The sequence below is a fragment of the Colias eurytheme genome, chromosome 29 (assembly GCF_061535395.1).
Source record: "Colias eurytheme isolate Ceu_HAF_F1 chromosome 29, ilColEury1 Martin Lab GWU primary, whole genome shotgun sequence".
NCBI classification, from domain to species: domain Eukaryota; kingdom Metazoa; phylum Arthropoda; class Insecta; order Lepidoptera; family Pieridae; genus Colias; species Colias eurytheme.
The window spans coordinates 3,529,234-3,654,425 of record NC_143008.1 but is presented as its reverse complement, the minus strand read 5'-3'; the positions used below and the strand labels follow the sequence as shown (position 1 = coordinate 3,654,425).

General features: G+C 35.5%; 12 protein-coding genes across 19 annotated transcripts; 3 read left to right on the top strand and 9 right to left on the bottom strand.

Moving 5' to 3' along the window:
- Window positions 1-24,621: 24,621 nt before the first annotated feature.
- On the bottom strand, window positions 24,622-33,365 carry LOC149896168 (uncharacterized). The gene is made up of 4 exons (XM_090118271.1): window positions 33,027-33,365; window positions 32,210-32,354; window positions 31,298-31,441; window positions 24,622-25,802 (listed from the first exon to the last, which is right to left on the bottom strand). Exons 1-4 carry the CDS (start codon window positions 33,162-33,164, stop codon window positions 24,631-24,633), a joined length of 1,599 nt encoding a protein of 532 aa, XP_089974397.1. The 5' UTR covers window positions 33,165-33,365; the 3' UTR covers window positions 24,622-24,630.
- A 6,649-nt stretch (window positions 33,366-40,014) lies between these two features.
- LOC149896167 (uncharacterized) lies at window positions 40,015-44,086 on the bottom strand. Its single transcript, XM_090117777.1, has 4 exons — window positions 43,816-44,086; window positions 42,821-42,965; window positions 41,908-42,042; window positions 40,015-41,380 (listed from the first exon to the last, which is right to left on the bottom strand). Exons 1-4 carry the CDS (start codon window positions 43,951-43,953, stop codon window positions 40,218-40,220), a joined length of 1,581 nt encoding a protein of 526 aa, XP_089973903.1. The 5' UTR covers window positions 43,954-44,086; the 3' UTR covers window positions 40,015-40,217.
- Window positions 44,087-49,411: 5,325 nt separating this feature from the next.
- Window positions 49,412-60,425, bottom strand: LOC149896166 (uncharacterized). The gene is made up of 6 exons (XM_090117781.1): window positions 60,189-60,425; window positions 59,372-59,516; window positions 58,455-58,598; window positions 56,796-56,948; window positions 55,269-56,300; window positions 49,412-50,036 (listed from the first exon to the last, which is right to left on the bottom strand). The coding sequence occupies exons 1-6, from the start codon at window positions 60,327-60,329 to the stop codon at window positions 49,927-49,929; spliced, it is 1,725 nt and encodes a 574-aa protein (XP_089973907.1). The 5' UTR covers window positions 60,330-60,425; the 3' UTR covers window positions 49,412-49,926.
- Window positions 60,426-61,800: 1,375 nt separating this feature from the next.
- LOC149896165 (uncharacterized) lies at window positions 61,801-69,012 on the bottom strand. Of its 2 annotated transcripts, none has more exons than XM_090117776.1 (5): window positions 68,794-69,012; window positions 66,650-66,794; window positions 65,200-65,304; window positions 64,142-64,294; window positions 61,801-63,475 (listed from the first exon to the last, which is right to left on the bottom strand). In XM_090117776.1, exons 1-5 carry the CDS (start codon window positions 68,929-68,931, stop codon window positions 62,325-62,327), a joined length of 1,692 nt encoding a protein of 563 aa, XP_089973902.1. In that variant the 5' UTR covers window positions 68,932-69,012; the 3' UTR covers window positions 61,801-62,324. The 2 variants fall into 2 exon arrangements, with proteins under 2 accessions (XP_089973902.1, XP_089973901.1); XM_090117775.1 differs by having other exon boundaries at window positions 61,802-63,475; window positions 65,161-65,304.
- Window positions 69,013-70,670: 1,658 nt separating this feature from the next.
- On the bottom strand, window positions 70,671-72,136 carry LOC149896164 (uncharacterized). The gene is made up of 2 exons (XM_090117780.1): window positions 71,691-72,136; window positions 70,671-71,274 (listed from the first exon to the last, which is right to left on the bottom strand). The coding sequence occupies exons 1-2, from the start codon at window positions 72,008-72,010 to the stop codon at window positions 71,058-71,060; spliced, it is 537 nt and encodes a 178-aa protein (XP_089973906.1). The 5' UTR covers window positions 72,011-72,136; the 3' UTR covers window positions 70,671-71,057.
- Window positions 72,137-75,488: 3,352 nt separating this feature from the next.
- LOC149896163 (uncharacterized) lies at window positions 75,489-79,009 on the top strand. Of its 4 annotated transcripts, none has more exons than XM_090118001.1 (5): window positions 75,489-75,674; window positions 76,218-76,350; window positions 77,220-77,276; window positions 77,560-77,697; window positions 78,021-79,009. In XM_090118001.1, exons 1-5 carry the CDS (start codon window positions 75,525-75,527, stop codon window positions 78,989-78,991), a joined length of 1,449 nt encoding a protein of 482 aa, XP_089974127.1. In that variant the 5' UTR covers window positions 75,489-75,524; the 3' UTR covers window positions 78,992-79,009. The 4 variants fall into 4 exon arrangements, with proteins under 4 accessions (XP_089974127.1, XP_089974128.1, XP_089974129.1 ...); XM_090118003.1 differs by having other exon boundaries at window positions 75,537-75,674; window positions 76,204-76,350; XM_090118002.1 differs by lacking the exon at window positions 77,220-77,276.
- Window positions 79,010-79,515: 506 nt separating this feature from the next.
- Window positions 79,516-83,384, top strand: LOC149896162 (protein TEX261). Its single transcript, XM_090118248.1, has 5 exons — window positions 79,516-79,673; window positions 80,503-80,582; window positions 81,322-81,543; window positions 81,776-81,887; window positions 82,203-83,384. Exons 1-5 carry the CDS (start codon window positions 79,604-79,606, stop codon window positions 82,319-82,321), a joined length of 603 nt encoding a protein of 200 aa, XP_089974374.1. The 5' UTR covers window positions 79,516-79,603; the 3' UTR covers window positions 82,322-83,384.
- A 1,833-nt stretch (window positions 83,385-85,217) lies between these two features.
- On the bottom strand, window positions 85,218-113,690 carry LOC149896159 (zinc finger Y-chromosomal protein-like). 4 transcript variants are annotated; one of them, XM_090117774.1, is made up of 5 exons: window positions 113,444-113,690; window positions 112,873-113,026; window positions 111,991-112,098; window positions 110,349-110,486; window positions 85,218-86,196 (listed from the first exon to the last, which is right to left on the bottom strand). In XM_090117774.1, the coding sequence occupies exons 1-5, from the start codon at window positions 113,594-113,596 to the stop codon at window positions 85,223-85,225; spliced, it is 1,527 nt and encodes a 508-aa protein (XP_089973900.1). In that variant the 5' UTR covers window positions 113,597-113,690; the 3' UTR covers window positions 85,218-85,222. The 4 variants fall into 4 exon arrangements, with proteins under 4 accessions (XP_089973900.1, XP_089973898.1, XP_089973897.1 ...); XM_090117772.1 differs by lacking the exon at window positions 85,218-86,196 and adding an exon at window positions 86,699-88,712; XM_090117771.1 differs by lacking the exon at window positions 85,218-86,196 and adding an exon at window positions 89,410-90,898.
- Window positions 100,471-102,277, bottom strand: LOC149896161 (uncharacterized). The gene has a single exon (XM_090117779.1). The coding sequence runs from the start codon at window positions 101,853-101,855 to the stop codon at window positions 100,860-100,862; it is 996 nt and encodes a 331-aa protein (XP_089973905.1). The 5' UTR covers window positions 101,856-102,277; the 3' UTR covers window positions 100,471-100,859.
- On the bottom strand, window positions 105,836-106,922 carry LOC149896160 (uncharacterized). The gene has a single exon (XM_090117778.1). The coding sequence runs from the start codon at window positions 106,907-106,909 to the stop codon at window positions 105,836-105,838; it is 1,074 nt and encodes a 357-aa protein (XP_089973904.1). The 5' UTR covers window positions 106,910-106,922.
- Window positions 113,691-113,953: 263 nt separating the features above from the next.
- On the top strand, window positions 113,954-118,305 carry LOC149896158 (uncharacterized). Its single transcript, XM_090118256.1, has 5 exons — window positions 113,954-114,235; window positions 114,859-114,997; window positions 115,638-115,712; window positions 116,244-116,339; window positions 117,132-118,305. The coding sequence occupies exons 1-5, from the start codon at window positions 114,107-114,109 to the stop codon at window positions 118,286-118,288; spliced, it is 1,596 nt and encodes a 531-aa protein (XP_089974382.1). The 5' UTR covers window positions 113,954-114,106; the 3' UTR covers window positions 118,289-118,305.
- A 475-nt stretch (window positions 118,306-118,780) lies between these two features.
- Window positions 118,781-122,632, bottom strand: LOC149896157 (hemolin-like). The gene is made up of 5 exons (XM_090117911.1): window positions 122,568-122,632; window positions 122,142-122,265; window positions 121,116-121,712; window positions 119,627-119,829; window positions 118,781-119,152 (listed from the first exon to the last, which is right to left on the bottom strand). The coding sequence occupies exons 1-5, from the start codon at window positions 122,611-122,613 to the stop codon at window positions 118,857-118,859; spliced, it is 1,266 nt and encodes a 421-aa protein (XP_089974037.1). The 5' UTR covers window positions 122,614-122,632; the 3' UTR covers window positions 118,781-118,856.
- Between the last annotated feature and the right edge of the window lie 2,560 nt (window positions 122,633-125,192).

Below are 125,192 nucleotides of genomic sequence, written 5' to 3'. Positions count from 1 at the left end.
TCCAACACCGAAATTTTTCAAATCGGAGATAGTTCCTGAGATTAGCGCGTTCAAATGAACAAACAAACTCTTCAGCGTTATAATATTAGTATAGATGTGTTACAAACATTCTTTATTTTGTAATAAAGCTTAAATATACACCCACGTACTACAACGTCGAATATCTTTTGAATCTTTTATTTTATTATATTATACAGGGTGTAATCGTTAAGTGTGCACAGGCGATTATTCCGTAACTATTGCAGATATCAAAAAAAATTGGTTGTCTGTAAAGTCGGTTTACTGACGATAGTTGAACGTGACAACGTCTTAAGGCCGATTGTGCTTCTTTGTCGCTCGTTCCGCGCTCTCGCTTGCACTATGGAACGCCTCAGAGCGAGGTAACGCCGCATGAGTCATGTTTTTTCGTGCGTGCAACCGGCTCTATCCAATTATAAGACGTTGTCACGTCAAAAACTTTAAACTGATATTGAAAGCCCTTTACTTAATGAGTAAAATGACAATAATAACTTTTTAAAAATAAAACGGGAAATATCCAAAAAAGTTACATCAAACAACAACAGATGCCTGTGTACACTTAACGATTACACCCTGTATATACATTCGTTTATTTTCTAAGTGTATTTAATAAAACACTAACTATAGATATAGGCTTGTAAATAACTATTTTGACCAATATATTTACTATTTGAATAAAAAATATAATGTTATGTCTTATTCAATATATATGAACAAAAACTATATAGTTGACTAACATTTTAAATATTTTTAATCGTACATGTCCCTTTTTGTATATAATAATCAGTTTTTCTTATGAAAAATTGTTTTTTGACGTCTATAAAAAATTTTAACAATCAAAAGTCAAAAATTAACTTTTCATAAGTCGAAAAAATTTAATAAAAAGCGGACATTTTGAAATCAAGTCTCACGACTGACGCTAAGTGTAATATAAATTAGATTTTGCAAATATAATGAAATTATGAATAAAGATATATTTTAGTATAGAAATTAAATGGAAAATTATTAGCTTATTTATATAAAAAAAATATATTGTCTGATAGATATAAGTTTGTTGTAAGTTATATAATAAATTTGTACATTAAATCTGTCGAAATAAAAAATACCGTCGATAGGTAAGTAGATTGATTTTAGTTATAAGGAGATACTTTACACTGTTCCTTATTTTTTTTAATTACGTCTGAAAATATTAAAGCTATACTATATAATAATTGTTGTGTATGACGCGTCAGTTTTTTCGTAAGTATATGTAAAAAAAAAATTTCCCTTTTTTTTTCAAAATTGAAAAAAAGGACGTGTAATGAAGTTTTTTTTTTATTTTTTGTTAAAACTACTAATAAATATGCTTATTGTCTATTTATAAATCATATTTGAAAATATATAACATTATATTCAAGACTTGGGTACGAAAAAATAATGAAAATTGCGTTTTTTTTAGATATTTTTAAAATTACCCTACTTTTTATAGGGCGACGTACCAATGTACTGTTTATACGAAATTTATATGTATCTGACATGGGTTATTATTTGGCAATACCAAAAAAATATAAAATTTGACATACATACGTTACGTTATTAACAATTTCATTAATGTTTCTTTTTTTAAGTTTATTATGTAATTTGATGTTAAACATTTTATTATTATGCTGTTTATTAGAAAGCTGTTTGCATTTTAAGATGAATATATTGTTTTTGAAATTGAAAATAGTGAAAATTCTTCATGATTTATCATTAGTGCAATTTTCATTAAAGTAATAATTATCATTATTCTGTAATAAAATGATTTGATTGTTTTAACAGCTATATAATATTATATAAATTAATCATGCTTGTTTGTTAGATTTCGTATTTATATACTATAAAAAAAAAATGTTGTGTGGTTTTATGAAAGTGAAACCACGGTAAAAGTGAAACTGTTCGAACGGTTCCGAACACTGCTTTGTGTAGCGCATGTCGCGTGACGGTCGGCTGCCGAGTAGGTATACCTACTCGGCAGTCGCGATACACGCGACATGCGCTACACAGACCAAACAGTTTGAGACGATGTAATAAAAGTTTCACTTTAACACGTAATTCGCGCAGTGCCCAAATATTAAAAAAAAACACATATTTAAGACAGCAAATTTCAAGAAAATCCACTTTGTATACACATAAGAAAATATAATTAACATAATGGTACGTCCACACCGGTCTTAGTTCAAACATTGTTTTGAGTCGTATTCAACCAAAGATTGAAAATATTGAAGAATTGTAATCGAATATGCGACTTTCGCTAAATTCTGCTAAATTCAATATTTACGAAATTTTCGCAATTAAAAGGGAATTAAATCGCGTTTAATTTATAAATTACGTATTGAGAAACTAAGCTCTGTGTGGATGCACCGTTACTTTATTAATAAGAGTACTCAAGACAGATTATTTTATAGAAATCAATAGAAGTATTATTAATATTTTTAAGTTTTTAAGCACAGGCTATATAACATACTCATAATATAAATATTGTACTTTGTTAAGTGTAATTTTTAAGTTAGTTAAAGTTTTTGAGGCCATTCTACCCTCTTTATGTGAAAATTTATAGAGAAAATTCTATGGAGGTAAAAAATAAATGCAATTTTGACCGATTTTCTAAATCTCGTTTAGAATTTATAAAACCATTGTCTAAATGTTTAAAAAAAAACAATTTTTTATCTGTTGCATTCATTTTTGACAGTTCCCACAGCAAAATTTGACAGGTAAAGAATCAAAAATCCCACCCCTGTTACACTTTATTTATAATGTGTCCAATCGATTGGATGTCTCGTACCAAATTATGATTTTAATTTATTTAGATTTAGTTTTTATTGTTATAACTCATAGGTTAATATAATTGTTGGAGATGGGTTTGATTTTTACTCTGTGAACACGTTTTTTGACGTTTTAATTTATTAAATAATGCATAAAATGTAAAAAAAAATACGTATTCACAAAGTGTCAAACCGAAAAATCGCAATTTATTGTTATATTTTGTAACTCATTAATTTTATTATCATTGTATTATTTATAAAGCGACAGCGCGGGAAATCTGACAGTTGTTTTTTTAAACAGATTAAAAATTACTCTATGTAAAGAGTTTGTATACGTTCGTCCCGCCCCTTGTCGCTTTTTACAAATATCTACATACCTACCTGTTAGGCTTATTAAAGATTAAAAAAATATCATATTTAACACACGTTTTATTTTATTTCCCTCTCTCTTTATTCCTGTGAAAATGGCACATAAGCTAAAACACCACTTCATCAAACTCAAACATTTATTTATTCAATTATACTTCTTTTAGAAGCACTTTTCAATCGTCATTTCTAATTTTTAACATTTACCACCGATTCGGAAAGCAGTATATTTATGGAGAAGAACCGGCAAGTAATTCCATAGTTACTCTTTTATAATCATGTCAATATACAATATTTACCTAGAACATACTGTATTCCGAAACCCCACACGTATTCTATAAAAAGGTAAATATCATATTCTTTCACTGGTCTGTATGACGTATGTGTCTGTATTCTGTTGAAACTGAAGGTGCCTGAAGTTTCTATGTATTTCATACAATCGAAAAGTTTATGAAAAAATGCAGACAAGGTTCAAAAATATGTACTTACCTGCAAAAAATGACTGTTCCAGGAAATATTATGCCACTTGCTTGCCAGTACCTACTTACATACTTACCTAGCGGTTTACGACTTATTCTCGGATCTTTATCTACCGAATAAACTCCAAAAAGTCGTAAAAAAAGAAAGTCGTCAAGTCGCTTCAGAAGAGTTTGGTTACAACATTTTGACATGAGAATTATAGAAATTACTAGCTTATCGCCCGCGGCTTCGCCCGCTTTGTCTAAAACCTAATAAATTATACCTTCCTCTTGAATCCCTCTATCTATTAAAAAAACCGCATCAAAATCCGTTGCGTAGTTTTAAAGATTTAAGCATACAAAGGGACATAGGGACAGAGAAAGTGACTTTGTTTTATACTATGTAGTGATAAAACAGAAATTGGCACACACAGTATTCACACAGCACATCTTGCACTGTCGTAGCCTCGTATCGAGATCCCGTGTGTAAACAGTAAACTCCATCTGGTTCTTTTTTAGTGTCCCTTCGTCCAGCATACTCACCATGGTGAGTATTACAATCCTGATATTTCATGAATGTCAAAAAACTGTTCTGAAATAGTGCTAAATAGTGCCCAAAGGAAAAAAATAGTGCTCTTGTACTTGCGAAGTTATAGCCATAGTTCGATGAGTATGCTGGACGAAGGTTTCGCCCAGCATACTCACCTCCGTCCGGAGAATCTGTATACGCTTCAAACATAATTCATACTTCAAAAAATAGTTCCCAAATAGTGCCAAACGGTGCCCAAAAAGAAAAAACAGTGCTCGAATAACTTCGGAGTTATAGGCTTCGTTCAGTGAGTATGCTGGGCGTAGGTTCTACGCCCAGCATACTCACCTCAGTGCGCGAATATCGAACGAGCTATAGGTATAATTTACGTCTCAAAAAATTGTGCTTGAAATAGTGCCCAATATCAGTCCAATTTTTGCTTGACTTTTGACTTAGAAAACCATTAAATTTTAATGTAAACTTCTACATACTAACGTAAAATGGGGTACAGTCGTCGACACATGTTTTTGGACAAAAATATTAAACTTTCTAATTGTAGACTTCATGTTATTGGAAATAATTATGGTATTTTCTCACATGTCAAAAACTTTCGATTAAATGCATTATTATATATTTTATAAATAATAATAAATGAATGAAACTTTAAGCGTAAATGAAGTCTATTACCACAGACTACTATTACTTCATTGCATTGTGTGTTTGTCTGAATAAAAACCAGTAGAATTGGAGGATAAAACCAGGCCTCCGCAGAAGTAGGTATATAAATAGGTATTTGAGATCCAATTAGATAAACAAACAAGTTACATTACGTTATTATGTGTGTACCTACCTACATCAAACCTTTAAAAAATTAACTAAGTAGGTACTCATTTTTAAAACTTCTTAAGCATGTCCTTAATTTTAAGTGTACAGTGTCATATTCAACGAAAAAATGAACGTGTTTTTGTAAAAAACAACTCGCTTGCTACCTAGTTTTACAGTGCAATTAACGAATGAGTGTAAAATCAATTTAGTTAAATGCCACTATTATAAATTGAAATATACTTACTGATTTGGGTGCAGCTCCTATATTGATTACGTACTAGATACACAATTTTATATAGGTAAATAATGACATCACCAACACATTGTTTGGTTTTGCAACCCACTATGTAGTCAAACTCAAAAGCCGGCGTTATTATAATGATGTGCGACGAAGTAAACAAACAAAGAAACTGAGAAGCGCTTGTTCGTTTCGATTGCTTTGTGACACAAAATGGACCCTTATCACCTTCAAAATACAGATCAGTCTTGTCTAATAATCGTAAGATGTTAGGGCAGCGCCATCTAGTATTTAAACATAAACATATTCATTTGCGTCGCGGGCGCCGCGCGTCGTAAGCCCCATACCTATTGACCGTACGTGCATCCATTACTGCCACACTATATTGAACTTTATCACATGAGGAATACAGGTGAATTCCGTAAACGTTGTGGTACCGTCCTTGATCCGGAAAATGATTATTTTGAATAATTTTGTCAGTTGTAATGTAAGCATTAATAACAGCAACTTTATTTTTCATGCATGATTTACTTCATTTGATATCTTAATCCTTCAAGCGCCGTGATCTAGACAAAATATATAAAATCATTGTTCCTAGCTACCGGGGTCCCATGCGACGCGCGAAGGCTTAATCATATTATTATAAAGTATTATTAAAATAATGTGTAATTAATAATATTGCGATTCTAAAGTAAATACTCCCTTACATAGACAATTAATAATTTACACAAGACAAAAATTGTTAGAAAGAAAGTTAATAATATTGTATTCGACTGTACTCAATGTAATGTATGTAGAAGTTTACAATCAAATTTAATGGTTTTCTAGGTCAAAAGTCAAGCAAAAATTGGACTGATATTGGGCACTATTTCAAGCACAATTTTTTGAGACGTAAATTGTACCTATAGCTCGTTCGATATTCGCGCACTGAGGTGAGTATGCTGGGCGTAGAACCTACGCCCAGCATACTCACTGAACGAAGCCTGTAACTCCGAAGTTATTCGAGCACTGTTTTTTCTTTTTGGGCACCGTTTGGCACTATTTGGGAACTATTTTTTGAAGTATGAATTATGTTTGAAGCGTATACAGATTCTCCGGACGGAGGTGAGTATGCTGGGCGAAACCTTCGTCCAGCATACTCATCGAACTATGGCTATAACTTCGCAAGTACAAGAGCACTATTTTTTTCCTTTGGGCACTATTTAGCACTATTTCAGAACAGTTTTTTGACATTCATGAAATATCAGGATTGTAATACTCACCATGGTGAGTATGCTGGACGAAGGGACACCTTTTTTAGCAAGAGCGCGCATGTATTAAATGCACTATAATGCGAATAGGCTCTTTGATCAGGCATGCTAACCAAGTCGACGGCAGCGGCGCTTAACATCAGGCGAGATTGCGGTCTCATGCCTGAACAGTTTTAGAATAAAAAAAACTATATCATTGCTCCGGAAATTATAAATTTTGCAGTACGGCCGGATTTTTTTGCCGTATCTTGAAACCGAATTTCAACGGATTTAGTTTTTTCAGTTTCTGGGTATCGTTTATTTTATTTGCATTAGGTTAATATGAATTTTTAAAAATCTGGATATTGATTTTCTGGATAAATAACTGTATTTCAAAAATCTTAGTTTTAAAAAAACTGACATTCTATTAAAAACTAGCTGCGCTCCGCGGTTTCACCCTCGTGGCTCCGCTCCTGTTGGTCTTAGCGTTATGATAATTATAAAGTCTATAGCCTAGAATTATATAGAATTTTTCTATATTTGTCTGTATATAGAATTTTTCAAATCAGACCAGTTGTTCCTGAGATTAGCGTGTTCAAACAAACAAACAAACCTTTCAGCTTTATAATATTAGTGTAGAATGTAGATTAAGGCGTCCTTCCATCCTCCCATCCCCAATGATTCGTTACAAATTACTTAAATAAAACAATTCATTTCATTAAAATTTTTATTAAAAATATTAAGTTTTCATTTTATTTACACTTTTCCTTAAATTAATTATTGGAAGTTATAGAATTTATTGTATTGCTAAAGACAAAGTTTGATCATACATAATATTTTATAAATAATATTTAGGTACCAAGCACCTAATTTTCGCAAAATATCATGCCCATGTTAAGTTAACAAAATAAAAAAAGATCGTGTGCGCCGAGCACACGTGTCAGAACTGAAACTTGTAGCGCGTTAAGAGTAAAATTTCTAGGTCGCGTCATGGAAATACCGTCACGTCATGTAGTAAGACGACTTTTTTTATATCTTTAAGAGCCAGCGCGCACGAGCAACTTTGTCTCCGCAACTATTTTGTCTCTCCCATCAATTTGTATGGGGAGTTGCGTCGCTACGTGCGCGCACTTTCATACTAGCCCATGGGTGGGAGAGACAAAATAGTTGCGGAGACAAAAAAGTTGCGGAGACAAAGTTGCTCGTGCGCGCACTCTCTAAATCTTGCTAAAGAAGTTTCACTTCTGACACGTGTGCTCGGTCTTTTTTGTTACATTTTTTAATTCTGATTTCTTATATAGATAATGCTCTAATACGTGATGGGTATAAACAACATAACAAGTAAATCACTTCAAATATCCGTATTGTCTTAATTTTTTCATATTTAACAGTCTCATAACCACGAATTTTGAGCCAAAACTTCAAATCGGCAAATTATACTCCACATGGTGAGTCTTAATATGTCCTTTCAAGCTACACTTGTGCACAAACGCTTGCCCGCACACCGCACAAGCGAACCGCCTATCATTATAAAACCGCCTATCATTAAAAGTAAGTTGTGTGACCTTTCTGACATGGGTAATTATAGACCGGTATCAGTGGTCACTGTGTTATCAAAGGTTTTTGAATTTATTTTATTGGGCTACCTAGAAAAGACTGTAAAAATTAATGATCGTCAATTTGGCTTTAGACAAAATTTATCTACGGATCTTGCGATATTTGCATTGAAAAGCTGCGTTAACTATTATAAATCTAGAAAAACTTCTGTGTATGCGTGTTTTCTAGATTTAAGCAAGGCATATGATAGAGTTGTGTACAATAAGTTATGGGACAAAATGTTTAACGCGGGTGTACCTAATAGTATTATTCGTATCTTGAAATATTGGTATCAGCACCAAAAGAATGTTGTAAAGTGGCAGCGGTCATATTCAGATACTTACATACATATTGAACTGTGGTGTAAGACAGGGCGGACTGACTTCTCCGATCCTATTCAATCTGTATGTCAACGCACTGATCGAGGAGCTGAGTTCAGCCCATGCCGGCTGTCATATCGGCGGGTTTAATGTCAATAACATAAGTTACGCGGACGACATGGTGCTCCTTAGCCCCTCGATCAAGGGTCTTAGAGTACTGGTAGATATATGTCAAAATTTTGCTAGCGAACACGGGTTAATGTACAATGAGAAGAAAAGTAATGTCTTGGTATTTCGCTCGGGAAAGGGTCCCGATAACATCCCACCTATTTATTTGAACGGAACGAAACTAGCAATTGTAGAAAATTTTAAATATTTAGGTCACTTTGTCACCAGTACTCTAAGCGACGAAGTTGACATAGAGAGAGAAAGCCGAGGTTTAGCTGTACGATCTAATATGATTATAAGAAGATTTAAGCAGTGCAGTAGAAATGTTAAAAAGCTTCTTTTTACCTCGTATTGTCAGTCTTTTTATACGAGCAACCTCTGGGTTAATTATACGCGTAGGACCATGAACATTCTGAGTTCAATATAACAATGCTTTTAGGATGTTTATGGGCCTGCCGCGTTACTGTAGTGCTTCCTTGATGTTTGCATTATACAGGGTGTCCCACTATTGGTATACTAAGCGCGAAGGGGCTTGTAGTTTTACATACACTGATCACGAAAATAATACTTTAAACAACAAAATTACATCAAACATTTTTTGATAAATTTTTCCTAAAAATCCGTGTTCTCTTCTCTAGCTTCGCGCATCCGGCATATACCGCTTCGCTAATGTGAGCATTTTGTCTATGAAAACATAATCTTAAACGATAGGTCACGTGCTCCTAGCAAGGCTGGGCGGGTTGCTTGTTATGGGTGTACACAGTTTTAAGAATTCATCTATTTGAAAAAAAGCTGTGTCTGTTCAATTTTCATTATGATCGTTAAATTATCAAGAAAAAACTCGAATTTATAATAAAACCCACATAAAACCTCACCTCTATTGCATATTTTCGACGAAATTTGACGGTGTCAGTTCGACTCGGACGGGGGAAATCTGTTTGTAAATTAGTTTTGTTTTTGAAAGGCGTCATTGAATAATATCCAGTGTTGATAATTTTTGACAGTAAAATATTATTATATTAGGCCGGGAGTCGGGAGATACTGACACAAAATTCCGGGTCATTTGTAACAGGATGGCGGTTCTACAGGGGTCTTAGTACGCAATGACAAAAAGAAAAGTGATGGTCAGAACGCTGGTACCGGCGGACTAGACGCGTGGGCGTTAGTCGAACTCGTCGGATAAATAGCGAAAGTCAAACGATTTATAACACAAAAATTTTAGAATTTACCAATATCCCATAAAAAAGGTGTAGGCGTTAGTGACATGCCATACTTTTCCGGTGGGTCTTAAAGCCCACCATACCGACGTGAATGCGGTGATTTAAAAAAAACAATTCAACCATTTGTACCAGGCTAACTTTTGCACAGGTAACCATCGTCATGCAGCCATTTACGCAAATCGTCATGCCATACTTTTCGGACGATTCCAAATGGTCACCATACCGCCGAAAATCTGCAAATTTTTTTTTCTCGCCGAACGATTTGTACCACCCTAATTTTTTTTTCAACAACTCCTGAATGATTATAAATATAAGTGTGATAATACCATACCTGTGGGAGGTGGCGATTGTGTATAAGATTTTTTTTAGTGCACGTCCACACTGCGAGCCTAGCGCGGTTGCGACGGCGGGCGCGAAATATCAAACGTATGAAACGCGCCTTTGCGTCCACATTGAAATGACTATGGCGGAAGCCTAGTGCGACGGTAATGAGCGAGCCAGCGCGCGTAGTTTTCAAACTCTCCTATCCGCGCGTTCTGGCCACACTACGGGCCTAGCCATCAAGCGACCCAATGCGCGGACGGCGGGGGTATCAAACCAGTTCGGTCTTGTCACTCGACTTCTTATATTATATCCTTTATTGTTTTTCGTAAAATAGCGGTAAATACTTAATTGTTGAAGTGAAACTTCTTTATTTATAAGTGCGATTCAATCTAAAACACTTATATACACCACAGTAATTTTGTAGGGTATAATCTCAATTCTTCATATAAGATTCACCCGTTATTCCTCTGATTTATTTATTTCGTGTACAACTTCTATAATGATCTCATCTCAAAATCGGACTGTCCAGTAAAAATAGCAAATCGTACAAAGTTTGCAACACCCGAAAAACGTCGAACCGCTACTTGAGCTCGCGCGTCGGTGTGGCCACCGAGAGCGCCCGCTCGTCGCGCCCGCCTAGGCCGCCGCCACCGCGCATTCAGTGTGGACGCACACTTATTGTAAGATTTTATTCGTATTTTGAACGATTTGTATGATTTGTATGGCACTAATTTTTCCTGTAAGTTTGAGGTTTAACGAATATAAATACAAGATCTAGGTGGTGGAAATCTTCACTTATATAGATTAATAATAAATTAATTTTTCAAGTATGGCAGCACTTTTTCCCCTACTAGAAGTATGGCAAATATAATAATGGTCACATTTTATCAAATACTCTCTAAAAATCCAAATGCAATACTGGTACAAAAATTTCAGCGAAAAAAAATTTTTTGCAGATTTTCGGCGGTATGGCTACCATTTGGAATCGTCCGAAAAGTATGGCATTGCGATTTTCGTAAATGGCTGCACGACGATGGTTACCTGGTACAAATGGTTGAATTGTTTTTTTAAATCAACGCATTCGCGTCGGTATGGCGGGCTTTCAGTCACAACGGAAAAGTATGGCATGTCACTACCGCCTACATCTTTTTATGGGCTATCGGTAAATTCTAAAATTTTTGTGTTACAAATCGTTTGACTTTCGTTATTTATCCGACGAGTTCGACTAACGCCCACGCGACTAGTCCGCCGGTACCAGTGTTCTGACCATCATTTTTCTTTTTGTCATTGCGTACTAAGACCCCTGTAGAACCGCCATCTTGTTACAAATGACCTGAAATTTTGTGTCAGTATCTCCCGGCCTAATACATACTTACCTATAAAAAAAGTAACCAGGCTTTTCATGTGCATAGAATATTTAAAAAAAAAGATTGATTGCTGTTCTATCATATATTTTAAGAGTCCAAAACAATCCAGATACTATATATAATAAAATCGTAGGAAAGTCAAAACTGACCTAAACCGATAACAACATTTTTAACCGACGCCTTTAACCTTTTGAACGCCAATGACATCTATAGATGCCATGCGCAATCGTGCCCTGTGCGCCAACGACACCTATACATGCCAAGAAACAGATCATAGATAAATACAAAATAAACATATTAAACCTTTACTTTTACGTGTTTTATTTATACAGTTTATGAACTGAATCCCCAGTTATTACATAATTGTACACAGTAAACAAAATTGCCAAGTAGTTATTCAAATATTTGATGACAAAAAATAACTTAATTAATGGCTAAAAAAGCATGTTCTCTCGCGCCAATGACATGTATACGTGCCTACTAGTGATGTAGTGTAATATTCAAGTAACTTCATTAAAATTTCAGCGAAATTACTCTAATTCGCTTAATTTTTGTAATAACTACAAAAAAAAATATATAAGCTTAGTCACTGAGAAAAAAGGTAAATACTACATTCTTTGGTATAATACCATATTGTCTATATTGTGGATATTGTTGATTTGAATATTTTCCTTTTCGCCAATCATGCGCATCCCTAGCACAGTATCGATATGCAATCCCTTCTGCGCCATTGACATGAATAGATGTCGGACTGGTGACGTCGTAAGCGCGTGCCGTGTTGTTAAGTGCGGAAAGTTGTAAAAATATTTTATCGAGTATTGCCGAGAGTGTGAGTGCCTTTATTAGAATATTCTTATGATACAAATTGTCGCTATGTCATATCAAAATATGGTAACCTACATATAATTAGTATTTGTAATAACTCAAGTATTAAACTAAATGATTGGAAAATAAATATGTAGTTTTAGAGCTATTACGCACTGTCGACAAGTCGCCGGCGACTGTGACTTACTATAGTTTAAATAGGGGCTTGCGCACTGTCGTCCAGGAGTAAGTCCAGTCGCCGGCGACTGAGTCGCCGGCGACTGGTCGACAGTGCGTAATAGCTCATAATGCAATTCCCTTTATTTAAAGGTAATAGTTGTTTTGATATTTACAAATAAACACTCCACAATAATACCTATAGTTCATATAAACTTAATAAATAAACTCGATAAGTTATAATAATATACAGCTACACATCCCTAATCAGAAGCGAGAGATTATAAAAAAAGGATGGTTGCCCGCGCCATTGGCATGTATACATGCCAATGGGGCGTAACTGATAGAGAATAGTGCTGTAACTTGCTGCAATTTTATATGTATTTTTGTATCTCAAAAGGTTGATTTTTTTGTTGATAGTTGCTATTTAATGTGGTCTTAAGTTTTTACAGTAGGAGATGAGGTTAAATAAATATTATTTTTGTGTTATAAGCTGTTTATTCAAATATTCAGACGTGAATTATTATGTTTATCGATAACATTTTGGAATCCCTACTATTTTCAAGGTTATCTCATTGAATTTGTGGCTTGGCGTGGAGGGCACGGCGATGCGTTTTTGCTCTGGCGGTCAAAAGGTTAAAGGACGAAATTCTCAATTCAACTGAACTCTTTGTTGGTTCCGTTACCTCCGCACTTTTAACTGGGTGAACCGATGATTTCATGATTCATAAAAATACTAGTTTTCCACCCGCGACATCGTCCGCGCAGTCAAAGAAAAACCCGTATAGTTCCCGCTCCCGTGGGATTTGCGGGATAAAACCTATTCTATGTCCCGGGGTAAAAAGTAGTTCCTTTCTCGGGTATCAAAATATCTCTATACAAAATTTCATGCAAATTGGTTCAGTAATTAAGGCGTGATTGAGTAACAGACAGACAGACAGAGTTACTTTCGCATTTATAATATTAAATAATAGTATGGATAAATTATATAAAAATAATTCCTTTGCAGTGACTCTCCGAGGAAAAAAGAAATAGATTCGTGTTACAAATTTTAAAATCATACATAGAACATTTCCATCGACAAGGTTTTCTGGTATTTATAATCTACCGCCTGACAACTTAACCTCCCCTCCAGTCGGTTAGTTGTCAGTCGATCGCTTACATTTTTTGAAGAGACGATCAGCGAGCCAATTGATCTTAAACAGCCGACCAGTGCGGTCTATTAGTGCCATAGCCGTGCCTTGTGATTTATTTAAGATTTAAGAATACTATCAAGTGAATGTACCAAGTGAAGGAATAATAAAATATTAATTGTGACGAAGGCGTTTTTATTCTACAAACCAACATTCGGGATAATATATTAATCAAATAAGGCGTCATTATAAATATCTTTTTAAGAAAAACGAAGGTTTTTTCAATATTATTTTTTTGTTAAATTTTTACTTCACGAAATATACTCTTCTGAAGACGTCAACTCTCTGGAAAATCTGTTGAACGGAGGATTTTAATAAGATACTAGATATGTCGCAGTCATCTGGAGGAATCTGCTATTTGATTGAAGACTAGAGCGATTATTGAATGACCACATTTAATTGAATGACTAAAGAACAACTCGTCATCCAACAATATGCCGAACGTTCTATCCGCTCTGTTCAAAGGGCTATTACAATTTATTTTTTTTATATTATATTTACTACAATAATACAATTCATTATATAAATTAAATTAAACTGGCACAAACATAATCTCTTTAGAGATTTACCGCGCGCCAGCGCCGTCGACATAGAAAATAAAGATTCGATAATATAATATTGACAAACAAAAATACATATTAGTTATTACAGACATTCATTCACAAAACTAACAAAAATATCCCGCAACATCTAAGTACAATACATCTTTTATTTAATTATCATAAGAAATAACAAACGTGGGTAGAAACAAAAAAAAAAAAATAATCTACATCTTATCGCAACTGCGGTCTGCACTCTGCACCCACAGGGTGTTGATTTTCGCTTACAGAATTAATTAATTGATAAATTGATTTACATTTTTTACATTTTATAATTCGCTAACTAGTTGGACGTCCGCGTCGAGAACCTATAAAGAAAACGACCAATTATAGTAACATCTTCTAACGGTTTCACTGCTCGCTCTTTCGCATCAGTATCTTGATTTTATAATACATTACAGACTTATTTAAATATAGAATCACTTTCATTCAAGTTACCTCCGTAAAAATTAGTAAGATATCTATAATTTATGATCAGTAAAATGTTAGGGCTTAACGCTTGCTCTCAACGAACGGTCGTGTTTGCACTAAGTTGTCTTAAATTTAAAGTATTAAATATAATTTAAGTGTTTAAAGTCTATTTTCCTAGGCTAAAATGCCTAACGATTGTAGTTGCCGTGTGGTAATAAGTGAACTCTTATGCTATATTCAGTGTAAGATTGATGTAATTGACGAAGTCAGTTTGCTTCAAATTTGTGAGGGCCAGTTTACCGAAGAAGAAATTGACAGTGCAAGGGCGATTTTAACAGATAATTCGCTCACTCGTCGTGGAGTACGAAAAGGTGACAACAAAAATAAAAAAAACCTGCAAGATATTGTAAAAACCCTCAAAGAAACTGATCCAGCGACTCTGCCCGTTTTCGTTGCCCGCAACATTAATAGACTTCCACCCGTAACATTTGATCACGTGGATGTAACCAGCCTCCTAAAGGACATAGTCCTCCTAAAAAAGGAGATCATTCACATCAAAAGTGATTGTGCGAAACAATCGGAAGTCGATTTACTACGTAAAGAAATAAATCAACACATTGAACGCTCGAAACTTCCAACTACCAACGTGAGCGGGGAGCGGCCTGAGGGGGACGAGGTGCATCACTTGCTGCCGTGCCCGCTCCACTCAGTCAGATAAGGAGTGCTACGAGTAACGAGTCGTTACTCGTAGCACTCCTTATCTTACTAACGACGTGTGTATGACTAGGAAGCGTTTAGCGGGACAAACAACTGATTCGTTACGCGCGCCTAACTGTGTAACTAATAAGCAAGAGGGTTTAATTAAGGAAAGCTCTGATAGGGATTTTGTGCCGATCACATATAAAAAGAAAAAAAACAGGAACAGGGAGGGTCGTGCCGTAGTTCAGAAACAAGATTCTATTATCCAAGCCGCACCGAGAACCTTCTGTTTGTACGTTTCTCGCTTAGATATATCGTCAACTAACGATAAGCTCGCAGACTATATCAAATCAAAAGGTGAAAGCGCGGTGTCTATTGAACGTATTGAACCGTATAAAGAAACCTCTTTTGCTTCCTTTAAGGTAACAATATTGATTATTGTCTCATAAAAAGAATACGTTTTTAAATTCCGACTTTTGGCCGATTGGCATTGTTTTTAGACCTTATTGGCTTAAGAATAATAGTACATAATTAGAATATCATTATAAAGCTATATAAAACGTTATTAAAATCAAAATGAAATTTGTTAGTTTCAATTGCCAATCACTTAAAAGGAGCATTGATCAAGTAAGATCATTATGCGATGAATATGATGTAATAGCGTTACAAGAAACCTGGCTACTGCCCCACGAGCTTCCTTTGTTATCTAACATACATCCTGATTTTTCAGCGCACGGTACCTCCGCAGTAGATACGTCTGCGGGGATTTTAATCGGTAGACCTTATGGGGGCGTAGCCTTGCATTGGAGAGCCTCTCTGTTTTATAATGTTGATGTTTTTACATGTAATGACTCACGAGTATGCGCCATTAAGTTTCAACATAATGGTTACTGTCCTATGTATTTTTCGGTTTATATGCCTCAAAATAATATTGTAAATTTGCCTTATTTTACTGATATTTTAGGCTCAATACATAGTTTAATTGAAAGTAAGAGCGTAAACGCACTATGCGGGTAGCCGCATTGCGGGTAGCCGTCCGGCTGACCGCAAGCACAATTATGTACGTAATATTCATTTCTATGCGCACTGTGCGGTCTGCGGTAGCCGCATCGCAGTGCGCATAGAAATGAATATTACGTACATAATTGTGTTTGCGGTCAGCCGGACGGCTACCCGCAATGCGGCTACCCGCATAGTGCGTATAGGCTCTAACTCTGTTAATGTGGCTGTTGTATTGGGAGATTGATTGATGAATTAATTGTTTTTTGTGCTGATCACAATCTTATATATTGAGCAGATATGTGTTTTCTAAAGAATTTGGATAATGTTTTTACTTATGTTAGTTACTCACACGGTTCATATAGTTGGCTTGATCATTGCATCATCACCCCGCTCGCGTGGACGGCTTTAACTAATGTTTACATAATTAAAGATGTATTTTGGTCGGATCACAGGCCCTTAGTACTAGAATTAGACTTCGATATAATTGCTGTAAAGAGGTGCTCTGTAATCGCGAACGGGTCTTTGAACCGAGTTGTTTGGGGTAGGAGAAGCAGTTACGAGGTTGAGACCTATAGATCATTATGTAATAAGTATTTGTCTGCTCTTGACTGGGATCGTTTGCGTTCGCTCGCTAGGTGTAATCCATGTTCGTGTCCTGTGCATAAGGATAGTTTGGAACTTATTTACAATGAATTCGTAACGTCGTTGCAATCGGCCGCTGTGGAGGCGCGTTCTCGACACAGGTATAAGGGGAATAATGGGTGTCCTAAGAAAACACCTGGATGGAATCAATTTGTAAAATCGGCTCACGAGGATGCAAGACGCTGTTTGATGAATTGGTTTGAGGCTGGATCTCCTCATTCTGGTGCGCTTTATGATAGCATGAAAAAGAGTAGGTCGGTTTTTAAGAGATAAACAAAAAATTACGGATATTTTTAAAAGTAAATTTATGCTTGGTTCTAGACTAGTCACACGCTTCTCAATGCGAATAGAAATAGCAATAGTATTGACGATTCCTTTTCTTATTTATCTGACCTATCTTCTATTCCTATCTTCAATTCTTGACTGAAACTCCAATAGTCACTTGGGGTCACTAAAAATCAGTGGTGGTAAGGTATTAATCACCTTGCCATGATATACTGAGTTGGCTCCATTTGTCAGGTCACTCACTGCCACATTACAGTTCTTAGGAATAAGATTCTTTTTATTTAATTATTTTTCTTTTTTTTTCTCCTTTGTTTGTAAATGTATCTCGTGTTGTGATCTTGACAATGAATGTGTTTTATTTATTTATTTATTCATATAGATGAAAAAACAGTTTACGACACGCTTAGAAAAATGCATTTAGGTAAATCTTGTGGTCATGATCACATTGCCGTAGAACATTTACGTTTCGGTGGTCCATGGGTGGTAGTCTTTTTATCAGTTTTCATAAATGCTTGTATAAAACACGCATATTTGCCTTCTGCTTTAACAAAATGTGTTGTAACGCCCGTTATTAAAAGTAAAACTATGAGCGCAATGTCGAGTTCGAATTATAGGCCGATTTCTATCGCGACGACTTGCGCTAAACTAGTAGATTCGATTGTTCTAAATATTATTTCTAAATACATTTCGATAAACGATGCTCAATTTGGATTTAAAAAACAAAGTTCAACTGATTTAGCTATTTACTCCTTGAAACAGACTGTAAATTATTACGTTACGCGACGGACTAAGGTTTATGCTTGTTTTTTGGACCTTAGTCGTGCTTTCGACCGTGTAAATTATGATATCCTATGGAGGAAGCTGGAAGAAGCGCGAGTGCCACCTGCTATCATTGGCTTGCTTAAAACGTGGTACACTACACAAAAAAATGTCGTTCGCTGGGGAAACACTTGCTCAGATGAGTTTGTACTGTCATGTGGGCTTAGACAGGGAGGTCTGACCTCTCCTCTCTTATTTAATATGTATGTTAATCAGTTGATCGAGGAGCTCAGCGAGACCGGTGTCGGCTGCTACATCGATGGTATTTGTATGAATAACCTCAGCTAAGCTGACGACATGGTCTTGCTGAGCCCCTCGGTCGGCGCGCTCCGTAAGCTCCTCACCATCTGTGAAAATTATGCAGAAAGGCATCACCTTGTCTATAACGTAGATAAATCGGTTGCTATGCTTTTTGGCGCAACCTCTAGGGATATCCACCTGCCTGTTTACCTGTATAATCAGCCGCTCAAATTTGTTAATTCTTTCCGCTACCTGGGACATATAGTTTCGTTTGATCTGACAGATGACCTCGATATAGACAGAGAGAGGCGTTCTCTGGCTGCGCGGGCGAACATGATCGGAAGAAAGTTTAATAAGTGCGAAAGAGATACAAAAATATTACTGTTCAAAGCTTATTGCACCGCTCTATATACTCCACAACTGTGGACAAGATATAAAAAAAAAATATCGAGTTTTTAGGGTACAATACAATGATTCGTTCCGAATTTTATTCAAACTACCGCGTTGGTGTAGCGCGTCTAGCATGTTCGCGGAAGCCCGCGTGCCGGTTCTCGATGCATTGATCAGGCATCGCGTTGCTAGATTTAGGAATATTCTTTTTACTTCTAGTAACTCGATTATAAATGCTTTAACGAATTTTGGTAGCAGCATCTTGGCATTTTATGCCCGGCTTCTGCGTTAATATTATGATTTCTAAATTGATACATACTTTTTTGTATTATTTCAATAACTGTGTACTGTAATGTAACTCTTGTATTTTTATTTTTGCCTAACGGATCTTAGTCGTCCATTAATGTTCATAATAATTCAATAAAGGATATTTTATTTTATTTATTTATTTATAAATTGTGTGTGGGTAAATATAATACATCCATTTACGCTTTATCACTTACGAAATTTAATCAAAATATATAACTCGTATAAGTATATCTTTTCCATGGTTAACAATTTATTCACATAAATAATATAGAAACAAAAAGTGGAACCCGTTTTAGGATATTTCGGTGATAATCAACGCTAACGCTTAAATTAACAATTGTAACGCGCTGTACCTAATGTTCAAGCGTAGCCCGGGGTGGGCCCCTTCTCCTTCCCCCCCCGCCTCAGCACCGCGCACCCCGCTCGCCGCAGTGGCCGGCGCGGGCCGCATAGTTATCTAGAAGGTTCCCTTGCGTAGTCGCCGCAGCGTGCACGCTGTTTGTTAATCGTATATTTCAGTATTTGTAAGACAATGTTATAATCTGTCTTTGTTAATTTATATTCTTAATAACATATTGTGTTAAAGTTAATAAAGTGCTTTCAACCAAATAATGTTATAAGTGGCGTCCCAACTTGCGGCCGCGAACCAGTTTAAACAAGTTCGTGCCGGTCGACCGCTAACGGTTTTTTTTGTTCCTTTGTTCCTGTTCTCTGGTACCTACGTATAGAGCGAAGATGCCTCCACGTAAAGTACGAACGGACACAAAGGCAAGTGACGCTGACGCGCAGTCCAGCTCGGATGAAGAAACCACTAGACCTTCGCCAGTGCTCATGTCTGGTGACCAGCTGACTTCATTTCTTACCGCCTTCGCGAAGACTCAGGCGGAAGCAAATCGGCAGCTCGTCGAATCCCTCATGGCATCGCACGCGGCAGGTGGGTTTTCCGCGCCGACGCCCTCACCGACACCGTCGTCGATTAACAAAACAGGGAACATGTCCAAGTGTACGGCACGCTTCGATGGTTCGAACCGTGATCCGGAAATCGTAGAAGCCTTCATCGACTCCGTCGAGATGTACAAAGAGTGTGCAGTGGTTACCGATGACCTTGCGCTTCGTGGTCTCCCGATGCTGCTCCATGGCGAGGCTGCAGTATGGTGGAGAGGGATCCGGACGGAAGTGTCCTCGTGGTCCGAAGCCGTCAGACGACTACGAAGTATGTATGGTACTCCGTGTCCTGCTCATAAGCTATATCGGAAGATATTCGCTAACGAACAAAGTGAAGAACTCGCAGACTCCTTCATCATACGTATACGAGGCATGATTGCTAAGTTTCCTTACGTATTACCCGAAGAAGCTAAGATAGATATGATATACGGATTATTACATAAACGCATTCGTAAGCGATTACCTCGAGGTACGGTTAGCAGTATTGAGTCGTTAATCGACAAAGCCCGGGATATAGAAGAATCCATTACGGAAAGTTCCAGTGCAAGTACTTCATCGCAGCCGGCGCCGGCGGGATCGACGCGCGAGCGGCACGTGCGGGAGGCCGGTACGCGGCCGCCGCGCGCCGCCGTTGCGGTCGCCGCCTCGGGCGTCAATTTGGCGGGAAACGGTGTGACGTCCCCGTCGCTCAGTGGTGCTCAGCAATCGGTCGCGCGTTCGCAAGTTCAATCCGTACGTAATAATATGTGTAACGAAGTGCAAAGTGTCGCTAAAAATAATAATATCGCGAGTGAAAAGTTATTCTGTGTATATTGCAGGGGTCGAGGGCATACGCGGGATTTGTGCCCAAAGAAAGACTCTAAATATAAATATAATCTATCGTCTAGTGATAATAAGTCCAGCCTTGCTTGTTATGGTTGTGGTGAAAGGGGGTATGTGCGAGCAAGTTGTCCGACATGTAAAAATAATATTGTATCAAGTTTGACTTGTAACGTTAATAGTAATTCAAATGAACCACAACGTAATATGTTCTATTCAATAACTGAGACGCGGGATTGTTTTAATGTTAGTACATCGAATAATACCATCATGCGGGACCGCCCTATCTTGAATATTGAGATTTTTGGTTTTTGCGGATCAGCGCTTATAGATACTGCCGCCCGACGTAGTATCGCGGGTTCATCACTGTATGCACTACTTTTACGTTTAAATGTTAAATTTAAATCGCAGACTATGTCGATTAGATTGGCTGATGGTAGTATTCGTACGAATAATGTATTGTTAACATGTGTTAATGTGAATTGTATGTCTTTGTGTATTCCTGTTGAATTCGTTGTGTTTCCCGATGCGTCAAATAACGAAACGCTATTAGGGATAGATTTTATTACTAAATCTAAGTTGGTCTTGAATTTTTCTTCCATGACATGGTATACAGCTGATCGGCCTCAGTTCATTCACCCCCTACTGACGGAGAGTTCTCGCGAGGTGGTGGATTGTGCCTCTCTCAACCCACTGAGGGAAGATGAGGGCGCTTTGTTGACGGAGGAGGAGCGTGGTGGTTTGCAGAATCTTTTATGTGAGTACTCAGATATTTTCGATATAGTCGGAGAGCCGACTCCATTTGCGGAACATCACATCGATACCGGCGACCACCCGCCTATTGCTTTGCCCCCGTATCGCGTTACGCCTGCCAAGAAGGAGATCATGCGCGCCGAGTTGGACAAGATGTTGGCGGAGGACGTGATCGAAGAATGTGAATCCGCCTGGGCAGCACCATGTGTCTTGGTACCAAAACGTAATGGTACGTATAGGTTTTGTGTCGACTACCGAAAGTTGAACGCGGTCACCAAGACGGACGCCTACCCTATGCCGCGTATTGACGAGCTCTTACAGTCAACCAAGAAGGGTTGTGTAATGAGTTCCCTGGATCTTCGCAGTGGGTACTGGCAGGTGAGCACCGCCGATCGTGACAAAACGGCGTTCGTCACGCCTTTCGGTACGTACCGCTTCAAACGTATGCCGTTTGGTCTTAAGAATTCGCCAGCGACGTTTCAGAGGCTTATAGATCGTTTCCGATCAGGGTCTACTCTTGGCGGTAAGACTATTTTAGGTTATTTGGATGACCTTTTGGTGATTTCGGAAGACCTGGAGTCCCACCTAGCAGATCTGCGTGCTGTATTCGAGCGTCTCCGTGTGTTCAAGCTTCGAGCAAACCGAGAGAAGTGTGTGTTTGCCAGAGACCGACTCAAATACCTTGGGCACGTGATATCTCGTGATGGTATATCACCAGACCAAGAGAAGGTAAGTGCTGTTATAGGAATGAAGGAACCGACAAACCTGCAGCAACTTCGCACCTTTCTCCAAACCTGCTCATGGTTCCGTAAGTTTATCCCAGAGTTCGCCAAGGTGGCTGAACCACTTACTCGCTTAACAAAAAAGTCTCAGGCGTGGGTATGGAATTTGGAGCAAGTTAAGTCTTTTGAAACTCTTAAGAAACTCCTGACCACGGCCCCGATTCTTGTTCAAGCAGAGTATACGAAACCATTCGTATTGCGGACTGACGCCAGTAATTATGCACTCGGCGCAGCCTTACTCCAGGGGGAGTCACCGAATCAGGAACATCCAATTGAATATGCCAGCCGTCTGCTCACTCCGGCCGAGCAGAATTATTCCACCACGGAGAGGGAGGCTCTCGCAGTGGTGTGGGCAGTAGAACGATTCCGAGGTTACATCGATGGTCATCAGGTCAACGTGATAACAGATCACCAACCTTTGAAATGGCTCTTCACCCTCAAGTCCCCAAGTGGCAGATTAGTACGTTGGGCCTTGAAGTTGCAATCTTTCGACCTGCATATCGACTATGCCCCAGGTAAGGTTAATGTACTTGCCGATACGCTCAGCCGTCCCGTGACATCAGATGGTTCTGCATCTGAATCGGCTATCTGTCCTGTTGTTGTCGATGTACCGCGCTGGAATGCAACCTCCACCCGTGATGCGCAATTAGCCGATCCGGAAGTTGCAAAGATCATCCAAGACCTCGAAGGTAAGGATGAACTTAATATAAATCGCTGGTCTGAGAGAGGCTATCTCCTGAATCAAGGTGTTCTGTATCGGTATGTACCTGATACTGATTCCGAGGAGCCTCAACTCGTCGTACCGGAGAGCCTGCGGAAAGAAGTCATGATAGAATGTCATGACTCGCCTACCGCCGCTCATGGTGGTATTGATAGAACAATACACCGTATCTCGCAACGTTTCTATTTTCCTGGGATGAGACGGTTTGTGAGCGAGTATCTGAAGACCTGCATCGAGTGTCAACGCTACAAGCCATCAACACTCAAACCAGCCGGCTTGCTTCAAACTCCTGTCCCGTCTCAAAGGTTTGAAACTATCGCAACTGATCTTTTTGGTCCGTTGCCTAAAGGACCCCAAGGTGAGAGATGGATCCTCATAGTGGAGGACACCGCTAGTAAGTGGGTGGAAGTCTTCGCTCTCACCGAAGCCACAGCAGAGATGTGTGCTAAAACTCTGGTCAATGAGGTATTTATGAGATTTGGTCTTCCTAGACGGATGATTTCTGATAACGGAGTGCAATTTGTGGCAGACGTTATGCAGAAGGCGATGTTTGTTCTAGGTGTCAAACAGAGTCTGGTGCCGCTGTATCATCCCGAGGCGAATCCCGTTGAGCGGAAAAATAGGGATCTAAAGGCTCAGCTCGCCATCTTAGTGGAAGGTCGCCATCAAACTTGGCCAGAGGTACTACCGTTTGTACGGTTTGCTTTCAATAGCTCAGTAACTAAGTCTACGGATCATACTCCAGCTTACCTGACTTTCGGTCGTGAGCTACGGTCTCCCATTACTGCTCAGGCAGACCTCAGAGCAGTCGTGGAATCCGAGAACTTTGTTCCCCAAATTACGCCTTACCTGCTCAAGCTCGCAGATAGCGTCTCAGCAGCCAAAGAGACTCTAGAGCGGCAACAAGATGTCCGTAAGACATATGCCGATAAGGGTCGGACGTCTACCCATGAATACCTGGAAGGAGACTTAGTCCTAATGCGGACCCACACGCTTAGTAATGCCGCAAAGGGAGTCACCTCGAAGTTTAATCCAAAACGAGATGGACCGTACGTCGTTTCTAAAAAGGTGAGTCCTACTACCTACCTCCTAGCTCATGATAAGACGGGAGAAATCTTCGGTAAGTATCATGTGTCAGATTTGCGTCCTTACCATGCTAGGGAGGGTGAATGTCCTGAGCCGATTATGCCTAAACGTAATAGAGGTCGCCCACGGAAGGTGACCTAACTGCAGCGCGCTTGTCATTTTGTTTGACCTCTCGGGAGACCCTTCCCTGGTCAAAAGGGGGAGAGTGTAACGCGCTGTACCTAATGTTCAAGCATAGCCCGGGGTGGGCCCCTTCTCCTTCCCCCCCCGCCTCAGCACCGCGCACCCCGCTCGCCGCAGTGGCCGGCGCGGGCCGCATAGTTATCTAGAAGGTTCCCTTGCGTAGTCGCCGCAGCGTGCACGCTGTTTGTTAATCGTATATTTCAGTATTTGTAAGACAATGTTATAATCTGTCTTTGTTAATTTATATTCTTAATAACATATTGTGTTAAAGTTAATAAAGTGCTTTCAACCAAATAATGTTATACAATTTTATTTCGACTCCAATCTTCTTCATACTAGCTCCGAATGTTTAGCTCGCATATGGCCAGCCAAACTCCGCTTCTGTAAAAAGCCTTTTCCACACTGCCCACAAACATACAGTTTCCTATCATCCACATGGATACGTAAATGTTGACGCAGTCCTTTTTTCCTGCCAAATGACTTCATACAAATATCACATTGATACTTCTTCACACCAGAATGACTGATCATGTGATCCTTCAAGTCGCAGGACGTGAAAAATTTCATGTCGCACACATTACAACCGTGTGTCCGTTCCATTAGATGATCCCTCTTTATATGAATCGTGTATGTGGACCGATTTGGGAACGTGCGATCGCAAGTCTTGCACTGCAAGCCGGGCATTTTCACCCCGTGGACTTCCGCTAAATGCTTTTGCTTCTCATAATATCTGTTGAACGTTTGATGGCAATAATGGCACTTAAAGACATACTTGGGCGCTATGCCATCGAACTTCTTCAATCGTCCATGTGACACCCTCTCGTGGTTCAATTTTTTGGCTCTAGTATCCATAACCCTTTCACAGTAGTCGCATTTGAAATTGCCAATTTCATGGATCCTGCGGTGAGATTGATAAGTATTCTTACTTATAAACCCTTGGTCACACACTTCGCATACAAAATTTCTATAGTGTACATTTTTTATGTGTGCCATTAGTAGTCTGAATTGGACAAATTCCTGTCGACAAAATGTGCAACGTAAAACGTCGTCTTCGAACTTAAGAGGAACCATGTAATAATAAATATCGGTGTGAATTTGTCTGTTGTGTATATCTTTAAGGTGGTTCAATAAATCATCTAACATGTCCATCTCAGTATCACAGAGGGTACATCGTAGACCAGTTATATCCAGTTTCAGACTTGTGTTCATGTGATATTTCCTTATTGCATTCCTTAAGGTGGACTTATCGTGACACTCCAAGTTGTGATTTTTCAAATCCTCCGGACGTTCGTAACAGTCGGAGCAAAAACAACATGTGTATCTGTAGTCAACAAAACTTCTGATAGCCGATGCATTAGAATTATACAATACTTCAAATACATTTTCACGAAAATTAGTTTTTAATGCAGACCGCCCCATTTTCTTACCGGCAACATCACTAGATTTAACTTTCTTAATTTTTTTCTTTTTGCTATCGACTTTTTTGTCAGTTTCCGGGGTACCTAAAAATAAAAATAAAAGTTAATATTTCTTTCAATGTCACAGTATTATTCATATCACCTTGTAAATATCTTACTAGGGATGTAACGATACCGATACCGTTACCGATATATCGGCCGATATATCGGCAGGCCGATATATCGGTATCGCCGATACAACATGGCCGATATCAATCAGTTCTAAAAGCGCGCGAAACGAACGACGCGTGCGACGTTGCCGCTCTTAAGCGCGTCACACACGGTGAAGATACTATAATATTTTATCTTAAGATACTGTTATATTTTATATCACAGTATCTTAACGCATCCGGTATCAGCGTTCGGACCATCATTTTTCTTTTTGTCATTGCGTACTAAGTCCCCTGTAGAACCGCCATCCTGTTACAAATGACGCGAAATTTTGTGGGTCATTTGTAACAGGATGGCGGTTCTAAAGGAGTCTTAGTACGCAATGACAAAAAGAAAAATGATGGTCCGAACGCTGATACCGGATGCGTTAAGATACTGTAATATAAAATATAACAGTATCTTAAGATAAAATATTATAGTATCTTCACCGTGTGTGACGCGCTTTAGCGTCGCGCTGTCCTGTCTCCCGCCCTGCGGCCCCAGTGCATGCTTAGCTTTGGTTGAGAAATGTCATGTTTCGCGCTTGATTTACGTGACGTCGACGCTTTTATTTCGTGATTCATTCTGTTTAATTACACTGGTCTGCAAAAAAATTGTTGTTCGCGCTCCTTCTTATTTTTGCACAAGATTATTATAGAAGTGATACTTCTGACCAGAAATTCAGTTTTAAAAAATTTGTATCACGTCTAGGGGCCATCGATAAAGTACGTCACACGTAAAGGGGGGGGAGGGGGTCGACAAAGTGTGACATGGTGTGACAAGGGGTGGGAGGGTCCTAAGTTTCGTGACATCACATTTCAAAATCTAGAGGTACTAATCGCGTAATTTGAAATATTAATGAAACTAAAAAATATGTCCAAATCTATCTTTAGGGCAATACGTTTTAAATTGTTTTGTTGACAAGTTCATAGCCGCTTCTGACACGTGCCGATCGCCGACGAGTCCTTTGACTAATGCCGACAAACGCACCGCACCTCGCGTAGGTAATGTTTTTGTTTCTATATTTTCATTCGATATAAAGCCACTAGGCACTAACCAACACAAACAACTTCATAAGATTAAGCAAGATGTAGTTCCCATTGCAATGATACATCAAAGAATAGCAGCTAGACGTGCCAGAGAAATTCTTTGTTTGGATATTAATGATGATGCCTTATGGTTGGATGAAAAAGATGTTGACTCCACAAATGTTCCTGACGTGAAAAACGAAGTGAACTGTGAAGTGACTGCCATGCCAGTTATAAATAACTAGCTGCTCCGCGCGGTTTCACCCCCGTGGCTCCACCCCTGTTGGTCGTAGCGTGATGATATTATATAGCCTATAACCTTCCTCGATAAATGGGCTATCTAACACCGAAAAAATTTTTCAAATCGGACAAGTAGTTCCCGAGATTAGCGCGTTCAAACAAACAAACAAACAAACAAACAAACTCTTCAGCTTTTTTATAATATTAGTATAGATTTAAAGGACTGGGTCCAAAGTCCATGGACTGAAGATGATTGAGTTTCTTTTTCTTTACATTCATTAGTTGATTTTTTTGTTATTGTTTCAAATATTTGATATTATGTTGTTGATTTCATAAAAAAGTACTTAATTTAAATGGAAATAAAACTAATTTCGGAATTCTGCTGTTTTAATTTAATAAATTTTCGAATTTTTCGTTAAATTGCAAAACATGTGACGTCACACTAGGTAGGGGGGGGTCTCAGAAATGTGACCACCTGTGACAAGGACGGGGGGGGCTCAAAAACTCATGAAATTAGTGTGACGTACTTTATGGATGGCCCCCTAGATTTTTTGTGGTTTAATTTGAAAGAAACACATTTTTTTGTTCTAAGAATACATCGTTATTTTAATAATTAGGTTTAAATATTACAAATAATGTCAAGAAAACCATTAAAAGCTATAAGAAAATATAATTACACATTATTTACATTGTTTCAATTAGTAGTTTTCTTTTCTTTTAATGTTTTATGTGGAGTTTCGCGACGAATCGATCAAATAAAATCAGAAAGCTTTGCTGCCAACTTATTATTTGTATTTTACTATATTTTCATTTAGCTTTTCCGTATATCCTCTCAAACTTCTGGTGAAATTTTTCATAGTGGTCAAATTTTTGTGATGAAAAATATCATATAGACCGAATAAAATAGCTTTATTGCAAGAGAGACTACCAAACAATACAGAATTTTGAGGTATTTAAAAACGACAATAAAATAAATTAGACGTGATACAAAAAAAAATGAAAGCAGATCTAGATTCAGCATGTTAAAATCTCCATGTTTATCATATTTTGCAGACCAGTGTTATTGGCACTGGCTAGTGAGGACCGTTATAATAGTATTTTATTTTATATAAAAGAAAATGGCAACGCCATTCAAACGTAAAAGTTCCATCTGGAATCATTTTCTAATAAAACGGGATGATGATACAAAAGCAACTTGTTTACACTGCAATGTCAGCGTTTCTCGTGGTAGTAAGGCAGTTTCATCGAAGGGCTTCACGACTTCTAACATGTGGACACACGTGAAGCGTTATCATGAACCGGAGTTGAAAAACGACACCCCATCTACCTCGAATACTGAGGCCGGTCCGCCGAACAAAAAACAAGCTACTATGGAACAAATTCTGGACAAAAATGTTATGTATGATACTGATGACCCCAGAGCAAAAGCGATCACGCAAACGATAGCTGAACAAATATGTGTAGACATGGAGCCGTTCGATATAGTAAATAAACAGGGGTTTCAACGCACCATTAAGCAGTTGTGCCCGAAATACAAAATGGTTTCCCGTCCGTATATCTCTGAAAATGTGATACCAGACATTTACTGTCGCGTGAAAATAAAAATAAAAGAACTTTTGAAAGAACTTCCGCATATAATTGTTACGACTGACTTATGGACTAGCGACGCTTCTTCAATCGTGAACGACTTTATAAGTCTGACTGCTCATGGAGTGAATAACAATTTTGAGCTAAAGAACTACTGCCTAGCAGTATTTCCTTTTGAAGGCGAAAGACATAGCGGTGAAAACATAGCTGAAAACTTACGTGAGTTATTTAAAAATTGGGGTATCGACGAACAGGTACGAGCTGTAGTAACGGATAATGCACCGAATATGGGACTTGCTGTAACACAAGTGGGTGTGAAACGTATCAGATGTATGGCACACTCTTTACAATTAGTGCTGAAGGATGCGTTTTCAGGAGAAGAGAAAATAAATGAAATGATTACAAAAGCGAGGTCCATAATTGGTCACTTCAGTCATTCTACGTTAGGTCGTAAAATCCTTACTGAAATGCAGAAATCTCATAATATTCCTTGTCATGTGCTCATCCAGGATGTCAGCACTCGCTGGGATTCTACCCTTCACGCGCTTAGGAGACTTCTTGAGCAGCGAGTGGCAGTTCAAGCATCTTTACCCCATGTGAAATGTAGAACTGAATTGGTTACAGAAGAGTGGATACTAATGGAACAGGTTGTCTCGGTCTTGTCTTATTTTGAAGAAGCTACAAAGTCCATTAGTCAAGAGTCTTCTTGCTTGTCTGACGCCATACCGCTGATCAACAGTTTGCGAAAAGTATTAGAACGTATCAAGAACACCTCGGCCATGGATGATAATGCTCATAGCCCTGAATATAATGCTTTTGTACTGAATTTGATAGCTGGGATCAATGATAGATTTGATTGTTTAGAGAGTGATGAAACATTTATTTTAGCAACAGCACTAGATCCGCGCTATAAATTGCGTACCTTCACTCTGCAATCTACAATCATGAATGCGAGAAGAAAGCTAATTTCATTAATTACAAATGATACATACAGAGAGAGTCCTAATTCTGCAGAGGCGCCGCGACAAAATCAAAATGAGATGTTCTCGGGTATCTGGTCTGCTTGTCACAGTTTGATAAAAGAAGCAGAAGACGACGAGCCTTTATCAAACATGTCTATTCAGCCTGAGCAAGAAGAGGTAGAATCTTATTTAAGATTTCAAAATATTTCAATCAAACAAGATCCAAAGATCTACTGGCGCCAAGAAGATAAATATCCAAAATTAAAAAAGCTTGCACAAAATTACTTGTCATATCCAATGAGCTCAGTTGCTTCAGAACGTCTCTTCTCAACTGCAGGCCTGATACAAAATGACTTGCGGAACAGATTATCTGCTGATAATTTGAATAAACTTTGTTTTCTTAACAAAAATCTACCAAAAGTAGGCTTTAATTACTGACTTTATGTATCTTTTTTTTAATAACTATGTGATTGATTTTGTTTAAAACTAATAAGTAAGTGTTTTGTTTTTTTATTCTCATTTATTACTGAATTTTTATTAAATAAGTATTTTTCCTTCACAGTCTTTAGGACCTAAATACATACATATGGTGTTCATATATTTGAAATAACTTTTAAGTGAGATAGTTTTATGTCTATGTATAATAATAATTATATTATGCTGTATTGCTTACCATCAGGCAAGACGTGGTCAAGTGCTGGCCTATTTTGTATAAAAAATAATGTGGTTTTAATAACTTTCTTCAAATAAATGTTTTTCTTGTTTTTGATTTGGCATTTTTATTTAAAAGAATACGATTTACAGTTGAATTTCTGTTAAATGTTGGTAACTTTTTATGCATAATTCACTATTTATTTTTCTACCAAGCCATCGATATCGGTATCGGTATCGGTATCGCCGATACATTACTACAAATATCGGTATCGGTATCGTATCGGCAAAATCATGTATCGTTACATCCCTATATCTTACCATGCTTCTTTTGTACATATGTTCTTGCATCTCTTTTTCATGTACAAATGACAAATCACAATCTGTGCATTTAAAACCAATGCCCTTGGCATCGATCATCAAATGATCATGTAAAGTTTTATCATCTTTAAACGAACTGAGACATTCTCTATGACTTACAAAATGTATGGGATTTGTCATGTTATTTTTTTAGATATTTCTCGTTTTATTTTTAAAAAATTATTATGGCCATTTTATACTTAAAAAAAATCTACTTAATTCTTTCTCCTAATCTCCTTATATATAAAAATGAATCGCAAAATGTGTTGGTAAGCGCATAACTCGAGAACGGCTGAACCGATTTCGATAATTCTTTTTTTATTATATTCCTTGAAGTAGGAGGATGGTTCTTATGTAGAGAAAACGTAAACATGTACCACGGGCGAAGCCGGGGCGGACCGCTAGTTATAAATATAAATAAATTTTTGATTTTAGCAAAATAACGATGAACGCACTAATCCTGCTGCCGGATCTTAGACTATTACCTACACCGCATTACATTTTTTTTCCCGTGACTTTTTAGTCATTTTAATGCTCTCGAATTATTAATTATTATACTCACCTCTATCATCATAGTCGTTCATTTCAAAATCGGGATCATCTGAATTATTGACATTATCCAAATCACTGCTCGGCTCAGCCTTTATGTTCAACGTTCCCTCCATTTTTACATCTAGCTCGATGTCTGAATGCATGTTGTTTGGTACTGAAATAATAATTAAGATGTTTTGGTATTTTATTTTACTAGCTTTCCAACCCTCATTTTCAAAGAAAAACCCGCATAGTTCCCGTTCCGTGGAATATCCGGGATAAAACCTATCTTATGTGTTAATCCAAGTTACCCTCTATATGTGTGCTAAATTTCATTGTAATTGGTTCAGTAGTATTTGTGAGAAAGAGTAACAAACATACCTACACAACAAGGCAATGATTTTGGTGACTTTGAATCTTGCCAAAGAAGTTTCACTTCTGACACGTGTGTTCAAAACCTACTTGCTTTTTAAAATTGTTTCTCTCCACGCATACTTATTGTATAAAAAAGTAAAATTATGTCCGTCTGTCTGTTACCCTTTCACTTTAGCACCAATTTAGATGAAAAGTTTGATTGAAAAGAATATGGTATATAATATTTGCCAACATAATCTTATATAAAAACTAGCTGTCCCGGCAAACATTGTTCTGCCTTACTCTTATCATTTAGGCCTTAGGGGTATGAAAAAATAGATGTTGGCCGTTTCTCAGAGCTACCCAATATGCACAGAAAATTTCATGAGAATCGGTCCAGCCGTTTTGGAGGAGTACGGTAACTAACATTGTGACACGGGAATTTTATATATTAAATGAATCGCAAATGAATCCTAAAGTGCATAACTCAAGTACGGCTGAACCGATTTGTTAATTCTTTTTTTATAATCTTCTTTGAGGTAAGAGGAAAGTTTTACGGAGAGAAAATGTAAAAATAATAAATATTTACCATTTATAAATATAGTATCTTTATCGGTCATGGACAAAAGTCTCTGTTCGATATTCACGACCATTGTTTTAAATTTGTTCGCTTCTCGTAATTGTTCAATACAGGAATTACATATTAAGGAACTTATTTCATTACTTGTAGATAGCTGGAATAAAAAGAAGTGAACAATTAATTTGCTAAGAAATTTAAAAAACGAAGAATTTTAAATGCAATTTATTCATTATACTAGCTTTCCGCCGGCGCGGCGGCTTCGCCCGCATTTTCAAAGAGAAACCTGCATTGTTCCCGTTTCCGTGGGATTTCCGGAAAACATATATAAACATAGTATGATACTAATGATACTGTGTTTACTGATGTAATTTAAAAACTATTTACTATTTGTTATGCTATGATTATGAGGTGTTTTATTTTTGTTGTATTGTGTACTGTGATCATTTTATTTAAAGTTTTATATCGAAATTATTTAATTATAAGAGTAAGGAAGCAAATAAATATGACATTCGTAAATCGTAACAACTGAATTCATTATGAATTTATACTACACAACTTATTGTAACAAATCTAATATCTCAATCACTAGCTTTCCGCCCGCGGCTTCGCCCGCTGTATTTAAACCCTAATAAATTATATACTTAAACCTTCCTCTTGAATCACTCTATCTATTACAAAAACCGCAACAAAATCCGTTGCGTAGTTTTAAAGATTTAAGCATACATATGGACAGAGAAAAGGGACTCTGTGTAGTGAATATAATGTGACCACTTTCATTTAAAGGAACTCTTTCATAATAAAACAACTCCTTTACAGTAATACTTACGGATAAATTAAAACAATCCAAAAAGATATCCATATAAACTTCTCTCACACTGTTATGATAATATTCCTTCGTTATATTTCTATGATTTCCGGTCGCAAGACAGCAGCGACATTGTCCGTAAAGTGTAATATTTGCCATTTTAAATATATTTCTATTTAAATATGAAATTGTTTGTAAATAGAAAATAAAAACAATCAATAATTGCGAACAGCAAGCGAAAGCAGATCTGTCAAAAGTAAAAAGCAGATCTGTCAAAAAAAACTGTAAAGTGTCATTTTTTGACAATTATTGACAATGATGTTTGCAGTAGGTAACGCGAACGGTGCATTTCCATCAAACGAGCATTCGCTCGTTCCTAACCCGATCTTTTATTTTATTAACTTTATTATTTAAGAAGTACTCACGTTTTTCTGATATTCCAATTAAACATATTTTTTTAAAGTACTTATAATTAATACAAGAAATATTCAAATGGAATAAACAAACTTTTTTAAGTTGGTAAACAAATTTAAAATTACATATTTATACTTTATTCATATATTTTTCCTTTAATAACTTATTGAACATAAAATTTACTTATGATACATATTTATTTACATAACTTATCGATAGTTCAACACGCAATTGATACCTACTTGATACCTACCCATCCCTATTTGTCACACACACATCTATATAGTACGTAGAGGGAGAATGTACTAGAGACGACATCGGCGTATACCCGAACGAGATGGCGAATCCTTACGTCAATGTTGCCAACTATTACAAAAACTTTTTATCCGAAAAACTGGCAAAATATCTATAAATGTTTGGGTATTTTTTTGTAAGATAGGTTTATGAAGAAAAAGACAGATTTGAAAAGATTTTGTTATTTATTAACTTAACTAGCGACCCGCCCCGGCTTCGCACGGGTGCAATGCTGATACTAAATAGTAAATACACTACAGAAAAACTGTGAACGTTGTATATAAAAACATAGCGGCCCGCTCCGGCTTCGCACGGGTATAAAATATATAGCCGGGCGGCCGGCCGGTACAAGCGCGGATCCAGGGGGGGGGGGTCATGGGGGTCATGGGCCATGCCCCCCCCTGGGCCATGTGCACGACCTAAGTGGACCACTAATTTAATATTAACTTTTGAAATTAACAAAGTAATATTGTTCAACATGATTTTTTATTAACTTTTGAAACATAAAAGTAATATTATAGAACAATGAAATCAATTTCAAACGGAAGAGAATATAGGTAACAAAAATTAGAGGAAAAGTTATTTACGATCGATCTGAGATCGGGATTAAAAAAACTATAACTGCGGAATAAAGTTTAATGGTAAAGTTGTAGGTATTTAAAATATTTATTACAACTTTTGCTTTTACACTTCTCGCAATTAACCACAAATATCGAAATATCCCAGTTCATATATTTTTTATAAAAAAACAAGGCTAAAGTTTAGATATCATTTCAATCAATGGTAAATAATAATAGAAAATACAGTAAAATTAGGACAAAAAAGGTCAAGTGCGAGTCGGACTCGCGCACCGAGGGCTTCGAACAAACCTAATTGTTTTATTATGTTGTATCTTTAAATGTTGCTTGTAGCAATTTTTTCTTTGTCTGTGCTATAGGACGTGGGGAGTACCTTGTAGGTTGTGATTCCCTTGCAAGTAGTTGCTAGTTTCAGAATATGCGGTTTTAATTGCTATTTCTTCTGATTCAGATTCAAATTGAATTTGAATCAGAAGACAGAATAATATCTTATAAAACAGATACGGGAATAATTACGAAAAACATGAATTTTTTATTACATTATATAAAAAAAAAAATTAATCTTATAACCCCTTTACTCATGAACGCAAATGTAATGTAGGTATTCAATAATTGATATTCACATCAAAAACTTAGGTCTATTATACCTTTAAGCAGTAATAAAATCAAATTTCTATGTCAACGCAATTAGAAGATACAGCCGTAAATGTAGTCTAATAAAAACGTACTGGAAATAGTTCAAATTAAAAGCAAATTAAACGAAATACATTTATTTGAAAATGAACAGCAAAATGACGGTAGAAATAAATGGGCAAAGGGTCCGCGATAATGTGCGCGCGAGTAGCAGACGAAAATGGACGACTCCGCCGCTCGTTCGTTCTTATAAAGGCGCGCCGCACCTCGGTGAGGAAGGCGCGGGGGGTGGCCTTCCGGATTTTACTCCAACACCGCCTCTCCTGACGGGGCAGGGTCCTCGCTGCCTTCAGTGGCAGCTGCAGCTCGTGTGGAAGGGCCAGCTTCGCAGTCTTCAGCGTTATGATGTGCATCGTAACCTGGAATATACAAAAAAACCGACATTGAAAAAAAAAATACTTAAACCAATGCAAATGAGGAAAGCTGAACCGGAAAACCGAACCGTGTAACAAACTTTACACAAACATTAACATTTAATATTAAAAAAACATTTCACGATTTTGGGGAAAATTTTACCCTGTACTGGTATCCCTAATGTTAATCACATGATTATACCATAAATTTGAAACTACGTAAAAACAAATGGCGTCCTGAACAACAAGAACACTTCGTAATTTAGTCGGATAACACAAAAAAATGTTTACGTCTATTTCGATGAAAATATTATATATTTGTAGATAATTTCACATTAGAGTTAATGAAAATGTATCAACTATATCCAGTTCTATAAAACAATATACTTCAAATAAGTTTACTTACGTGTGAAAGGTAATATTTGGTAATCTTCGTTCCGGCCGATTTTTACAACCAATCACACTACAACGCACCATATTTTCACTTAAAGTCGGATTAAAACAGATCACTGTCAACGTTTATTAAACTTTGAAGTCACTTAACAGCGAGAAAAAACAGAAAACTAGCAAAACAATGGACTGTAGCCGCTTGTTTGGGACAAACTGCCTTTGTCCCCAACAAAAGAAATCGCATAACATGAGAGAAACAAAAAACAATGTTTCTGTCTCTCTTGCACTTAGCTTTATAGTCATAAGTGTATTTCTCTCACGCATTCCTTGTCATTTTAGTGCCTCCTCTATGGTTCATTCTCACTCTACGATATAGTATCTATGGGTGTCTACCGATATGCACTGCGACCACTGCACAGTGCTATCACTGTAGAAAAATTCGTTCCGTTATGGACTGCCAGTATACAGTATACTGCCGCAATAATCTAAGCTGCCGCAGTACCCTAGGGAAATATATGACGTCATAAATCGCCGCCATATTCTACTGTGAGCACTGGCGTTTTCGAGGTATTAAGGTACTCGCAGTACTTTGATCACGTGATCAGTCAAAACCACTCGAGTGCCTAACGTCTTATAAACAAAGCTACAGTTTAATCAGAAAATTTTAAAGTTATGTAATTAGTTTGGATTAATAAATAAAACAATGGAAGAATTGCAAAAATTAACTTTATTAGACTGTGTTGAAAATGTTCAATACGAGCTGAAAGTTCTTTTTTATTCGTTTTTATGAAAAAGTACTTACTATTATAAATTCAATTTACAATTAATATTAATTAAAATATGTATTTTTAATTTGACAGTACTCCAAAACAGTTTTTTTTTATGTTCTAGAAAACTCTCCGTGTTTTCCAATTACAGCACTAGAGCAAATTACAGTTATTATACAATTCCAATTACAGTTCAAATCGTAACCAGTATAACTGGCTATAAAGGAACGGCTTCACAGTATACTGAATTGACGTCACACTGTATAGTGATCGCAGTGCATATCGGAAGACACCCTATAGCTCATCTGCCTACGATGCGCACTAAGCAAATTATTAATTGTTGGAAAAAAATTTAAAGCTTTCGTTTCATTGTAGTTTTTTCGAAATAATCAAAGTTAATTCAAATTGTGTTAAAAAAATAAATATAAGTATGGATGAAGGTACAAACATTGAAAAAAATGTTAATGAAATAATCAAAATCCAAATTACTTAAAATAACCGTTAATAGTTTTCAACCAATTATTATGTATACCACTTTATTTACACATTAATGAGGTTATTGCTAACTCTATGAATATATCTTTTTCAACACTGAACTTAGCGCAAGGTCTGCTGGTGCGTTTCACGTTCCAATTAAGCATCAGCATAATTCGGCATTGTGCGCCACTGAGTCGCATTATGCTCTGTAATAAAAAATCTCGTTCGCTGGGGAAACACTTGCTCAGATGAGTTTCATGTGGGCTTAGACAGGGAGGTCTGACCTCTCCTCTCTTATTTAATATGTATGTTAATCAGTTGATCGAGGAGCTCAGCGAGACCGGTGTCGGCTGCTACATCGATGGTATTTGTATGAATAACCTCAGCTAAGCTGACGACATGGTCTTGCTGAGCCCCTCGGTCGGCGCGCTCCGTAAGCTCCTCACCATCTGTGAAAATTATGCAGAAAGGCATCACCTTGTCTATAACGTAGATAAATCGGTTGCTATGCTTTTTGGCGCAACCTCCAGGGATATCCACCTGCCTGTTTACCTGTATAATCAGCCGCTCAAATTTGTTAATTCTTTCCGCTACCTGGGACATATAGTTTCGTTTGATCTGACAGATGACCTCGATATAGACAGAGAGAGGCGTTCTCTGGCTGCGCGGGCGAACATGATCGGAAGAAAGTTTAATAAGTGCGAAAGAGATACAAAAATATTACTGTTCAAAGCTTATTGCACCGCTCTATATACTCCACAACTGTGGACAAGATATAAAAAAAAATTATCGAGTTTTTAGGGTACAATACAATGATTCGTTCCGAATTTTATTCAAACTACCGCGTTGGTGTAGTTGGTGTAATGTAACTCTTGTATTTTTATTTTTGCCTAACGGATCTTAGTCGTCCATTAATGTACACATAGAAATCTAAATAACAAGACACATAGAAGTGCTATAATGTCATATGAAAACCGCTGTCGCCAAAATCAACACATTTAAACCGATGGCTAAACAGTACACACAAGTAAACTATGCCTTTTATTGGATAGCTTGATTTTAGTGAAAACTAACTTAAATATTAAATTAAGCTTTTTAATATGTATCCTAACGCACGAATTTACGGTTTATTTTAGAATAACATCCCGAAGTATATGAGACGTTTTGTTTATTTTTGCTCCAATACGCAAAAATTTGGCTTTTCTACAACAGAGGTTGTCAATTTTCAATAGATATAACTTTGAACATAAACTCATAGAAATAAGGTTGAAATTTGTGTTAAACGTGATAATAAGAATGGCCGACTGTGTCATTCATTGTTATTTCGATTACTATGGTGACACTCGTAATACTTGTAAATATTCTATAATTTTAAGATAAAACGGCAATATTTATAAACAAAAATACTTACCGGTGAAATTTTATTCCTTTATTAGTATAATTACAATTTATGGAAGAATTTCCGCACTGGGAAATGCTGTAACACACCATGTTTACTCACGCACGTGTCAGGAACAACTGAACAAGCGACCACCAAGCGACGAACAGACTTGTGGCATGGTAACCACCTGAGCGGCGACAATGTCACGCGCGCTTACCACTTCTATTGCCTTGTTATTTAGATTTCTATGAATGTACATAATAATTCAATAAAGGATATTTTATTTTATTTATTTATTTATAATCATAATGCTACTTAAACCTGGAAAGCCTGCTCATGAATTAAGCTCATACCGACCGATCAGTCTTCTGCCAACTACATCTAAATTATTCGAGAAATCTCTGCTCCATAGACTTAATGACATCCTTAAACAAAAATCAATTATCCCTGACCATCAATTTGGATTTTGTAGTGAACACGCCACATTGGAACAGGTCCACAGAGTTTGTAGAAGCATAAGAAAGTCCTTTGAAAAGAAAGAATATTGTTCATCTGCATTTCTTGACATACAGCAGGCTTTTGACAAAGTTTGGCATAAAGGCCTATTGTACAAAATCAAAAATTTATTACCACATACCTTCTATGGAGTTTTGGCATCTTATATATCCAATAGAATATTTCAAGTCACAGAAAACGAATGTACATCAGGCTTCTACAATATCCTTGCTGGAGTACCACAGGGATCAGTACTCGGACCAGTTTTGTACACCCTATACACATCCGATATTCCAAGAAACTCAGATGTAGTAGTTGCGACGTTTGCAGACGACACAGCGTTACTTGCATCACACAAATGTCCGATGCAAGCATCCCAAAATCTACAAAAGGCACTGAATGAAATAGAATCCTGGATGAAAAAATGGAAAATTACTGCCAGTGTCACTAAATCAGTACACGTGACCTTTACTCTTCGCAAAGATAACTGTGCTCCTGTAAAACTAAACGGTACTCAACTTCCCCACTGTGATACTGTCAAGTACTTGGGCATGCATCTAGATCGTCGACTTACCTGGAAAGAACACATTAAAAAAAAGGGACGAAATAAATTTAAAATACAGAGGACTCCACTGGCTTCTAGGTCGAAACTCAAAACTGTCCATGAACAACAAACTCCTCATTTATAAAACAGTCCTTAAACCAATATGGACATACGGACTGCAACTTTGTGGTGCAAGCTGTAACTCTAATATAATGATAATGCAACGAGTTCAAAACTATATTCTCAAGCAATTATCAGGTGCTCCCTGGTTCATCAGAACAGAAGAGGTCCACACTTTCTTGAACATACCAACCATCAAAGAGGAAATATGTACGCAACATCTTTCATACAAAGTGCGATTGGGAAAACATCCAAACCCTCTTGCTACAAAACTGCTTGAACCTGAAAACGTGCGCCGTCTCAAAAAGCGACGAGACATTTTTGACTAGTCAACACTGCCGGCTACCAAGCCCGATAAAATAAAGGGTGGACTCCAATGGGAGCAGCATCCTTCATGCCATACGCGCCTTCAACATATCCGCTTATAGTCTAGCGACTGATCGCAGATATAATAATAAAAAAAAAAAAAAAAAAAAAAAAATTATAAATTGTGTGTGGGTAAATAAAAGACATCCATTTACGCTTTATCACTTACGAAATTTAATCAAAATATATAATTCGTATAAGTATATCTTTTCCATGGTTAACAATTTATTCACATAAATAATATAGAAACAAAAAGTGGAACCCGTTTTAGGATATTTCGGTGATAATCAACGCTAACGCTTAAATTAACAATTTTATTTCGACTCCAATCTTCTTCATACTAGCTCCGAATGTTTAGCTCGCATATATGGCCAGCCAAACTACACTTCTTTATAAAGCCTTGTCCACACTGCCCACAAACATACTTCCTATCATCCGCATGGATACGTAAATGTTGACGCAGTCCTTTTTTCCTGCCAAATGACTTCATACAAATATCACATTGATACTTCTTCACACCAGAATGACTGATCATGTGATCCTTCAAGTCGCAGGACGTGAAAAATTTCATGTCGCACACATTACAACCGTGTGTCCGTTCCATTAGATGATCCCTCTTTATATGAATCGTGTATGTGGACCGATTTGGGAACGTGCGATCGCAAGCCTTGCACTGCAAGCCGGGCAGTTTCACCCCGTGGACTTCCGCTAAATGCTTTTGCTTCTTATTATATCTGTTGAACGTTTGATGGCAATAATGGCACTTATTCACATACTTGGGCGCTATGCCATCGAACTTCTTCAATCGTCCATGTGTCACCCTCTCGTGTTTCAATTTTTTGGCTCTAGTATCCATAACCCTTTCACAGTAGTCGCATTTGAAATTGCCAATTTCATGGGTCCTGCGGTGAGATCGATAATTATTCTTACTTATAAACCCATGGTCACACACTTCGCATACAAAATTTCTATAGTGTACATTTATGTGTGCCATTAGTAGTCGGAATTGGACAAATTCCTGTCGACAAAATGTGCAACGTAAAACGTCGTCTTCGAACTTAAGAGGAACCATGTAATTATCAATATCGGTGTGAATTTGTCTGTTGTGTATATCTTTAAGGTGGTTTAATAAATCATCTAACATGTCCATCTCAGTATCACAGAGGGTACATCGTAGACCAGTTATATCCAGTTTCAGAGTTGTGTTCATGTGTTTTTCCCTCATTGCATTCCTTAAGGTGGACTTATCGTGACACTCCAAGTTGTGATTTTTCAAATCCTCCGGACGTTCGTAACAGTCGGAGCAAAAACAACATGTGTATCTGTAGTCAACACAAGTTCTGATAGCCGATGCATTAGAATTATACAATACTTCAAGTACATTTTCACGAAATTTAATTTTTAATGCAGACCACCCCATTTTCTTACCGGCAACATCACTAGATTTAACTTTCTTAATTTTTTTCTTTTTGCTATCGACTTTTTTGTCAGTTTCCGGGGTACCTAAAAATAAAAATAAAAGTTAATATTTCTTTCAATGTCACAGTATCATTCATATCACCTTGTAAATATCTTACCATGCTTCTTTTGTATATGTTCTTGCATCTCTTTTTCATGTACAAATGACAAATCACAATCTGTGCATTTAAAACCAATGCCCTTGGCATCGATCATCAAATGATCATGTAAAGTTTTATCATCTTTAAACAAACTGAGACATTCTCTATGACTTTTACAAAATGTATGGGATTGATTCATGTTATTTTTTTAGATATTTCTCGTTTTATTTTTAAAAATTTATTATGGCCATTTTATACTTAAAAAAAATCTACTTAATTCTTTCTCCTAATTATAAATATAAATAAATTTTTGATTTTAGCAAAATAACGATGAACGCACTAATCCTGCTGCTGGATCTTAGACTATTACCTACACCACATTACATTTTTTTTCCCGTGAATTTTTAACATTTTTATTTTTTTTATTTTTAGTCATTTTAATGCTCTCGAATTATAAATTATTATACTCACCTCTATCATCATAGTCGTTCATTTCAAAATCGGAATCATCGACATTATCCAAATCACTGCTCGACTCAGCCTTTATGTTCAACGTTCCCTCCATTTTTACATCTAGTTCGATGTCTGAATGCATGTTGTTTGGTACTGAAATAATAATTAAGATGTTTTGGTATTTTATTTTACTAGCTTGGAAAGCTAGTAACCCTCATTTTCAAAGAAAAACCCGCATATTTCCCGTTCCGTGGGATATCCGGGATAAAGCTTATCTTATGTGTTAATCCAAGTTACCCTCTATATGTGTGCTAAATTTCATTGTAATTGGTTCAGTAGTATTTGTGAGAAAGAGTAACAAACATACCTACACAACAAGGCAATGATTTTGGTGACTTTGAATCTTGCCAAAGAAGTTTCACTTCTGACACGTGTGCTCAAAACCTACTTGCTTTTTAAAATTGTTTCTCTCCACGCATACTTATTGTATAAAAAAGTAAAATTATGTCCGTCTGTCTGTTACCCTTTCACTTTAGCACCAATTTAGATGAAAAGTTTGATTGAAAAGAATATGGTAGGATATAATATTTGCCAACATAATCTTATATAAAAACTAGCTGTCCCGGCAAACATTGTTCTGCCTTACTCTTATCATTTAGGCCTTAGGGGTATGAAAAATAGATGTTGGCCGTTTCTCAGAGCTACCCAATATGCACAGAAAATTTCATGAGAATCGGTCCAGCCGTTTTGGAGGAGTACGGTAACTAACATTGTGACACGGGAATTTTATATATTAAATGAATCGCAAATGAATCCTAAAGTGCATAACTCAAGTACGGCTGAACCGATTTGTTTATTCTTTTTTTATAATCTTCTTTGAGGTAAGAGGAAAGTTTTACGGAGAGAAAATGTAAAAATAATAAATATTTACCATTTATAAATATAGTATCTTTATCGGTCATGGACAAAAGTCCCTGTTCGATATTCACGACCATTGTTTTAAATTTGTTCGCTTCTCGTAATTGTTCAATACAGGAATTACATATTAAGGAACTTATTTCATTACTTGTAGATAGCTGGAATAAAAAGAAGTGAACAATTAATTTGCTAAGAAATTTAAAAAACAAAGAATTTTAAATGCAATTTATTCATTATATGTACTAGCTTTCCGCCGGACGCGGCGGCTTCGCCCGCATTTTCAAAGAGAAACCTGCATTGTTCCCGTTTCCGTGGGATTTCCGGAAAACATATATAAACATAGTATGATACTAATGATACTATGTTTACAGATGTAATTTAAAAACTATTTACTACTAGCGGTCCGCCCCGGCTTCGCCCGTGGTACATGTTTACGTTTTCTTTACATAAGAACCATCATCGTACTTCAAGGAATATAATAAAAAAAGAATTATCGAAATCGGTTCAGCCGTTCTCGAGTTATGCGCTTACCAACACATTTTGCAATTCATTTTTATATATAAGAAGATTTATTATGCTATGATTATGAGGTGTTTTATTTTTGTTGTATTGTGTACTGTGATCATTTTATTTAGAGTTTTATATCGAAATTATTTAATTATAAGAGTAAGGAAGCAAATAAATATGACATTCGTAAATCGTAACACCTGAATTCATTATGAATTTATACTACACAACTTATTGTAACAAATCTAATATCTCAATCACTAGCTTTCCGCCCGCGGCTTTGCCCGCTGTATTTAAACCCTAATAAATTATATACTAAAACCTTCCTCTTGAATCACTCTATCTATTACAAAAACCGCAACAAAATCCGTTGCGTAGTTTTAAAGATTTAAGCATACATATGGACAGAGAAAAGGGACTCTGTGTAGTGAATATAATGTGACCACTTTCATTTAAAGGAACTCTTTCATAATAAAACAACTCCTTTACAGTAATACTTACGGATAAATTAAAACAATCCAAAAAGATATCCATATAAACTTCTCTCACACTGTTATGATAATATTCCTTCGTTATATTTCTATGATTTCCGGTCGCAAGACAGCAGCGACATTGTCCGTAAAGTGTAATATTTGCCATTTTAAATATATTTCTATTTAAATATGAAATTGTTTGTAAATAGAAAATAAAAACAATCAATAATTGCGAACAGCAAGCGAAAGCAGATCTGTCAAAAGTAAAAAGCAGATCTGTCAAAAAAAACTGTAAAGTGTCATTTTTTGACAATTATTGACAATGATCACAGACATAGATAGACTACGCAAGTACCGCGATCTGTATGAAAACCAAGCGTGTCATATTTTTTGTACTGACCTTGACGCGTTATGACGTCACGAGCGCTTTTTAGTGATGGTAATTTCATTTTACGCTAAATCGATTAGGACGCCACTCGCGCGGCGATTCTAGTATCGTCCTATCCCATCGAAGTAAATCGAAAGAAATCAGATCAAACTAGATCTATGTCTAAGAGGTAATTAAATAAATGAATCGTAATCGATTACTAAATCGATTCAAGACAGAAAAATGATAATTACCATAGACAGAGGAATGATAAAATAAATTTATAAACCTTTTAATATTCTAACAAGTAAACTAATGTGTTTAAGCTTTTTCTTACATATGCCCATTGAGTTACCGTGTACTACGTACTAGAGAGGCCATCGAAAGAAAGTAATGAAACTGTCAATCAATCAATCTTTATGTCCCGTTGCATCAATCCATTTTTCTTTTATGTTCGGGTTACTTGGAAAACTGAAAAAACAAACATAGTCTAAGCAATAAGGAGTTTTCTTAAAAAACTCCCAAGATGACACTTTAACTAATGGCGTCCATGTCATAATATTTATTTTAGTACCTTTGTATTAAAATACTTAAAAGTTCTAGGTCAAGTCGTATTTAATGACAAAAAAAATCTATGCCTTTTTTTCTGAAAAATTGCTCCTTCAAATTATCATTTTTCTGTTCGATTATAAAATCGATTAGAATCGAGAACTGTTGCATCAAATGAACATCACTAACCACAAAATTGGACAGAAAAATGAAAACAGAAAAATGAGAAGACGCTATTCATTGCTTGTTATCATACGACTCGATCTTTACCGTGCCAAGTAAAAGCCGCAATGTATTCCGAATCATTTCGTATGATTTGGTATCCGTGTTTGTCACGATCGTTTTCCACAGATATTCTTTATTTGATTTTAAAATAAATAGTGCATATTCTGATTAGAAAATTACTTACCGGTGGAAGGAAACATCTCTGCTAACTCGGCCACTCACAGCTGTGGAGTTTCTACAGTTTATAACGGCGTAATTCGGCATTTTACTTTATTCAGCTTCACGTCTTTCCTTGGCGAACTGCAAGCGCGGACTGAGTGTAGGCCAGCGTCAAGTAAGTTTCATAATCTTAGTTTGGACACGGGAAGTACATACACTCGCTTAGTCTATCTTGATACATGTCTGTGACAATGATGTTTGCAGTAGGTAACGCGAACGGTGCATTTCCATCAAAAGAGCGAATGCTCATTCCTAACCCGATCTTTTATTTTATTAACTTTATTATTTAAGAAGTACTCACGTTTTTCTGATATTCCAATTAAACATATTTTTTTAAAGTACTTATAATTAATACAAGAAATATTCAAATGGAATAAACAAACTTTTTTAAGTTGGTAAACGAATTTAAAATTACATATTTATACTTTATTCATATATTTTTCCTTTAATAACTTATATATAAAAATGAATCGCAAAATGTGTTGGTAAGCGCATAACTCGAGAACGGCTGAACCGATTTCGATAATTCTTTTTTTATTATATTCCTTGAAGTACGAGGATGGTTTTTATGTAGAGAAAACGTAAATATGTACCACGGGCGAAGCCGGGGCGGACCGCTAGTCTTATATATAAAAATGAATCGCAAAATGTGTTGGTAAGCGCATAATTCGAGAACGGCTGAACCGATTTCGATAATTCTTTTTTTATTATATTCCTTGAAGTACGAGGATGGTTCTTATGTAGAGAAAACGTAAACATGTACCACGGGCGAAGCCGGGGCGGACCGCTAGTTGAACATAAAATTTACTTATGATACATATTTATTTACATAACTTATCGATAGTTCAACACGCAATTGATACCTACTTGATACCTACCCATCCCTATTTGTCACACACACATCTATATAGTATCTATGGGTGTCTAGTGCTATCACTGTAGAAAAATTCGTTCCGTTATGGACTGCCAGTATACAGTATACTGCCGCAATAATCTAAGCTGCCGCAGTACCCTAGGGAAATATATGACGTCATAAATCGCCGCCATATTCTACTGTGAGCACTGGCGTTTTCGAGGTATTAAGGTACTCGCAGTACTTTGATCACGTGATCAGTCAAAACCACTCGAGTGCCTAACGTCTTATAAACAAAGCTACAGTTTAATCAGAAAATTTTAAAGTTATGTAATTAGTTTGGATTAATAAATAAAACAATGGAAGAATTGCAAAAATTAACTTTATTAGACTGTGTTGAAAATGTTCAATACGAGCTGAAAGTTCTTTTTTATTCGTTTTTATGAAAAAGTACTTACTATTATAAATTCAATTTACAATTAATATTAATTAAAATATGTATTTTTAATTTGACAGTACTCCAAAACAGTTTTTTTTTTATGTTCTAGAAAACTCTCCGTGTTTTCCAATTACAGCACTAGAGCAAATTACAGTCATTATACAATTCCAATTACAGTTCAAATCGTAACCAGTATAACTGGCTATAAAGGAACGGCTTCACAGTATACTGAATTGACGTCACACTGTATAGTGATCGCAGTGCATATCGGAAGACACCCTATAGCTCATCTGCCTACGATGCGCACTAAGCAAATTATTAATTGTTGGAAAAAAATTTAAAGCTTTCGTTTCATTGTAGTTTTTTCGAAATAATCAAAGTTAATTCAAATTGTGTTAAAAAAATAAATATAAGTATGGATGAAGGTACAAACAATGAAAAAAATGTTAATGAAATAATCAAAATCCAAATTACTTAAAATAACCGTTAATAGTTTTCAACCAATTATTATGTATACCACTTTATTTACACATTAATGAGGTTATTGCTAACTCTATGAATATATTTTTTTTTCAACACTGAACTTAGCGCAACCTGCTGGTGCGTTTCACGTTCCAATTAAGCATCAGCATAATTCGGCATTGTGCGCCACTGAGTCGCATTATGCTCTGTAATTGGAAAACAGCCTCTAATACACTCATTTGAATGCTGCGTCAAAAATTGCGGCTGACAGTATAGGGGATTGCGTTCCGTTTTAAATCGTAACCAGTATAACTGGCTATAAAGGAACGGCTTCACAGTATACTGAATTGACGTCACACTGTACAGTGGTCGCAGTGCATATCGGAAGACACCCTATAGCTCATCTGCCTACGATGCGCACTAAGCAATTTGTGCAATACACGCGCTCTATACTATTGTAATATATACTCTAAGTTTCTTTGTATTTCATACAATCGAAAAGTTTATGAAAAAATGCAGACAAGGTTCAAAAATATGTACTTACCTGCAAAAAATGACTGTTCCAGGAAATATTATGCCACTTGCTTGCCAGTACTTACATACATTATAATAATAATAATAATTAGGGCGTAGGGATGTGACGACCCCATCGCCCACGGTTGGAATATCTATTGTCTACGTGACAATAGATATTCCACCCGTGCAATCAGTCAACCCGCAGGACACCTAGTGGCGGGGTGTCGGGGAGTAGCGACCCCGCGGGAACCGAGCGCTCCCGAGGGAGGCCCCTGTCTTCATCTCCGGCTTGCCTTCACCGGCCGGTCGGAGTGAAGCCTGACGAGGACAGGACCCCCACCTCTGGCTTGCCTTCACCGGCCGGCCAGAGTGGAGTCGCGAGAGCTTTTAGCTCGAAGGGTGGATGCGAAGCGTAAGTGGCGAGTGGGCACGTGATGCTGGACCCTCAGGGAGCGCGTGATCGTAGTTTAAAGTCCAGGGACGCCTCTCCACCCTTAGCTGCTCACAATATGTTGCCCCCTTGTCGCACTATTGCAGCGACTTATTTCGGGGGCCCATACAGTGAGAGGGCGAGTCACCACCTGCCAACAATTTTTTGCTATATCTTAGTAGAAAGGCAGGTGCCATAGTCTTCCATAGTCCTTAATTCCGGTCCATTAACATCCCATTCCATAGCCCAGTTTATTTTATTCCCTTATCTTGCAATAGTCCTACATCGGCCGCGGACTGCCTAGGGCTGTATCTCTATAGTGCAGTCATGGGCAGGCTGCGGCTGGTGTCCCACAACACATTAAAATTCTCGAAAGGGCCTCTGCGTGTTGGATCCGTGTCCCCACGTAAGCCTTCCAAAGATCCGGGTACCGTCCTTCTGGTGGTACCCGAGTATTATGGAACAGAGAATAATAATACATAATTACCTAGCGGTTTACAACTTATTCTCGGATCTTTATCTACCGAATAAACTCCAAAAAGTCGTAAAAAAAGAAAGTCGTCAAGTCGCTTCAGAAGAGTTTGGTTATAACATTTTGTCATGAGAATTATAGAAATTACTAGCTTATCGCCCGCGGCTTCGCCCGCTTTGTCTAAAACCTACTTATTATACCTTCCTCTTGAATCCCTCTATCTATTAAAAATAACCGCATCAAAATCCGTTGCGTAGTTTTAAAGATTTAAGCATACAAAGGGACATAGGGACAGAGAAAGTGACTTTGTTTTATACTATGTAGTGATAAAACAGAAATTGGCACACACAGTATTCACACAGCACATCTTGCACTGTCGTAGCCTCGTATCGAGATCCCGTGTGTAAACAGTAAACTCCATCTGGTTCTTTTTTAGCAAGAGCGCGCATGTATTAAATGCACTATAATGCGAATAGGCTCTTTGATCAGGCATGCTAACCAAGTCGACGGCAGCGGCGCTTAACATCAGGCGAGATTGCGGTCTCATGCCTGAACAGTTTTAGAATAAAAAAAACTATATCATTGCTCCGGAAATTATAAATTTTGCAGTACGGCCGGATTTTTTTGCCGTATCTTGAAACCGAATTTCAACGGATTTAGTTTTTTTCAGTTTCTGGGTATCGTTTATTTTATTTGCATTAGGTTAATATGAATTTTTAAAAATCTGGATATTGATTTTCTGGATAAATAACTGTATTTCAAAAATCTTTGTTTTAAAAAAACTGACATTCTATTAAAAACTAGCTGCGCTCCGCGGTTTCACCCACGTGGCTCCGCTCCTGTTGGTCTTAGCGTTATGATAATTATAAAGTCTATAGCCTAGAATTATATAGAATTTTTCTATATTTGTCTGTATATAGAATTTTTCAAATCAGACCAGTTGTTCCTAAGATTAGCGTGTTCAAACAAACAAACAAACCTTTCAGCTTTATAATATTAGTGTAGAATGTAGATTAAGGCGTCCTTCCATCCTCCCATCCCCAATGATTCGTTACAAATTACTTAAATAAAACAATTCATTTCATTAAAATTTTTATTAAAAATATTAAGTTTTCATTTTATTTACACTTTTCCTTAAATTAATTATTGGAAGTTATAGAATTTATTGTATTGCTAAAGACAAAGTTTGATCATACATAATATTTTATAAATAATATTTAGGTACCAAGCACCTAATTTTCGCAAAATATCATGCCCATGTTAAGTTAACAAAATAAAAAAAGATCGTGTGCGCCGAGCACACGTGTCAGAACTGAAACTTGTAGCGCGTTAAGAGTAAAATTTCTAGGTCGCGTCATGGAAATACCGTCACGTCATGGAGTAAGACGACTTTTTTTATATCTTTAAATCTTGCTAAAGAAGTTTCACTTCTGACACGTGTGCTCGGTCTTTTTTGTTACATTTTTTAATTCTGATTTTTTATATAGATAATGCTCTAATACGTGATGGGTATAAACAACATAACAAGTAAATCACTTCAAATATCCGTATTGTCTTAATTTTTTCATATTTAACAGTCTCATAACCACGAATTTTGAGCCAAAACTTCAAATCGGCAAATTATACTCCACATGGTGAGTCTTAATATGTCCTTTCAAGCTACACTTGTGCACAAACGCTTGCCCGCACACCGCACAAGCGAGCCGCCTATCATTATAAAACCGCCTATCATTAAAAGTAAGTTGTGTGACCTTTCTGACATGGGTAATTATAGACCGGTATCAGTGGTCACTGTGTTATCAAAGGTTTTTGAATTTATTTTATTGGGCTACCTAGAAAAGACTGTAAAAATTAATGATCGTCAATTTGGCTTTAGACAAAATTTATCTACGGATCTTGCGATATTTGCATTGAAAAGCTGCGTTAACTATTATAAATCTAGAAAAACTTCTGTGTATGCGTGTTTTCTAGATTTAAGCAAGGCATATGATAGAGTTGTGTACAATAAGTTATGGGACAAAATGTTTAACGCGGGTGTACCTAATAGTATTATTCGTATCTTGAAATATTGGTATCAGCACCAAAAGAATGTTGTAAAGTGGCAGCGGTCATATTCAGATACTTACATACATATTGAACTGTGGTGTAAGACAGGGCGGACTGACTTCTCCGATCCTATTCAATCTGTATGTCAACGCACTGATCGAGGAGCTGAGTTCAGCCCATGCCGGCTGTCATATCGGCGGGTTTAATGTCAATAACATAAGTTACGCGGACGACATGGTGCTCCTTAGCCCCTCGATCAAGGGTCTTAGAGTACTGGTAGATATATGTCAAAATTTTGCTAGCGAACACGGGTTAATGTACAGTCACGAGCAATAATATATGCCTAGGGGGCGATGTGCAAAAATATCTGTCACTAGAACAAATTCAATAATATCTGTCTGCCCGTATACAGCAAAAATATCTGACATTAGTAGGCAGCATAATAAAGTGGCATCAAAATTATGTGACGAAAATGTTACAGCAAATAATTGTGACAACCTCTCACGGCATAAATATGTGACATCAACTAGGAAGCAATAATATCTGACACAATTTCATATTTCTGTATTTTGCATCGATTCCTCATACAAATCTATACTAATCTATACTAATAAATTAATAATATTATAAAGAGGAAAGGTTTGTATGTATGTATGTATGTATGGTTTTCACGCATAAACTACTGGACCGATTTTGATGAAATTTGGCACAGATAATCTTTAGACCCTGAGAAAGAACATAGGCTACCTTTTATTTCGAAATATGTACCACGGGCGAAGCCGGGGCGGACCGCTAGTCATAAATATGTGACATCAACTAGGTGGCAATAATATCTGACACAATTTCATATTTCTATATTTTGCATAGATTCCTCACAAAAAGCATAAATATGTGACATCAACTAGGAAGCAATAATATCTGACACAATTTCATATTTCTATATTTTGCATCGATTCCTCACAAAAAGCATAAATATGTGACATCAACTAGGAAGCAATAATATCTGACACAATTTTATTTTCAATTTAATATTGAATTAATACAAAATAAATAAATTTTATTTTAACTACGTTGTTTTAAAACATTATTACCATATTAATTAATATGTGCCGTCGTTGTATACTACATATTGTATGTCTAGATATTATATCCTACTAGCTTAACACCCGCGGCTTCGCCCGCGTTTTCAAAGAAAAACCCGCATAGTTTCCGTTCCTGTGGGATTTCCAGGATAAAAGCTCTCATAAGCGTTAATCCAAGTTACCTTCTATGTGTGTGCTAAATTCCATTTTCTCTTTTTTATGTGAAAGAGTAACAAACATCCTTACATGATACTCACGAACTTTCGCATTTATAATTAATATGTATTAGAAGGATATCATATCATGACAAAATTAAAGTATTCATATACTTATATGAATGCCCACTTGGGTAGATCTATTTTATTTGAAGGTTCAGTGTAACCTTCTTGTATTATTTAGAAATTGTTTTGTCACATGTTTTGTTATATTTGACGTTAGCGGCGTTTGACACGATTGCTCCGTTATTCATTTTCATTTACTTATAATTAGCCTATAATATTGCTATTATTTTATTGAATATCGAAAATTATGGCAAGTTATCATATTATCGTAATTTTATTAAAAAAAAAAAAATGTGTGCGTGTACTAGAGTACACACGTAAGAAGTGAAACTTCTTTATGACCTTATTTTTCAAAAAATAATTTACTATCTACAGTAATATTATAAAGAGGAAAACTTTGTTTGTTTGTTTGTTTGATTGATTGTAATGAATAGGCTCATAAACTACTGGACCGATTTTAAAAATTCTTTCACCATTCGAAAGCTACATTATCCACGAGTAATATAGGCTATATATTATCACGCTAAGACCAACAGGAGCATAGCCACGCGGGTGAAACAGCGCGGCACAGCTTGTATACAATATTACAGAAATACGTTAGTCTAACACGCTCGTCGTTTCGCTCCTTGCTACCTATTTAAATATTTACACCAGCCGCTGCTGCAACTCGCTCGCTTCGCTCGCTCGGCTCGTGCGGTAGTTCAAAAATCAAAAGTTAACCTATGATGCTCGTCGCTTTGCTCCTCGCTACCTATTTAAATATTTACACCGGCCGCTACTGCAACTCGCTCGCTTCGCTCGCTCGGCTCGTGCGGTAGTTCAAAAGTTAACCTAAGATGCTCGTCGCTTCGCTCCTCGCTACCTATTTGAATATTTACGCCGGCCACTGCCGCGACTCGCTCGCTTCGCTCGCTCAGCTCGTGCGGTAGTTCAAAAGACCAAGGGAGACGCCAAAAAATTCGAGTTATATAGAGTTTTCAACTTATAAAGGATTTCGACTTAGGCGGATTTTGATTGGACATAAAGAGTTTGAGGTTTATTCTTATAAATATTGAATTCACAAAATCATAATTGAACACCAATCAAGCAAACACGTGTTAACGTGAGTCATAGATTTATTATCGTATACTCCTAAAATGTTTTCTAAGAAACAATACTGTACTTACATTGTCGGCAAGTTCTTAAAGGCGGTAACTTATTTTTGTTCGAACAATAGAGGTAATAAATATAAATTCCTAATGTCGAAATCTCGAAACAGTCAGAAATTAATGACGCACATAGTATATACATATTATGACAGAGGTTAAGCTTAAATAACTTGAAAAATAAATAACATGATCTCGCCCACGTGTTGGTGTTTTAAAAAATTCAATCAAAAACTGAGGTTAACTTTAAATACAATTTTAGAAAAATAAATACCACAATCAACATTCAAGTATTAGAAAAAATTGATACCATAATTCCACCCGCGTGTTAGTGTATTGAAAAATACAATCAAAAAGTGAGGTTAATCATAAATAACTTAGAAAAATAAATACCATTATTACACCTAAGTATTAGAAAAATAGATGTAATTACTTATTTACTTTTTTTAGAAATTCACTGGAATTAGAATTAAAACAAACCCTTTGATTTTGCTGATCACTTTAATATAACATGTATAATGTATATAGTCACGAGTACGGCGTAACGCAAAAATGTCACGAGTACGGCGTAACGCAAAAATGTCACGCGCGCGGCGTAACGCAAAAATGTTACACAAAATTTTTGTCCACCCCCGATAAAGAAGTTTCACTTCAAAAATATTTACAAAATATAATGTGTCTTTTGTTCATATTCTTACCCCAGCAAAATACATAACACTAATTCAATAAATAACGGTTTGCCTTTTTAAAATCCCATCCTATCTTATCCTACTAGTCCTATTATAATCCTACTTCCTATCCTACTAATCTAGTATTATTAATGCGAAAGTTTGTGAGGATGTGTAAGTGTGTGTTTGTTACTCTTTCACGCAAATACTAAGCGCAAATACTACTGTACCGATTACAATAAAATTTAGCAGACAAATAAAGGGGAACTTGGGTTAACACTTAGGATAGGTTTTATCCCAAAATTACCATTATATATTATTACGGTATTTATGTGAAAACGCAGGCGAAGCCGCGGGCGGAAAGCTAGTGTCACATATTTATGCTTTTTGTGAGGAATCAATTATATTTTACAATACGGAAATATAAAATTGTGTCAGATATTATTGCCTCCTAGGTGACGTCACATATTTATGCTTCGAGAGGTTGTCACAATTATTTGCTGTAACATTTTCGTCACATAATTTTGATGTCACTTTATTATGCTGCCTACTAATGTCAGATATTTTTGCTGTATACGGGCAGACAGATATTATTGAAGCCGTTCTTATGACAGATATTATTGCTAATCTGCAAATGGTAATATATTTATGCTTCTGACTGTACAATGAGAAGAAAAGTAATGTCTTGGTATTTCGCTCGGGAAAGGGTCCCGATAACATCCCACCTATTTATTTGAACGGAACGAAACTAGCAATTGTAGAAAATTTTAAATATTTAGGTCACTTTGTCACCAGTAGGTACTCTAAGCGACGAAGTTGACATAGAGAGAGAAAGCCGAGGTTTAGCTGTACGATCTAATATGATTATAAGAAGATTTAAGCAGTGCAGTAGAAATGTTAAAAAGCTTCTTTTTACCTCGTATTGTCAGTCTTTTTATACGAGCAACCTCTGGGTTAATTATACGCGTAGGACCATGAACATTCTGAGTTCAATATAACAATGCTTTTAGGATGTTTATGGGCCTGCCGCGTTACTGTAGTGCTTCCTTGATGTTTGCATTATACAGGGTGTCCCACTATTGGTATACTAAGCGCGAAGGGGCTTGTAGTTTTACATACACTGATCACGAAAATAATACTTTAAACAACAAAATTACATCAAACATTTTTTGATAAATTTTTCCTAAAAATCCGTGTTCTCTTCTCTAGCTTCGCGCATCCGGCATATACCGCTTCGCTAATGTGAGCATTTTGTCTATGAAAACATAATCTTAAACGATAGGTCACGTGCTCCTAGCAAGGCTGGGCGGGTTGCTTGTTATGGGTGTACACAGTTTTAAGAATTCATCTATTTGAAAAAAAGCTGTGTCTGGAATTTTATGAGTATTTTTTACGTACTCAGCGTATGCAAAACTATAAGCTCCTTTGAGCTTAGTATACCAACAGTGGGACACCCTGTATAGAGTAAATGACTTTTATGCAATTATGAGAAAAAAAGATTTTTTCTATTAGAGACCGTATACGTAAAAATTCAAATATTGTGTTAAAGGTGTTAAATTATTCGGATAATATCATTAGTAAGCATTGGATTTGTAAATTAAGCTGTAGTAATAAATGTATGTAGGTAATAGGTAATTGTAATACTAACACTAGGATAAGATTTTACTAACACTTTATGGGCTATGTGGCCTGAATTGAATTAATTTTATTTATTATTTATTTATTATTGTGTATCCTCATAATATGTTTTCTTAGCGTTGTCTTCCTTGCGTACGACTTGTGACACACTGAGCACTCTAATTTACCGTTATGTTTAACCATGTGTACCCTCAACTCATTTTTAGTGAAACATTTGTACGCACACATTTGACATTGATAGTCTCTCTCTCCTAAATGGACGCGTTTTAAGTGTTTTGATAGCATAAACCGTCTGTCAAACGATTTGTCACAAACATTACACTTATACTGCAAGGGGGGTCCATCGTGCACTTCCACTAAGTGCTTTTGCCGACTATAATATTCCGAAAAACGTTCACTACAATGCGGACACTTGAATCTTTTAACCATTTTATGCACCGTATCCACGTGGTTCTTATGTGTCTGTTGCGTCGTGAAGACTTTCTTGCAAACTTCGCACGGGTAATTTCCACCCACGTGTATCTTATTTGTATGCCATTGGAGCCTGTTTTTTGTCACGAAACCCGTTCCACACTCTTTGCACACATAGTTTCTGTAATGCACGTTCATGTGCCTTTCTATAGAACCGAAAGATTCGAAGGTAAAACCGCACAATTGACACTCATATTTATTATCACTTTCTTGGTACAATTTGAAAGGTATGACCCGATCTGTGAATTCGGTGTGCATTTTCTTTTTATGTGTTCGAATTAAATGAGTTTTTAATTCGTTTAAATTGGGTATCTTTTGGTCACATAGGGTACATTTTAGGTCAGCTATATCAACATATACGACTAGGCACTCCGCCCCGTACGCGCTTAGGGCCTTTTTAATTTCGCATTTAGAGTGACTTTTCTGTTGGTGTTCTCTTAGAGTTAGTAGGTCATCGTAAATGCTCCTACAATAGAAGCATGGAAAGCCAGAACGGTTTCTGCTTATGAATGGTGTGACGTTGGAATTTTCTAGAATCATCGATGTGTTGAGTATTTGCGCCATTTTCTTTATATTGTAAATCTTTTTGCTGGCCAAACGGTTTTTTTTAGATTCGTGGTTTGATATCATTTTTGCTGTGATTATTTTTCCTGAAAAAATAAATTGTACTTGTAACAGATAGTTATTTTAATTCTACAGAGTGTTATTTATGACTAGCTGCGCCCCGCGGTTTCACTCGCGCGCGTTATTGAGTTTTTTTTAATCCTAATGTACCTGTGGGAATATCGGTATAAAAATAGCCTAAGTTACTCTTTATAATAACAGCTATCTGCCAGTGAAAGTCCCATCAAAATCGTTTTAGCCGTTCCTGGTATTAGCGGGAACAAACGAACAAACAGACAAAAATTGTAAAAAATACTATTTTTGTAAACCAAGTTAAAAAATTATGAATTTGTGTATTTATTTAAAGTTAAAATCGTTAAAAAAGGGTCTTTACGTTTTTTTTTCTATATACAATGTGTTTGCTTTTTTGCATTTTTGTGAATATGAATGATGTGGCCTTATATCTTTATTTTTTATTGTATTATTTTATTTCAGTATAAAAAATTATTACATATTTTTAACATATCATATTATTTATTCACCTTTCATCAGATCCAAATGCCTAACAAAGTCCGCGCAAGCACTGCTATACAGGGTGTCCCGTGTTGGCAATCGGAAGGGTTCTGGAAACCGGGCTTGCAGTTCAGCCTCACCCTGTATAAGCCCATCATCGCTCAAATCATCTTGGTAATCATCTGAAAATATATTTGTCTATATTAATAACTAGCTATGCCCTGCGGTTTCACCTGCATTGCTCCGCTCCTGTTGGTCTTAGCGTGATGATATATAGCATAATATGATAATATATATTATGTATTTAGAAATAAGTAACATTTAATGTAAAATTATATTGTATATGGACATGAATTTAAAAGAGCAACTATGGAGTTTCTTGCCGGTTCTTCTCCATAGATACTGCTTTCCGAATCGGTGGTAAATTTAAAAAATGTAATGACGATTCAAAAGTGCTTCTGGAAGAAGTCTAATTGAATTAATAAATGTTTGAGTTTGAGTTTGACTTTGAAATAAATAAATCATATATAGCCTTCCTCGATAAATGGACTATCTATCAGCGAAAGAAGAAGAGTAGTCCCGAGATTAGCGCGTTCAAACAAACAAAAAAACTCTTCAGCTTTATAATATTAGTATAAATTAAAAAATATAAAATTCATTACACCACAACCAATGAATGTTTAAAAAAATCGTTTTTTTTATTAAAAGACATGAAAAAATTCAAATTATATAAGACAATACATTTCAGTATTTTCATTTAGCTAGACTCTGAATTGGCTAGATCGATCTTGATGTGACTTTTATCAGTAGATAGAGAGAAGTAAATGATGTTAAATAATAAATATTGATTAATCATATGTAATTTATATATGTATTTTATTATTTTCGAAATAAGACTTACACAAAATAAAATAAGGTTGCAAAAAATGAAGAAAAATCAACCCAAATAATATAGCTACTTTAAGAAGAAAGAAAGAAAGAAAAGAAAGAAAAGAAATTTATTGCCAAAAAAAAACACAGCCAAACACATTATAAAATTTATCTTACAATTAGGCAAACGGAGACAGCCTCAGCAAAATGCTGCACAAAAGCAGCGCTGATTTTCAGGCTGTACCGGCGATTGCGGTTCGTCTTAATATTAAAAAAGAATTAAGTCTAGGTACTTAAAATAAATATATAGATAAGGAAGTATATAAATCTTAATAATAAATAAATAAATGCATATAATTTATATTACGGCAGAAACATATAAATAAGAATAATATAATATATTAAAAGGCATATAATGTGTCCAGTGTCATATATACATATACAATAAATCTCAGGAAAGTCAAAACAGTACAACATGTGATACGATATGGAAGCCAAATAATTATAGTACGAGATCCCGCAGCAGGATTAGTTCGTTCATCGTTTTTTAGCTAAAACCCAAATTTTATTTTGGTCGCTAGTATTTTTAATTCAATAATTTCAATTTTTTTGAAAAAAAATTCGTTCACGCCCTTTAAAAAAAATCTAATTCTTTCTCCTAATTATAAATATAAATAAATTTTTGATTTTAGCAAAATAACGATGAACGCACTAATCCTGCTGCCGGATCTTAGATTATTACCTACACCACATTACATTTTTTTTTTTTTAATTTTTAGTCATTTTAATGCTCTCGAATTATAAATTATTATACTCACCTCTATCATCATAGTCGTTCATTTCAAAATCGGGATCATCTGAATTATCGTCATTATCCAAATCACTGCTCGGCTCAGCCTTTATGTTCAACGTTCCCTCCATTTTTACATCTAGTTCGATGTCTGAATGCATGTTGTTTGGTACTGAAATAATAATTAAGATGTTTTGGTATTTTATTTTACTAGCTTTCCAACCCTCATTTTCAAAGAAAAACCCGCAAAGTTCCCGTTCCGTGGGATATCCGGGATAAAACCTATCTTATGTGTTAATCCAAGTTACCCTCTATTAATGTGTGCTAAATTTCATTGTAATTGGTTCAGTAGTATTTGTGAGAAAGAGTAACAAACATACCTACACAACAAGGCAATGATTTTGGTGACTTTGAATCTTGCCAAAGAAGTTTCACTTCTGACACGTGTGCTCAAAACCTACTTGCTTTTTAAAATTGTTTCTCTCCACGCATACTTATTGTATAAAAAAGTAAAAATATGTCCGTCTATCTGTTACCCTTTCACTTTAGCACCAATTTAGATGAAAAGTTTGATTGAAAAGAATATGGTACCTATATAATATTTGCAAACATAATCTTATATAAAAACTAGCTGTCCCGGCAAACATTGTTCTGCCTTACTCTTATCATTTAGGCCTTAGGGGTATGAAAAATAGATGTTGGCCGTTTCTCAGAGCTACCCAATATGCACAGAAAATTTCATGAGAATCGGTCCAGCCGTTTTGGAGGAGTACGGTAACTAACATTGTGACACGGGAATTTTATATATTAAATGAATCGCAAATGAATCCTAAAGTGCATAACTCAAGTACGGCTGAACCGATTTGTTAATTCTTTTTTTATAATCTTCTTTGAGGTAAGAGGAAAGTTTTACGGAGAGAAAATGTAAAAATAATAAATATTTACCATTTATAAATATAGTATCTTTATCGGTCATGGACAAAAGTCTCTGTTCGATATTCACGACCATTGTTTTAAATTTGTTCGCTTCTCGTAATTGTTCAATACAGGAATTACATATTAAGGAACTTATTTCATTACTTGTAGATAGCTGGAATAAAAAGAAGTGAACAATTAATTTGCTAAGAAATTTAAAAAACGAAGAATTTTAAATGCAATTTATTCATTATACTAGCTTTCCGCCGGCGCGGCGGCTTCGCCCGCATTTTCAAAGAGAAACCTGCATTGTTCCCGTTTCCGTGGGATTTCCGGAAAACATATATAAACATAGTATGATACTAATGATACTGTGTTTACTGATGTAATTTAAAAACTATTTACTATTTGTTATGCTATGATTATGAGGTGTTTTATTTTTGTTGTATTGTGTACTGTGATCATTTTATTTAAAGTTTTATATCGAAATTATTTTATTATAAGAGTAAGGAAGCAAATAAATATGACATTCGTAAATCGTAACAACTGAATTCATTATGAATTTATACTACACAACTTATTGTAACAAATCTAATATCTCAATCACTAGCTTTCCGCCCGCGGCTTCGCCCGCTGTATTTAAACCCTAATAAATTATATACTTAAACCTTCCTCTTGAATCACTCTATCTATTACAAAAACCGCAACAAAATCCGTTGCGTAGTTTTAAAGATTTAAGCATACATATGGACAGAGAAAAGGGACTCTGTGTAGTGAATATAATGTGACCACTTTCATTTAAAGGAACTCTTTCATAATAAAACAACTCCTTTACAGTAATACTTACGGATAAATTAAAACAATCCAAAAAGATATCCATATAAACTTCTCTCACACTGTTATGATAATATTCCTTCGTTATATTTCTATGATTGCCGGTCGCAAGACAGCAGCGACATTGTCCGTATAGTGTTATATTATTTGCCATTTTCAATTTATTTCTATTTAAATATGAATTTGTTTGTAAATAAAAAATAAAAACAATCAATAATAATTGCGAACAGCAAGCGAAAGCAGATCTGTCAAAAGTAGCTGTCTGCTGTCTACGTTACCAGTACTTTTTGCAGTACTTACAAGTGTCATTTTTTGACAATTATCTAATACATATTAAAAAGGCGAAAGTTTGTAAGGATGTATGGATGTATGGATGTATGGATGTATGGATGTTTGTTACTCTTTCACGTAAAAACTACTGAACCGATTACAATGAAATTTAGCACACATATAGAGGGTAACTTGGATTAACACATAGGATAGTTTTTATCCCGGAAATCCCACGGGAACGGGAACTATGCGGGTTTTCCTTTGCAAACGCGGGCGAAGCCGCGGGCGGAAATCTAGTTGACAATAATGTTGGCAGTAACGCGAACGGTGCATTTCCATCAAACGAGCGAATGCTCATTCTAACCCTATGTCAAATTATTTTAGTGTGAAGTGTGAACAGGCGTAGAGCCTTGAGCATTATTTCGTTGTTCTTAGTGCGTTCGAAAAGATTCTATGCAATGTTCTAATACTGAACACCACTGAATTCGAGTATTTCGTTTACACTAAAAGATCACAAAAGAACGCTCTTTCTCTAGCTCTATGTACGTTTGATGTTAATGCACCGTAAGGTTGTTATACCTAGGTGGAATTTTGAAAAAATATCTAATGTTTATTGTAAAATTAAACGAATATTGTTTAAGCAAACAGCGCGTTTATGATTTACTAGCTTTCTTCCCGCTTGGTCAAGGAAAAACCCGCATGGTTTTCGTACAGTCTGTGGGATTTCCTGGATAAATATTATACATTTCTTTCTCAGGTTTCAAACTATCAGAGGCCCTCAGGCATGCTAACCAAGTCGACGGCAGCGGCGCTTAACATCACGCGAGATCGCGGTCTCATGCCTGAACAGTTTTTGAATAAAAAAAACTATACCATTGCACCGGTTTATAAATTTTGCAGTACGGCCGGATCGGTTTGTAGTCGCAAAATCGGATCTCAAGTATAGCAAGATTAAGTTTTTTTGCCGTGTCTTGCCGAAACCGAATCAAGGGATTTAGTTTTTTCTGGGTATCGTTTATTTGCATTAGGTTAAAATGAATTTTTAAAAATCTGGATATTGATTTTCTGGATTAATAACTGTATTTCAAAAATTTTTGTTTTAATAAACTGACATTCTATTAAAAACTAGCAGCACTCCGCGGTTTCACCCACGTGGCTGCGCTCCTGTTGGTCTTAACGTTATAATATAATATAGCCTTCCTCGATGAATGGGCTATCTAACACCGAAAGAATTTTTCAAATCAGACCAGTAGTTCCAGAGATTAGCGTGTTAAAATAAACAAACAAACCTTTCTTCATCCTCCCATCCCCAATGTTTTGTTACAATTAATGAAATAAAACAATTCATTTCATTAAAATTTTTATTACAAAATATTAAATAGTATTCATTGTATTTACACTTTTCCTTACATTAATTATTGGAAGTTATGGAATTTATTGTATTGCTAAAGACAAAGTTTGATCATACATAATATTTTATAAATAATATTTAGGTACCAAGCACCTAATTTTCGCAAAATATCATGCCCATGTTAAGTTAACAAAATAAAAAAAGAGCGTGTGTGTCAAACGCACGTGTCAGAAGTGAAACTTCTAGCGCATTGTGAGTAAAATTTCAAGATCGCATCATGGCAATGCCGTCACGTCATTGAGTAAAGCGACGATTTTTATCTTTAAATCTTGCTAAAGAAGTTTCACTTCTGACACGTGTGCTCGGTCTTTTTTGTTATTTTTTTTTATTGTGATTTCTTATATAATGCTCTAATAGTTCAATACGTGATGGGTATAAACAACATAACAATTAAATCACTTTAAATAATATCCGTAAGTCTTTAATTAACATTTAGTCTCATAACCACGAGTTTTTTTAGGCCAAACTTCAAATCGGCAAATTATACTCCACATGGTGAGTCTTAATATGTCCTTTCAAGCTACACTTTTGCACAAACGCTTGCCCGCACACCGCACAAGCGAACCGCCTATCATTATTATGTATCCTCATATGTTCTCTTAGCGTTTTCTTCCTTGCATACGACTTGTGACACACCGAACACTCGAAAATTCGTTCCCCGTTATGTTTAACCATGTGTACCCTCAACTCATTTTTAGTGAAACATTTGTACGCACACATTTGACATTGATAGTCTCTCTCTTCTAAATGGTCGCGTTTTAAGTGTCTGGATAGAGTATACCGTCTGTCAAACGATTTGTCGCAAACATTACACTTATACTGCAAGGGGGGTCCATCGTGCACTTCCACTAAATGCTTTTGCCGTCTAAAATATTCCGAAAAACGTTCACTACAATGCGGACACTTGAATCTTTTAACCATTTTATGCACAGTATCCACGTGGTTCTTATGTTTCTGTTGCGTCGTGAAGACTTTCTTGCAAATTTCACATGGGTAATTCCCACCCACGTGCATGCTTTTTGTATGTACTTTGAGCCTGTATTTTGTCACGAAACCCGTTCCACACTCTTTGCACACATAGTTTCTGTAATGCACGTTCATGTGCCGTTCTATTGAACCGAAAGTTTCGAAGGTAAAACCGCACAATTGACACTCATATTTATTATCACTTTCTTGGTACAATTTGAAAGGTATAACCCGGTCTGTGAATTCGGTGTGCATTTTCTTTTTATGTGTTCGTATTAAATGTGTTTTTAATTCGTTTAAATTGGGTATCTTTAGGTCACAAATGGTACATTTTAAGTCAGTTATATCAACATATACGACTAGGCACTCCGCCCCGTAGGCGCTAAGTGCTTTTTTTATTTCGCATTTAGAGTGACTTTTCTGTTGGTGTTCTCTTAGAGTTAGTAGGTCATCGTAAATGCTCCTGCAATAGAAGCAGGGAAAGCCAGATCGGCTTCTGCTCTTGAACGGTGTGACGTTGGAATTTTCTAGAATCATCGATGTGTTGAGTATTTGCGCCATTTTCTCTGTTATGTAAATCTTTTTGCTGGCGAAACGGTTTCTCTCGGATACGTCGATTAGGTTTGCAATCATTTTTGAAGTGATTATTTTTCCTGGAAAAATAAATTGTACTTGTTAAAGACAAACAGTATTTTAATTCTACAGAGTGTTATTTATGACTAGCTGCGCCTCGCGGTTTCACTCGCGCGCGTTATTGAGTTTGTTCTTTTAATCCTATTCTGTTCCTGTGGGAATATCGGTATAAAAATAGCCTAAGTTACTCTTTATAACAACAGCTATCTGCCAGTGAAAGTCCCTTCAAAATCGTTTAAGCCGTTCCTGATATTAGCGGGAACAAACCGACAAACACACAATAATTGTAAAAAAATACTATTTTGGTAAACCGAGTTAAAAAATTATGAATTTGTGTATTTATTTAAAGTTAAATTCGTCAAAAAAAGGCCTTTACGTTTTTTGTCTATTTACAAGGTCTTTGCTTATTTATATTTTTGTGAATATGAATGTTGTGGACCTTATATTATTATTTTTTATAAGTACCTTACCAATGTTCCCGCCCGCGGCTCGCCCGCTTTGTCTAAAACCTAATAAATTATATACTAAAACCTTCCTCTTGAATCACTCTATCTATTACAAAAAACCGCATCTAAATCCATTTCGTAGCTTTAAAGATTTAAGCATACATAGGGACATAGGGACAGAAAAAGCGACTTTGTTTTATACTATGTAGTGATTATGTTATTTAGTATTATAATATTCACCTTTTAGCAGATCCAAATGCCTAACAAAGTCCGCACAAGCACTGCTATACAGGGTGTCCCGTGTTGGCAATCGGAAGGGTTCTGGAAACCGAGCTAGCAGTTCAGCCTCACCCTGTATAAGCCCATCATCGCTCAAGTCATCTTGGTAATCATCTGAAAATATATTTGTCTATATTAATAACTAGCTGTGCCCCGCGGTTTCACCAGCAGTCTTAGCGTGATGATATATAGCATATAGGCTTCCTCGATAAATGGGCTATCTAACACCGAAAGAATTTTCGTGCCCAATAGTTCCCCAGTAGTTCCTGAGATTAGCGCGTTCAAACAAACAAACAAACTCTTAAGCTTTATAATATTAACCCATTGAGCCCCAAGCGGCCCGATCGGTCCACGACACAATAGATTTTATATTGTGTTTGTGGTTCCGGGGCCTGAGTTATTAAGTTTAGATTAAAAAATGTAAAAGTCATAACACCACTACTAATGAATGTTTAAAAAAATCTTTTTGACGTGATAACGTTTTTTAAATCGTTTTAGTCGGGTGACATGTTCAAACATCAGACATGTTGAAACTTGTGTCACACCAAAACCTCACGAGCGCGATCGCAGGTTTATACCTGACGAGAGAGAGACGGATAAGACGTTATCACGTAAACATCTCGATCGTAAACCTACTTTACAAACAACCAATTTTAATTTATAGATGAAAAAAAAATCTAATTATTACTTACAATACATTTCAATTTTTTCATTCAGTTAGTCTCTGAATTGACTAGATCGATTTTGATGTGACTTTTACTAGATGGAGAGAAGTAAATGATGTTAAATAATAAATATTGATAAATCACATTGTAATCTAATGTGTTTTCTTTTTTTTGCAATAAGACTTATACACAATAAAATAAGGTTGCGAAAAAAACCTACTTAAAAAAATTACTTACTAATAATTTTTTTTCTTTACATTTTTTCTACTATTGAGTAATTTTAACACTAGATAACTACAAATATACTCCACTAACCATTATCATCATAGTCGTTCATTTCAAAATCGGGATCACCTGAGTTATCGACATTATCCAAATCACTGCTCGGCTCAGCCTTTATGTTCAATGTTCCCTCCATTTTTACATCTAGCTCGATGTCTGAATGCATGTTGTTTGGTACTGAAAGAATTATTTACATATATGATTTTTTTTGTTTTTCTTTTAATTAAAAAAAAAATATTTGTAATTGTAGTGTCTGTGTGTTTCACTCTCTCCTTTTTCTTAGTAAATCGCATTTGGGGACCGTTGAGGTATTATTACTACGCATAGAGAGGACACCACGAACAAAATCTGTGCTGCGAGCGCGGCGCGTGGGGCGGCTAGTTAGTCATAGATATAAGCGATGTTTGAGACGCTTGGCTCTAACTCGTGTTACAAATAGTCTAGTAGCGATGCCCTCTCTAGTACGTAGTACATAGTAACTCAATGTTGGGGACATAAAAATTCCTTTATTCAGAGTTTATAGACGGCACTATATTTATATAATACTAGCGGTCCGCCCCGGCTTCGCCCGTGGTACATATGAAAAATAGATGTTGGCTGATTCTCAGACTTACCCGATATGCACAGAAAATTTCATGAGAATCGGTCCACCCGTTTCGGAGGAGTATGCAGACTAACATTGTGACACGAGAATTTTATATATAAGAATATCTTTATAAATTTATATTTATCTAGAGTATTTTAAAATGACGAAATTTTTTTGTTAGTAGCATAATAGTCCCAAAACTTTTGAAAATTGTCTTAGCAGCGAATATCCATTTTTACAGACCATAATATCAATACTAAGTATACCATATATTTAGAGCTATGACAATATTTTAAATTAGAAAGTCCCTCAGCCTGTCTGTTACACTTTCAAAGCAAAAACACAGCACCATTTTTGACAAAAATTGTAGTGAAAATAGTCGTGAATGGTGAAAAAAATGGTCTTTAACTATTTTAATTCCAAAATTACTTAAATAATCTCCATTGTTTTATTCAACTCTTAATATGTAATCTTTGAGGTAACAATATAAATTAATACTTTCTTAACATTGAGCATTTGTCTATTCTTATTTATAAAGCACTAGCGGTCCGCCCCGGCTTAGCCCGTGGTACATATTTACGTTTTCTCTATATAAAAACCGTCCTCGTACTTCAAGAAATATAATAAAAAAAGAATTATCGAAATCGGTTCAGCCGTTCTCGAGTTATGCGCTTACCAACACATTTTGCGATTCATTTTTATATATAAGAAGACTAGGTGTGCCCCGCAGTTTTACCCGCATTGCTACGCTCCTGTTGGTCTTTGCATGATGATATATAGCCTATAGTCTTCCTCGATGAATGGGCTATCTAACAACAAAAGAATTTTGCAAATCGGACAAGTGGTTCCTGAGATTAGCGTGTTCAAACAAACAAACTCTTCATCTTTATAATATTAAGTTTAGATTTGAATTTTACCTAAATATCAAATACTTACCATTTATAAATATAGTGTCTTTAGCGGTCATGGACAAAAGTCTGTGTTCATTATTCACAACCATTGTTTTGAACTTGTTCGCTTCTCGTAATTGTTCTATACAGGAATTACATATTAAGGAACTTATTTCATTACTCGTAGATAGCTGGAAAAAGAAATTAACAATTAATTTACTTAGAAAGCAAGATTTTAACGAATTTTAATCCATCAGTCCCCGGAATCACAGACACAATAGATAATCTATTGTGTCGCCCCCGATCGGGGCGCTCGGTGGTCAATGGGTTAAATGCAATTAATTCACTATAGTAGCTTTCCGCCCGCAGCTTCGCCTGCGTTTTCAAAGAGGAACCCCCATAGTTAGTTCCCGTTTCCATGGGATTTCCAGGATAAAACCTATCCTATGTGTTAATCTAAGTTACTCTCTATATGTATGCTAAATTTCATTGCAATCGGTTCAGTAGTATTTGCATGAAAGAGTAACAAACATACATAGACACATACACATACATCCATCCTCACAAACTTTTGCATTTATAATATTAGTAGGATTTCCTGACATTTTGTGCACTTTCCATTAAGAAGAATACGAGAATAAGATGTCTTGAGGGTCATACAAAAATATGTGAATGGAATACATCCAAATTTCAATAGAGAATTTTTCAATAATTTTAAGAATTTTAATTCAATAGAGATGGTTTGAAGCTTTTTAACACCTGGCATCCTTAAGAATTTAAAACCCCATGTCAAAAAAAACATTTACAATAATAAGAGGCTGTCGCTAGACACCGGTGGCTGTGTTTGGTGGCCCGTTTGCGCCGAGCCTTAATTTGACTAGAAACTATGTTTACTGATACAAACTGTTTAGTATTTATTATGCTAAGATTATTTTTGTTGTCTGCTGTGATAATTTTAATCGGAGATACTTAATTGATTTAATTTTAGGACTCAGGAAGCAAATAAATTAATATGACATTTGTTAATCGTTCATTTGAATATGTACAATAATCGATTATCGTATTGACCGCCTCCTTGGTACAGTGGTTGACGCGTGAGCATAGAACCGAGGGGTCCTGGGTTCGATTCAAGGTGGAGATGAAGAAAAAAAAATGTCTCAGTCTGTCAGGACACAGAAGGCTGATCACCTACTAGTCCCTAAAGCAAATCCAGGGGTTTCTTTAGAGAACTGCCGCACGTATTATAGGTTTTTTGTGGGGGGAGAATGGGGGGGAGGAGGGGGGGACCCTCCCACCAAAAGGGGAAAGTTAGGAAACCAATAGTTTTGGAGAAAAATCAATTTTCCTATTCTAACCTCAAAATGTATGGATTTGGTGTAAAATCATTTTAACTAAGCATTATACGATAGCTATAGTAACAAAAATTTTACGATACATAAATAAAATACAAACAAGTTGTGAAAACCTACGTAGTTTTTTTTTATTTGAGTGGGAATCGCCCTAAAGTCGCTTCTGGCACTCGCCGGCCGCTGCCGCGGCACGCTCGCTTCGCTCGCTCGGCTCGTGCGGCAGTTCAAAAGTTAACCTAACACGCTCGTCGCTTCGCTCCTCGCTACCTATTTGGATATTAAAAATAAAAGTTTAATAGTTTTTTAACCTACCTACGTAGATTTTTTTTTGTTTGAGTAGGAATCGCCCTAAAGTCGCTTTTGGCACTCGCCGGCCGCAGCGTAAAGTCACAGTACAGTGAAATGGAACGTCTTGGTCCGCTTTTTTTGCACAACAAAACGGATAAATGCACTTTTTTCGCACAAAAAATTATTAACTTTAAAAATTAATAACTAAAAAACTACAAGTTTCCTAACGATAATATTTTGGAATTACATTCTTACATTACCTAGCTAACTAAAAATATAAATATTTCCAACAAATTCGTGCGGCAGTTAACTAAAGCCAACCCCAAATCCATCAGTGAAACAGATGTACGTATAATGCATCTGCCCCTTACCCCACTTGGGGACACGGGACTTCACTTTTTTAATCGTAATTCGTAACACATGAATTCATCATTAAGAGTTTATACAACATAACTTATTGTCACAAATCTTATATATTCGTCATTATATTATGACCACTTTCATTTAAAGATACTCCTTCATATTAAAACAACTCCTACACAGTAATACTTACGAATAAATTAAAACAATCCAAAAAGATATCCATATAAACTTCTCTCACACTGTTATGATAATATTCCTTCGTTATATTTCTATGATTGCCGGTCGCTAGGCAGCACCGGCATTGTCCGTAAAGTGTAATATTGGCCATTTTAAATTTATTTCTATTTAAAAATGAAATTGTTTGTAAATAAAAAATAAAAACAATCAATAATTGAGAAGAGAACAGCAAGCGAACCGTATATATTATATTACTCTATGAAGCGAACTGCGAACCACAGATTAAGTATTAGTTACTACGTAACTGCGAACTGCGAAGCAGTGTTGCCAACTTTTTTTTTCGAACCCACATATTGGAGCCTCGTGGCCCACCAGAAATCCACTAAAGTAATCGGTCTTTAAAACCACCAGAAAAAACACTAAAAAATATCCAGAGACATGTAAATATTGAATGCCCGTTGGCGAATTTTTTGCGAGTTATTTGTAAATAACATCTATTTTGAACTAAGTAATTTTTATTTTTGTTACAATATATGTATTTAAAGATCATCTTCAGAAGAATCTTCTTCTAGAGTTTCAGTATGTGAAGAATAATTTTCTATGAAAGAAATTTTTGTGTGGTTTCAGCATATTTAATGTAAAACCCTTTTAAGGTAAAACCATATTACTTCACAAAATTAATTAAAATACGACAAGCTAGAGGCTACCGCGCGGCCGCGGCATTACCAATACCGACTGATTGTTTATACAGATTGTTTTTGTACACAAATATAGAATGTACAATGTACATATAACCTTTTGAATCAAATCATACTTTAGATCAATAGTAATAAAGTCTATAATCAAAAATATTAAAGCAATAGACAAACAACTTTCGGGGAATTCCCGTATGTTCGTTCTGTTACCAACATGACACAAAATCATACCCTTGTTTCACATAGTTCAAGTCGTTCTTTTTGAGTATTTATGTAAATCTTTCTAGTGGTTGAAACTCGTACCTTACCACTAATTGAACTCATCTAAACCACTATGAAAATCCACCAGCCACTAAAACCAATATTTGTCCGCTAAATGGGGGAGCTAAACCACCAGATGTAGTGGAAATTCCACTGAGTTGGCAACACTGCTGCGAAGTGCGAAAGCTTGATCTGTCAAAAGTAATATAAAAGTGAGTATAAAAGTGTCATTTTGACAATGATGTTTGCAGTAAGGTTGCTATAAAAATTAAATGAGTGGAATTTTGAAAAAATATCGTGAGATGTGTGGTGAGATGAATATAAAATTAAACGAATACTGTTTAATTAAAATAACTCGTACAATGTACTAACTTTCTGCCCGTATGGTCAAAGGAAAACCTGCATGGTTTCGGTGCCTGTGGGATTTCGTCTTTGATTTCGTAGATAAAAACTCTCAAGAATATAATATTATACTTTCTTAAGTTTCAAAATATTTCTGTTCCAAATATTTTTAGAAGTTTATGGGTGTAGACGAGACATAAATATATCTATTAAGTTAGGATTTAACATACGACTTATTTTAAAATTATATCTATTTTTAATTTGTGTCTATCACTCAGTTAAATTCCCATTATTATTGGTTTAGTTTTCCAAAGATTCCATTTATTCCATATATTATGTACGACAGATTTAATTTTATTTAATACTAGCGGTCCGCCCCGGCTTCGCCCGTGGTATATATCTACGTTTTCTCTACATAAAAACCATCCTCGTACTTCAAGGAATATAATAAAAAAAGAATTATCGAAATCGGTTCAGCCGTTCTCGAGTTATGCGCTTACCAACACATTTTGCGATTCATTTTTATATATAAGAAGATTTACTAGTTATTAATAATAAAGGTATTTTAAGGTTAGTGTTAAAAATACTATAATCAAATGTAACCAAACTTTATTCAAAGGTTATTACAAAATATAAAAACAAACTCTTTTTACAACAAAACATGGCATTTACAAGAACAGCTTAAATGAAATTAATTCACTTCCATCACTTCTTAAGTTTTTACTATTGAAATGAAACTAATTCTTTAGGGAGTGAAATTTCAATCTTTATTCTTTGAATCTTGCCAAAAAAGTTTCACTTCTGACACATGTGCTTGGCACATTTTATGCAAACAGCTCTTCTTATATCTTATAAAAGTAGTCATTATTCTATTTTCCTGATGAATTTAAATGTTTTTTTCAAAAATCTATTTATCACAGCCACAGGCTTAAAATTAAATTCTTATCTAAAACAACAAAAGCACAGAATTTCTCTTATATTATACAGCCATTTGAGCTCTTTCAATCAAGTCCATATAAGCGCAATCTATCAAATCTTCATCTTTAACACCTAGCTTAGATTGTAGATCTCGAGCGATGACCTGACCATCTTCTACAGACTGTTCTGGACGAAGTACCACTTCTAATTCCATAAAGTGACCTAGGTTTTCAACTGTATCTATGTGAATGCGGGTTTGACCGACCATGTACAGTTTTCTGAAAAAAAAAATGTTAAGTTTTTAACATCATTTTTAGAAATATGACAAATACAAATTATGATAATTGAGCTAATATGTAACTATATGTAGTTTAGAAGTAGTATTATATAGGTTAGGTTCCATAGGACAATAGCTATAACCACAGAAAAATTTACGACTCTCAACTCGACACCCTATAAAGTACAGTTTAGCCGTAGTATTCTTTAACAAGAAACTACAAATTGTAGTTATCAGGTATCAGAGTGTTCAATATATGTTATAGAACAGGATTCCTGACATTGATAACATTACCTACAGCCAATCAATAAAAAACTACACATAACTTTGTTTTTTTTTTAATAGGGAAGCGCTTGACCACAAAACCTAACCTTTATCATTTATGATTATTAAGAATATGAGGAGCTGTTAACTTACCGTTCCTTAACTACACGACCTCGTTCTCCTAAACATTGCTTCAACATTTTATCTAATTTCTTAGATTTCTCACTTTCGGATTCAGTAAATTGTAATAAGTCGTAATCACTAAGTTTTGGCCCACCTTCATCGTTTCTGTCGTATCGCACTAATGTAGCTGATGAATCTCCGTATATTCGTAGCTTCAAACGACCGTTGGGAACGTTATAGAAGGTATCATCTTGTTTTATAACTTTAGGCGGACCACCGCTTAATTCTTCAGCTATTTTACATATCTGTTCAAGGTTGTGCACTTTAGCTTTGATTTCTACGTTACGCATATTGTATAGTTATTAGTTTATGATAAATGTATACTTTAAATAAATGCAATCCTTTTAACTTATTTTATTTTAATTTTAAAAATGTGACAAAAAACACAGCAAAAACGAGTAAAGTCTGCCGCCAATTTTTACTTCAAAATTCAAATTATCTATCATCTATCCGTCATCTGTCATATTCACGGTACCTAGTTTTTTTTTCTCATTCTTGCTTGCATAAAAACAAGTGCTTGCGACAAATTTTTTTTATTTAAAAACCTATACGTACTCGATGTGATCGGTCGCAAGCGTTTACAAGTCTACACAAGCTGTAACACAAGCCAAAATAAACGCATATGCACGCGTTTGAAAATATTGATTTTTCATTGTTCGGGAAGTGTGTGGAGCCACCATTACATTATCTCAAATGTCACTTGCCTCGGAGCAATTATCAAGCCCGAGAAGAGGCCCGAGATCAAGCCTGTTAATTGCTCCGAGTCACTTGCTCTTTGTGTTTTCATTCCTGTCAGTTGAAACTTTGACATTTCGGGTATGTATAAGTTAAGCGTCTTATTCACGGTCAATCCCCGACGTACGTCGGCTCAAGGCCGCGGTGCTGGATGTATCCTACTGACGATCGTGCGCGCATCAAGCATGGCTAGGGTTGCCAACTTTTATTTGAAGAAATAGAGTATATCTGATTTTAAAGGAGGTAAATAAAGAGTAAATAAATATTTTTAAAAATGTATTTTTTTGTACTTTTTGCAGTAACTAAGAATTTTTCATTATTTTTAAATGAATTATATGAATCCAAACATTCCAAATCTAAATTTATATATTTCAAGAGCTCATTTTTAATTAATTTTTAATGAAGCTCGGTTTCTCTCTTCCCGCCACTTCACATTCATGACCGAAAAGACTCTTTCAGTAAATGCTAAAGTGGCGGGAACAGAGAGTATATAGCTAATCATTTTTTTTAAACAAACAAATTCGTCAAGATATTTTTTTTAAATAAATTGCCATTTTTCTGCAGTGGACTTTTGCATAAAATCTGTGTTATTCAACAATTCGCCTTGGAGTTCTTTTAAAATAATAACTTCTGAATATAAACTGTCCATGTGTACAAGGTTGATCCAAAAGTAATGATAATTGGGATTTCCTGTGTACATAAAAATCAAAAATAACCGTTTCTTGCTTGCTCATGTACTCACTAAGTTATCACAAAAAAATCATATCAATAGGCCACGTTTCCAAGTATTTACATTAATTTCTGTTGGCAACACTAATCTGCTGTACGTCCGCGCCTCAGAGGAATAAACCTATAGAGTACTTGTATCGAGCGTATACAATTTACATATATTTGTTTCTCTCTATCTAAAGAAAACGTCGTATGAAAGAATGAGATAGCTATAGACTACAAGCTACGTTTCAACATAGTCATGGCACCATTTTTACTATAGGTACGTATTTAGATAGATAGAAGGTGATAGTGATGGGATGTGCTTCAATCGATAAAATCGTGACTGCATTTTGCATTTACGGTTTCGTGAAATAATAAATAATAAAAAAAAACAAAATTAATCATTCATTTCAGTTGAATACATTATTTGTTTAATCCTACGAATATAATAAATGCGAAATTATGCGAGAATGGATAACTTTCTCTTTCACTGCTGAACCGATTACAATGAAATTTTGTACATACACACATAGGATAGGTTTTATACCGGAAATCCCACGTGAACGGGAACTGTGCGGGATTTTCTTTAAAAACGCGGGTGGAAAGCTAGTATATTTTAAAACTTGAAATGTAACTAATTTAAAATAAAGATGGAAATGATGATAAAGTTAAAGGAGTGAAGAGAAAGGCACAGTCAGCATGAATTTTAACAAGTTCATAAAAGGACAGTCTTAAAGAAAACATTTTCCTTACATCCTACTAATAAAGCGAAAGTTTATGAGGGAGTTTGGGAGTTTGTAAGAGTTTGTTACTCGTTCACGCGAATACTACTAAACCGATTACAATGAAATTTGGAAAAATTACTTTTGATCCCGTAAATCCCACAGGAATGGGAACTATGCGGGTTTTTCTTTGAAAACGCATGTATATTAAGTATGTATTTCAATAGCAGTTTCTCATCTATGAGAACTGTCATTTAATCAACCGTTTAATTTTCACATAGTTACACATTTAAAGTAAATGTGTAAAAAAATTTCCAAATAAAAATTCACTCACACACAAATGTATTTATTATCTAAAGGAACAAAAAAATAGTAAGCGTAAGATTGCACAATTCTTCTAGAGTACGGTATCCATCTTGATAACACGCAGGCTCGAAATGCAGTGAACACAATCTAGCAAATTTCGACGGCGTCCAATCTGCACGTCTCATGTTTTATACCCATTTTTTATTTAGCTCTGGAAATCTAAAACAAAATGAATTTATTAATAATCTAAAAGAGAAACAACAAACAAAACAGATAAGTCAAATAAAACAACCACGTGGTATTTTTTATTTTCCTGCTGTAGAAAATTTACATCTATTATTTGCTACAACAACTACATATAAATCTGATATAAGAAACAAAATAAATAAATCAACGTTAATATGAAATAGATTTTTTGTCATAAATCGATAATATACGCTAGATGTGTTACAACACTACGGTGGTAAACAAAATGCCAAACGTGATAATATTGTGACATTTTTTTAAAATTATTTAATTCTTTTGTATTCCACAACCCCATAAAGTGGGTAAATGTTACAGTTACAACATAAACTTATAAAAAAGCGCTTGATAAAACCTTCAAATAGGGTTAGAACATAAATATTTATCAATTTGCTGAAAATCACTTACCGATGGAAAGATATTTTTTCATTGTTTTCATCCAAAACTCCCATTCGACTAGTAATAGCCGGTAGCTAAACATACAATAGTCATTTTAGCACACTGACAAATAAAAAGAAACACTATACACTTTATATTTTCTAAATATTTCGTTAAAAACACTTGACGCACTGAGACCTCCAGCTGGAAGGCAAACAAAACATAGCCGGCGCGCTACGTTTGAAGACAGTGCAGATACGCTATCGCTATCTCAATCTGACTTATGCTGTTATTGACTAAGAGTAAGTAGATTAGAAAATATGTATTTTGTTCTGTCTCAATATAAGAACTCTATAGGTTTATTCCTCTTAGGTCCGCGCTATTCACTGTCCATCTGCACGACGTTCGCGGTGGTGGGGGTGCTTGCTGGATGAAAAGTTGGTCGTGCACATCCAGCAAGATAATAATAATAATTATTGACGTACGTCAACGCTATTCACTGTCGTTTTGCGTCGTGCATCGTGTATGACCTTGGCGGGACGTACGTCAAGATGGACCGTAAATAAGACGCTTTACTCTATGCTTTGACAGTTCAGTAGTAAAAATAAAATTATACTATTATAAACGTAGAGTGAGAATGAACCATTGTACATTCTCCCTCTACGATTATAAATCAATTTGGAAATTAATTTTTCATCCTATTGTTACAATGGATGTTATATATAATGAATGGATTTCGAAACCGGATGTTTGTCGGTGTTGTTTAACCAAAAGCGGCGTTTTCGACTTTACAAAACACAGAGAATCTGAAAATGGAGAGATCTTATTAGATATATTAAAAAATTGCTTTCAACTAACAGTAAGTTAAGATTAAAGATAATAAGTATAATAATGCAGTAATCACAATAAGATCCGCGGGCGGAAAGCTAGTACAATTGATTATACATATATTGAACTAACGCCGCGACTTCGACCGCGTAGTCAATGAAAGACCCGCTTAGTTCCCGTTAAAATTTCCAGGAAAAAACCTTACGTCCTTGCTCGATCTCAAGCTATCCCTGTACCAAATTTTATCCAAATTGGTTCAGTGGTTGAGGCGTGAAGGAGAGACAGACAGAGTTACTTTCGCATTCATTATATTAGTTAGAATTATTGCGTGTCTTGTAAGATTAATTTTCACTTTAAACTGCTTTTGCAACTACAGGGGTATTGTTCCATTTGTGTTGTACTAAGTCCCTTTATTATGAAAAAAAAACACGCAACATGCGCTACACAGACCAAAAAGTTTGAGACGATGTAATAAAAGTTTCACTTTAAAAATATCTATATAAATGAAAATATTCTAGTTTCTAAGATAAATAATTAAATATCCATAATCTCTGATACAGTCTATCATTTAAAGTTGACTATGGACAAAGGATGCAGCCAGATGATTTGCTTAGTATGTGCCAAAAGTATAGAAAATGCTAGAAATTTCTATACACAAGTGAAGAAGGCTGAAGAGCTGTATAGAAATTATTGGATGCAGAAACAAGGTATTGTTATAATTTAAGCTTTTTTTGTTACAAAGTACAGATATGCCGATGGAAGCAAAGACAAATCCAGCTTAAAACATTAAAATCTGTTCAGCGGTTCTTGAGTTCTAGATAAAGATAATTAACTCCTTACACAATTTGTGAGAATATGAGAATTTTCTTTCAATTTAAAACCTGTTTTGTTTTGACCCATTGAGCCCCGAGCGGCCCGATCGGTCCACGACACAATAGATTTTCTATTGTGTCTGTGATTTCGGGGCCTGAGTTATTAAAATCTACTGAATATTTTTCATAGTAAGTGTAGTATTACATCTAAATATACCTATGAATTTATTGGCTTAAATTCATTCGAAAATAAATAATATATATTATAATAGTTTTGTCTATTTAAAATTATTGTTAAAAGTTGACTTAGGCCATTCTCCCGTTGCGATACGTCTCGGAGACTATTCGCCGTACAATCCTATTAATATTATAAATGTGAAAGTTTGTATGGATATTTGTTACTCTTTCACGCAAAAACTACTGAACCGATTACAATGAATTTTAGCACACATATAGAGGGTAACTTGGATTAACACATAAGATAGGTTTTATCCCGGATATCCCACGGAACGGGAACTATGCGGGTTTTTCTTTGAAAATGTGGGCGAAGCCGCGGGCGGAAAGCTAGTATCTCACATACATTTGTATGGAGGTACCGGTAGCGTAGTGTGCGAGCTTACATACAAATGTATGTGAGATACTCCACGGCGACTAGTCTCCAAGACTTGCATCGCCTGTGCGTATCGTAATGGGAGAACGGCCTTACTTTTAGCATGTCAAGTAAGAAGAGTTAAAAGTTCCAATATTATAAATGTTTTTTTCAGATGGCGATGGTGATCTGCACTTTAACACACAAGAAAGTATTTTTACTTATCCTGATGGTAAATAAATATAATTACCTACTTTTATAATGGTATAATCAAAAGATAAATATGTATAGAGACAGGGGCGTAGCTACCGCCGTATCTGCCGTATCAATTATACGGGGCCCCCGCGCCAAGGGGGCCCCCAACGTGCGCTTTTGTGAGAAATCTTTACTTCCTAAGGGCCCCCAAACAAATTTTTATACGGGGCCCCGCCAAGGCACGCTACGATTCTGTATAGAGATTTTTTATAAAACAACATAATATTATAGTATGTAATATAATTTATTTTATTCAACAGATATTGATGATATAGAAGAATGTCCATTGAAAAGAATAAAAAATAGTAACGGTTCATACAGTGACGATTCAGACACTCCTATTGCAAATTTATTGAGTAAGGACAAAAACTGTGTAGGAAATGAGAATAAACAAGAAGGTATGATATTCGAAAATTTAATGGTTTTTCTGGGGGACAAATTTAAATTAAAAATCATTGAACATTGCAGCCATTCTTGAATTCTAAGTGGTTTAAAAAAATAAAAATAAATTTCTTGCCCTCTTATTTTTTCTTTAAATGTGTTTTCATACAAACTTCTACTATATTATAACTTTAAATGATCAAAATTTATCACTTTTCTTTGAAAGGAGAGGGTAGTTTTAGAACTTAGTAATTTTAAAACTACCTTCTTTTTGTAGATGTCTAAGTCAAAACAATAGAAAGTATTACTTTAAATAAAATATTAAATATTTTCTTTTCAGGAACATTTGCATTGACACAAATAAAAAAACAAGTGTCGGAAAGGAAACGCGTAAAAATGACATGTGAGACCGTTTTAACGGACACCACGGCGTGTCCGTTCCGACACCACAAGAGCTGGTTCCAATGCTTCTTTTGTTTCAAAGATTTCATGGAATTAAAACTATTAAGGGACCACACAATAAACGCCCATGCCAACGTTGAAGAAGAATTAAAAAAAATAAAACGCTTCCCGCGCTCGCTACAAATTGACATTTCGATATTACAATGCCGGAAATGTCAAATCGATTTGACAGATGTCAAAACTATGCAAACGCACTTTGACAGCGTACACCAAAAACGTATTTACAAAGAGTGCATAGCTGATTATAAAGTGAATTCTAGTCCGTATCGTTGTCATATTTGCGAAAAGGAATTCCACGTGTTCCGAACGCTGACCACGCATTTGAATGAGCATTATGCGAATTGCATTTGCGATGTATGCGGCAAGTCATTTCTGAATTCTAAACGTCTGAAAGTTCATAAACGAACGCATGAAAACGGCGCGTATCCCTGCAATCAATGCGGAAAAGTTTTAAAAACGAAAACGTCAAAAGCGAACCACATAGAGAGCGCGCATTCCAAACGTACAATAAAATGTCATATTTGCGACAAACCAATGAAACATTATAACGACAGGATAAAACATATGTCGGAAATACATAATATAACGCATACTTTCAAATGTCCTATTTGCGGTCGCGTGTACAATATAAAACATTATTTAGCAACTCATATACGGCAGACACATGGTAGTAAGAATAAAAAATGCACAGAATGTAGCATGTCATTTATAACGAATCATGGGTTGAAGAAACATATGTTAAAGCATTCTGGTGAGCGGCCATTTTCATGTAATGTGTGCTTTAAGTCGTATACGAGAAATTATACGCTGCGGGAGCATATGCGGGAACATGATAAGAGCGATTTTTAATAAATGTTTATGATTTAACTTGTGTTTTATTTAATAATTATAAGACTTATTCTGCTCGAAGGTTCGATGGCTACTCGAGCATAATAATTTTTAATTAACATGTTTAATTGAAGTCAAGAATAATTTTGTTTGTTGGTAGTTTTTAATCTGGTATCTTATGTAGATGAGCATAGAACCGAGGGGTCAAGGGCCCGATTTTAGTAAGGGTCTACCATAAATATTAGCTTAGCCGAGCACAAAGGAAAATATGATCATCAAGTCACTTAGAGCGGCGTATACAGGAGCTCGAGCAGTTAACGGCTGAGCGACGTACTCGAACTGCTCGGGCGGTCGGCGTCAACTGCTCGAGCAGTCAGAGTCATGGAATTTCGTCTTCAAGCCGTCGGTCTCAACTGCTGGAGCGGTCCGTGTACGGCCGCCCTGTGCTAAGTCACTATTTTTGCTCAATAGCAACATTTAAATTTTTCAATGTCACCTATCACCTATACGATTTTTCTACCAAATTGTCATTTGTCAGGATTCAGTTGTCATCGGACAGTGAATATGACAACGCGTATAACCTCACTCGAACGTAATAAATATTCAAAACAAAGATTGAAATAATCAATAATCATGATGTTCTTATATTTGTTAAGTATTTTTTCTTTAATGGTGCAAGCAGTGTTTGTTACACTTGCAATTGGTGAGTAAAATGGACATAAAATACTAATAATTATTTATAAATAAAACGTAATTATTTTTGGATAAAATCAGAAAATAAAAATAAACATACGGATTATTATTATTCGGACATATTCTAGTTAATATTGTTAATACTAAATCGTCTCTTTAATTATATTTGACCATTCACTGAGAATTATTTAGAAAACATTTGAAAATATCTGTTTTGCATGAATTTCCATCAATTTACTGTTTTTAAAGAATCAATTCTGAGTTCAAGAGTTCAGTGTACTTAAAATTCTATAAAATTTGTAATACAGGCAATTAACGTAGGAAAGTATATTTAAAACACAAGGAAAATTTGTGGAAACATAATAAATATAATTAATACCTAGTTATCTTGAAAATATTAAAATTGTAAATCTAAATATTAAAATAGTTTAATAATAATTATTAAAGACTAGATTTCCGCCCGCGGCTTCGCCCGCGTTTGCAAAGGAAAAACCGCACAGTTCCCGTTCCCGTGGGATTTCCGGGATAAAAACTATCCTATGTGTTAATCCAAGTTACCCTCTATATGTGTGCTAAATTTCATTGTAATCGGTTCAGTAGTTTTTACGTGAAAGAGTAACAAACATCCATACATCCATACATCCTTACAAACTTTCGCCTTTATAATATATATTAGATTTTTGAAAGCTAGTAGTACAATATATATTCATTAATATGTCTATTTCTCCTTTAAAAAAGGTAATTTTGATGTAAAAAACTCATGAAGTGCTAATTTCTTATAAATAAGTAAAAAGTATTAAAAAAAATCTGTTTTTAGTATAAATAAGTTGCTCTTTCAGCTGCTGGCCTCTATTATCTTGCTGAGTTGGTTGAAGAATACACAGTTATGGCCAAATATGTTATATCTTGGACTGTGGTGGTATGTTTATGTTTACTAGCTTACCGCCCGCGGCTTCGCCCGCTTTCTCTTAAACGATTTGAGATTTAAACTATCCTATCTCTCAAGTTGGATCGAACTGCACATGGTGTGCGAATTTTATTATAATCGGTTAAGTGGTTTTGGAGTCCATTGAGGACAAACATTATGACACGAGATTTATATATCTATATAATATATAAAACTCAAAGGTGACTGATATAGTGATCTATCAACGCACAGCCCAAACCACTGGACGTATCGGGCTGAAATTTGGCATGCAGGTAGATGTCATAACGTAGGCGTCCCCTAAGTAATGATTTTAGAAAATTCATCCCCTAAGGGGGTAAAATAGGGGATGAGAACTTATACCATGAAAATTAATCTTTTCCACGCAAGCAAAGCTGCGGGCAACAGCTAGTATTAAGATAAAGACAAATCTAATGCCAGTAGTATTTCGTTAAATATCCTTAGAAATTTTAATTCATTGATGTGTCTAAGCTGTGTCAAATACAAACTTAAAATTTTATGATCTATTGTTAAATGTTATTTAGTTAATTCTAAACTAAAAAAAATTCTAAACTTAAATAATTTCTTATTAAATATTTTTTAAGTATCTGTGCACATAAGTATGGGCGTGTTTGCTAGTGTATATGTTGCGCCGTGCGCGCGTTTTTGGTTTGTCGAGTATGTATATTTTTTTTTAATTTTTGTAATTGCTAACAATTTCTACCATTTTCAGGCAACAGCAATTATACATTTAGGCCTCATAGCATTTGAAGAAATCCCCTTATACCTAAATGGTCTAGGGCTCCTACAGCAGTGTTTACACGGAGTACTGCTAAAGGACTTCCCAGTTTTTAGACTAACAAGTGTAACATTCATAACGGCTGTGCTAAATTTGATACTACACCACTATCTAGCGTTCAAGTACTTTGGGACAATGTTTTATGGATTTTCTGAGGTAATTATTAATATATCAGCTATAAATTGTATTGAAAGTTGTGATATAATCATGAAATATTAACTCATTGGAATTAACACTCTATTACTTGGCAGTAATGTTCAAAGTCTATTGTATCGCTCATTAGTGAACTCTGCCTGATACACGCGTAGGCAGAGTTTTGCTTTGGACTTCCAGTAATTGTAATTGTTTTGTACATCAATGTTACTAATTATTGTTATTTTCTTTATAGGTACTTGCGTATTTCACACTATGTTTGTGGGTGGTACCATTTGCATTGTTTGTCTCGCTGTCAGCTAACGACTATGTTCTACCCACTACAGGGGAGAGACAACATTTATTAGGTAAACACGTATTATTAATATAAAAACTGCTAATTTATTCTTAGATTTGAAGTTAAAATCCGGCCAATTGATCGGGCTGTAGAGCGTGCCAAACAAACATACACTCGAAAAAAATAACTCTTCGTCTTTCGCAGTCGCATCTTTATATTTCAGAATCGGTGCTAAATGTTAAAAATATGTTCTGACGATTCAAAAGTGCTTCTAGAAGAAGTCTAATTGAATAAATAAATGTTTGAGTTTGAGTTTATATCCGTAAATTGAAGGTAAAATATTTCTTTGCGACAAAATTAAAACGATCAATTCTTTTTTTTACAGGCGAAAACAACGTGGTCACAGACTATTTATCGCAAAAAGCGAAACGGTACAGTCTACTGTCATTCTTCAGTTTTGCTAAGGAATCCATACTGCCACAGAGGAATAAAAAGTCGTTTTAAATTAATGCTCACCTAGTATTTAAATATACATTCTTTGTATAATGTAAATAATTAGTCAAATTAGTGAATAATTTGAACAACTAATTAATTATAGTGCAATGACCCAACTAAAAAAAAGCCTACTCACGTATCTGCAGCAGGGGCAATATTGTAATTGGACACTAAATTGGCTCCTTAATAATTAAGGACCTTAATTGTGGCAAGCAGGGGCAATTTAGAGAACAGCTGAAATTGCTCCGACCGCCGTACAACCGAGATTGTTCCAATATTGTTCCTGCGGCAGGTTCGTGAGTAGCCGGCTTTAAGACCAAATAAAATTAAAAGAAATACAGGCAGAAATTTACGCGGGAAATGTCATTTTGACAGTTCAGAATACAAAACGTAAAAAATACACATTTTGGTTAAAGTTGTATCTTTTTTATGTGTAACAGTCTGATAACTGAATGGCTTATTTTGTTTATTTATTAACGTATGCCTGACTATTAACAAATTTACCAATATAATTTATTGGCTAAAAAATATATTTATCTTTGATATTTCGGCCATTCATTATTGTAAATTATTTGAAGTGTGTTTAAAATAATATAACACTCAAATACCTTTTGAAAAATCAAGTTAAAGAAAAATAAAATTTAATTAAATTCCTATGATTGGTTTGTGATTAGAATACGAATATTTTTAATTTATCACTTAATTTCATATTTGTGTTACGGATTGTTTTTTTTTGTGATATTTTCGTTAAGGGTGTATTTCTATTATATATAAGATAGAACAGTATCATATATTTGGAACAATTCCCTATGAATTTAAATTTTATATTGCAAAAGGCAGTGGTGTAAGGAAATGAACAGAGAAATTGATTCCACTACTCATAGATAGAAAAATGTCTCTACTTGTTATATTATTATTAACAGTAAACAGACACACACAGACAGCTCATGCTCCAGATAGGACACGAAAGTCAGGTAATTGCCCGACTCGTGTCGAGCGAGCGAGATGCAATACGTGAGAAAAAAAAAGAAGACTTTTAAACAGGCAAGGCCGTTTGAAAATACAACATTGATGCTATCTGGAATAGGCAACACGAAAGTCAGGTAATTGCCCGACTCATGTCGAGCGAGCGAGATGCAATACATGAGAAAAAAAGAAGACTTATAAACAGGCGTCAGGCAAGGCAGTTTTTAAATACAAGATTGATGGTGTATAATCTATCCTTTTAATACGCCATTGCACACATTTACACACACTCACTTCAAAACACACACACACACACACGAAAATATACCTACTATAGTCCTTTCCACCTAAGATGATTTCTGTGACACATCGATTTTTGACACGTGTCGAGATGTCGGTTACTGAAATCGTATCAATTGTTTCCGATAATCGATAATATTCTATATGGAAATGAAATCGATTTGAATAAAGTACCAAAATTAGTTTTTTCGGCATTTCGCCAACAATTTACTAAGGAAACTTAGCAAACAACAGCAACAAAAAGTCAACAATAACAATTAGTAAAAATAACAGAATACCACGTAAAGTATCAATATAAAAATGCAACTTGTATACAAGGCTGACATACTCGTACAGACGATTGACTCGATTGACAAACGATCACAAGATGGGCGCCGATTATATGATTTTCCAACTCTATGATTTTTCAACGATCCATTTCATGTACACGAATTGCGTAGGTATTATACTTTTGTGTTATTTTATTTTATTTTTCATTATATTAAACTAAACAATACTGTTTTTGATTTATAAGCTTAAGATGTTTCATTTTTATATTTTTGGTAATAATGCAGCCATAAAATAAAAATATTATGCACTAAAATTATTTTGACTTTTTAAACATAAAATACGTAATTCGGAACACGATGAAGTGTCACAGGAATCATCCTAAATGAAAAGGACTATAATTAATTATACAGCAATATTGGATGGACTCAAAAAGAAGCAATATTAAGAAACCTCGTACAATCATAGGCTGTTATTATATTAACGAATATTCCTTAACATAAGACAAATTTAATTTATTTGTAAATATTTTGTTTATTTTTATTTATGTAGTTTTTTGTACGATATTTCGAATAAAAGCTTGTTGAAGTATTATTTTCTGTTTTATTTCAACCTAGAAATCATTGCTTCGAAGATTGGCAAATAAAAATCCCTACTACAATATTATAAATGCGAAAGTAACTCTGTCTGTCTGTTACGCTTTACCGCTTAACCATCACCGATTTTGATGAAATTTGGCACAGACAATCTGTAGACCCCGAGAAAGAACATAGGCTACCTTTTATTGCGAAATATGTACCACGGGCGAAGCCGGGGTGGACCGCTAGTAGGTAATCTGTTTCTCCAACAAATTACACTTATCGATTTAATATTATAAAACAAAATATAAAAAAAAGTTTCGTTTATTTGTGAGATAACTCTGCTTTTAAAATAATAATTTTAATTACCATGACCTCATTTTCAAATAAATATTATCAACTATCAATAATTATTTACTCAAGTGAAATAATTCTAATTTACGATCTCGTAGATAAAACAGACCAACTAACTGTAGTAATATAGAAATAGGTGCGCCTATTCTAGTCGATCGATTTATAGTCGATCCCAGTATGGGAGTAAAGCTCCCATACTGGGATCGACTCGAATATTATAAATGAGAAAGTTGTTTGTTACTCCTTGACGTAAAAACTGCTGAACCGATTTTCATGAAATTTGGCACAAATCGAGAACTTACAGGGACTTTACAGGGACGAAAAATACACAGGTTTTCCTCTGCGCTGCGGGCGAAGACTCTTCACCCGCAGCCGTCTTCGCCGAAGAGCCTGTAAATTTATATTATTAAGAACATAAAATAAAACTACCATATTAAATAACAATTCATTGATGACTCTTAACACAATGCTGTCGCATATTCTTCTTACTTTTAAACATTTTCTCACAAAACGGGCACTTATGCTCCTTCACACTGACATGTTTAACCATGTGTGCCTTTAGTTCATGCTGTCCAAACGTCTTCCAACCGCAGATATGGCAAATCGCATTTCTCTCTTTCAAATGCCTTTCCCGTATATGCCTGCGAAGTATACTTGCAAAAATGAATGTCCTTGGACAGTATAGGCATTTAAAAAGCTCCCTTCGCTTGTGTATCGACGCCATATGCAAAGATCTTTGGTAATGCGTCTTGAAAAAGTCCCAACAGGCTAAACACCTGTATCTTTTACCGTGAACGCCGCGCATGTGATCCCCTAAATGACTAGCTTCCAAGTTAACACTGCATTCTGAGCAGGAAGTTTCATTTTGAACACCTTGGAGGTGAGAACAAATCTGTTTTGTACTCTTAAATCGCGTATTGCAAACTGCGCAAAACATTTTGGTAACATTAATATGTTTTTTGACCATATGCGCTACCAAATTCCCATACGATTTCATTGGAATCTCGCAAACTATACATTGCTTTTTCTCATCCAACTCAAAGGGGATCATACATAACCCTGCATTGATATCGTAACACATCCCATGTTCGGTCATCAAATGATCGACCAATTGGTGAATATTTTCCACCATATTAGTACACAGTTTACAGCTTAAATTGGAGACATCAACAAATACATTTTCCTCGTAATAATTGTTAATTGCTTTTTCTATATCCTCTATAGAGTGTTGCGTTTGATGGGTTTTTAGTTCGCCTGGTATTTCGAACATTTCATAGCAGTAGAAACATCTGAAACACGTTCTAAGCCAACGGAACGGCATGACAGAGGATTTTAGTAGGACTTCGCTTATGTTGAACCTTATTGCTTTTAATTTTTCCTCGTCTTCGTCTATAGACTGGATGTCTTCTTTCCGTCGGCCTGTAATTGAAAAGTTAATATTTCTGAGTATTGAGTTTGAATTATCTTACTAAAATTATAATCGTGAATGTTTGTTCCTGTTTCACGCGAAAACCACTGGACGGATTTTGATGATACTTGTCAGAGATGTAGCTGTGTGTATGTGGCAGTCAATTAAAAGTAAAAAATATGTATTTGTTTGAGAATAATTTATGTATACCTGAAAAATTTCTCGCTTCTGCAATAAGATTATTATTTGTACTTCTTTTTATTTTAATATGTGTTTATATTCGGCGTTATTGACAAAATAATCTATACTAATATTATAAAGCTGAAGAGTTTGTTTGTTTGAACGCGCTAATCTCGGGAACTACTGGTCCGATTTGAAAAATTCTTTCGGTGTTAGATAGCCCATTTATCGAGGAAGGTTTTAGGCTATATATCATCACGCTACGACCAACAGGAGTGGAGCCACGGGGGTGTAACCGCGCGGAGCAGCTAGTAAATAAATAAAAATCTTAATGTTCTAAATTAGTTTATTTATCTATTTACAATATTATAATTACATTATAACGATGATATTATACATAAGTACTTATCCCTTTATCGGTACATAGTTTGTCTTAATTACTCTGTTGAAATATTAGATGTACAATGTAGATATGTACTTACAAAATTATTATGTTTCTCTAGATTAAAAATGCTTACCAATTTTGATTTAATTTCATATTAGATTTAAGGGTTATTAATCCTAATCCATAAAATAAAAACGGAATAAAAGAGATTCTATTTATCTACTATATTTACAAAGGTAAGACATTTTTAAAGAACTTTATTGTACAGAATGTCCCCTAATCTTTGTATAAGAAATTTTAACAACGCCCCTGGCGTGCGTCAAATGAACTAAGTAATTTTTAGTACGTAATAATGACGTCGTGCTTTCTATGCTGTTAAAAATACTTTGACGGTAGTTATCGAGCTTGCCCCTCTGTTACTTGTGTTTTTCATGTCAAGTCATTTAGAAATTTGAACCTGGCGTGCGTCAACGGAAATAAATTTTTATATGTAATAATGACGTCATGCTCTCGATGCTGTTACGAATACTTTGACCATCTTTGACGATAGTTTCCGTGCTCGCTCCCGTTACTTATTTTTTCATGTCTAGTTATTTAAAAAAATCTTTTAACCCCACAAATAATAAAATTCGTTGTTCGCGTTTCACAATGCCGGTGTCGAATGTGTTTCATACGTGTAGCGACACAAAAAAAGTACTAATGTTAGAGAAAAGTCGAATTTTGTGCATCAAGCTCATTTCTTTGGCACGTATTTATTGCAGTATTGTAACTTTTTATCCCATTATTATATGTTGCTTGAAATGTTATCAATTAAAAATACTTTCCATTTGTTTTTCAGTTATTTTATATACTTATTTACACACAATTAGCTCAATCGATACTGATGTTCGTAACCCATAGTCTGTGGCTGTACAGTCTTATGCATCCTTGCAAAATGCGCCCTCATAATCTTCCTTGTTGTAAACAACTTCTCACAAACTTCACATTTGAAGTTTTTCTCCCCACTATGTTTATACATGTGGTTCTTCAACCGATTGCTGTTAAACGCCTTCCAACCGCACACACTGCAAATATGATTCCTGACTTTTAAATGTGTATCCCGCAAATGCGTCATCATCATGCTCCTGAAGACAAATGTCTTTGGACAATGCAGGCATTTGATTTCCTCCCTATTCTTATGTTCGGTCGCCATATGCCGTGACCGTTTATAATGACTCCTGAATATCTGCGTACACACTAGGCACTTGTACTTTTTGTCCATATCGTGTTCGTATTTCTGATGACTCTTCAGTTTATATCGGGTCTCGAATTTTTCGCCGCATTCTTGGCAGAGTAAACCAGAGTTTTCGTGAACGGATTTCATGTGTAAGCGCAATAGATGGCCGTCTTTGAAATGCTGTCCGCAGACCTCGCAGAGAATAGCTGATGTGCCTTTATGGTCCTTATTCGTATGATGCAATAGAGGTCCGAATGTGTAGAACCCGGCACCGCAAGTGAGACAGTTTAGCGAGAAATTGTCCAGCTTAAACGGAATCATGCAAGTGCCGACATCTTTATTGTACACTGTCCCGTGTTTTTCCACCAAATGGTCAATCAATTCGTAGAGGTCTGTCACGTTTTCTGTGCACAATTTGCAGGCTAGGTTCGAAATATCCACATACACTATCGGCTCCCAGTATTTGCTCATAGTGACTTCCTTAATCTCGTCTCCAACATGTGTGATTTGGTGGTTCTTCAGTTCTGAAGACTCTTGGAAAATGTCGTAACAGTAGAAGCATCTGTAGGAGCTCTTTAGCCATCTGAAAGGCATAACAGTTGATTTGATCAGCACTTGCAGGACATTGTTTCTCATGATTTTCCGTTTTTCCTTAGATGATAGTTCTGTTTTCGTAGTGAGCGAACCGAGGATATCTTCGAAGGAATATGCTATGTCATTGGATGTGTCACAACTCCTAGATACTCCTGAAACGAAAACACCTTTATATAGCATCCACTCTTCTTTCTTGGGACATTGGTAACAGTTCTTGAACGATTTCTTATTATAACTGCGTATTTAAGGGTGAAAGCGATTAAGAATCATCGACTTACAATATTAAAGGCGAGTTTGAACGATATATCTGGTGACTATGAATTTATATTCTTAGTCATTATATGTGTTATTTGTATGTAGTTATGTAGGTATGAAGGAAAATGGCTATGGATTGTATATCTCAAGAAGAAAACGTCAAACGAATGAGCTAGTAGCTGTAATAATCGTGAACAACTAAACTTGTGTATCTACAAATATGTACCCTTTATAATGTGAAAATTTAATTTAATTCATTTCATTAGACTGTGTAATATCTTTAATAATAGAAATGAAATAATGCTTAATATGTTCAATATAATAAATACATCATTTGTACAATCCATACTAATATTATAAATGCGAAAGTAACTCTGTCTGTCTGTCTGTTACTCAATCACGCCTAAACTACTGAACCAATTTTCATGAAATTTGGTATGGAGATATTTTGATACCCGAGAAAGGACATAGGCTACTTTTTATCCCGGGAAAATGACGCAATCCCGGAAATCCCACGGGAACGGGAACTATGCGGGTTTTTCTTTGACTGCGCGGGCGAAGCCGCGGGCGGAAACCTAGTAGAATAATAAATAAGTTTTGAATAGTGATTAAAAAAACCTGTCGCCTAATCTTTTCTATCTAATCAATGTATCTAATAAAATAATCTCTCATTGCAATAATAAACCATTTTTCATATTTTTTTTTTATTAACACAAGGTTCATGTAGGATATACAGAAATGATGTACATGACATGATTTAAACTTTGATTCTTGGTTTACAAATGACACTTTTGTATTAACATCATAGAAACCCAAACATTCTCTATATAAACTTCACTTAAACACGAGGAACATAACCATCCTTTACTCTAACATTTTAACCCACATTACACAGTCTCTTCAACAACATCAAAATCCGTTCCCAACTCAATATTCACGAACACATTATCATCAATCACTGGACTTTCTTCCTCGATATATTGTGGATGTTTCTTCTTATAGTGGAACCTCAAATTCGATCTATATGCAAATTCCTTCCCACATAAACAGCAGTTATAATCCTTCCTCCCTGTATGCAAATAAGCATGCTTATTTAAATTGCTCCGTTTCCCGAACATTTTGCCGCAAACCGAACATATAAACTTTTTATCCCCATTATGTTTAACCATGTGTAACTTCACGTCATATTGTCCAAAGAACTTATCCCCACATATAGGGCATTCTATGTTTCTCTCTCTTAAGTGAACTCGTCTCATGTGTCTTGACATAATACCTTCTTGCAGGAAAATCTTTGGACAGTAGGGGCATTTTATCTTCAAATCCGCTAAACCATGAACATTGGCTAAGTGTAATTTCTTGAAGTACGGACTCTTGAATATCTCTGGACAGTATGGGCAAGTTAGGAGGTTGACTAGATGTATATTCTTTTCGTGTAACATTTTTTTGGATAACGTTTCTAGTTTAATACCGCAGTAATCACATGTGTATCCACCTTCCTTGTGATAGTATCTATTGTGCATTCTCAGGTGGTTTACACCTTGAAAGCTCGTACCACATACGTCACAAATGTAATCGTGGGATAAGTGATATTTATTGGCATGCCGTAAAAGGTATTCAAAGGACACGAATTTTGTATCACAAATCGGACAAGTGAGGTGGTCTTTTTTCAATCGGAAAGGCAGAAGACAGTTTGGTACGCTCATGTCGTATTCTGCGTCATGCGCGATGATTAAATGGTGTATAAGCTGTTCCAAATCATTGAAAATCTGAGGGCATAGTTTGCAGGCGAGATTACAAATGTCAATTTTAACAGCGGCGTCCCAATTTCTATTATTTTTCGTCCGATCATGTATTACCAGTTCTAGGTTAGCGAACTGATGCATTTTTAAGGTATGTTCTCGAAGCATGTCGGGGTCTTTCATGGGTTCTGTACAATAGAAGCATCTATATCTAGCCTTGTAATATAGGAATGGGGTTGCGTTACTGTATTGTAAGACATACTCAATGTTACGCCTTTTGATTAATAATTTTCGCACCATTTCCTTTTTCTTTTGTCTGTCCCCCGTTGGGTCGGTATTTGGACCTGGAAACAAATTAGGTATTTAGGCGTTTCCTTTTGTCTTTCTTTTTCATTACATTTAACTCTTCTTTACGTGCATCTTGTAGCTTATTTTTAATTTTCAAAATATTGTCTTTAGAAGACTATAAATTTTATGCCCTCTTGTGTAGATAGACCTTCTCAAAAATCCAATCGTTTTAAAATATGGAGTTTAGTCCTCCAAATCCTTGAAAATATACTTATAAGTATGCATAATTAAAAATATAGTTTCCGCCGTGGCTTACCGAAGAATGAGTTACATACGTCCATCCAAAATTTTGCCTTAAATACGATTTTATCGTAGATACGATAAATATGTATATATTTTATAAAGTGAAGTTATAAACATACATTGGCTCGAATGAATTTAACAAGGTCACTCAGGGTTATTAAAAATTACAATAACATGAGTCTTTCCCGGATAATTTATTTTTGTCAAACTGATTAGTGAATCATGTGAAATGTATAATATTTACTGAATTAATTCTATAATAAAACTTTCTTACAAGACCCAAATAAAAATAATTTGATTTTAGAAGGGCTTACTAAAAATAGATAATTTTTGTTACCTCACAAGTAAAGTAATCAGTTCTATTTGAAAATATTTAATTTCCACAGGTCTTTAAATAGTCAATTAATTATTAAAAATAAATAAAACTGTTTGTAATAATAAATAATAAAAATAAACATATTCCTATGGGGGTTTATCAAGTTAAACTCAACATTTGTATGGAAAATGCACTTCTTTATTACATAATTATTTACAAATGAGTTTGAACAATACAGGGTGTCCCGCTTTCGGTATACTAAGCGCGAAGGGACTTGTAGTTTTGCATACACTGATCACATAAAAAATACTTAAATAAAAAAATTACGCGAAAAATTTTTTGCTAAATTTTTCCTTAAAATCCATGTATTCGTCTCTAGCTTCGCGCAGCCGGCATATACCGCTTCGCTAATGTGAGTATTTTGTCTATGAAAACATAATCTTAAACGATAGCTCACATGCGGGTGGCAAAGTTGGGTGGTTTGCTTGTTGGGGGTGTACACATGGAATTTTAAGAATTCCTCTATTTAAAAAAAAAATGAGTCTGGAATTTTATAATTATTTTTTACGTACTCAGCGTATGCAAAACTACAAGTCCCTTTGCGCTTAGTATACCGAAAGTGGGACACCCTGTATACTAAGCACAATTTTAAATATATGTTTTAGTATACAGTATTCTTTTAGTTAAAATAATATAACTATAACACATAATACAAAGTATTCAATCTTATATTTTTTACTAGATAGGCTCCGCGGTTCAATGCGCAATCAAAACCACGTGTAAAACTTGTTTTCATTTCATATTTCAACTTTTAGGCGCTGATTTTTGATAAGAAAAAACAAAATTCACCCAAATCAGTGCTGTTATTTTAGCAGTAAAAGTGTAACGCTGATTTTGGTAAAAAACCTATATTCATCCAAAACGGTGTTGTGGTTTTAGCAGTAAAAGTGTAACGAACTTACAAATAGATTTTCACATTTTAAATACTAGAACTGATATCAGAAGTTGACAATAACTTGCACATCTTATAATATAAAAATGAATCCCAAAATGTGTTGGTAAGCGCATAACTTGAGAACGGCTGAACCGATTTCGATAATTCTTTTTTTATTATATTCCTTGAAGTACGAGGATGGTTCTTATGTAGAGAAAACGTAAATATGTACCACGGGCGAAGCCGGGGCGGACCGCTAGTGTTATATATGACATCCCTAATCTGCAGAGCATACATTCAAAGTACTAAAATAATGTTACTTTAGTTTTGAGATTGAGCTTAATAAATGTTTTAATGAGCCGCAAGTGAAATGAAGAACGACATTTAAGGTGCTTTTCCAGCAGAGATGTGCGAGGATGCGTAGCGAGGGATGTGCTTGTAAAGAACCAATCATATCGCTTCATTTAGCGTTGGAAGCTATACTATTCATCTCTGGTGAAAACGCACCCTTAAGGTTACATTTGTGTTTGTTAATAAAAGAACTTGAAATATATTTAAAATATTTAAAATCATACAACAAAAGTGAAGCTGTGAAGAGTATTAGCAGAATATACTAATATTCTATGCATGCACAGAAAAGTATTTTCAAATTTCGTCCAAAAACTATAACATTTTCGTCATCCAAAATTTACAATGCAGCAACATGCCCATACTTCTTATGCATACCCATATGTGAGGCCAGGTTACTCCGCCTTAAAAACGACTTACAGCAAACGTCACAACTAAACTTCCTAACCCCTTCGTGTTTTACCATGTGCATCCTTAGCAAATAGTTATCGAAGAATTTCTCCCCACAAATCGAACATTCTACATTCTTCTCTTTCAAATGAGTTCTACGTATGTGATCCTTCATGAAGGAATTTCTTGTAAACATTCGCCCGCAGTACGTGCATTTGTGTCCTATATCGTGGACTTTTATCAAATGCTTCTGCCTATGGTATTCGGATTGGAACAGTTCTGGGCAGTTTGGGCATTTGAAATCCTTAGTGTTATGGCATTTCGCCTTATGCCTGTTCAGACACCACTGGTTTTTATAATGGTTTCCGCATACATCACACTCGCAAGATCCTGTATGTGCGTATGAAATATGCACATTTAAATTGGTGACGTTCTTGAAGCTTCGTCCGCAAAAGTCGCATATATGTCTGTTGTTGCTATGCTCAGAGTTACTGTGACGTAACAATGTTGCAAAATATCTAAACACGCTGGGGCAAGACATACAAGCGATGTTGTCTTTCACTATCCGAAACGGTTCAAAGCAATTTTTCATTGTCTTATCGTATGGCGCGTTATGCTTTGATATCAAATGGTCGATCAAAACGTCTAGGTCATCCATTGCTTGGCAGCAAAGCTTACACGATAGGGCCGATATATCAACTTTAACCGTCGTCCTGTCGCCTTTACACGTCTTCATACATTTTGAAGTTATATCGCAAACGGGATGCTCGACAGCTGTATGAGATTTGAGATCATCGAAATCAGCAAACTTTATTGAGCAATAGAAACACGAAAACTTGCCGAAGAATTTAAACGGGACCACAGTGGACATGTTCAACACACTGAGGATATTTTGTCTTATTTGCAATATGTTTTGCTTTTTCTTCGGCTCGATAAAGTTCTCTGACGGTTGGGGCACTTGAGGTTTTAAGGGCACTTTTAGCTTGCACGTTTTAATATGTAATTTTACGCCTAACAAAGAATGGCACTTCTTCGCGCAATATGGGCATTTATTGTTCTTAATTTTATCGTGTTCGTTCTGAATATGTTTCTGCAATAAATGGTACGACGCAAAGCTCGAGTCACACACCGTACACCTTCGAAAGTGATAACTGTTTTGATGTTTCTTTAGATCGTAGTGCGAATGACAAACTTCTGAACAGTGCTCGCAGGGATACCCGCCCTGTTTGTGATAATACTTAAAATGAGCAGCCAAAACTCGTTTCATATTGAACGTCGCACCACAATCGTCGCATATGAAATTATTCTGTGGATGAGCAAGCTTCAAATGACTGATGAGATATCCAAAATAAGAGAACTCCTTGCCACAATACTGACACTTCATATCGACTAATCTGTATTGAGTGAACGGGATGTCAATCGTTTTATCATAGTCCATGTCGTGCTTTCCAACCAAATGATTGACAATTTCGTCAAAGCTATTGAACGGTTCATTGCAAATCTCGCAATTAATATCCGAAATGTCCAATTTGATCTCAATGTGGCTGCCTTTAATTATTTTCAAAGAATAGTCCTTCGTGGTGCAGAGACCGTGCGATTTGGTGTGCTTTTTGAATTCAGAGTATACCGTGTAATCTTTCGCACAATAAAAACACAAGAATCGGCCTTTCCATTTGAAAGGCATTAGTGTAGTGTTGTTGAAGAGTATTTGCATATTTTTCCTGCGTCTCTCTGAGGTAAAGTGCTCGCATGGCCCTTCCGCGTTTTCATCTGTAAAGAAATTTGTCTTGCTTCAATCTCCTTCAAATCAAATAGGGTTAATGTTTGTAAGAACGTTAGCACGTTTCATATGCGTGGTCATATGCGATCTGAGATTCTTTTTCCACAAAAATTTCTTGCCACACGCGTCGCACTCAAACTTTCTCTCGCCGTAGTGTTTGACCATGTGCGTTTTCAGAAATCGCTTATCGAAAAATCTCTTGGGACACACGGGGCATTGCAAGTTTTTCTCTTTAAAGTGTATTCGTCGAGTGTGATCGTCGAGGTACGAGTTGGACGTGAAAAGTTTGCCACAGCGTGAGCATTGATGCCCCAAATTGTGGACTTTTAGCTTATGTCTTCGCATGTGATATAAATTGGGAAAACTCTCTTGACAACTCGAACATTTATGTAATTTAGAACAGTGCGTCTGGGTCTTGTGTTTATACAAATTGTTCATTGTACTATATACTGCGTTACATTTGTTACATTTATAGGATTCGGTTCTATGATAACGTCGCTCATGGCATCGCAAATTTGGCGCCATTTTGAATGACTGCCCACAAAAGCGACAAATTAGCTTGTTATGAGAATGCGATTGATTTACGTGGAGCAAAAGCGATCGGAAATATCTAAAAACCTCGCCACATGTGGTACAGGGAAACGCATCTTGAATCAATTGATATGGCTCTAGGAAGATTTTAATATCACTATTGTAGTTATTCTTATGTTCATCGCCTAAATGATCCACTAGGGCTTTCACGTCTTTAAAACTTATGGAGCATATTTTACAAGATATAGACGAAGTGTCAACTTTAATCGTAGTTTCTTCGCGTTGATACAATTGCATTGATTTACATTTCATATCGCAAAGTGCGTGTTGACTAACTGTATGAGCTTTTAGGTCTTCGCATTCAGAAAAATCATTGGAACAATAGAAACACCTAAATTTTGTCCTAAAAAACTTGAACGGTATAAGGGTCGTCGAGTTAAGTAAATATTCTAAACTACTTCTAATATCTTAAATAAATAAAATAATAAATAAAAAACACTTTATTGTACAATGCACAGATAAACAATACAATAATATACAAAAAGAATCTTCACCGTACAAATTGGCGGCCTTATCGCTTTGAAGCGATTTCTTCCAGGCAACCTTGGGATATAGGAAAATGAAAAGATTGAAAAAGGTAGATAGTGCATATACAAGGAGTGAATACAAATAAATATAATAGATATGGGTAAGTTATAAAATTACATAATATAACGAAAGAAAGAAAAACGTGCAGAAGAGGATATTATATAAAAATTTCAGGTAGAGAAATAGGTAAAACAGAACAGATGCAGAATGATTATGAGGACAGATAATATTTTTTAATTGCAGCTTTAAAACTATTCAAAGTTTGCGCTTGCTTTATTGCGGTTGGTAGGGAGTTCCACAATCTTACGGCTTGCACGGTAAAAGATGAATCATAAAATTTGGAGATGTGAGCAGGCATACAAAGCGTAAGATTGTTAGAGGAGCGCAAATTACATTCATGAGACGAGCCCATAAATATAAATCTCTTTTTTAAGTAGGAAGGAGTTCTGGGATCGAAAAGGATTGAGTACAGGAGGGACAGGAGATGCGTATTCCGGCGAAGGCGGATAGGAAGCCATCTGAGTTGTGAGCGGAAGTCTGAGATATGGTCGAACTTGCGAAGACCAAAGATAAATCTTATCGCAAAATTTTGGAGGCGTTCTAATTTGTTTAAGTGCTCCTCAGTAAGGTCTAAGTAGCTTGCATCAGCATAGTCGAGGATAGGAAGAAGCAAAGATTGTGCGAGCAAAATTTTCGTGGATATGGGCAAAAAATTGCGCAGACGTCTTAGCATTGCAGCAACACCAAAAATCTTACGACTAACGAGATTAATTTGCTCTGTCCAGGACAGGGTTTGGTCGAGAGTAATACCAAGGTTCTTTACAGTAGAACTGTAAGCTATTTGAACCCCCTCAATCGAGATCTTAGGTAGATCTGCAACAGAAACTCTGGAGATGTAATAAGGGCTACCTATTACGATTGCTTGGGTTTTATTTGGATTTATATTCAGTCCATATTTATGAGTCCAGCTTACAATAGTCCTAAGATCTTCATTTACACATCTTATTTCTTGTTCTAGACTGTCTATAGTAGAATGCCTATAAATCTGAAGATCGTCTGCATATAGATGGTAGAGAGAAGATATATTAGAAGTTATGGAATTGATAAAAATACTGAAAAGGAGGGGTGACAACACGCCGCCTTGCGGAACGCCAGCAGTAACATCACACCAAGAGGAATACGTATTATCAACACGGATACACTGCCGACGTCCTTGCAAGTAGCTACGAAACCAATCCAACACTGCAGGAGATATATTAAGAGAACTAAGCACAGCTAACAAAATATCAAAATCAACAGTGTTGAAAGCATTAGAAAAATCTAAAAGAGTGAGAATTGTTAGCTGCTTATTATCCATTGCTAGGCGAATATCATCTGTAACCTTGACAAGAGCAGTGACCGTGCTATGTCCAGCTCGGAAACCGGATTGTAGAGGATCTAGGAGGGAGTTTCTCGTTAGAAAAGAGCACAGCTGCTGCTGCACCATTTTCTCGAGAATTTTAGAAAGGAAGGGGAGAATGGATATTGGGCGGTATTCGGAAAAACAGGAAGGATTGTTCTTTTTAGGGAGTGGGATAATATGAGCATCCTTCCATGCTTGAGGGAAACTAGCGGATGAAATAGAGAAATTAAGGATGTGTGATATGATAGGAGTGACTATGTCAAGGATAGGTAAAATCATAGCCCGGCCAATACTGTCACAGCCCATAGCATTCGAAGCAATGGACAATATGTTCTTCTTAATATCACTGTCAGTGAATGGTACGAAATTGAACGGTGGAAAATTGGGAGTTGGCAGAGAGGAAAGAAAGTTAATAGTATCACGTTTAGTGTTACTATCTAAAGGAGCAACGGAAGAAGTGAAATGTTTATTTAAAAGATTAATGTTAGTACTAAGAGGAACAGAATTATTACATGACTTACCAACCCCAAGAGATTTAAGAAATTTCCAGGTATTTGCTGTGTTGCCGTTCTCAACAGATTTATGAATGTAGCGTCGTTGTGCATCTCTACACATCATATTGCAGCGATTGCGGAGCTTCTTGTACTTCTCTCGATTGATGTCAGAGTTGTTACTTTTGAACCTGGCTTTGGCAAGGTTTTTCTTATGAACTATAGATTTCAGTTCATCAGTAAGCCAGGGAGCAGGAGCATGTTTAATTTTGATAGATCTAATGGGTGCATGTATATCAAATAACTTTATTATAGCTGAGTTAAACACTTGAACTTTGGAGTCAGCTGTGTCCGATGAAAACACAGAAGACCAATCTATTTTCCTGGCATCTTCAAGTAGACGCTCGACATCCATCCCACGAAAATTACGCTGCAGCAGAACCTTGTGCTTCTTTTTAGGAGGACGTAGGAGGTATGAAAGGAAGATAAGATCATGAAAGGAGAAGGCATCAGCGGAGCATTGTCCGTGTTTTGAAACATGGTCAGTGGAAGAAACAATGATTAAGTCTAGGAGAGAGGGATTACAGCCAGGAGCAAAGTGGGTAGGATCAAGAGGAAGTAAATTTAAGTTACAAGAGGATAGAACAGACGATAGTTTTCTACTGCGTGTGTCATTTTTCAAAAGGCATGTATTGAAATCGCCCATAATTAACACATGGTCATACAGAGGACGTAGGTTTTCTAAGGTTTTCTCAAAAGTAGGGAAATAGTTGAAAAGGAGAGAAGGAACGTAGAATACACCTAACAGGATTTTGACATTGGAAAGGATAATTTCAAGTAGGATGTACTCGGCCGCATCATCTGGCGGTGGCTGGGGGGATGTGCTTATGATGGAGAATGGTATGTTATCACGTAAGTAAATAGCAACTCCACCTCCGCCACGGCCGATGCGGTCGTTACGTATTAAGTTGAAGCCAGGAAGGGAATAGCTAGTGGAAGAAAGACAGGGTTTGAGCCATGTTTCGGAGATGAGGAGGGCGTGGATAGGAGTATTGGTAAATGATGCAAGTAAATCATTGAAATGAGCCGGAATACTTTGGGCATTTAAATGGATAACATTGAAATTTTTTGATACATTGGAAAATACCGCGGCAAGCGATTTGTCTAGAGCAACATAATCTGTGCTGAGGAAACTATCATTCAAGCTATTACTCGAACTTTTTATACTATAAAAGGAATCACTGCATTCGCTATCACTAATTGAAGCAATAGTTGAATTTAATCAATATAATTTTATAACTAAATAAAAAGTACAATCGTAATAAAATAAAATTAAAATAAAAAATATATTTAAGTAAATAAATAATAAATACGTGTATAATAAATATATTAATAATATAAAAATTAAAATATATATATAAATAGTTTTCCTATAACCGCCAGCAGCGCATGGAATAATGAGTAAATCACATTATAAAAACATACAACGGAACGGAACATATTATTAATTATTAAAAATGGCAACATTGACAACCATGATTGACAATAAAAACTGAGTTTGACAACTTTGACAGTTCACAATCAAAACAAAACAAAACATTGAAATGTCAATTGACATAGGGAGTATTCAGAGAGAAAGCTTGAAACTTATAAGCGCTTATCGGCGCTTGTCATGTTCATATATTTTCCTGCGCGGGTTTCGCGCGTATCTTTTAGTGTACGCTTATTAGAAAACGAATTAAGTTCAGACTTGTCCTTTATAGATTCTCCCGTGCACTGTAAGCAATGCAAAAGGAAAGATGGCTTCGAAAAAGTGTTTAAACAAAAACCACACTTGAACGACTCGTACCTATGTTGGTGTTCTATGTGATCGCGTTTTTGTTTACTCGACTTAAAATTTTTGAAGCATATATTGCAAGTATGAATGTGAGATCTCTTGTGTCTTGAGCAATCAACTAGAGATTCGAATGTCATGGAACATTGATCGCAATTGTGCCCTTTCTTATGTCTAGTTCGATAGTGTGCATATAAATCCCGCTTTTTATTAAATTTCTGATTACACGCGTCACAAATAAAGGAGTTGTTTGGATGTTCACTGTTCGCATGAATAATTAATTTTCCAAAGAAACTAAAGGCTTTGTCGCAATCGACGCATCGAAGGTCCTGCAGTCTATACGTCGTTATTGGCACAGTTACATGCGTATTGTAATGAATATTATGTTTCACAGATAAATGCATTATGACACCATCTAAATCATTGAATTCTTCACTGCATAGTTTACAGTGAATATCTGACACGTCTAATTTCACTTCGACAGTAGGACGTAGCATTTTTATGGCTTGATTTTTATCCAAAACTGTATGACTATTCGTGTGTTTTATCAAGGCGTCATAATCGTAAGCACTTTCCGTGCAATAGTAACACATATATTTCCCCCTCCATTTGAACGGCACAACGCTCGTATTGCTGAGCAATTTACTGAGATTCGATCTTCGGATTCCGTTCGCTCCGAGTGTTGTCGAATCATCTGAAAAGAGAGCGCTATTGTGATTCTGTCCATATCCTTTTCAATATATCTTAATATATCATCACCTCTGCTCAAAACGGTGATGAAAAGCATCGTAACCGACATGTCGAAGAATCAAAAGTTCGACGACATGTGACATCTGCCCGCACTTGGCCAGCCTGGTGGATTATGGCCTGAACTCGGAGGCCCTTATCTCTGTAGTGGGAACATGATGATGCTGATCTTATATAATATAAAAGAATTTATATGTATACATCATGATTTGAACTGATATGTGCTGGCAAGCTCTTCTTCCAAATATACTAATTCCTGCAAACGCAACACTCGAAGCATATGCTACCCTTGTGAAGAGATGAAACTCATGTACTATCTAGATAGAGCTGAAGCTTAGAGCGTAATTTAAACTTCAAATCTGATCATGCGAAGTCATGTGTCCCCTCAAATTCTTCTTCCACAAGAACCGTTTTCCACATATATCACAATGATAATTCCTCTCACCAATATGTTTAACCATATGCATATTCAAAAGGGCCTTATCAAAGAACCTTTCGCTACACACACTACACTCAAAATTCTTCTCTTTCAAATGAGTTCGTCGTATGTGATTCCTCATATGCGAATTACGAGTGAACATTTTATTACAGTACCCGCATTTGTGGCCCGAACTGTGCGCAGTAATCAAATGTTTCTGAAGGAGATATTGCGTGCTGAATCTGTCCAGACACTCTGTACATTTGAAGCTCTTTTCCCCGTGCGTTCTTGCTCTGTGACGAGCCAATTTATCTAGCGTCGAGAACTCTGTATTGCAATCAATGCATTTTACTGCAGATTTCCTATGGTATCGCGATATATGCGCTCTGTAATTATAATTGTTTCCAAACGTCTGCCCGCAGTATGCGCAAACAAAATTATCCACGGAATGAAAGGAATTCATGTGTTCTAGTAACTTTCTAAAGTATTGGAATATGACATTTGGGCAGAGGGGACAAGGTATATTGTCTTTTGCTATTTTGAATGATTGAAGGTACTTCACGGATTTGTCGTAATTCGCTTCGTGATTGACTATTAAATGGTCTATGAGGGACTTCATGTCTACGTATTCGTTACGACAAAGTTTGCATGCTAAATTAGATATATCTACTTTGAGACCTATATCCCTACCTTTTAGAAATTTCATAGTTTTACTTTTTAAATCACAGTGCGTGTGTTGGGATACTGTATGCTCCCTTAATATTTCGAATTCTACAAAATCGTTTGAACAATAGAAACAACGAAATCTATTCATGAAAAACTTAAATGGTATCACAGTTGACATGTTTAGTAGACAGGCTATATTCTGTTTAACTATTTTAGTTTTATTATCAATCCTACACGTCCTAGTTTTCACACCACACTTGGACATGTGATATTTATACCCTAATTTGGATATGAGAGCTTTGGAACACCTATCACATGTTAAATCAGATCCGACTGTATCGGCTTCTTTAGTTAGCTTAACAGCATTTAAATTGACGTGTTTATCATTAAAACTATGTTTTATTCTTAAATGTAAAAGCAATTCATTAAAACTATCAAAAACAACATCGCAATTTTCACAAATAGTCTCAGATGTATCAACATCAATCACATTTGGTAAATCGTTAGCCTCATCTAAAAAAAAATCATATCCATGAGATTTCGTGTGCTTCTTGAGATTAGTATAATCGATATCTTTATTGCAAATAAAACAGCGGTAGCCATTTTGTTTTTTGAACGGTACAATACTAGTTATCGTGAAGAGTATATGCAGATGTCGCCGAGCCGACGAATTTTGTCCAGTTAGCGACTTATCATCTGAAAATAAATTATTCTTCTGTATGATAAGTTGCTAAGACAATTTTGAATGCGCATTAAGTATCTGATTACGAATTTATTTCTAAAATTACTAGGAACCTTTCGTTATGTATATTAAGTTACCGTAACCACTCTTAGAGTATCTTTAATAAGTATTTTATTACTAAAGAATCTTAGACGAGTTAGGCCTTTAAGTTAAGTCTTCTTTATAATTCTAAATTGAAATTATTGCATGCGAAATTTTGTGGTATGAAATTTAGGATAAAATTTCAATTTAATTTGCGGTTTTAGATTTACGAAGAGAAAATGGTTGTTGTTAAAATAATGTTAAGTATATTTTTTATTACTTATTTCTATTAATACATGGAATGATTGTTCTTTGGATAAACACATCAATAATGGCACAACTATACAATACTTAATTATACGATATGGTTTGTTTAATTAGACCTTACGTTATTATATCACGCCCCTAATCATAATTTTACTGCTGAAATGTATGAAATATTACGTAAGCCATTGTCCTAAACTAAAAACAAGTATTTATAATTTTGTTGAAAATAATCCATACTAATATTATAAATGCGAAAGTAACTCTGTCTGTCTGTCTGTTACTCAATCACGCCTAAACTACTGACCCAATTTGCATGAAATTTGGTATGGAGATATTTTGATACCCGAGAAAGGACATAGGCTACCTTTTATTGCGAAATAATATGTACCACGGGCGAAGCCGGGGCGGACCTCTAGTCTTGTAATAAATACCTAAATTGTTTTTGAGGACATTATTAAAAAGCATATGAAAATATATATCATATGCATTGATAAATTACGAGTAATACATCAAATTAAGTATAAGGCATACAACCGTATAAACGATATTCTAATATACAATTTTTATTTTCTATGATGAATAGACTGATCACGTCTACGCCATTCCATAACAAACCTAACGGAATCGACTTTAAGTTACTAAAGCCGTTAATCCAAAGCGTCATTTTTCAAATCATTGTTCTTTTTATGCTTAGCCATGTGTGAAGTAAGACTCTTCTTCCAATAAAACCTATCCCCACATACGTCACAGTGAAAATTCTTTACCCCACTATGTTTCACCATATGCCGCCTGAGCAGGATATTATTAAAGAACTTAGCACTACACACACTACACTCCACATTTTTCTCTTTCAAATGCGTCCGTCTCACGTGATCTCGCAAAAAGGATTCCCGCGTAAATAGCTTCCCGCAGAACGAGCATTTGTTCCCCGAATCGTGAGCTTCGATCAAATGTTTCTGCCGTAAATACTGCGTTTCGAATGCCTCTGGACAAATTGGGCATTTGGATGCTTTCACACCATGCTCTTTGGCCATATGCATGAATAGTCTGGATGGTATCTCACAGTCTAAGCCACAGATGGAGCAGTTAAACTTCCCGTCGCTATGACGACGCCATAAATGTACACGCAAGTTTTGCTCTCTACGAAACGATTGACCGCAGTGAACACATATATTCTTATTATCTGTATGCACTGTGTTCATGTGTTTTAACAGAGTTCCAAAGAATCGAAAAACTTCATGAGGACAAAGTGGGCACTCCATGTGATCTTTGACCAATTTGTACGGCTGTAGGCACGTTTTGATCGACTTGTCATAGTTCGCGTCGTGCTGCGATATCAAATGATCTAGTAAGCTGTCCAAATCCTTAATTTGTTCGAAGCAAATTTTGCAGGCAAGCGACGAAATATCTATTTTAACGGATGACTCTGATTCTCTGCATTTCAGTATGCTCTTTTCTCTGGCATCGCAAACTGGGTGCATCATTATCGTGTGCTCTTTGAGAGAATCCGGGTCTTGAAAGTCTTTTGAGCAGAAGAAGCAGTTGAATTTATTATGGAAAAAGTTGAAGGGAATAGCCGTGGACAGGCTTATGACTAGAGCTATGTTTTCGCGCAGCTGCTTAACACTATTACGTTTAGGAACATCGTATTTAACATCAGAGTCCATGACATCTATATCATTATCCTCAATGATTATATCCACATTTCTACAATTCCTCGAATGCATTTTCAACCCGATATCCGTGTGAAATTGTTTGTGACAGATCTTGCATTTCATAGACCCATCATCCGGGTGCTCTGTTTTCATGTGTTTCCGTTTCAACACAGCCGAGGGTAGTTTCAGAAAACATATGTTACATCTGGACATGTGTCTGTTAGTTTTGTGTTTATTCAAGATATTGAGAGACGTGAACGTCTGATGGCATAGTTCACAAACAAAGCCACCTTCTCTATGATAATTCTTCGTATGCGAGAAAAGGTCGCGTTTTTTGTTAAACTTCTGCTGGCACGTATCGCAGGTGAATGTATTCTTTGGATGATTGCTATTCACGTGCGATACCAAATATCCGAAGAACGTAAATTTCGCATCACAGGCCACACAAGCTAGATCCTTCAAACGGTACTCCTCTAGCGGCATATCTATACCTTTATCGTAATCTATCTTGTGTTTTTCCAGCAAATGATCTATAACATCGTTTATAGTGAGGAACATGTCTTTACACACTTCACAACTAATCTCGGATACGTCAATTTTAATTTCCACATTGCTAACACCCCTTATAGCTTTCAAGGAATGAGTGCCTATAGTACATTCCCCGTGTTCTTTCGTATGCCGTCTCAATTCTGCGTATTCTTCCACATATTTACTACAAAAGAAACAGAGGTACTTTCCGCGGAATTTGAACGGTATTATAGATGTGTTATTAAACAAAGTCTCTAGATTTCTTCGTATACGCATCGAAGACGGTACGCCTCGGTGATATTTACGCGACGCAACACCTGAAAGTAAATTGTTCAACTTTAAATGTACCCTTTATGTTGAGTATAAAGAAATAATAGATATAATATATGCAATATAACAATATCAAAACAAATCTAGGGTACATTTAGAGCTATTTCCTTAAAGCTAATGTCAGATATGTCCGTAATATTTCTATGTATATCCATGTATGTGTTTTTTTAATATAGTACTAGCGGTCCGCCCCGGCTTCGCCCGTGGTACATATTTACGTTTTCTCTACATAAAAACCATCCTCGTACTTCAAGGAATATAATAAAAAAAGAATTATCGAAATCGGTTCAGCCGTTCTCGAGTTATGCGCTTACCAACACATTTTGCGATTCATTTTTATATTATACTAGCGGTCCGCCCCGGCTTCGCCCGTGGTACATAATATTTACGTTTTCTCTACATAAGAACCATCCTCGTACTTCAAGGAATATAATAAAAAAAGAATTATCGAAATCGGTTCAGCCGTTCTCGAGTTATGCGCTTACCAACACATTTTGCGATTCATTTTTATATATAAGAAGAAGATTATATCTGTGTCCTTGATGTATTTTGAGGAATCCTAAGGACTGTAAATGTTTTTCAATAAAATATAGGGTAATATAATCATTATTTATCGTCAAAAGAATTGTATTGCCTAAAACCATGCGTGATTGAAAATCGATATCGCCATTTTAAAACCGTAACATAATACTTTGCTTATATCTAAGATTCTGCATGATGCACCTTCATATGCAACCTTAAACTGTTATTCTGTACGAACGCCTGATTACACACCCCACAAGCGAACCGCTTATCATTGCTATGTATTCGCATATGATCCCTTAACGTTTGTTTCCTTGCATATGCCTTCTTGCATATGCTACACTCATGTATCCTCTCCCCAGAATGTTTAACCATGTGTCTTTGGACATGCGTCCGTGAAAAGAACTTCTGATCGCACATCGAACAACCAAAGTTCTTCTCTCGCAAGTGCACTTCTTTCAAATGTACCCTCATCTTGCTCAGTATCGCAAAGGATTTCCCGCAAATCGGGCAATTTATGGTCGGAATATCCATATTATGTTCTGTGTTATGATGCTTTTTTCGTAATGTGTAATTTTGGAACGTCTCCGAACAGAAGAAACATTTGACAGTTTTGTCTTTATTGTGCGCTTTGGTCTCGTGGTTGTTCTTTTGGGTTAGCGAGTCGAATGTTTCCGAGCATATATTACAATGGAAACTCGATCCATGGCTCAGAGAGTGACTTCTCAGTCTATCTTGGCTTAGAAACGATTTACCGCAAAGCTCACATACATAGTTCCCATAGTGAGCGTTCATATGCTGATTCAATTTTATAAAATACTCAAAAGTCTCTTTACAGAACGCACATTGGAATTTATCGACCAAATTGTACGGAATAACACCATAACCGTACTCTTCGTGAAATAATCTATCATGTATCGCTTTTCCATGTTCGATTAGCGCTTTCAAATCGTCAAAATCTTTATCGCATGTTCGACAAACAATTGTCGATACATCAATTTTGACTTTTTCGTCTCTTTTTAAGTACGATACAGCCGACTTAATACTGGATTTTTCATGATCATTGGTCGTGTGTTCTTTCAAACTTTGGAAGTCTTTGAAAACGCGATGGCAAAAGAAGCACAAGTAGCTATGCCTGTGCCATTTGAAAGGTACGACTGTGGAACATTCTAGTATGTTTATCGCGTTTCTTTTCATTAGCCGATTGCGTTTTGTCGACGATAACGAGGACTTACTCTGCGCCTCAGTTGCCATCTCTGGGCGTTCCGTACCTAAAAATTTAAAGTACACTTTGAGAACTTTGCTGTCTTCTTCTCCATTTTATTGTGGCCAGATGGATTTTCACTATTTAGTGGCACTTTTTGAACATGTTATTATTTCAAATCAATGAAGATTCATGAGTATGCATGTTAGTCAGTATTCTTAAATGATCATATTTATTTATTTAATATGTTTTATAAGTACATATATGCTACAGAGCGTAGAGAGAGAGACCTAGATAATTATCCCATCGCAAAATCCCATCATAAAGCTAATCCCCTTGCAATCAACAGTATTTATGTATCCCATACTTTTGCTCAAAAACGGGCTTGTGTCACGAAAAATTAAACGAATGAAATATTCTATATACAGTATGTCCCGCCCTCGCGTCGGTGTACTACGCTTTTAGAAGCCCTAGTTATTACATAATATGGTAACGTAAAAAATACTCAACATGTCTGTGTTGAGCACATGACCAACGTCATTTAGGACAAAGGTTTCGAATGACATAATTAATAAACATATAAGTAATAGTACTTCCTTGTCTTTGATTTTACGCGCATATTATTTATTTAGAAATTAAAAATTTTAACGGATTTAAAAAGCGATTTATTCATTATACACTCACCGGCACGGAATCTTGGCCACTGCAAATTTTTGGGTAAAATAGCACTATTTCTTTTCTACTACAAAATTCAATAAAAATTTAATCAAAACTAGTTACTTTAATGTTTTTACTAACTTTTAGTAATAATTGGAAGTTTATAAGAAGTACTACCGCGTAGATATGAATTAAACAAGAATTTACGCTTTTCCTGTGAAATTTAAATGATTTCTTAAAAAATGCACAAAAATTAGAAAGAACGTTTCCATAAAAAAAATTGAACCTTTTAATATAGGGTGTTTCCTTCTCTTTCCTTAAACACTGTTTGCATCCAGTCTGGCATACTCTAGAAGACATTTTTGATGTCCACTTGAGCTATAGTATACCAAACGGCCCCAGCTGTATTTCTAAGCTTATCTAACATTGGTGCTGGGTTGGAATCGAACTTAATGTTTCTTTTAAGCATGTCCCAGATGTGTTCTATTGGATTAAGATCCGGGCTACGAGCTGGCCACTTCAATTTTTCAATAATAACCTCTTGAAGGTACTCTTATACGCATCGTACGACACGCGGACGTGCGTTATAGTGTATTAGTAGCAAATTTTCTTCACTGATAAACCTGTAATAGGGCTGAACATGTTCCTGGAGAATTTCCTCAATGTACCTGATCAAATTTAAGGCATTATCTACGATAACTAACTCCGTGCGAGCATCGGAACTTATACCTCCCCATACCATTATTGACCCTCCATGAAAAATCGCAGTTTGAGTGTGGTGATGGGTGAAAAACTCTCTTCTCGTCTCGTCTATACTGACTCTTGGCTATCAGAAGCTCGTAAAGTGCCTTAGCAGTCATCTGTGAACACCTCACGAGCGCACTGGCTGTGGCTCCAGTTTTCATGTTCTCGTGCAAAACGAAGACGTGCTTCTCTGTGATGTCTGAGGAGTTCTGGACGGCGTGCTGGTCTGCAAACCTTCAAATTAACTTCCTTCATTAGTCTTCTCACCGATTGCTCACTCACATTTATTATCCTGGTGTTTTAGAGCCGGTGGTGTATCTCAAAAACTGTCAGAAAGCCATTTCTGAGTATCTCTTGAACAATAAACGGGTCTTCTCGAGCTGATGTGCACCTCACGCCTTCATTTCCTGGTCTGCACGTGTAGCTGCCAGTCTCCTGGTATCTTCTCTATGCATAGTGCACCGCTGAACGTGGTACGTACTGAACATTAGGTACTTTACGTTGCGGCAGTCATTGGTCTAACATTGTGATGGCCTGAGCAGGTTGTTCAGATGTTAACGGCATTTTTTATTGTTTGTTATGATCATTGACTACAGTACAACAATAACAATATCTTAAAACGTCATAAACGATATCGAAAAAAGTTTTAAACGAACAATTCGTAACTTCGGCTTAACCGCACAAATCACAAATTTCGAGTAACTCTTAAAAAATGGTAAAAGATTATTCTCAAACTTAATGATTTCTTACCATAAAATTAAACAAATAATATGTTAACATATCTGCATACAAAAAAATCGTGAAAAACACTTCAAACTTTTTTATCGGCAAATTTGTAAGTGGCCAAGATTCCGTGCCGGTGAGTGTACATATTATTATTCCGAGTTCCGACGATAATATATAATGAATTAATCGCGTTTAAAATCCGTAAAAAGTCTGAAATTTCTAAATACATATAATGACTATTTAAACTTAGTGAAGATATAACAATATCTTTTGGTAAAGAATATTTATAGATATTTCTTAATTTTGTTGAAACCTTAGGATAATTCTTCTAATCTAGAATATTTCTTGACATATCAAACAACGCCATCTTGTACCAAACTAAGTAAAAATCGTATCGTAAACTAGATAACGTAAAATATCCGCCATATGCATATTCAATCTAATATTTAACTTACATTTTATATGTAATACGAATACACTCATATACGATTCGGGAATCGAACCCACTCACCTCATTAAAATGCTCATAAATCCAAGAGGCCATTTATTTAAAAGGTCAATAAATTAATAATTAAATTATTTTTAAATTACTTATAATATAGACTTACAGCTATAAATAAATATAAGGATATGTGCTCTCTTCTTGACTCTCTTTTGCACGCCTCATAAGCGAAGCGTTGAGGTGGGTACTACTGTCACTTCGCGCAAAACATCTGATTTTTCAAACTTAAAATGTCTTTATGTATCATACATTGCACTTGTAAGATAATACATACACACACATATTAAGAAAAAACACAATTTTTAACGTTCATGATATTTTTGATGTCATTTTTGTTATTTAAACTAGTTAAAAAACAGTTTAAAAAAGTTCTGTCTTGGACGTCCGTGTGTCTGTATGTGCGGATCCTTTTTCTTGTTAACACGATAGCGACTGAAATACTTTACTAATCGAGTCTTTTTTTTTCTCTTACGCTTGAGTATGCTCAGGAATAGAACCCTTTCATTTTTCAGGGTCTGATTCGATGTGGTTTAATTGTTATTAAATAAACAAAAATAATAATTAATAAATATTTATAAAAAAAAATTATGAGGCGTGCACTTTTGGATTTTCCAAACTATTTTCTTTTAATATTTTGTATATTTATTCAAAAAACAACAATCTATTAATACTTAGTGAAGCTTTATTAAGAGAAGACACACTTACAAGTGCTATTTAAAAATGTTAACACATAAAAAAAATATACCGGCCGAATTGATAACCTCCTCCTTTTTTTTGAAGTCGGTTAATAATTTCAATTATAAAATTCTCAAAATTCACAAAAAAGAACACATATCCCTAAAATATTTATGAACACCTACCTTTACTTGTTGTTTTAGACGTCCTAAGTTTCTCCTCTTTAGCCTTCTTTTCCACTTTTGTCGCACTCTTTTTGGGTCGACCACGTTTTGGTTTAACTGGCAATGCTTCTACAGTTATATCTTGTGGATCGTCTTTGTCTGAAAAATATTTATTATACATTTATTTTTTTTAATTCCTTTATAAAGCTGAAAAGTTTGTTCGATTGAGTTAATCTCAAGAACGGTTGGTCCGATTTGAAAAATTCTTTCGGTGTTAGGTAGTTGAGTTATCGAGGAAGGCTATAGGCTATGGGTAAAACCGCTATATATAACTATGGGTAAAACCGCTGGACACAGCTAGTTATATCATAAAATCCAGATATAAAAAATACTCTGGTGTCCGGTCAGAGGTATGCTCGGATTTAATTAAAATGATTTATCACGATTTTCGCTAAGTTATTATACTTTTAGAAATTTACACAGGGGCGCTGGGTTCAATATTAATTTGAAATACAGTAGCACCTCTATAAGTCGAATATCAAGGGAGACGCCAAAAAATTCGAGTTATAGAGTTTTCAACTTATGGAGGATTTCGACTTAGGCGGATTTTGATTCGACATAAAGAGTTTGAGGTTTATTCTTATCAATTTTGAGTTACAGAGGTAAAATAAATTAAAATTCAACTTGCAGAGGTCACAAACATGTTTTTATTTATTATAAATCAACATTATTTCAAATCATTTTAAAATAAAAAATATGGCATTAAAAAAGTCAGTATTTTTTTTTGCTTTAGATAATTTGGTTGTTCTCTAGCATTTTATAATCTATAAAGAGCAGAAAATTCTTCTTTTTCAAAGATACTGGTTTGCTTTATAAAATTTCGTAAGGTATTCAATACGGTTCTTGCCTCTTTGATGGAAACCATGGAGCGCATGTACTATTCACGTCTTCTATGTCATCTTACTCATTAGTATCGGTTTTCTGAGCTACTGAATCGATAATTTCGTCATCAGATACTTAACGCAAACACGTGTTTCGTGAGTCATAAATTAATTATCGTATAAGTACTCCTAAAATGTTTTCTAAGAAACAATAGTGTACTGGTTGTAAAATAAAACGTTGCTATGTTCGAGATACAGAGGTCAAATTTGATTTTTCGAGTTATAGAGTGAAAATATGTACCAAAATGGCTTGGTGGGACTCGGTGATTATTTCGACTAACAGAGGGACAAAATTTCAAGTAATAGAGGTTTTCGGGTTTGAAGGGAAGGGAACAAGACATTTTTTCGAGATTTGGAGGTTTTTGACTTATCGAGGTTCGACTTAACGAGGTGCTACTGTATAAGAATGTACTGTGATTCTACGCAACTGCCTAATTGATGTAGACAGTTGATAATAAATCGCAGCAAGTCAACGACTATTAAAAAATTGAGGGTAGTCGGGTCAAACGTCGTATAGACAACGTCTGAGTCCCTAGCCACGATCCGTACGATTCAAAGGAAAGCGGCATTTTATAGTATTCAAAAGCTAAGCACATTCGGACAGGAAAAAGTGACAACTATAATTCATGCAAAAAAATATTAAATCAAAAGTAACATCTAACTATACTATGTATCTGTCCACATTTTCTATAAACACACCAACTAAAAAATATGTAAAATACCATCATCATAGTCCATTCCTTCTTCCAGATACTCAATTTCCGTAACAACGTCCGTATCTTCCTCGAGATTGAGTTCAGACTTCATATCAGGTCCCTCTATAGGTAATACTGGAATGAAAAGCATATTAAGTAATTTTAATAAAAAACGGACCTCCTCCTTGGTACAGTGGTTGACGCGTGAGCATAGCACCGAGGGGTCCTGGGTTCGATTCCTGGGGACGTTTGAGACGAAGAAAAAAAATGTCTTGGTCTGGCAGGACACAGAAGGCTGATCACCTACTTGTCCCTAAAGAAAATCGATCAGTGAAACAGATGTATAATGCATCTGCCCCTTACTTTGACCTTGACTTCACTTTTGATAAGGGCCAACTAATGTTACAACTACCTGTATTATATTCCTTGTATATGTAACTCCACCAAATATTTGCTTGCTATCGCACTATAACTCTTAACAATATTAGTACAGACATTGAAAGAGTGTGTGCCAAGCACACGTGTCAGAAGTGAAACTTCTTTGGCAAGATTCAAAGATACCAAAATAATTGTTCTCCATGATGTGAAGGTATTGCCATGACACATTCTTAAAATTTAACTCTCAACACGCCTAGAAGTTTCACTTCAATAAAATCACAAATTAATTAAATTATTGGCTACTAGCTTCCGCCCACGATTTTGTACATGCATCCCTGTTTTTCCCCGTTCCCGCAAGAATTTCGGGAAATCCTTTCTTAGCGGATGACTACGTCCTAACATCTACCTGCATGCTAAATTTCAGCCCGATACGTCCAGTGGTTTGGGCTGTGCGTTGATCGATCACTATATCAGTCACCTTTGAGTTTTATATAATAATATAGAATATAGATAATAGTGTAGTTAACAAACCTTTTTTAAACTCGCCTCTGCCGATCATATCAACAAATTTCTTCTCGCAGTCCATGACCTGCTTCTTAAAGTTACACGCATCTCGGAGCCTTGTGATACATACTTCGCAGATAAGTCGATTTGTGCCATTTGGCCCTTCTATGTGTTGCGATATCTGCAAGTTAATATTTTAATTATTAACAAACAGCAAATGTTGAAAAAAGACGAATGGATATATTATACCAGTATACATTATTTCTGTTAGAACAATAATGTCTTTTCAAAGAACAATTAAACTATGATCTACGTCAAAAAATACTGGTAAGAAATACAGATAAAAATTCAGAATTAGTGAGACATTAATCAACTTAAATAATGGGCACAATTACATTACAATACGAATTATCTGATTTTCTTATATCTTTTAATAAATATTTAAATCCTAATTTTATAAATAATAAACATTTCAATATAAATAATCAACTATGTTTATATAATATAGCTGTATGTGTATTAGCGCTTAAAACTGTCTCAGTTTTAATAATTAAGATAAAGATGCCTGTGTATTTTATTCATTATGTACAATACTTACACTAATATCAAAACATTCCAACAACATATCGGCATATATTTCGGTTTCGTCCATCCAAGGATATTCTGTGCCTAGTTCTTTGTAACAACCTTCTGAAAGACAACATCGGCACAGACCCGGATTTTCTTTCACTATTATATTATCAAACTCCATTGTTTATCTCTTAAATTTAACGTAAAACTAATTTTAATCAATGCATTTGCATTTTAGTTTTCTAGCGTCTTGCAATCGGAACGCCATTTTGAATTTGAATGTTTAATTTACTGTTCGGAAATTTTGGTTTTTGTAGGTATGTGTGATAATCAAATTTAAGCTAGAGCAACTAATTAATAGATTAAAATAGGCTAAGTGTGCTTTAGGAGCTTACTTAAACGTCCATTTTTTGAGTAACGAAATATAAATATAAATTATTAATATACCTAAGTACGTTTACCAATATACATGTATCCATGAAATTGCTAGTACAAAAAAAAAATATCTTAAAAAAACAAAACAAATGTCATAATATGTCATCAATGGAATTTAGAAAATAAAAACTTGCGGTGATTGTGTACCTACTGTTGCCTTATATTAGTGAATAAAATAATGATACCCTAGCTATGTTTCAACAAATTCAAAAACATATTTTCTAATATTCGATAAACTAATTTCGCATTTATAATAATGGAAACGTTAACTATTTGTCGGTGTTGTCTGGCTCATGGACCTCACAGAGATTTAAATGCAGCGTATAACTGGCATGATACTAAAGAAATATATTCTGATATGTTACACGAATGCTTCAATATCGTCGTGAGTAACCCTTGTTTTATTTTAACTAGCGGTCCGCCCCGGCTTCGCCCGTGGTACATAATTACGTTTGCTCTACATAAGAACCAACCTCGTACTTCAAGGAATATAATAAAAAAGGAATTATCGAAATCGGTCCACCCGTTCACGCATGATGCCGTGTCCAAGGAAAACGGGTTTCATTTTTATATATAAGATATAGATTAAATATGTTGACAATCATTAAAATATTTTGTTCCAATAACTGAGATATTTTAATTGTATACAGAATTCTGTGTGTTTGTTTATGTTTCACAATTATGGGATACAGGTAAAGGAAAAGCAAAATTATATGCAAGAGAAGGTGGTAAATTAAACCCATAATCTAATATCGATTTCTTAAATCAACCTCTAAAGGGCTGGGCATAAAAACAATTACAGTAAAAATTATTTATTTTACAAACAAAAATGTTGTGTGGTTTTATGAAACCACGGTAAAAGTGAAACTGTTGAACGGTTCCGAACACTGCTTTGTGTAGCGCATGTCGTGTGACGGTCGGCTGCCGAGTAGGTATACCTACTCAGCAGTTTCACTTTAATAATATACAGTGTATATGTATGTATGTTAAAACAAACTATGTTTTCAGTTAAGTACTTTAGAAGACAGTTCGAGGGCCATATGCAATAAATGCATAGAAAAGTTACGAGATGCGATTGCCTTCAAACGGAAGGTCCTGCGCTCTGAAGAGATGTTCATAAAGATAGTTAACAGCAGAAAACAAGAGGGTAATACATTTTTTTTTTTTTATTGTATAAATCTTTTTATATAAAAGTGTGTGCCACGCACACATGTCAGAAGTGAAACTTCTTGGCAAAATTCAAAGATAATAAGTCGTCGCCTTACTCCACGACTTGACTGTATTGCCATGATGCAACCTTGAAATTTTACTATAGCGCCCAAAGAAGTTTCACTTCAAAATATGTTCCTATATTCCTGCGGAAAGATGTAGTATGTACTATGATGTATTTTAAAATAGATCCAAATGACTACAATTTTCTTTTTAACGCAAAACCAATCTTGTCAATCCATATTTGTGTTGATAAAAAAAAAAATTATCAAAGAAATATCAAAAGTTTTTACATTTGTTATAAAACTAATTAAACAAACATAAATGAAAAAAATTCTGTCTAATATTTTCATCCTCAAAAAATTAATCTTATGATGAAGAAGACAAAGACATTGATAAAATTATCAAATCAATTTTAGAATTTTGTTTTATGATTAGACCATACATCATCTTAACTTTATTTTTTTTTAAGTATGTACTTACATTATTTTGAACTTTGTAAAATTATTTTAAATTATATTTTTTACAAAATAATTTACAAATTATTTTGTAAAAAAATATATTTTTGTATAATCTAGATGCGCCTGTAAAAGTGGAGCCTAAATCTGAAGAAAACAGTAACGACTCAGACAACTTTTACTTAGTACAAATCGGTAAGAGAAATATTATTAATTTGTTATTTTTGTATTTATTCGTAACTTATGCTAGACTGCTATACAAGTTTTGGTGAAATTTTGCTCATAATTTTTCTTGTTTGTTTACATATCTATCTTTATGAGAAATTATCAAAATCTGTTTTCATATGTATTTTTGTACGCACAGACTATACATATATATTAATAACTAGCTTCCGTCCACGACTCCGTCCGCGCGGAAAAATTTAGATTTTTTTTTCTCTACGTATTTTTCCGGGATAAAAAGTATCCTATTTTATGCCCAGGATAATAAGGTATAATTATACCAAGTTTCATCGAAATCGAACCGTTAGTTTTCACGTGATGCCTTCACATACAGACAGACAGACAAAAAATTTTTTTATCACATATTTGGGTTTGGTATCGATCCAGTAACACCCCCTACTATTTATTTTTTCAATATTTTCAATGTACAGAATTGACCCTTCTACAGATTTATTATATGTACTTATAGATAATCAACTGTTTAAGTGTAGTGATGTATTACAGTTAAGGAAGATGAAGATAATGAAGATGAACCAAAAAAGAGTACACTTAAAAAGAAGAATGAAAACTGCGTCAAGAAAAAAGTGGTTATACATACAGGTAAATTCAATACTTCTTTAAAAACAGATCTTTAAATTTTGTTAAAATTTATGCATAACCTGATTTAAAAAAAAAATGCCGTATGTTCGAAATCTATGTTAATATTATAAAGATGAAGAGTTTGTTTGTTTGAACGTGCTAATCACAGGAACTATTGGTCCGATTTGTAAAATTATTTCAGTGTTAAATAGCCCATTTATCAATGAAGGCTATAGGCTATATTCATCACGCTCAGGCCAACAGGAGCGGGGTACAGCTAGTCTTATATATAAAAATGAATCGCAAAATGTGTTGGTAAGCGCATAACTCGAGAACGGCTGAACCAATTTCGATAATTCTTTTTTTATTATATTCCTTGAAGTACGAGGATGGTTTTTATGTAGAGAAAACGTAAATATGTACCACGGGCGAAGCCGGGGCGGACCGCTAGTAATGAATAAATGTATTTTTCTTATTATTTCACACAGTGCCATCTAGTTCTTTATTTAAATACTAGCGGTCCGCCCCGGCTTTGCCCGTGGTACCTACATGTTTAAACTATCCTATCTCTCAAGTTGGATCGAACTGCACATGGTGTGCAAATTTTATTATAATCGGTTAAGTGGTTTATGAGTCCATTGAGGACAAACATTGTGACACGAGATTTATATATATTAAGATTAAATACACGTCCATCTGCCCAATTTTCATTAAAGGGGGTACAGCTTTGATTCCATAATATGTACAAATTTGTAGTGGCAATATAAAATCCTTCTAATAATAATATTTTTCTCAAATATATTACTTCCACAGATAGTGCGGATAAAAGGCCGCGCATGAACAAAATGAAACCAATAGAAATACAAAAAGACGTTCTCATAGAATCCGTATCAAAAATATCACCCGAGAGATTTAAACACAAGGAAAACCTGCTGAGCGTTCTGAAATATTCCAACGCGATGCCGTTCAAAAACCGATCCCTACTCGGCTTTATATGTAGCTACTGTGACGCTACATATCAAGATCCAACCGATTTGAGAAAACACACAGAAGAACATCAAAAAGAACGCCTGGAACTCAAGACTCCTAATGACCTAGCGGAGTACCATGTAAAAATAGATATAACTGATCTAACTTGCCTACTATGTGAGCAGAAGTTAGAAAATTTGACGGTCTTGAAGGACCATTTAGTTAAGAAACACAACAAAACCTTCTACATGGATATAAAGGACCATATAATGCAATACAGATTACGGAAAGGCGATGTCTTCGCGTGTGCATTGTGTTCCTCCCAATACGAAACGTTCAAAATGCTAAAACAGCACATGAATAAGCATTATGATAATTATATTTGCCAGAAATGTGGGTCTTCATTCGCTACAAGAAGGTCGTTACAGTCCCACAAAGCGACGCATTTAGAGGGTAGTTTTAAATGCGATCTCTGCGAGAAAATATTCCCGAGCCGCTCGAAAAAGTTGTACCATGAAAAAACTAAACATTTGGGCAACAGGAGTATAAGTAATTGTCCGTTTTGCGACGCTTCCTTCAGGAGTTATTATCAAAGGAACCAGCATTTGGTGAAAGTGCACAATTCCGAAGCACAATACAAGTGCAATATATGCAATAAAGCCTACGTTCTCAAGTCGCTACTAATGTATCATATAAAGAAGAATCACTTGATGGAGAGGAACTTTCAGTGCTCAGAATGTGGTTACAAGTTCTTCAGTAGAAAGTCGTTAAAAGCGCACATGGTTAAGCATACAGGGGAGCGAAAGTATTCATGTGAAGTTTGTCACAAGTCATATGCTAGGAAGTATACGTTGAGAGAGCATATGCGTATTCATAATAATGACAGGCGTTTTAAATGCGATCTATGCGGGAACGCATTCGTGCAGAAGTGTAGTTTGAAAAGTCATTTGTTATCGCATCATGGTATTAGCATGGCGGCTAGCGAGATTACTGTGACGTAATAAATTTGTATATTTTATGTGGTGTTTTATTCCGCCCGCACACTAATATAGCGATCTATAGGAATCTATAAATTTTAGAATAATCAAATAGATTTTCCGATGGGACTGAGATCTTCCACTGCAAAAAGCAGTCGTCCCCAGTCTCATAACGTTGGCCGTTGCGTTGTAAATGAAAGGCCGACGAACAAAGAAACAAACGAACTTTCGCATTTATAACATTGGCTTTGATGTCACGTGACAAGAGTCAAGACTAACTTCAGAACCATCGTCAAGTTAAGATCCATTAGCTATACTCTAATAAGTAGATGGAATCTTAGGGTGGAATATATTATTACAGTGTTTGACTAATACCAATTTTGTAACGCATGAAGTAGATCTCAAAGCCTTCTTATTCGGACAGTCTTAAATTCTTCACTATATATTATTAATTAACCATTGAGACAAGAATGCGTAAAAAACAGTACACAGATACTTAAGTAAAATTTATTCATATCAACCAAAGCATTATAAAAAATACACTACACTACTACACAGAAAATAATTGAAAACAATACAACATTAAAATGTTTTAGGACACCACAACCAACGTTTCTGAATACAGTGCGCCATATTGGTTTTCAGCTTGACAGCCATAATAACCCTTGTCTGTTGTCTTTGCCCCGGTGATTGTCAAATCGGCAACTGTCAGATTTCCTTTGGTAATTTCGTTAATGATAATTTTGTTATTGACTTGTAAAGGTTGAGCGTTATACGTCCATTGGAGACGAGGGGCTGGTACACCGGCCACGTGGCATTGGATTGTTATGTCTTTACCTGTTTGTCCCTTTGTAAATGTAGATGGCATGGCTTCAGCTTTTGGGGCGGCTGTAAAATGAAACAGATTATATAAGGTGATGAATACAGCCTCTTTGGTAGAGAACGTATCAAAAACGACTGATGAAAGAAAATCCAACTACGAAACAGATGGAAAAAGCCCCATATCCCATACTTAACCCCTTATCATAGGAATTCAAAGTTTTGTACTACAAAAAATCTCTGATCTGCACGACAATACAAAAACAATCATTCGTTATGTATTTAATAAACTTTTCCTAGAAAATGGTTTGCTAAATCTACCGTTGCAACTTTTGGATTATGATTGATAAATAATAACATCGTAATTTAAGAAAATGGGTTGCTAAATCTATGGTTGCAACTTTTGTATTAGGATCGCTTAAAAATAACATCGTAAGTCGAACATCATAAACTTTGTATATTCGGCAATTTCATCGAAAAGTAATGTCCAAAACTTTTTTAGTAATATTATTTCTTTTTCTTTCAAATATTGTTTTTACTTACCAACAACACTAAGCTTCATAGTATGTTCCTGTGCCTTTCCCTTGCCATTATCAGCGACACACTTATAAGAGCCAGCGTCAGTCAGCCAGACATCACGGATGAGGAGTCGCTTGCCCTTACTACGGTTGTATCGCGTGATTCTATCATTGGGACTTCCGTTGACGTCGACGCCATCTTTGAACCAGTCTGGATGGGCTAGAGGACTGGGAATAGACAATAGAAGTCTAATCATCACACAGAATCATCATCACTATACTCATCACTATGCATAGTATTAAACAAAATCGCTTCCGCTATCTTTCCCTATGTATTCTTAGATATTTAAAAAAACCCTTTAAATTGCGTGGTTTCAGTGATAAGATCTAAGAATACATAGGGACAGGGACACATTAAATTTATCGATATAAAATTAAAGAAGCCAGATTGTCTTAGAAGACGCAACAGCTTAAAATATTCATAAAAAAATGTCGCAAATTATATTTGCTTACCGATCAAAATTATGTTGCGAATTATTACAAAATTATTACAATTTGAATGGAAATTTAAAAATGGGTTTGCGATCTTTTGGCGGCAAAATGATTGCAAATGTCAATCTGTCATTGACAAAAAAAAAAAGGATGACACAATACACATTATAATATTCTCGGGGCTTCACCTTATTAAAATTAATCAATCATATCAGTAAAATAGTAACGTACTCAAACACGTAAAACTAAGTCGTAAAATTTATAGTTAAATAGAATATTTTCCTTATTATTGTTAACTATTATAGATAAACTATGAAGCAAAGATAATGGAATTTCACGCATAGTTTAAATAGAGCTATAGAAATAGATGTTTATATCTATAAAGAAAATATTTACCGGCGACTTCGTTCTCTAATTAATTTAAACAATACCTGCTTGTCTAAAAACTAATAAATTATATACTAATGCCTTCCTCTTGAATCACTTTTATCTATCCTTTGCGTAGTTTTAAAAATTTAAACATACATAGGGACTTTGTTTTATACTATGTAGTGAAGTAGGTACCAAAATTCAGACCTTCCTCGAGAACCACGCTACCCATTGTTGAAAACTGGATGAAAATCGGTGCAGTAGTTTTTGAGTTTATCGCGAACAGACATACAGATGCGGAAGTCTTTGTTTTATAACATGTAGTGGTCCTCCATTCATATAAGGTATCCAACATACTCTATTTTACCCCTATTATATTTTATTTTCGTAATATTTTCATTTAAATTGAATTAATTTGTGTTAATTGAAGCAAATACATATTTACGTTTCAAAGTTCAGGCAGTATTTCTTAGTAATTGCATTTACCTAAAGTTATTATAAAAAAAGAGCGTATGTGCCGAGCACACGTGTCAGAAGTGAAACTTCTTTAGCAAGATTCCAGACGGTAGGTATTGACACTTCAAAAGACGAGTCAAATATCTCGCATTTCGTAAGAAAATTATAATTTCATTAGAGAACAAAACGATACTCACATGCCACCAAAGATGCAATACAAATAGGTCATCTCCCCAGCTTTCACCGTCATGTCCTTACTCGCATACAGTTCAGACACTTCATTATCTGGATTCGAATTTTCCAGTACATCCTCTATCACATACTCCGCTAAAACCACTCCATTTTTCTCTGCTGGAGTATTCGCTATGCAGACATATTTGAAGTTTTTATTGGCGTCCGATTTCGCGGCGCTGGTCACATATAGAGTGCCTTCAGGGGCCATAGTAATGCGTGGATCCATGACGTCATTGGACACTCCAGAGTCAGTTATCAGTTGGTATTGCCAGGATATCTTTGGTATAGGATACGCATCTGGGATGGAACAGTCCATTTTGAACGGTTTGCCGTCTGTTGGCTTCAGTTTTTGTAGGTTCGTTTTGGGTGGGTTTATGTATGCTTTTCTGACGTTTATCGGTCTGGTTGACGCTTGGCCAGCTTCGGATGAGGCAAGGCAGCGGTAGGTGCCAGAGACTTTATCGTTTGGTCGGAGGAACACAAGGCTTCCTTCTCCCTGACGTTGGGTGACCTCATTGTTGTTTATGGTTAGTGGACTGCCATCTTTAAGCCAGCTAAACCTGTTTAAGTGTATAATTATTTACCTATTAACTGGATAGTGCTAACTGCTAATAGAGCAATGCTGTAGTACACATTTTTTTACCAGTAATATTAGTAGGTGGAAAGAGAAAGAAGATACTGAGAGCCACAGGCAATATTTTTGTAAACGCCTGGTATTTTTCAAATTTTTATTATTTAACAGAAATATACTGCTGCTAAGTATTGCTGTAATCAATTTTAGGGCAGCTAGATAATGTCAATGTGTATTTAAATCAGAACTAATTTCATGTTTTTGAGGACATACGGAGCGACATAATTGACTTCCGACACACTTCCGACTAAGCTCCTTAAACATAGATTAAAAAAAAAAATTTAGGGCATTTGTTACTCGTTCTCGAAAAAAGCCTATTTTCGTTTTCACCGTAGATTACAAATATACTGCTACTTACGTGACTCCATCAGCATTTTCTCCAATAAGCCTGCATTCGAGTGTAAAAGGATTTCCACTAGTAAAAAGAATCTCACTCGGCGCGTCCTTCAAAATGGGAAGCTTTTCAGCGGGCATTGCTGTGCCTGTGTAAAAAAAATAGTATAATATTGCTGTGCCTATAACGTGAGTTATCATTTTAAATCGATTTAAAAAAAAAGCTAAGTTCGAATGTAATGTATGTTTTATTTTTTTAAGGGTTAATAATCTCAGGACTTTCTACTGATCTTCTAAGTGATTTTGACGATATTTATTTTATGAGAAACTTAATGAGAATTTATTATATAATAGAAAAACATCGATCACGCGGCGGGATTCGAACCTGCATCTTCCACTGTTTCAAATTAAAAAATTAACTGAAAAAATAATTGAAATTAAAATCACTTACATAAAACAACACACGCCGCAATAATAATGCCATAAGAAATCGCCATCGTTCCCTCTACAATTAAAAAAAATTCAAATCAAAAGAACGTTTATCGAGGAAAACAAAAAAGTACAATTTATTAAATACATAAACAGATAATAAATATTTACGTTATCTGTGCACGTACCCGTGTTACGTCTTGGCGGGAAATGCAATGATGCAAGGGATGTGTTGTATTTATATGTGCTTTTGTGGAGTCATACGAGGAATTGTCTCTGTAAAGTACCACGATTTACCTATTACAGGCGACACGTACCTGCGGTTAAAGCGTGTTTCATATAGATTGATATAATTTTATTTTTCCTTGATAATAGTCGCTTATCGCAACAAGAAAAAATAACGTAAATATTATTATAATTTAAAAATCATAGATTAATTTAAGGATATTTAATTCAAACTTTGTACACTTATCAAGGACCGATGACAGTACAATAATTTCATGAGTATCTCAGGCGGTAAACCGTCCCACAATGCTGGAATCTGGATGTACCTAGTTCCGCGTTGTTTGCATATGTACCGCAATTTGCGCGAAAAGTGGAAAAGAGTAACATTTTCTATATTTTTGCACGTTTTCGGCTGATTAAACAAGAGTAAAAACTGCTCGCTGTTGTTCAACTTTTAGTTATCAATATTAATTGTATATTTAAGATTTTTTTCTAACTGAAATTATGAAAGTCTTTACCCGTACTTATGTAAAACCGCTGGCACAGGCAGTATACATAATAAATTAATACAGGCGTTACTATAGATTTTTTTCTCTTCTATACTAATATTATAAAGCTGAAGAGTTTGTTTGTTTGAACGCGCTAATCTCAGGAGTTACTATTCCGATTTGAAAATTTATTTCGGTGTTACCCATTTATCGAGGAAGCGTAATAGGTTATAGGTGAATAACAGGAGCGGAGACACGCGGGTGAAACCGCGAAGCGCAGCTAGTAAAATATATTGCCATTCAGATTAAATTTAAACAAAAATTCTCTATTTATACGACCGCGTCTTTATATTACACTCCATTTTATCATAGATTGTATTATTCACCTTTTTAAAGTAGGTATAATATTATAATGTAATTCCAGGTAAAACTAATTCAATAGTCTTTGTTTTTCCTCTAATAATATACATACAGTAAAATAGGGTGATTTGCATTATATTTTTTTCGCGACAAGAAATTAATTCTACCCGATATCAAAATTAGAATATTCGTTATACTCATGCGAATTTCATGGTCATAGAGATCTACTGTGATCTGTGGTTATGGTCCAAGATCCCAGAGCCGTTAGACACAAGTTATTTTCTAAAGCATAAATAACTTTCGGTTCACATTCGTCTCTAGTGTACTTTTTAATATCTGAATGTTTGTGGAGCTGTACCAGTCACCTGCGCCACCTGAGCCAAAACTTGTATCAAACGCTAGCTCTAATAATTAATTTATTTTTAAATGTCTGATTTTTTTATGTGAAGGTTATTAAGATAACTATTACAATATTATATTTAATCAAAAAAATCAGACAAATTGCAATGACCAAACATATCCTAAACATAAAAATTACACAATTAATTTAGTAAAAATGATTAAAATTTAACCAAAAGTCCACATTTCATGGTGTTCTTCTCTTTTGAATTATAAGAATATCTACAGGAGATAATTTTAACATATTTTTAACCGACTTCAAAAAAAAGGAGGAGGTTATCAATTCGGCCGGTATGTTTTTTTTTTTTTTTATGTATGTACACCGATTACTCCGTGGTTTCTGAACCGATTTACGTGATTCTTTTTTTGTTCGATGCGGGATGGTGTCGAATTGGTCCCATAAAAATTTTATTCGGATAGGCCCAGTAGTTTTTATTTTATGAGCATTTTTGTCTGTATTTGTAAATGTTGCAAGTGCAAGTTTGAAGTCGGTAATTTTAACGCAGTTATTGACTTGTAATTGTATCGATTCCCAGGAGTAGCAACATAGTAGCAAGCGAAATTTTGAACATCTTTGAATGATGTTTTCGTTCTATTCAAACATAAATTTGAATAAAATTCTAAAACTACAGTATTAAGAGTAGGTACTTTCTCTCTAGGTGGCATTAAAAATAAATGGACAATGTAATTTTGTCTCATCTTAAAATTAAAATAACATTGGTAACATAATTTAATCAAGCCTCGTACCTACTTATATTATCAGCATAATTTTATTTCGCTGGGAATCACCTTATACCCTCTGCGGTCTGCCCGCATTGAGCAAACATATTGAATAAACAACAATTTTCCTTATTGAACACCAAATATAGGACTAGCTGCTCACCCGGCTCCACCTGGATAGTCATATATTTTTAGGTTGTAGGTTTTTAATATCTGGGTTATAAAATAACTAGCTGTGCTCCGCGGTTTCACCCTCAAGGCTCCGCTTCTGCGTCTTAGCATAATAATAGCTTATAGCCTTCCTCGATAAATGGGCTATCTAACACCTAGAATTTTTTTGAATCGGACCAGTAGTTCCTGAGATTAGCGCATTCAAAAAAACAAACAAACTCTTCAGCTTTATAATATTAGTAGGTACCTATAGATAGGAGCGCAGTCCAGTGTGACGAACATTT

Coding starts and splice junctions, on each gene's coding strand:
- LOC149896168 (XM_090118271.1), bottom strand. CDS start 33,164: ATGGCAAATATTACACTTTACGGACAATGTCGCTGCTGTCTTGCGACC. Junction 32,355..33,026: donor TGGATTGTTTTAATTTATCC/GTAAGTATTACT, acceptor TTTTTATTCCAG/CTATCTACAAGTAATGAAAT. Junction 31,442..32,209: donor AGATACTATATTTATAAATG/GTAAATATTTAT, acceptor TTATTATTTCAG/TACCAAACAACATGCATTCA.
- LOC149896167 (XM_090117777.1), bottom strand. CDS start 43,953: ATGGCAAATATTACACTTTACGGACAATGTCGCTGCTGTCTTGCGACC. Junction 42,043..42,820: donor AGATACTATATTTATAAATG/GTAAATATTTAT, acceptor TTATTATTTCAG/TACCAAACAACATGCATTCA. Junction 41,381..41,907: donor GAACGACTATGATGATAGAG/GTGAGTATAATA, acceptor TTTTATTTTTAG/GTACCCCGGAAACTGACAAA.
- LOC149896166 (XM_090117781.1), bottom strand. CDS start 60,329: ATGGCAAATAATATAACACTATACGGACAATGTCGCTGCTGTCTTGCG. Junction 58,599..59,371: donor AGATACTATATTTATAAATG/GTAAATATTTAT, acceptor TTATTATTTCAG/TACCAAACAACATGCATTCA. Junction 56,301..56,795: donor GCATTTGGATCTGATGAAAG/GTGAATAAATAA, acceptor TTATTTTTTCAG/GAAAAATAATCACAGCAAAA.
- LOC149896165 (XM_090117775.1), bottom strand. CDS start 68,931: ATGGCCAATATTACACTTTACGGACAATGCCGGTGCTGCCTAGCGACC. Junction 66,795..68,793: donor TGGATTGTTTTAATTTATTC/GTAAGTATTACT, acceptor TTCTTTTTCCAG/CTATCTACGAGTAATGAAAT. Junction 65,305..66,649: donor AGACACTATATTTATAAATG/GTAAGTATTTGA, acceptor TAATTCTTTCAG/TACCAAACAACATGCATTCA.
- LOC149896164 (XM_090117780.1), bottom strand. CDS start 72,010: ATGCGTAACGTAGAAATCAAAGCTAAAGTGCACAACCTTGAACAGATA. Junction 71,275..71,690: donor GGTCGTGTAGTTAAGGAACG/GTAAGTTAACAG, acceptor TTTTTTTTTCAG/AAAACTGTACATGGTCGGTC.
- LOC149896163 (XM_090118001.1), top strand. CDS start 75,525: ATGGATGTTATATATAATGAATGGATTTCGAAACCGGATGTTTGTCGG. Junction 75,675..76,217: donor AAAATTGCTTTCAACTAACA/GTAAGTTAAGAT, acceptor TATCATTTAAAG/TTGACTATGGACAAAGGATG. Junction 76,351..77,219: donor TTATTGGATGCAGAAACAAG/GTATTGTTATAA, acceptor TGTTTTTTTCAG/ATGGCGATGGTGATCTGCAC.
- LOC149896162 (XM_090118248.1), top strand. CDS start 79,604: ATGATGTTCTTATATTTGTTAAGTATTTTTTCTTTAATGGTGCAAGCA. Junction 79,674..80,502: donor GTTTGTTACACTTGCAATTG/GTGAGTAAAATG, acceptor TTGCTCTTTCAG/CTGCTGGCCTCTATTATCTT. Junction 80,583..81,321: donor TTATATCTTGGACTGTGGTG/GTATGTTTATGT, acceptor TACCATTTTCAG/GCAACAGCAATTATACATTT.
- LOC149896161 (XM_090117779.1), bottom strand. CDS start 101,855: ATGTCCAAGTGTGGTGTGAAAACTAGGACGTGTAGGATTGATAATAAA.
- LOC149896160 (XM_090117778.1), bottom strand. CDS start 106,909: ATGGCAACTGAGGCGCAGAGTAAGTCCTCGTTATCGTCGACAAAACGC.
- LOC149896159 (XM_090117770.1), bottom strand. CDS start 113,596: ATGGAGTTTGATAATATAATAGTGAAAGAAAATCCGGGTCTGTGCCGA. Junction 113,027..113,443: donor TGGAATGTTTTGATATTAGT/GTAAGTATTGTA, acceptor ATTAACTTGCAG/ATATCGCAACACATAGAAGG. Junction 94,904..110,348: donor GTCTAAAACAACAAGTAAAG/GTAGGTGTTCAT, acceptor ATTTCTTTACAG/ATGAAAACGCGGAAGGGCCA.
- LOC149896158 (XM_090118256.1), top strand. CDS start 114,107: ATGGAAACGTTAACTATTTGTCGGTGTTGTCTGGCTCATGGACCTCAC. Junction 115,713..116,243: donor CTTTTACTTAGTACAAATCG/GTAAGAGAAATA, acceptor GATGTATTACAG/TTAAGGAAGATGAAGATAAT. Junction 116,340..117,131: donor AAAAGTGGTTATACATACAG/GTAAATTCAATA, acceptor TTACTTCCACAG/ATAGTGCGGATAAAAGGCCG.
- LOC149896157 (XM_090117911.1), bottom strand. CDS start 122,613: ATGGCGATTTCTTATGGCATTATTATTGCGGCGTGTGTTGTTTTAT. Junction 122,266..122,567: donor TGCGGCGTGTGTTGTTTTAT/GTAAGTGATTTT, acceptor TTTTTTACACAG/GCACAGCAATGCCCGCTGAA. Junction 119,830..121,115: donor TATTGCATCTTTGGTGGCAT/GTGAGTATCGTT, acceptor GTCTATTCCCAG/TCCTCTAGCCCATCCAGACT.